This window comes from Melampsora larici-populina (genome assembly GCF_000204055.1).
Source record: "Melampsora larici-populina 98AG31 unplaced genomic scaffold MELLAscaffold_27, whole genome shotgun sequence".
In the NCBI taxonomy this organism is placed as follows: Eukaryota; Fungi; Basidiomycota; class Pucciniomycetes; order Pucciniales; family Melampsoraceae; genus Melampsora; species Melampsora laricis-populina.
Genome location: NW_006768791.1, coordinates 254082 through 395317, shown reverse-complemented (window position 1 = coordinate 395317; position 141236 = coordinate 254082). Strand labels below are relative to the sequence as shown.

The following is a 141236-nucleotide window of genomic DNA, read 5'->3' as shown; positions in this document are numbered from 1 at the left end:
CACCCACTTCCTCATCTTACTCATTTTTGATTATCGCGAGTTGATAGACCTCAATTGACATTCTTCTTGCTCTCATACTACAATCACAATGCTTCACGCCTTTCTAAAGATCTCCCTTCTACTTTTTTCACTGTTGATTACTGATGTTATAGGAGACTCATTATCGAACGTTCTTCCGTGTTCAATCAAGTTTGAAGTAAAGGGAGATAAAGCAGGTATGTGAACTCGATATAAATCGTCAATCCTATAGCACTTCAGCATAATCTGAACTCACAGCTGATTCGGATCACATCTTTGATCGACGTATAGTATGCACGGGAAGCGGTATTGTGTATGACTGCCCATTAAAAGCTTGCTGGTGGCAGAGTAAGCAGACGAGAAACCAATCTTGATTACCTTGAATGCGTACAGTAGAACTGATCACGAGCTGGAATATAATTTATCATGTAACCATCTTACGTAGATCATCAATACGTTCATATGACTGGATGTCAGCTCGAAAAAGGTCCCCCCGGCATAAGTGGTCAAGATTGTGCTCAATATGAATGGATACACCCGGACCCGAATGTTCCTTATTATTTCAGTCAGTACTTCCAATGGCTTGACTAGCTTGTAAAAAGTATTCAAGATTGATTTGTTTTTCCAATCTATGAATCCAAAATTTTCAGAGTGTACCAATCCTGCTGGTTATCATTATAAATGTCCCTTTGATGGCAATATTGCTAAATCCATGGGTCAGTTCAGATTTCTTTATCCATTTCAAAACAATCGATTAACTGACAAGAGTTGATTTCCTTTCAGGCTGTACCGCGACTGCCTGCAAGACGAGATGAAGAATAGAAAATAAAATCAACTTTTTAGAAGGGGTTTTGTATCTCACTTGTTGGTCAAAATCTTTTCAATCTGATTTTCTTGGGATGAGATGAGCTTTCAAATAAATGCAGATTGTGATGTCTCCCGCCTCTGTATCCTGTTAGAAACACAATCCAATCTGAACCCAATGAGGATGTGTTTTCAATCTTGATGTGAACTATTAAAACCTTGAATGAGAAAACATTATACGTATAACTGCGCGTTAAAATCTTGCTGTTTCAACCGTTAAGACGTTGGCAAATTGACATTGATTACCCTTGACATTCAATGTTATAGTAAAGCTGATTTTCTGGTGTCATATCTACACAATCCATCTAAGATAAACACACTATTACATTGCAAGGCTGTGTGTCCCAGAGTAGCCTCAATGGCACCTCCACTGGTCAACAATGTAGTTAGTCAGGACAATATTATTTTCTCGTTTCAAACCCATCAACGCAAAATATTCAGTTTGTACCAAGGATTGTCATCAAGAATATATATGTGCTACTCTTGATAAATGCAAGGATTCCTTGGGACAGTCAAGATTGCAATCAAAGTTGACTGGTCAGTGTTGGTTTCCTTTCAGAATGTATGGATTGCCAAGAGTGATACACCATATACAATTGAATCACTTGTAGTTCATGTGATACAGCCTATTGCATCACTGGTGAGAGCAATGTTAAATCACATGTAGTTTGGATCAAGTACTGGCTCATCTTGTGATTTCTGATCACTTATCAATTAGATGGAATTCAGCTATCTGACATAACATCACATGAAAAGTTGATTTGCTCAAAAGACATGAAACATAAAGTCACATCACTATTATATCACATTATAAAAATCCTATCCTTTATTGCATTTTCAAATCCTTTTTGTCAGTGCATACCAAAATGTGATGTAAAATTGTTGGTTGTGCTGACACGGTGCCTGATAGGTAGTCTTCAATAGTAGAAGGAGAGACAGGACAGCTCATACAAGGATTGATCCAACAACAAGAAGAGAAAATGGACAACACAAGAGTTGCTTCAAAAGGGATAGGGACAAACACCTCAGAGCGACAAAAATCAAGAAAAGAAATTAGAGTGCAGCATTATTTTGCTTTGGTAGAGGAGGCCAGAGGTTGGTTGACATTTTCCCTTGCAATAGCAAGTAAAGGGTCATTTTTGGAAGGGGAAGACATTTCATAGGCAAGCAGTATCAAAACTTCCATTAGGTAGGATGGCGAAAGTATCAAGATGAAGAGTGGAGGCGCGTTCTATGAGATTGCAGACTTTGCTGGACCCACCACCTGACAGAGTGTCTGCAAAAACGTTCTTCACACATGCCAAGTGGCAAACACAAACATCTACACTGGCATCAAGGATCAGGGTATGAGCAATGTTGGGCCAGTGCATTGCTTTGACTGAGAAACGCACAGCAAAGGCAAGCAACAGTGAGACACCAGCAACGCAACGGAACACAACGAGTCAGGCTGTTGCTTGGTGTGTTGCTGGTACAGGTCCAGGATTACAGGTGGTTGTGTTGTGGTTCTCAACCCATTGTGAGCAATGCAACCCCACAACGGGCAAACAGGCATGGCCCCGGCACAGGCACAGGGATATCTCAGATACCCCTGGACCCTCCCTGCTTCTACAAGCAATTTCCATCAGACTTTGCTAGATCCCTCACACGCATGACCCACAACGCTAAGCAACCAAGCAACGGTTTGTGTTGCACGCACGGCTGTTGCCTTTGCCTGTTGCGTTGTGGGACTATAGTATTGGTATTTAACCGTTGCAGGCAACGCATTGCAGTGGCCCATTGTTGTTATGAGGATGGAGAACAGGGCTCAAACCTTCTCAACCCTGCCAAGAGATCAGAAAAGGCCACAAACATTCAAAAAATCAGAGCAGGTTAAAATTTTCTTTACATTACATTCTATCCTAATGAGGATAGTGTTCAGGGTATTTGACCAAACAATCCAGCTTGATACATATTGAAAACCACCATACTGTTCCAGTATTGTTGGGTTAGCCCCCACATAATGAGATTCACAAGGCACTCTGGTTAGCATTAAGGTTGAAGAATTCAGCATGTCAAACAAAATGGGTGCATTTGATTATCACAAGAAACAAGAGGCCATTTTCCTCTGGGAAAACTAATTGTATTCAACTCAGTTGATGAGCCAAAATGTATTATCTTGGCATCATTTCTGTGTTATTTCCGCATTTTAGCTAAGAAACTACACTGAATGTGATTAATGGTCTTCCCACAGGAAAATGTTTGTTGGTTCATGTGTATGCCAGCATATGTAATGGTATCAGGTCACCTGTTGCGGGTGTGCCCATGTGGTCTCTAGTGTAAAGAATTCAAAAATATAGGTAAAATCAAGTTGGAGATGGTTTTTAGGGTACAAAAAGAAAGTTCAAGAGTCAATAAGCTTGATTGGTAACAGGGAATAGTCACATTAGTTGATAAGAAATTTTATCAGAAGAGTTGATTAGTGAGAAGTGAAATACTGAAGGAAAGAAAAACTTACAAAAAGTGGTCAAAGGGGGTATCACTGGTAGACCTGAATACATAATAGTGTGATTAATAGGAGGTGATGGAGGCCAAGAGTTTTTAGAAAGATTTTCAAGGTCATTCATAAGAAGAAAAGAATTTATAATGCTGTGAATGAAGAGAATGGAAAGAGAAATATTTATAAGATGAGAAATGAATTAAAAGCATAGCAAGATTTGTAAAAGAGGTTTTTGAAGGTTTTTGTCAAAAATGATTGGTTTTTGAGGCTGTTGACCATTTTTAAAGATTGTGATGAATGTTGTATACTACCAGGTGGAGGAATTTGTTGTTGTTCCCATTCCTTCTTCATCATTTACAACCTTGTTGTTTTTTAACATAACAAACTAATTTCAATGATACCTGGTCACTCAAATATGCCCTTCATCACAAATATAAAGAAGGAATTTATTTTAGTAGTGAAGTTTTGTGACTTATTTTGGGAACAATATCAAAAAGATATTGTGCTTTCTTCTTTGTTATCTGACTGGAATAACACTAACAGTGTTGAGAAATAAATAAATTGGGCCGTCTTCACTTTCAAAGCTTGTGCATTTTTGGTCCTTTTCAAAAATCAAAATACTTTTCACTTGTTCTTCATCAGTACTCAATTCAACAGAAATTCCTTTCTGGCTGTCTTGATTTGGAAGGGCAGTCCTTAGAAACTGTGTACTAGTCATTTAGGGGATACAAAGTAGAATCCGGGCGCGTGCCCGGATTTCTTTTGGCAGTAAATTTTGATTTTCTGGGCACAAGTCCGGGCCCAGAATTCAAATTTACTGCCAAAAAAAATCTGGGCACACGCCCGGGCACGTGCCCGGATTCTACTTTGTATCCTCTAATTGATCCCCTTCTAGCTCTGTATAACCCTTGTTGAGTTATAAGTTCTTCACCAGTCAATTTGAAACATGTCAGTGTCACAGACTATTTTCCATGACTGCCATGCTAGATCCACTACTAAGATGTGATAGGCATTCTGGAAGTTCTGAACTTCCAACTTCCATAGAACCAGGAGAACACCTTGCTTTTTCCTACAGTAAAATTTAATGCAGTTGTTCTTGTCCTTTTATTTGTGTTCACCGTACATAAAACCTCAATGAACTGGTACTACATATTGAATCAAAATCCATTTGTAAATCAAAGGTGTCCAATAACTTGACTGCCACACCTGAAATTCCTGGTCATTGTCATAGATAGGTTCAGACCATAGGTCTTCAAACCAACTCACGCACAAGCAATTGTTTTTGATCAAACCACTCTTTGTCCCGCCTCAAAATGCCAGCGCTTGACTAACATAGCTCAGGCACTCTCTGCAGACATTTAGAAAGGTTTGACCTCACAGCTGAGCCCACCTGAAGGGAGTATCAGAATAAGAAGATCCCAAGTCAGGTTCAATCACACAGGATGTTGATCTGATGAATGATTAATCAGAGAAGATCAGTTGTTCATGCAAAATAACATGTGATGATGCTGGTAGGATTGAAGGGAAGAGGAAAGATCACAGGTTTCCAAAGAATCACAAGATGGCTGCAAATTCTGAAGGAAAGACTAGTAAGCTACTAGTAGAGATAATAATTCTCAGTGACCAATAAGAGCTAGGGCAAACCTGCTCAAAGTGATGGAAGAGAAAAGAAGGAATGCAATCAGGTAAGGCAACTCTCTTTATATACCAGAGACATCACAGATACCAGCTCACAGCACACACAGCAAATGATGTCATGATTAGTAATAATGATATCATAACATATAAGACAAGAAAAGAATATGAAAGGATTAAATATAAGATTAGATAACCCAATACTCTCTGCGAGGACCGCATTGGTAGACCCCGATACCTTTTGAGCTGGTGCATCAGAATCAGATCAACTCACAAAACGCAGGCAGAGCAGTGGTTCCATCCTTTGGCTTGTTTAGGGTCCGTTCGGCTGCACATCTGGAGACCATCTGACCGTCATCTGTCACCAAAAATCAGGATGACAATCTCTTTGCCCGACCCCGACTGGGCAGAAGGTCAAGCTGGATGTCAGATGAGATGGCGCAGCCGAACGGATCCTTATCTTCTTCATTTCTTTTCTCAACACATCAAAGATTTCTTCATCACCACAATGATCCCAAGATCTGCCAGCGCTATAATTGAACAACATCGCCAAATCACTCTCATAACTCCACATTCATCTTGGTTAACAATTCAAAGTCGTTATAACATCAATGCAAAATATGAAGCTTTTCTAACAGCGCTGCCACTCCAGATTATGGGATTCAAATACGAACCGAACCCGTTCAATCACATTTCAATCGTTTTGGGGTTCTAATCTATACAATTTGCATGTTGGAAGTCATAATCAACTTGATTGGTGTTAGTTTTGGTCTACTTAATCCTAATCAAAAGCACCTCATATAGATGTCATTCAAGCGTTCAAACTCGAACTCAATCAATCACGCCCAATGTATCTTGATTTAGAACAAGTAATAGAACACAATAAATCAGGTCAAGAGCCATCAAAGAAGAGTTAAATTTAAATCCAGTTTTCAATTGTATGTACATCTCACTTCCCCTCAATCTTCTTCAGTTCATCATGATTTCTTCCTCGATATCTTAATCTACCTTGATAAAGAGATTAATCCAGCATTGCCCAGATCTACATCAGTCACAACCCAACACATCACCTCTCTGCTCATGTCACCAAAAAAGCCCCGACCGTCACCGCCCGACATAGCTCAGTTGGAAGAGCATGAGACTGTAATGGAACAAAATCGACATCATCTCTTTGTGAGAAGGTGTCTGCCCTCATCTCAGGGTCGCTGGTTCGAACCCGGCTGTTGGGAGCGTGTGTCCTTTTTTGCGTTCCAAAGGCTCACCTTCAGTTTGGAATGAATGAAAGTAACTCGATGATGAGACGACGAAGTTGGAGGTGTTGTGAAATTATATCTTTTGGCCAAAGGGAATATCCAAGGAAAAATCAAGGTCAAGATTGATAAATGTGGTACACAAATATCGTTCTGGAAATTTCCAGAACACTTTTTCCAGAACGCCAGAAGGTTTTTTTTTTGGTGTGTTCTGGCGTTCTGGCGTTCTGGAACTTTGAATGCCCCAAACTCCAGAATGCCCAACACCTGAGTACTGAACCCAACCACACATCCGCTAGCACACACCTCATACCACGCACATCAAACACCCTCCCACATCACTTTTCTCAACTCTCAGCACTTCTCGGTCTTGCATTTCAATTTAACTCTGCCTTTCCTCCTGCAATGGTTCGAAAAAGCCGACGTCGACTTCTGAAACGGTCTATTCACTTGGCAATTCACAAGAAGAATCAGTCACAAACAGACCTTTTAACTTTAGCTTTCCAGAAAAAGAGGAATTCTGAAAGCCTTTTCATCCTTCGGTGTCTTCAAGCAATCATCGTTCAGCAAAACTTACAATCCGAGGCCGTTTTAGATGATGAGCATGATCCCGATGATCGATTTGAGGCTAGGAAGCCACTGTACCTGTTTTTGCTGGCCGCGCTGGAATACCACTTGGCCAGTGCACAGTCTGTTAAGCTTGTGCTACTCGGTCGTCGTCTACGTCAAATCAATCAAAACGGACTCGATCGGCTTGAAGAGGCTCTAAAAATTTTAAATTCATTGGTTGGCTGGAGGTGGGAGTATGGTCGTCGATCACTTGATCCATGTTTGTTAGGCGGGGTATGTGGGGAAGCTGCAGCAGGCTGCAGCAGAGAGTTTATGTTGAATTTGTGTTTTTTCCAGAACACCAGAAGGCTTCCCGAAGGGTTCTGGCGTTCTGGAAAAAACCTTCTGGAAATTTCCAGAACGATATTTGTGTACCGTAAAAGATGACTTGAGAATCAATGGGTTCAAGTTCGGCAAAGGTTTCAAAATCAAAGTCTCATATGTGTAACTTGGAAGTTGGAACATTTGATGTTTTTGAAGAAAGCCTTTACGTGTGATTGATCACAAGTCATTTGATGTCGATTTTCAAAACCACACGCGATCACACGCGATCCTCAATATAAACCACGTCAAAGAAAGTGGGGATCCATGTGGGGGGAATCAGGAATCCAAGGAGACGGGCAAAATAATTCAAGAAGTTATCAGAAGATTTGATTCTTGTTACCATTCGGGTTTTACACCTATCAACTGTGGCTTTCGGAGGAAATGATTGATCGATTGATTGAAAATGGCATTTCAATTCTAAAGTGATGATTGTAAAAGAATTAAAAGGATGACTTCCTTTAGTTCCTCACTAAAAAATTTTAAAGTTCTAAACTAATTACACCTTTCTCATTACACCTTCCTCTTTCGCGTCAATAATAGTACTTTTTCGTCAATTGCTAGACAATTGGGATTTGAAACCCTTTGAATTTAAAAGACGATGATAAGAAAACCTAAAAAGCTTTTAATAATTTTAATAATCTGTTTAATTTCTAAATCATATCAAAAATCAAAACTAAGATCGAATTCAGAAATCTTAAATCAATATCAAATAAATCCAAATGTACCAGCAACACCTCAATCAGTTTTAAATTTATTAAAAAAAATTAATCATCAAGGAGTTTTAACTTTTCCAAAGAACATTTTAAATATCTTTCAAAGGATTAATGAAGGTTATCAACTTTTAGATGAAGAAATTAAATTACTTAAACTTTGTAGAATTACTGCTGCTCGTCAAAATGGTCAAATTAAAAATTTACATGATAATACTTTCTTAGGTTTTTTAAGATTTGATACGTGAGTGAAAAGGTTTTCATGATTTATTCTTTTCTTGATATAATTCGAAAAAAATACGTGGAAAAGTGATCAGATCATTGATTTTTTGTGATTTGTCTTTGTGATTCAAAATGAGATGATCGATAATAGGAATAAGTTGAGTTTCAGAGGATGTGGAACTGTACTTGGTATGAAAGGTGATGCTCTTCCATTTTCAAAAGCTATTGCGACCACAGTAGTAAGTCCAATATTTCTCATTCAATTCAACGCTTTTGGTCGGCTCATTCTGAAAACTGATGTTCTTCTGAACAAATCGTTCTGGGTAGATTGAGATTGACCACTTAGGTGGCCCAAATGCTACATTTGAAGCATTTCCTATACTCGAATTACTTACGGTTGATCAATTAACAACACAAGAGTTAAGATTCTTCAACTTTGATAATTTTACTGCCACTCATCATCAACATCAATCAAATGCAACTCAGAACTTGACTCAAATTGATAATTCAAATCACACTGGAACTGAAACTACTCTTCCAACGGATGATAAACAATCAAATTCTCATGATTTGATTCGTTCTTAATCATAATTTATTTCAATCCTCTTCGAAAGAGTCATATATTTGATCTCAACTGTGAATATTTTCTTGTGTTGGTACAATTTGTGAAAACCGTTTCTTGATGTAAATATTTTTATAAACAATTTTCTCATCATAATTTGCTTTCTATATTGTAATTCATTTCTTGAACACTTTTCTTCGGAGAAGGTTGATAAAAGAGAGAGATTTTTAGGATTGGTGGAACTAGGGTTTCAGTAGTGAGTGCATCCAGATCAGCTGCTTTCGTCTTGGGCAAGAGGATGCACTCGAGCTGCTCTTTGATGATCACAGTTTGAGCATCGGCACACAGTCATCCCTGCAGTACGTTGACGTTCCATCTCTTCTAGATAGCCGGGGCCAGTCAATGACATTGGGATATATCGATGTCTGTAAAGATCGAAATCGGTCTTCTTTAGCGCTCGCTGTCGATGATTGCTATCAAGGACTCGCGCAATATCAATATCCATATAGTAAACCGCTCTGAGGCAACATGCTGTGAGACGAAATGCAGGCATGCGTTCTTCATCATTCATTGTGCTCGACACCACAACTTCACTGGCGGTGTTGGGACTGTTTGGCATGTTGGGTTGAACAAAGTGAATAACTAGGCGGCAATCAATATTGCGTCCAGCTCGTCCACCAATCAAGTCAGGTATCGAAGGATCCATGGAAGCCACTATAATCACAATCTTAATGAGTTTTGAAGTTTTGTCATTGAAAACTTTCCTTCTACGCCAAACTCTCTTGCTCGTTCTGCTTTATCTTCTTTATCAGTTGAAGAACGATATCGTCGGATATATACAAGCACTGATTTCTTGATATCATCAGGATTACCTCTGGCTTTGCAAACCGCTCTCATCACCTCCAATGTGCGATCTCTAGTTCCTGAGTAAATCAACATTCGAGGTGATTTTTTATCTGAGACCGACGTTTCAGTTGGGATGATGCTGAGTAAATCCTCGGCGGTCTCGAGGGGTTCAGACATAGAAACTCGATTGTAACGAAGCTCTGGGCGAATTGTCTCGCCTGTCTACATTTTGTAGTGAATTGGAAGCATGTCAAGACTATCAAGGATTGAAATAATTGACTCAGATCTACAGATTGCCGACATGAGCAATAATGGATTGACTTCAGCTCTTCAAAAAGCTCATAATGATGTGTTGGTCTAAAGATTTCCACATCTTCAGGAGTGACATAAACAGAGAAGTTCTTCAATTCCCTGTCTTTCTTCGTAGCCCAAAGACAAAGCCAGTACTAGTAGGCTACGTCGACCACTCTGAAAGCTAGGTGACGTCGAAACTCGGCGCTATGGTACAAATCAAGGAAATTTTAATCATTTAAAAACTCTCTGGGCTCCTTCCACAAAAGAATCGCCACCAAATTGGATCACTTTGATTCTCCTGAGCTTATTTTTTAAAAAAGACATTGTACGACATTAGATGAATGAATACTATGATTATTCTAATGAAGAACATACCTTTTGATCCTTTGAAGCTGGAAAAGTGCTCATTTAACACGATTTGGATGATCGAACCAATCAAGGATATGATCACATATATTACTTTAGTAGTGCATAAGTAAACCATTCTCTGCTCTTCTTCCCATCTTGAAGTTGAACCTCATCAATCGAATCTAAAAACCAAAATAATTCCTTGATTTCATTCAACTTCATTATAATAAACTGAAGAGACGTAAGAAATCAGGATTTGATTAGTCTAAAATTAGCTCCCCAAAAATAGAAAAGAGAAAACTTGAATCCAATTATTCAACCAATTCCACGACCTTGGAGAAGACAATGATGGATGTGACCATCTTAGACTTAAGGATATTCTACATCTCCTTACCGTTAGAATTCCGACATACATACATCTGGTTTGTAAATCAGTAGAAATCAGTTTTCTGATTTGTTATTTCAGGGTCAAACTGTTATGAAAATCTTTCAAGAATGAATCATATCAATCCATTCAAAACATCTTGAAGTATACCTTTAAATTCTCTCATTTGAAAACATTTTCCATTGCTTTTTGAGTCATCGCTTAAGTAACAGTTCTTGCTCACATATAAACCTTTGATGATCAAGTGGTTTCGAGTTCTAAACCTTTTTTCAAGTCGAACACGATACATTCATTAAATTAATTCATACAATATGTTTAAAAAATACATTCTGATCCAAACAAAAAGAAATACAAAAAAGAAATCAATCAAACATTAAAAATATATAAAGTCAATTCATTATATATATATTTACAAACTTCCTTTTCAAACTTTCTTTTTCTTTTGTCAATCTTCATCACTACTCCAATTTAAATCATGATCATCACCAAAGTTTTGAAATTCCAAACACTCTAATTCTTCTGTTCCATTTTCTTTTAATCTAAACCAACCACCTGATCTAGTGATCACAATGATTTGGTTTTCCAAAATCCAACTAATCAAACTTACATCATCTTCTAAATTTGAAACATGAAACAAATTCGGTAATGATCTAATCGAACTTGATCCTTGATTAATCGTAGGTAATCTGTAATATGCATCTGACCATTTCGAATGAAAGTATTTCGGTAAATAAGGTTTCAACAGTTTCAATGGTAATGGTTTTTTCGATTCAGGATGGGAAGTTGTACTTGTTAATCTGTAGAACCGATAACCAAAGTTTAGTTAGTAAAAACGCAAAACGCAAGAAAATGAAAAATTCAATGGAAATTAGAGAAAAGAATGACTTACGATCGATCGATAGAAGATTGATTCGATTGATTTGAACTTTGACTAGAATTGGTCAGATTCCAAAGATGAATCGTGCCTTTATCACTACTAGCACAGATAGCTGATCCATCAGGTTTAAATCTCAATCCCCAAACCGATGCACCATCAGTTCCACGTCTCAATTCTCTCAATAGTTTACTACTTTTCGAATCCCAAATTCTAATCAATGTACCAGTATTTGAAGCTGTCGCAATCAGATGACCATCAGGTGTGATAGCCAAAGCAGCCAAAGGAGTAGTATGAGCAACTAAAATAGAAGTAGATGGGTAAGGATCTTTTCGAATTTCAGATTTCATCTTGATCGTCTTTGAAGTAGGTCTTGGTATTAAATTAGGATCAAAAGCAGGTAATTGAACAATTTGAACTTGTCCAGTTTGTCGACCTGGAAAAACTAATAAAGTACTACCAATCTCTGTTCCTAAACAGACCAATCCATGAGGATTACTACATGTATCCCATTCACCGACTTCTTCTACTGTTGTGTTGTTTTGAGTATAAAGATTTAACAAAATCAATCGGTTTAGTAAAACTACAATCAATTTATCACGTCTTGCTGTTAGACCTAGAACTTGTGATGAAAATTCGATGGATGAAATCGGTTTTGAGATTGAGATATCATATATGATGACTTTGTTTGGTGAATATAATGGACTCGGTGGTCCTCCAACCAAAAAGATGATATTACTTCGATGAATTGGTAAAACAAATTTTAATGATGCGTTAGGAATCGCTTTACTCAAAAAAACAAAAAAAAACAATCGAAAGGATCAGTTCAAGATTCACTTCTTTATGATTTGATTTTTTATGAAAGGGTTTGATAGAGAGTTTTATTACAAACTATGTTTTTGAATGATTCTAAGTGGATGAATTCCATAAATCGTCCAACCTTCAGTATTAGCAGTTGCAAAGAATTCATCCCAACCTGTTAGATTATCATGACTAGAATCAGATGATTGATGAGTTTTAAGATTTGATGATTTGGTTGATGGTTTGGTTTTGATTCTAGAATTCCGATACTCTGCATCTTCCCATTCATCTTCTTCATGATATTCTTGACGTATTTCAGGTTCTTTCCCTTTCTTCTTTGACGAAGTTGTGATGGTTGATTGATTTGAATTGAGTGAGTTATAAGGCTTGGTAGCCAGACAGACATTCAGAATGTTAGATGGTGGTACATCGGAGAGACTATAGCTGGGTAAGTTCATCTCTTGAAGGATTCGGTTCGGATTAGATACAGTCTATCTGCAATTCTTGATGTTCGATATCGTAGGATGTTCTGAATCTGATGTGGTGTGATAATGATAAGAATGATGGTGGAATTGGTCAAACAATGGTGCCATCATGACTCGAAACTATCCGCAACCGGGCCACAGACACAGCGCCTCGGGCGGATCAGTCAAATTGACATGTACCGTCAATCGTCTTTGGCGTATATTCGGCAGCAAGTTCAATCATCAAGTGTTTGGAAATTCTCCCCCAAAACATTAACATCATCCAAGGCAAGATAGTGTGCCCAGAGCTTTGTTGCATTCAAATAGACATGTCCAAAACCCTCAATAAAGCTGAAGACTTATTCACCATTATCCCACCTGAATCCTTGGTCTCAAATGACAAATTTCTCCAAATGGTAATTTACTCAAGAACTGTAGATCTCACATTGAATGTGATGTATGTGGTATGCAAAGCTAGAGGTAATCCTAGCAATATCAACATTGGCAACAGTGATTGTATTCAACATTATCATTCTATAACTGTTGAAAAAGATAAAGTGCAACAAGCAAAGGAATATGGTGAAGGAAAGTTTTCAATCCTCTCATGTAGTCCTGCCTTAGAATTGGGTCAAAACCAGAATCAAGTGAAGTTGATTGTAATCATGGGTGCCATGGACCCTTCAATATCATATCAGCTGAGTGGAAAAGCAGGATGTGATGGTCATAGTGGTCTAATTGTTTATTTTGTTAGATGCAAGATGCCAAAAAGTCCAAACAATGCTAGTGAAATTGTGACAACCTTAATGACCAATCAAGACCAAATGCATGTGTTTAGGCTCACATCATGTTGTTTAAGAGTGGCTTATGCTGTGAATACTTTGTAAGTCCTTTTTGTCATTCATAATTGAGGTATCAAGCTAAGAAGAAGACACAATTCAATCTTTGCAGAAAATGATGTATTTTGATGACATCAACCAAACCTGGCAATCTAGCAGAGATAGAACATGAGCGCAGTGCAGGAATGCCTGTGTGCCAATGCTCAAACTGCGACCCCAAAGGAGGGGCTCTATTGATTTGCCCCCTACCATATACAAACAAAGCGGATTTAGAAAGTCTACTGAGCTCTAGTTTCACCAAACCTAAAGACAAATCCCTGGCATCACAGGAAGAACAAGAAAGGTAATTAGGAGCAGGAGAGGCCATGTATCCTGAGACATCAGAAGACAAAGCATCAGAAGAGGAAGAGGAAGAAGACAAAAGATCAGATGACAATAAATCATACAACAAATCACCAAAAGAAAAGGTGCAAGCCTCTTGACAAATTTAGAAAGTCTACTGAGCTCTAGTTTCACCAAACCTAAAGACAAATCCCTGGTATCACAGGAAGAACAAGAAAGGTAATTAGGAGCAGGAGAGGCCATGTATCCTGAGACATCAGAAGACAAAGCATCAGAAGAGGAAGAGGAAGAAGACAAAAGATCAGATGACAATAAATCATACAACAAATCACCAAAAGAAAAGGTGCAAGCCTCTTGAAAAAAATAGCTTGGTGGTATACCATTAAAGTAAATATTTCATACAGCTAATTCACTTTGATCAATTGCGTCTAACATCTAACAATCTGTGTTTTCTAGCTTTGATCATTGAGATGGTCTCTCATTTTGAAACCAATTATGAAGGCTAGACTTCAGCTTTCAAATCTCAAGGTCTTCATAATCAATCAGCTTCATTAGGGTTTGGGCAAAAGGCCAACCAAGTTGTAGCCAGAAGTTCTGGTGCCATCAAAGTTGTAGGAATTTGGCTGCTCACATCAAAATAGATGTCACAGATTCACCTGATTCAATCTACTGACCTACCCGGCGGATACCTGTGACAGGAATTAAGCCATCCAAACAAAGAGGCTTTTGAAAAGGCTGCTTGTTTGGCCCAACAAGTGTTTTTAAGCTGGCAGGCGGGTAGGCTCAAGAGGTATGCTGCTCTTATTGTCACACCACACAGCTTTTTTTTCTTCCAAAAGAATGAAAAATAAAAATCACTGGCTTTGATATCATTTGAACAGTGGCTGATATTTAGTCACTTTTGGATTGAATTAAATTTGAACTGCAGCTTGGGACACCAACAAGCAGTGTCCACCCAATCCCCATTGTTGTCACATCTGTACTCAATACCTACCAATTTACATGCTGTGACTTACTTCACAATAATAATATCCTCTGCAATGGGCAAGTACAATGCAATAAGGATTATAGCCCCTCTTTTGTTGTGTGACCGGTTCAAATTTCAAGCCAGTGACTTTCTGCATTGAGGGTGCACTGGCTCTCAGGAGCCGCTTGTTGGGTTGTAAAGGACCAAACCTATATTGCTGTGAGATGCTCTCTGTTGCGCTTATTGTGCCTCCCATGCTCATGCATATGGGAGTATAAACATTGAAAACATGTTGTTTGGGGTGTTTATTGGGGAAGGAATAGTAAACAATATTCAATCAGAAGTGCTATGTAGGATCAGCCTTTGTGAGATAGAAGCTGCAGATACATAGACCAGAGAAGGCAAAATTCTGACAGCTTCAGTAATATAGAGCCTTCAAGTAAAAAAATGTCAGATAATAGATTGAAGTACATATCATGTGGTTCTTACATTCTCCATCTGATGCTGTGGTGAGCTCAGAATGAGCACTTCTCAACTAACCTCAAGAGAGAATGCCAATGGGAGGTGTACACCACAGGGATTCTGTGCTCAAAACTTGTTGATCAGAGAAAGTCATGTAACCATCAAGATTTTGAAATTTAAATCTTTAGACTTCAAAAGTTATCCAGCAAGATCTTTTTGACCAAGCAGTATACATACCATTTCAAACCTTGAAATCCCTTAGAGCATCCACTATGGGTGCGGTAACCAAGAGATTTATCATAGCTTTACCGCTAAGTGACACACAGGTCCACTATGGGCCTGTTTTACACTTGCAGTCCCTACGACGCGTCAAATTTTGCATCGCGCTTGTTCAAATCTACAAAAGTTTAAACCTTGATTTATCGTAGGAACCAGGTAAAGCAGACGGTATATCATCCAATAGTGGATTTCATGCGGTTACCAACTTTGGTAAAACATGCATGATCAAATCTCGCGCTCGGGAACGCAAAATCTGTGATAGATCACCCTCATGATAGTGGGTGCTCTTAAAGGTCTATTTTACTATGTTTGGTTAATTATTCATCAAGAAAGTACAAGGAGGATTGTCTTTTTGAAACAGCTGTGCTATTTTCATCCCATAATTTCTCTCATGTTAACTCTGATTGTTAAATCTGTTCTTATCTGCATCCTCCTGAGGGAATCATTGGCTGATACTGCCTAATTCCCTTGGAGTCACTCTTGAAATCAAATAAACTTCTCTAGCTTCTTAACTTCTGTCAGAATCACATTGAGGTCACTTCTTACTTTAATTCCCTAAGATCCACATCAAGAAAGACGTGAAGGTAATTCTTCTTACTGATGAGGTAATCACCAATCCATACACAGTGTATCTGGAAAGTTCCGGATCACGCAAACAAACCTGAGCGACAATATGTAAGAAAGAAGGTGTCCTGGTCGAGGTGTAAGTGATTGTTCTGATTGACATCTTTGAGACCATATCTCTGCTTCATCTGATAAGTCTTTCTCAACCATCCATGAAAGAAAGAATGTCAGAAACATTCCTTGCGCTTTGTAGCTTTTGACGCTCTAGTGACTGAAACGGCATTTCAACAATTATGATATACTCTGCAACTCCTTTCATCAGTTTTCCTATCTTACTCCCTTGCGGCTATTTCGGATACTTGGTAAGGCAGCGGGTGAAGAAGTCAAGTAGGAAGAAGAAGAGAGTCATTGTAGAAAAGCTTGGGTCAGTACTTTCGACCTCGAGAAGAAATTCCTTGATATGCAATAGACAGACCTCCTCTGCAAGTTGGCATGATAGGTGATCGTCTAATGGCTTTGGAGGTACCACCAAGTGTCTTATGTGAAATCAAGTGAAACTAGGAAAGCAAATGTCTTAATTGCAAAAGGTAGCCTTTGAGTCATCACAGCAACAGTCTACTACTTCCACACGAGCAGAATGTATGTCCAATATCTTCTGATCTCATAGCTTTGTCATCCTATTCCCATAGCAGCATAGTTAGGAATCCTGAGGTGTGTGTTGCGGTTCACCTAACTCAACGTGCCGAGAAAGGCTGAAGTCTCGTTAACATGGAAATTTTTCTGCTTTGACTCCAAGAGCGCCAAGTTCCAACTCAGACTGGTCGATTGACGCACAACACCAGTAACGGTGAAGTCTTTGGGATCACCTCAATGACGGCTAAAGTACCTTAAAGTTACAACCCACAGTCCACATCGTATGAGCCAAGTCAGACATTTTCAGAATGCTTTTCAAAGCTTCGTCTTCATACCTAATCGGAAATTATGTACAAGCAATACTCAAGACTCATATCACGAAGATGCCTTGAGGGTACAATTAGTTCAGCAGTATGTTTGTGTCATTGTTCAAGCATATCTAGCAGTACCACACCCGCGTCATATCTGCAGACATCATATTGGTCCAATTCGCTGTGCCTGAATTTCCAGTAAAGATGGCCGGCAGGTCTTGTAGGCCGGTTGGTTTCTGAATTTCTTAGTCGCTCAATACTTTGGACTAGCTGAGGTCTAAAGGACACAAATCCAGGGATTGGCTACTTTTCCATATATTTAAATGTGGAGTGAATTCAGCGACCTTGAATTCAAATTGGATCTAGATGTAAGCTTTCTTATTCAAGGGCACTCTTGCGATTAAATCACCTAGCAGGGCATTCTCGACTCTCAACTAAAAAAATCTTCACAAAAGAATAAGTTTTTATGCTTCAAAAAAAGATGATAACGATTAACAAAAATGAAAAACAATTGTTTTTTTAAAAAAATTAAATACTTGACAAAGAAAAATATAAATATTAGTGTATGATCAAAAGAAAAGAGAATTGAACAACAAAAATGAGGTTTCAAGGATTAAATACAATTAGAAAATTGGAGATAAGTATTTTGCACAATTTATCAATAAAAAAAATGAGAAAAGTGAAAGAGACACACACACACACACACACAAACACACAAGATAAATAAACTCAATCGATCTGACAAAAATTTTCTTCTTCACTAGTTCGGCAACAGACATATTTATGAATAGGTACCAGAAAAGATGGCTAACAGATTTAAGTGGCTTAAATATATATATATATATATGTACTACTCAGTCAGAAAGAGAATACCGCGGCAAGGAAGAAAGAAACCAGGAACAAGGCCGTATATCTTGAAAGATAATCCACAAAAACCTGAGGGGAAAATAAGGAACAAAGAAGAGAAGCTAATGCTTTTCTAAAATTCCTCTCGTTTTCCCTTCAAATACTCCTTGCTTCTGCTTTCTAACTATCCAAAAGCCAACCAACAACACTTTCACTTTCCCTTAATTCCTCTTCTTCTTCAGTTTCTTTTCGTAATATTTCTAATTCGATTTGTCTTTGTTCTTCTTCAATCGCTTCCATCACTTCTTCGACATTTTTGAATATTCCAATCTTTGCTTTCACTCGGTCCAAAGCTGCAATAGTTCTCATTTCAGCTGACTTCATTTCACCTTCTCGACCTTTTTGAACTTCTTGTTGATTTCTTCCTTCACCAGCTACTCCACTTCCAGATGTTCTCTCCATAGGGTTCAATCCAGCCATGCTTGAAGATCCAACACCTGACGCTGATCGTGGCGATACGATTGATTTCAAATTCTTATGTAAGATAAACGGTGAGCTTTCGCACATGACTTCAGTACCCTCCACTCCTTCTTTCGTCATACCACCAAATTCTTGCCTCACGAGTTCGGATGTGCAAGAAGTACTATTAGTTGAAGAAGAATCTCGACACGAAGAAGTAGAGGTAGGTCCAGCGGTAGTTCCGAGGGAAGGATGGGCAGAGGATAATGATATTCGTCGAGGTCGCTCACTTTTTTCGATCCGATCTGAAGCTTGTCGTAAGGGTGAGATGGGCGAGGCGAGTAAAGCATGAAGAACTGGCGATGGATTCATATATTTAACGGTCTGATTACTAGCTTCAGATGAATTTGAACCAGCCGTGATGGTTCGTTGCTTGACTGTTTGACTTTCGTTTCGACTTAATCCAATAAAAGGGTAGACAAAAGCTTGTTCAAAATCAGTTGGAGGAGTTAAAAGTTCTTGTTGCTGTTGCTGATGTCCTCCATCAGACGTTTCTATCGCTGGAACTTGACGAGCAGACTTGCCATCTTTCGAGATAGGTGAAGTGTCGCAAAGGCTGCCTGTGTGATCGACTGACGATCGGCCAACACTGCTACTACTACTAGCTTTATAATTCTGATCACTTTCGTAGCTTTCGCGGATACTTTTCGCTGACGATGGTAAAGACGGCACAGGAGGTGGCACATCGATGTTCATTTCCCAGCCTGGAGGTGTGATACGATGCGACTGAGTATCCTGATCAGATGACAAATGTGTAGGCGACTTTGACGGCGTGCGCATTTCTCGGATATCAAATGGGCGAATGGGCGTCGAGATGCTATGAGGGACTGCTCTACGAGGCCCATCTTGATGTGATTGATCGAAACCCGTGTTGGGGAATAAAGTCGCAGAACGGGGTCCAGCTTCGACTTTTGTCGCATGAGCATTGGTCGAAATCATTGGCGAGGATTTCTGTGCTCTCAATCTCATCGGCCCATCTACGACCCTAGCAGTCCTCGCTGATCCGGGTTGAGGTCGTGGAAAAATGGCCGAACTCGTATGAGATGGCGTAGGCAAAGACCGGTGAAAGTCTGTGTGGGGTCCTCCAGCTGCCTTTACCCTCGGGTTGATACCACCTATAGCCGACGAAACAAATTGAGGTTGAGAGCTTCGAATGAGCGTTGGTAAGTCATCCCTGCCTTTCAGTTTAGCGAACAACGACTTTAGACCGCGCTTTTGAGGTTTGATAGCTTCATCTGAGATCGCATCGGTTGCCGGCGAATTGTCATTGTCTTCGATCATTGAGTAAGTCGAATTTTGCGATCGGTGGCGCATGTCAAGATTTATTTTATCCGATGCTATTGAAAGACGATCAGGAAGTCAGCGCACATATTCGGAATAGCACCAAAAATATCAAAAAAGTACCTTGAGGCAAGGGTTCGGTCCGCATTTGAGAAATCGCCACAGATGAGTACAGAAGGGAACTGGGTTGACTTATTTGCTTCAGGTTGATCGACGAATCACCTGAGCGTTTCTTATTACCACTCGTATTTGCCTTCTTCATGGAGAAGGACGTCAAGGGCTTCTTGGATCTCAGTAACGATTGCGTCGATGGGGCTGGAGAATCCGTGAGCAAGGACGAAACCGATGGCGGCGAAGTGAGCGAGGCTTTGGTCCGGGTGACCCATGGCGGATCAATCTTTAATGCTTCCACCAAACTCGTCATGTTACCTGGCCGGGCTAAATTATCGTCATCATCATCCTCAAATACACTTTGTTGACTCTCCCCGTCCTGAGCCTCGTCAGCTTCAGTTAATCTCTCAAAAGGCTTTGTGCCCTCGGTGGCCGAGCTACTGAGATGGTGTCGATGCTCAGGTTTTACGGCATGGGGGCGAGCCTGTTGCTCTGAGACTCGTTTACGATGTTGCGGTAAACGTTCGGTTCGAGGTTGGAGTGGCTTGGTTGGGGAGGTCGATGGTCGAGTGACTAAAGTTTCGGTAGCATTGCTACTATTATTAGGGTTCCATTCAGTTTTGTGATCGGTTGTTGATTGCTAGGTTTGCAAGACGAAAATCAAATTAGTATCAGGCGGAGAAATATTTGGCCAATCGAAATATATACAAACATTCTTGTCCGCAGGAAAGCGAAATCGGCTCGGAGTCAATGACATTTTCATCGTTCGTTCAGAAGTTATCAATTGGTCGAATGTATCCCCGGGTCGGTCGAGCGTCTCCTCCGAATTCTAGTAGAGAACCGATTTTTGGACACGTGAGCAATTGGGCACATAAAGATATAAAGAATAGTAGAACGCACAGCGCTATCGGCGGAAGGATCAATATTGAATGATCGAAACTGATCCTGAGGGCTCATAGTAAGAAATTCCTAGAAAAAAAGCATAATAGCATTGAAGATCATATATGTGGCGCAAGGATCAACACGAAGAAACTTACCCGTCGATCGTGGTCAGTATCTTCATAGAGGGAAGATGGGGTGGAAGGGATCGGGTGCTTGGACGCTTCGAATACTGGGCTGGTAGTTGAATGATGTCTACTCGTATGGCCACTGCCTGCCGTTCGACTTCTCGACCTTGCTACCCGACTAGAGCTACTCGATTGACCTTGAATTATTGCCTTCATGTTGGAGAATGAAGCTTGGCCAGTGAGCCTTCTAGATTGTTGTGAGGATGCGACAGAGGAGCGGGAGGTCGAAGACATCGAGCGCGCTGCCGCATGACCGCTTACAGGAGATACGACCGCCTGAGAATCCGAGTGGCCGTGGTTAGATGCGGAGGAGAGAGACCATTTCTTGGCATGATCAGAAGTCTCTCGGGAAATTGCCGAGGACGATCGATCTTTACTACGCTTTCCAAACGATGGCGTTCGCTTAAGTGTAGCTCCTGGTAGCAATTCCGGGGCGTCTGGGTTCACAATGCCCACTGTTACAAGAGCAGGACTACCGGTTGCCTGAGGATCACGGGGGCTAAGTTGGGTATAATGAGAGGAAGATTGGCTGGTATTACGACTATTCGGTTTGCGCTGAGCCGGATGATGATAGACTGCAGCACTGAATGAGTTCACAGGGCTTGGAGCATGGTGTGATGTGGTGGAGGGAGACGAGATAGAACTTGATGATAAATGATTCGAAGTTGAGCGATGGGTCTCGATCGATTGAGCGCGGTTAGATTGATCATGAGACTTGCGAGGGGGGCGCGATTGAGATCGAGAAACTGTTGACCGTTGGAGCGCAGAGATATAAAGATGATGATTTGTGAACAGATAGGCGTAGTGGCTGGGATGTGCGGCATTTGCTGAACGACTAGCGCCAATCCCGAGGCCCACCTTGTCAACAGTGTCAGGAGAGATGCGGCCAAAGGACCCAGTCCGATGATGATAAGATCCGCCACTGGTCGCGGCGACCATGCGATCGATACAGGCTTTGGTTCGGGTGAGCTCGAATAGGTCCCAGAAACCAGTCATGAGTTCATCTTCACCGATGAAGACGAGCAAGTCATGTGGCCTCACAGACATCCGAGACGGATCGCGTTCGACGACCGTTGCAACACCCTTCAAGAGATAAGTCGCAAGCGATTGAACCAAACCAACAAAGTAAACCATGATTCGTGCGTCAAGCACCGTACTAGCGCACTTTCGACCCATTCCTCCTCGTAACGCATCGAGTTCCAAGCTCGGATAAGAGTATAAAGCTCTATACGCTCGAAGTTGAGCCTCGAAGCCCATCGGGTTCAACATAAGTGGAATAGAGTGATTGACTAGATTGACAAGCTGGTTATAACCGGGGCCTTTAATCTCACCCACGATGCCATCGTCATTCGGAGTTCGCTTGTGATCAGTATGAGCTGAGCTACGATTTGAAGTCGCCTGATCACCAGCGAAGGGAGAAAAAATTTCACATTGGATCCGAAGTTGATGAAAGAGTTCAAGGGTGGATATTTCGCTAGTGGTGTCATCAAACTCCTGATCAATGAAATCAGCCAGCCTTTTTTGTAACTCGAGCAAACCGACCTCCGCCTCTAAGATTGCATCGCGACCGATACTCTGAGGTAGGACTTTAGAGATGCCATAGGTTTTCAAGAAGCTGGTATTGATGGGTAAAGTGATTTTACAGCCGGAGCGCCGATCTGGAGAGTCAGGATGCTCGGTTGGAGATGAGGACGAAGCGAGAGACTGAGGTTCATTTGTAGAGGTGTCATGAGATCGTGCATAAGTTAATTTGATTTTCTCTGATTCAGTGAGTTCTTGATGTTGGGCTAAAGACTCGAGGACAAGCCATATCAACTCGTCAATCAGGGTATTGAAGACATATAGACAAGAGTGAGTTGGTCGGAGGGGGCGGATATCCGAAAGAAGTTGAGCTGCTGGTCCATAATGGATATAACAAGGTGCCTCAAATTCTGTTAAAATTTGATTGACGAGCAAAGGTTAGAGAGCGCGAAATCAAATTCAGAAAAGAAAAATATGCTCAACTGGACATAGTAAGTCAAAGTCTGACCCAAGGTCAGTAAGAGAATTACGGAGTGGAGGATCAAAGCTGGGTCTGGTTTCCAGGAAGCGTCCACCAAGATGTCAAGAAGATCGTGCGCCAAGGAGGTGAGATTTCTTCCTGATTTACGTACACGCAAGCAAAAGTCAAGGATGAGGATAGTTGTGAATCGAAAGAAACAAAGATAAAGTTTGTGAGGGAGCGTGTCAGAAGAAGTTCAAGAACAAAGGAATGGACAAGAAATCAACAACAGGCAGGATAGCTGATAAGTAAGCCACAACAAAAACTATTTGCACCACTAGACTGCTAGAGTAAAATTCAATATTCAAAAAAAAGGAAGGTAGAACGGAAAAAAGCTAGGGCAAGACAAGAGCAGCAGTTGTGCTGGGAGGCAAAGAGCAAGAGGCGATCACGGTTGAGACCAGAGCCGGCAAATCAGAGACACATAGCTCGACTTGCTTGAAAAAACTTCATGCGTGACTCTTGAGTTGCGAAGATAGTCGAACGTGAGGAGTGAGCGTAGAAACACACAGACCTACACACGAGCAATGGGGAAATCAACTGTAAAGTATCTTGAGGGTATACCACCTGGTGGACAAGAAGCCAAAGGACAAAAGCCGAAGGAAGGCACCAACTGATTGAAATGATTGAAAACAAGCGAAGGGTGAAAGATGTATAGTTGTTCAGGAGAAGGTGGAGTGGGATAATGCTAGTTGAGTAGCCGTACGGTGTACCACAATTGTGTTTTCACAATGTTTGTTATCAAGCATACACTACACAGAGGGAGATCACTTGGCCCTCCTATGAGGCGAGATAGCTAGGTTCCTGCGCTACCTTTATGCTTTGGCGGCGTCAAGGCGCGCGCATGCCAATTGACGAAAGAATTGACTGGATAGGAAAGATAGAGAAGAAGCGGGAAGAAGGCTGAGAAAAGATGTAGGACTCAACCGTATGGTATTTTATAAAATCGTACCCTGACCAAGATGGTGATAGAAGCTGGATACCAAGGTGAATTTCCAACCTGAGCAATGGGTCTACATACACACGTGGAAGACCAGCAAGGTCGTTTTGTCAATATCAGAGATGAGAGGAAGTCAAACAAGTCGAATTCAATCAAGTTTGACCTTCAACCGTCAAAGCACGACCTGCGCTGCAAAAAGGAAGTGTATCAGAGTGGATCGATCCTGATGAGGAAGAATCCATGAAGTGGAGAACGAAGGATGAATGATAAGATAGTCAGTCAAGATGGTACAGACACAATCTTAAGCTAACTTCAGCCACTGCTCTGGAGAAACTTTGACGCCGAGGACGTTAGTTCCTGTATAGCACTCACCTAGTGACTTCTAGGCAAAAGTCTATGTAACGATGTACACCAAGGAGAAGGATTATAAGGTCTTCAATGATCTGTGGTCTTCCCGAACTCAACCTCCGAACCGATTGATATCGGTGAAACAGACCGATTAAATTTCGAGGAACGAGAGCAGATGATGTGGAGTTGCTACTCTGTTGATCTAGCCCGATGGGTATAGGAATCCCAACTGCAAGGATGATAAAAAGGATGATGATCTGAATGACTCAAGACGTGGCTGCAATGAAGAATATGCTTCTTCTTTTATGTAAGAACAAAGTCGGGGTTGATCTGTCTCGATGAAATTGTGTGGCTGCTTAAGCTGCTGATTGCTGAACCTGCATCCGCGGGCGCCACCGGGAATAAAAGATTGAAGGGAATGAAATTTGGACCTATGCAAAGAGACCGCTTGAGCTTGCGTGATTCAAAGAAAAGCACGCGTTAAGAAAGAAGCGATTAGCGAGGTTGAATTCAAGTTATGAAAGACGTCATATCTATGTATGTATTCTGAGTTGAGAGGGCACCCAAGAACAGAAAACCTCAGAGAGCAGAGATCTCAGATTTGGACCGATCTTATGTACCAGAACTTTGAAATGGAAAAGAAAGGACAAAATATTGAATATCTATCAAGTAAGAAAAGACTCACTCAAATCAAGGATATCAAGAGAGTAAGAAAATTTAGATAGAAAGGAAAAATCGATTATATGTAAGAGATCGTGATGGTTTGTAAAAAAAAAGATTGGTGTTGTTCAGATCAGTGAAGTGAGATGTTCCTGATGACTGGTTCAGCTTTTGGATTTTCTGATCTGCTTTGGAGGATTATCAGACCCGAAGACTGCCGGGCGAGGAAGAGATGTAGAAAGTATGTAATTGATTATCACAGCTTACAAGGAGGCAAACGGTTCAATGGAGCATTTCTCTTTGTTCTTGTGAAGAATATTGAATATGAATTGAAGAGCATAATAGCAAATTGAGGCGAGAAGATAGCAAGTTTGGGAAAGAGTTGCAACTGATTTCACAACGTCGCTCTAAGTTGTCCTGCCAAACTCGAGTGGATTGAGGCAGATCTGGGCCAAAGTTTGTAGGTTTGACTATAGTCCGGTAAACAATCACTAATGATGGAGTATGTGCGCTATTATATGGTAAGGAGAGAAGAACAAATGGTATCTAGATTGTCAGACGGTTGCTTGGGGTTGGGTGATAGGCGGGGTGAGGTTGTAAGAGGATGTTGAAGTAACTGATGGTGTAGATAGGGGTTGAGTTATGACTGATGACCGAATGAATGTTATCGACAGACAAAAGTATACAAACTGATTTGTTTATTTGAAGACTTGGTAGCGCAGCCAAGTATCCTTCTAGTTTTTAATCGTGACCACGTCTTGCGTTGTTGTTGATGATTTGGTGCACCAAGCGAATTCACAAAGTGCAAAGCTATATTTTCTTCCGCAATCGAGCTTACAAACCCAACCACACAAGACCAAGTTAGCGTGCGAACAAAGGAGCGTATACAGAGTCAGAGCGCGTTAAGAAAACTGTTGTGAAGAAGGATAAACTTCAGAAAAGAATGAGAAAGGGGAATGAAGAATGACGGTTGAAAGGAGAAGAAACAAACTACAGGAAGTGAAGTTGAAGTTAACAAGCAATTGAAAGATTTAACGAATATATATGTACATGGAAAGATGAGTCATTCACGGAAAAGCAATTATGTACGCCGTGCCCGTTAGTAAAGTGATTGCTTGCGAGTGATTTGAAAGGGTTTGAAAGGATGAGTGTCAAATCCTATGGACTCATGGGAGGCTTTATAAAGAGAAACTGGACACAGCCAAAGAGTTAATAATTAGCGCACCCATATAAAGAATAGAGATCAACACGCAACAACATATCAAATGATAAAAGAACGAAAACATATCAAACAACCACAACAATAAGATTACACTAGGTAAAGTCGTGGAAACACAAAACTCTATTCGCTGACAACTAAACAGGAAAGAATGAGTGGTGCACATCCACTGATATTTTTTCAAACCTTGTGACCGAACCAAAAGGAAGACCACGAAGGACCAGATGAAATAGGCTCAAGGGATATGATATCTAATAGTTCGGATGAGGGATGAGACATGAAAGATGAATCGAGATTCACAAACAAAAAAACCATCGATTCCTGCTCATGTTGTGAAGAAAATGGTTTTGACGTTTGAAAAACCTGATAGATATGCAATCTGTTATCTATTCACTCCACTTGACCACTTTTCTTATCTGATATGTATGTAACTGGAAAAGTGATTCACATTTGTCATTACGCTCACTAATGATTGTTGATCAATACCTCAACCCACTGATTGGAATTATTCACAAGACTTGGTAAACAGCTTCGAATCAGTGCAGATTGTTATAGCATTATTTCAATGACAAACCTACAATGTGATATATGTTCAGATGGAATTCTTCATAGGGGAAGATGGATGAAAGATACATTTCTCAAAAGGAGAAAAGTGTATATCCAAAAGACAAATTAATTGGAAGTCTCAAATAGATATATTCTTTTTAGTAATGAATGTCTATGTACTGTCTACTTTTGAGATGGAAAAACAATCAAAAGAAAAGAAAAGAAAAACCAGGGGTTGTCATGAGGTATTATCGGTTTCCGATTTGATTCAAGGGAGAGAAAATCGTTTTCAAGATTCTTAAACAAAGGAAGAGTGAGAATGTGTGATGACGAGAATTGAAGATAGGAAGAAAGGAAATTCAACCGAGAGTTGTTGATTGGATTTTCCAAGCTTGCTTCCTTCCTTTATGAAGAGATGTCAATTGTTTTACCATCGACTTTAACTACTAATTTTCCTCCTTTGAGACCATTGATAGAGACATCAAGATTTTGACCTTCCCATTTTAATCCAAAACCTATAGTAATTTGATGATCTTCGATTGACCAACCTCCACCAATAGCAGCAGTTCCATCTTTTTCACTACCAGCATTGAAACCCCCACCAATAAAACCTATCATTCAAAGAGAGAGAGAAAAGATATTAGATTCGTTGATTTGCATATTCGAGATGAGTTATTGGAAGAAATCTTACTTGGATGCCAATTTATACCCGCTCCTGCTCCACTACCGAAGGGTAGTTTAGATGCTCCCCATGATAGACTTCCAGTTTTGGTTTCTCTATCAACAGTAGCTACTTTACTGATATTATAAAATCGAATCAATTCGGGTGATGGATCAGCTGGAAGAGTCATCTCGGTTTTGGTAGCTTGGAACCCAGTGATATAGAAAGATAGGAGAAGGACGATTGGATAGGTGAGTTTGAAGATCATTTTGTAGTCCGTTGATGAGTGAGATTTGTAGCCTTATACTAATAGATGGTATCCCGAAAATGTGATGATGAGTTTGCAGAGTGAGATCAACTGGAGGGATTAAGTGAAATCTTGTAGAGGTCTCCAGTGAAGTCTTCGTTGAAGGTTGAAGGCACAAGGAGAAAGTTATTTATATCTTATCCCAATTCGGAGCGATCTGAAAGGGGGTGGGAAAAAGACAATCTGAACAGATTTGAGCGACTCCGGAATTGTGGCTATGACATTTTGAGGCTGTGGGCTTGGCAGGCTTTCCTCCATAAAGAAGGAACGCCGCAAGAAGGGTTTTACCAACTTCCATGTTTTGGAGCTTCACAACCACACCAGCTTGAGTCCTCAGCCTGAGCTCCGAGTGACCTACCCGGTCAAGGACCCCGATGGGGAGCCCCGCGAGCTGGGAGTCGGGCGTGTAATCTAATATATACAGCCATTCCAAGAAAGGTTGACAACTGTTTTTTGGAGAAAGTTGTCTCCGCAGCGGCTAAAACCAAAGACAAAACTTGATTACAGGTTTATCATTTCCTGTATTCTTCCAATTAGCGGAGAGACAAAATCAAGTGAGGGACAAAACCCGGGTTTTGCACATTGGTGAGATTTTCAAAAAAATCAATCTTTGTTGGAACAGCTGTAAATACGAAGAACAGACTCGCATATGTGAGTACCGTCCAGTCCTGTTGCGCTTCGGTCAATTTTGCATCATGATCAGTGAACTTTTGATACTTTTTCACACTACACAAAATGTCATCTTTACCGGGCGGTAAAGAAAACTACTGACATAGAAAAGTCCTGAGGCAACAGGAAGAGAGCTAAAAATCTGAAAAAATATGCACCTTGTTCCTAGATGTTGGGGCGGCATCATGACGAGTATTTTTTTGTATTTTACACACAGATATTGGTTAATGTACTAACAATAAAGGCTGAGAATCATCAAAAACCCACCTGTAACAATACCTGAAATTTGGCCCTTGACTTTGAAGACAGGATTTTGGAATCTTCAAACATCAATAACTTTTGCAGTTCTGAATCAAATCACCCGATTTGCAGTGCATTAAAAAGGTGAGCCTTTCCTCTACATTTTTTATTGTAACATCACATCTGTAGCTGGTCTAAAAAAGATCCTACAGAGCTATTCATGCAGAACTGTTTGAACATATGTAGAGTGTTTAAATAACTAGATAGCACCTTACTAACATTATGAAGTGTGAAGAGGAATAGTTCAGCTTTTGAATGAACCAAAAATCGAGTTATTTGGAGCAGAATTGCAAAAGTTATTGAAGTTTTTAGACCACAAAATATTGTCTTCATACTCATGACTCAAATTTCAGGTATTGTTACATGTGAGTTTTTGATGATTTTCAGCGTTTATTGTTAGTACATAAACCAATATCTGCGTGTAAAATACAAAAAATACTCATCATGACGCCCCAACATCTGGGGACAAGGTGCATATTTTTTCAGATTTTTAGCTCTCTTCCTGTTGCCTCAGGACTTTTCTATGTCAGTAGTTTTCTTTACCGCCCGGTAAAGATTACATTTGGTGTAGTGTCAAGTTCAATCCATTGTTGTATTCTCTACGCAATCACAGACTGCTTTGTTAGTGCGCAACTGTGCCTTTCTCTCACCTTGTGGAAAGAACCTGAAAGAACCCATTTGACTTTTCCGGATTGGCTTTTGACCCCTTACGTTAGATTCTCACTTTTCTATTCTGATTGTTCTCAATCTTCTGTTTTTGTTTGCATGTGATCGTAAAATTACAATTCTTTTGTTTTGATTGTACAATTACAATTCTCTTCTTTGTGTTACCTGTGACACATTTGTTTGTGTGACCGGCAACGCTTTTATTTGGGTGAACCAGGGATGCAGGAGTGAGTCTACTCAGACTCACCTGCTCGGTGCAAACCCCGCGGGACTCAATTTGAGTACTGATGGAGACAGCAAAAGTGAGAGTACAGTACTCTTCCTCAATTTTGGCGTAGAGTACGCCTTGAGGAGGGTACCCAATATGGACCCCTCCGCAAGTACTAAGTCTTGTGAGTCTACTCACATGTGAGTAGAGCACATCCATACAGCTCGCAATTGCTCACCACTCATGAATACACTCACTGTGGTTGGTAATTTCCTTTTTTGTGGGACATGATTGCAATCAAGACAAAAAGTTTTTCTTTCCTTTTACTTGACTCTTCAACTAAGTGAACAATGAGGATGACATGTATGAGGATAGTTGACATCTTGTCATCTAATCCATTACTTTCATTTCTAATCACTCTGGTTTCAAAAACCCCAGTTTTTCTTGATCCTTCAAACGACTCAACCAAACCAACTTCAACCCAAAAGCTACCACCGTTACTACTATTAGGTTTTTGATCATCTTGTTTATGATATTTTAAATGTCCATCGGGTTTGATAGAAGGTGCAATTGAGAGTTGATCTTCATTTTGATGATTTGTTGAAAGAAGTTGAAATTGAACATCTGAAAATCTCAATAAAACTCCTGCTAATTCAGATACAATATGTTTTCAACTACCTACAAGCAAGGCCGCCACAAATACGGTACTGGTATCGTACCAGCGATACCAGTACCGTACTCGCACTCACAATACTCATATCTCTAGTATCGGATATTGTACCTGAGCCCCGGTACGATACTAAGAACCGTACCAAAGCTCACGATACCCAAATTTCCTAGGCAGGGGTGCCGCACCGTTATATACAAAACGGTACGGTACTATACCGTACCGTGAGATACGGCGACGATACGGTATAGTATTGCACTGTGACAAAAAATCTCACAAGAGGCACCGTACCGTAATTTTGACAAACCTGACATGTATTTCAAGAAGGAGGACTGAAATAGAACCAAAGGAAAGATAGAAAGAAAAGGACAAAAACAAACAAATTCCACCTAGACATTTCACTTTCTTCTTTCTCGCGCACCCTGGTCTTTTGAAATACAATCCGTCATCATTTCTTGCGCGATTTCAAACTTCCCTTTCATCTTAACCCCTTGTACAGACCACAAAAGAGCCGACTGTGCGCTCGATTGTTCGTGGCTTCAGAGCCATCCTATCCTGTGAGCACACATCAGCTGACAATGAGAATGCTCGCTCAACCGGGCATGCAGTGGCACTGATAGCCAGGTAGTCGCGTGCAAGCGAGCTTAACACTGGGTATTTGCCCTCATTCAGCTACATCAATTAGATATTAGATCAATCAATATACAAATTGGATGAGAGAAGTAAAGAAATAAACTCACATGCCACCATTTCAAAGCCAAATGAGGGTTCTCGGCCACCTCAGGTGCAGGATCCTCGGCCATCTCTAAGTAAGATCGAAGTTCGTCAGCCGTGTTTTGACGGTTCCGTTCCTTGTGCTTGCGAAACTCTTCATCCTCGTCATTCAACTTCTTGCTTTGACCCCCAGGATTAGCCAATCCTGCATTATTATCAACTCCATCCTTAACCATTACCGCCTTTCGTTGGGCGTACTCTGAAAGAATAAGTTGTTTTGCCATAGATGACTCTTTGGAATCGATTCCAAAAGCAAAGTCAAAGTAATCCAAGCGCAAGCTTGGATGCAATACGGTTGCAAGGATGAGTATATTCGATTGCATTGCTTCGTTGAGGTATGACTTGACTCGCACCAGCATGGCCTGGTGCATAGGGAAAAGGGGATCCGCTCGCGATCTTGTGGCGTCGATCTTCTTTTGAAGCAACTTCATCAGCTTGACGTACTCACGAATCGCTATCGAGGCAGTGGGTCCGTCTTGTTCAAAAAATTTGGTCAGGTTTTCAAACTCCTACAAAAAAAGAATACAAAATAAAGTAAACAAATGTAAACGAGAATAAACAGGAAATAATGACTCACCTGAAGGAGTTCCATGATGTCCCTCACTTGTCTCCATTCATCAGGTGAAATCATCACTTTGTTGAATATGCCACGAGGTCGATTGATGTCAGGAGGTAACACGGTCTCACCAGCTCGACTGGTTTGACCTCGACGAGGTTGGTCCATCTGGTCCTCTTTCAAAATTTGATCGATGACCTAAGACAATATTTGAGAAGTTGATATATGAGATTTTGAGAAAGAAGAGTTATAATATATATAAGTACTTACTTCACGGGCATTATATAATCGAGTCCAACACTGGAGTTTGATATTCCATCGAATACCATAACCAGGGATTGGACGTGGAAGTTTTTGTTTTAAAAGTGCCATGCTGATGGCATCAAAGAGCATACACATCACGGCTGAACCTCCAATTTTACGCCCTACCACATCAAGCTATGGAGCCCCAGGTCAGTCTCACGTAACAATGATACACGTGATACATATATTGTTTCATCCACTTACTTTGGTTGTGAGTAAGTGGACGGCATTGGCTGCGGTCCTGTCCGTCGCAGATACTTCTTCTGCATCATACGGGCCATCAACCACCTCATACCAGTTAGAAGCCTCTTGAGGTACCGTCATGTCACCATCGTCAACTTCGCCGTCAGATTTGGAGTCGTCATCAGGAATTCGGTCACCCTCGCCCTCGTCTTCTTCGATAATAGTCTGTAGCGTGGTTGTTGGAACAGGAAAATCACCCAGCATGGATGATTTGACCAGAGGAGGAGGTGGACCCTGGATTCCAAGCGCTTGGAGACCGGCATTTACAATTAAAGCCAATTTGTGACATACACACCTTACCCTATCGGTCGAAGCGCTCCAATCAAAGGCTTCATGATGGTCCTGACAGTGCTTGGTTAACCTGACTTCCATCGCTTGGGCCAGCGTGTTGTTATTGCTGCCGGAATCGTGGGTTTGAGCTAGCATGTGGATATATGCAAAACAAAAAATTAATGACACATACACAATAAAATATAAATCGACCAATTGCAAAGGGAAAACACTCATCTTAGTATGTAGGCCGTGTTTGATCAAAAGATTAATTAATGGTTCAGCAAGCCATTCGCCTTTGTGGTGCCAGGCGATGAGTTTAAGGGCGAAATGGCGTGTTACAAAGGTCCATTCGGGGGTGATGTACGTGACGCAGGCGCCGATAAAACCGTATCGGTTGCCTTTAGTTGTCCAGGCATCGTTGATAAGACCAAAAGAACCTTTGAGAGACTGATTTTGAGAAAGAAGAGTGAGTTCAATTGTTTCATTTTGATGATAATAGCCTGAAGCTCACCTGCAACTCTCCAATTACTACCGCTCGTAATTCAAGGTAGGCCTGATGGGCAAACCTCGCAACCCATGTTCGTCCAAACAATTGAGCATTGGGATTCGCATAACGAAAACATGCCCTCAAGTAAGAGTCCTCCACGCGAGCCCAAGGTTGGGCAGTCCTAAGTACCCACATGCCAATCATCTGGTTGAGCGTTTTGTTGTCAAACTTGGGCACTTTCTGGGCATAGCTGATGATCGAGGTCTGTCCTTTCTGAGAGGCAGCGTCAGCTTGTCGCTGTTCGATGATGGTGAGAGGTAATCTGCATCCTTGTTCAATGGTGAGATGCCTCTCTTTGCACCCAGGCTTTCCTGATTTACCCTCCTGTTTAGCTCCGTCTCGATGGACCCACATATTCGGCGTAGAGCCTGCAACAGATCGAACCAAAACTCCACAGTATTTGCAAGGGTAGTATGTGCGCTGGCCCGGCTCCTATGATATCAGACACAATTGGCAATCAAGTTAGAATTTGATACGGCAAGAAGAATGATGAGAAAGCGAACAGAGTGGAAGATAAAGAAATAAAGAAATATTACATCTCTTGGGCCTTCTACAGCCTCAGGGAGGTAGTATTCCTTGAGATGATCGTATTTCGGCTGAGGTTTCTTGTCTACTTTGTCAAGGACCTTGTCGTTCTCCTCATCTGAATCTTGAACCAAATTGATTTCGAGCCGCAATTGACTGTTTGAAGAGGGTGCATCAGACTCCAGATTTGTGCTTGAAGCACCCCGAGTATTGGATTTAGAATGTCGTGAAGGTTGCTTTGCTGGAGCACGACGTTTCCCTTTGCCGCCCGTATTGGCTTTGGTAGGTGCTTGGCGGTTGCGTTTGAGTGGAGGTTGCAGAGTCTGAGAAGTCGATTGATTGGAGTGGGGAGGGACTTCGTCTTCAACTTCATAGTCCGATTCAACTTCGGTTTGTTTGCGTTTTGATGAACGTGATGCAGTCGGAGTATCGTGAATGTTGTCTGTCGCACGACGCATGGCGCACCGAGAGTCGGATGGTGAGGCTAGCATGGAAGAAGATTGTCTTGCAGGGGAAGGTCGAGTACTGCGACGATAAGATGAGTTGGCAAATGAGGAGGTGGACATTTTGAAAAGATCTGATGTAAATCGGTTGAAACTGATAATGTGATAAAGTAGGTAGGTTAATAAAACTTGAAGAGAAAGATAAAGTGTAAGAGAAACGAAGTGAAAGTGGCGACTAACCTTGCTAAGCGACGGCTGATCATATAGTGTTTTTCCACCCTTGCGCAGCCGTGTTTTCGTAGGCATAGTGCCATGTCAAGCTCGAATCTGGTCAAAACCAGGGAACTAGTGCCCAATGCAGGGTGATCTGGTACGGAAGGGGTGATATCGAGGGGTTGTACTCACAAACTGGTCCAGAGATGACGATTTGGGTAAAGGGTTTGTACGGCACCAGTACCGTACTCCATGGCCCAATACCGCAAAGCCTTGGTCACTGGTATCGTACCGCGTGGCGGGTACGGTACGGGATACCGTACCTGCTTCTCCGGTACCATTCGCCAGAGGTCCCTGGTGCCGTACCCTCCATTGGGTTACGATACCCACAAATACGATACGGGCCAGGCCGGGTACGGTACGGTGCGGTGCCGGTGCCAGTACCGTATTTGTGGCGGCCTTGCTACAAGTCAACTAGACTATCTTGTCTAGATTCTTTTTCATTCCGATTTTAAATAAATGGCAATGTAATCAATGTTTCTTCATGTCGGATTTGTTCAAAAGAAAGGCTTCTTTTGTGTAAAGTTAGTTTGATTGATCTGTGAAACTCAGATCCTTTGAATGCTGTCCATCTTGCTACAATCGTACCTGAAGCGGATTGATTAGATCCAGAGTTGATGATAGGTTAATTGTTTGATATCATAAGCAAAAGAGATCTTACTTGACACGACCTTGTTTGGATGAGTCCACTCATGAGTATAAGGGGCGCGGAGAGAGGGCGCACGTGAGTCTTGTGTAATCACTTTACACTGACAAGTGAGTATCCCAAATCAGAATATGCTCACTTCAGTAGACATTGGGAGTACTCCTACTCCCCCACAGGGCCAAAACCCGTACAAAGTGAGTATGAGTTGAGTATACTCATACTCACTCCTGCATCCCTGGGGTGAACTGCATTTCTCAAAAGCAAGCTTTTCAAAACCCGACTCCAAATGTTGTATTTCTGCCTTGGTATACATTGATTTTTACTCTATAAAAAGGTAACCTGTCCCACCTGGTTCAACAACTCCCCCACCGGCAAACCAACTGTATTTCTCAATCTTTCACCCAATTTATCAAATCATATATGAGAATTTCCTAATGAATCTTTTTCTGGGCATTTCTTTAGCAACTACATTGCCTTCTGTCTGCTGTTGGGCCTACTTGTACCCATCTTTGTTTGCTTTCATCTCACACTAAGCCTACAACCTTTCACTTTCACATATCTCATTTTCTTTTCTTTTCTTGAGTTGCTTTTAATTTACATCCTGTGTAATATCTTGGTGGATTGACCTCAACTGTATACCCAATTTCAGATTGCCTCTTTGTAAGGTATATAGCATATCATCCACTCTTGCTTTGACTATTGAATTCATGGCAATGTTGCTGTTTCTAATTGGCATTCATTGTCACCTAATAAATCCCTTCAGCGCCCAACATAAATCAGCAGTGTTTGGGAATACAGGCACTATATGGAATGTGTCCTTTTACAAGTTGATCTCCGATTATTATATTGTAGTTTTCACAACCACATTACACATGCTAATAATAACAAAGTATCCAGGTTTAAATTTAACTGCTTTAGTTTGATAATCTGGATATTTCTGGGTGAGTATGAAACAGTCAACCTGTGGCGGGCATGCCCGCGTGTTCTCTAGTTAAAAAATAAACCATGTCCAAGACAAAGATCATGTCTATGGATTTTTTTCCTTTTAGTTTATGGCTGTTTGTTATGAGTATCATCAGAGGAATAGATTTCAGTCAAGAATGAAATCCATTCTCTGATGATACTCATAACAAAGCGCTACAAACATAAACTAAAAGGAAAAAAAAATCCCTACTCAATGTATTATGCATCCAAATTTCAACAAAACGCTCTGCATTGACTAAATAGCTGTCTCTCTTAATTTTTTTGATAGTGTTGTGTACAATTATGCCTAAAAGCACTTTTTTTTTTAAAAAAAAAAAAGAAAAAAAGATCTTGTCCAGCAGGGCACAGGAAGCCACCACCACGGCTGCTGCTGCACCCCATGGCACAGTGAGTGCTGCCAGAACTCCCAGGGCTACGGTGTACGTATAGACTCATACCAACATATAAACACAACATGGGTTAAACATGTAAATTTTCCATGTCATGTGTAGTCAAAATTCATCCCCAAGCCGAAAGCCGTACAACATGACTCATACCGACACACATTCACATGGATTTTTGATGTCCAAATCCCGTGTTGTAACATGAATCATCTCATACATCATGCCGTCCGGGAAGTCTCATACCAACGCAACATGACTTCAGATGTATTTTTTCGCCATCAATAGTTCAAAAAAAGAATTAAACACTCAATTGGCCAAACCATCAACATTGCCAGTTATCACATCAAACCCCCTTCTGGCTCTACAGTCAACACCCCTCTATTCAATATTCCATCTACATTATTCTTCCTTTGTCTTGCTCTTCCACAAATAATGCCAAAACAAAACAACAAAGCTATCATCAACACAGTACTGGAAAATGGTTTCAACAACAGACTCACCATATGAGAAATACAAGATAACCTTGTGAAAGAAGGACAAACAATAACAGAGAAAACAATCAATTGACATTGTAGATGTTTGGATCACAACAACCCCAAGCAGCCCCTTTGCAAGGATCAGCTTGAAAGACGTGATGGCATCAGCAAACACTTCCATGAAGGCAAATCAATTGAAGAAATGCTCATATGCTTGAAGAATGAGGCTAATATTGTAATCAGCTGATCAACCATGGCTTGTGATTGCAAAGAAATGAACTTAAACCGTAAGGTTGATGATATTGACAAAGGAAATTACACAGAAGAAGAGATAGGTCAGCTCATTACCAAGATCCAGACAGAAAATGCAGAAGAAGCTGATATTCATTATATCAAAAACATTTTACTCAAGGAACACAATGTCAATATCCACAGGTCTGCTATTCACTGTGTCATATCTTCAACATGATGCATACTTACCTTTTTACAAACAAACAGAGGCCATCTTGCACAATTGTTGTGGCAAATTGATCCAGAAGGAGTATCATGTTGCCAAAGAGCAGTCCTAGTTTGCCATAATTTCAAATGTCCAGGTCCAAATAATATATGATCAGCAGACAGTCATGACAAGCTCCAGAAGTGGTGTATTAGGATATATGGCTTCATTGATGCTTGGTCTTGCCAAATCCTGGATCTCTTCTTACATGTCACCAAGAGTGACCCCTGTCATATCAACATTTACTGTCTTCAATGTGTTAAAAAGTATGGTGGTGCACCACAGTATCTTTATACTGATCAAGGTACTGAGACTGGAAATATGGCAGCCAGTCACTCTGCATTTGTTTGTATTCAGGGTGAAATGCCTGAGGACCAAGCATTGAAACAACACAAGTTTACAAAATCACTTTGAAACCAGAAGATAAAGTGCTTTTGGAGCCAACTAATGCGACAACATAACTGTGGTGTTGTTCAAAGGCTTTTTGATTCACTTGAGGCAGATTTCTTTGACATTGACATTCAACTGGATTTATTGGCTGTATTTTGAAAACTGGGATTTCTTTCCCAGTTTCCCAGTTTTCATTTTTGGCTGTGTTTGGAACTTTCCCACATTCTCCCAGTTTCCTAGTTTGCGGTTTTGGCTGTATTTTGAAAACTGGGAAACTGGGAAAAAACTCCCAGTTTTAACTTTGTATCCCATAATTGGTAAGTGATACTCATATTCTTTCTATGTTGAAAGCTGACTGATACTTGTTTTAAAGGCTTATGTTTCTTTATTTATGGACTAGACCCTGGGCAGCCAGCCACCTTGTTAACTTACCCCTACTTACTCTAGCCTAGACTTGGAGGTGAAAGCTCCAAGGTGTCTTGGTGGTAATGAGCAAAGTCAGATGCAACCACTAATTAATGCATCAGGTAGTGGTCACAGGACAGAAGGTGTTCACCACTAAACCCTGCTGTGCCAGTGGGACCATGTGGAACCTTGCAAGTCATGAGGGAACTTGTACCTTTTGGTGGGTCCCACATCATAGTCATTGCACCAAATGTTGGATCTTGCAATCACTTTACCCCATGGGATACAATCACATCATTGAATGCGGCTTGCTTGACCAATGCTGTGTTGATCACACAATTGTGCAAGCCGGCTGTGATCACCGGATTCAGCAAAGACCATACAATAATGTGAAATAGGGGAGTTACTGTAGGTCTTACTTGTTCGGACTATTTAGCATGTGTCCCAACAATATCTGACCCGCTCCGCTCAAAATTGCGGTGGCGGTGCGGTATCGTGGCGGCCGCACCGCCATAGATATGGATTTTTTGGCCAAGCGGTTATCTCACAGCGCTATCGCTCTAGGGCCTGGCATGGTGTCATAGCGCCGCAGCGCAGTTGGGCGGGATATCGGCCGGATATTGCTTTATAGTGGTATGTAGTGTATATATTGGTTTATATTGTATGTAACTACATACAATTGACAAATACTTACCTTAGTGTGATGGAAACCCTTCCTCTCCATCGATGTAAGTATGAGCATCACCATATACCCTCACCCTCCCTCAGTATCTCGACAACCACTCAACAACAATCTCTCTGTCTATGTTTCCGAGGACGGGCATATGTATCATCAACACCAAAGAATCAACAAACCCATACCATCTTGACACATACCATCTCAAAATGTTTCTAGATCACTTGACTCGCTCATTCTAGATCACGTCATCGTCTCGCTAGGGCAAGAAACCATGGAATCAAAGTGGGAACTAGGTGCGAGAATGACAGAATCACGCACCTTATGGTCAGCTTCAGCCTACCCTCATCTGGTCAATAAATACCCTGGCCTTCTTCAGGTCAGTTTCTTTTCTTCATCCGCTTTGTTCTTCATTTGTGGTGTCTAGCTCAAACTAGTTGTGTTCTCATTCTCGTATTACTTTAGATTAATCATCTTACACTCACCTCAAAAACTCGATCATTAACCATGTGTCCCCCCACCCCCAGTGATGGTTCTCCAGTCCTTGAATCAAACAAATCACCTGCTCCTACCCCTACCCGTAACCTTTGTCGTCACGATACTTTACCTTTACCGTCCCCTGGTTTTGTGTTCCAATCTAAGGATTCTCGCCGTGCTTTAGTTCCCCCTTCCAACTCTCACAGTCACTCTCCTGCCAACTCGTCCAACTCAGACAAATCTATGTCAATCTTGATATCCGAAGAGGCATCATCCAATCAATCTGATCAATCCAGCTGCGAGTCCAACGACTCAATGCTTCGTCAGGCCCGATCAAGCAAGGCTTCTACTTCAAAGAAGTCCGTTGTAGTGAAGAAAGGACAAAGCAGCTCTGGAAAACGTCGAACGACCAGAGGTAAAGTTCCAGCCATGTTCAAAGCCAAGTCAAAGGTCCGACCGATTGTACCAGCTAAGAAGCGCAAGCGTCTCGCTGTTGAGGTGAGTGTTTCCTTTTTTTATCTTTCTTTCATTTGTTAATGTATTATTTCGACTCTCTATTTCATATTTAAATCCTAGGATGTCAAAGTACCAGTCTGCATCGACTTAGTCCAAAGCTCGGATGTTGAGGTTGTCCAATCCTCTGGAGTGCGCCGAGCACAATGTGCTCGAGTAGGTCATCTATTTGATTACTATCACCCTCCAGTCCATGTCAAAAAAGAGGTATGTGGTATTGATGTCTTGGTTTTCTTTTATCTTTTTTTCCTAATTGATTTCTCACTTTTTATTGTTTCTTCCTCATTATTTCAATTCAGACCGGGCCCGACCCCCGTGGATTCAAATGCAAGTTCTGCGATGGGATGTTTGTACGTGGCAAGAACAGCAATTATAATCTATACGGACATCGTGACGGCGCCAAAGATCGACCTGCTTGCCCAAATCAACACCTGGCCATCGAGGCAGGGATGGACCTACCTCGCACCTGGAAGCAACAGCAAGCAGCTCAGGCCCCAGTTGTAACAGGTACATTAGGTACTTTAGACTCTTTCTTATCCCGGGCAACCTTTAGTCTCGATCTCCTCAACCATGTCATGGTCATATGGATCCTGCGTCATGCGCTTGCATTTGCTCGTTTTGAAGATCGGATCCTGCGTGCAGCCTTCAAGCTTTCGAATCGACAGGCTACCTTGAGAACTCCCAAGTGGGCAGCATCCATGTCCAAGGAACTATATGTTGACCTTAGTTTGTCAGTCATCAAAGAAATTCAGGTGGGTGACTTTCTCATTTCCTTTATCTTGATCTCATTTCCTTTATCTTAATCTCGTTTCCTCTTTTTCTTTCCTTTATCTTAATCTCGTTTCCTCTTTTTCTAATTTATCTGATCTTATGTTCTGTTGATCACATTTTTCAATCTGATGTTTGACAAACAGGATAACGATGCTCGCTTTTGTTTACTCCACGATGTGTGGACTACAAAAGGCAGCAAGTATGCCTTCATTGGGGTTTCAGCTAATTACATTGACAAACAGTGGACCTATCGAACTACTCATCTTACGCTCAAACTTGTGACATGGAATCATTACGGTGTGCTTCTTGCTCAGCCAGTCGCACACTTCCTTATGAAGCATGATCTCCACAAGAAGATAAGTAGTTTCCCTTATCTTTCCTATTGATTAAAATCATATACTGACTTGAGATGGTGTTCTCTCCTTTTGTACTCTTACTTATTAGCTCAAACCACAGACTCTGGCTCGAACAACATGACGATGGCAGCGGAGCTTGAATCTGTTTTTGCAAATGCTGAAGACCCGGTTTTATGGGATTCAGACGCTAATCATGTACGTTGTTATGCTCACAAGTTAGGCCTTGTGGTTAAAGAAGGACTCAAGACGCTTGGTATCAAGACATCCAAATCAAAGCCTTCAAACCCCGACATGTTGATGCCGATTCCAACCATTCGAGTTCAAACAGCTGATAACGATGATGAGGATATTCAATATAGTTCAGATGAAGATGACTATGATATACCTCCTCATGCGCGCAAATGTTCTTCTGAAAATGATGATGATGTAGACTCAGATGATGAGATTGATGACAAAGCGTGCTCCGTAATTCTTGGGTATCAGAAGGTATGTTTACTTTCCCTTTTTGTGATTTCCTGTTTTTCCTCTCATCGTTTGATCTGCTTACTGACAATCAATTTATCCAAATCAGGCCAAGAAGTTCAATAAATTCTTATGTCGAAGTGGTGCACGTCGAGGTGAATTCAAAGGTAAGTCGTCCCAGCTTGGCTATCAGGGACCTCAGCCCATTCCTGGGTGGGGATTACGCTGGAACATCAATCTGGATGTGTCCAATCGATTGTGCTTAGCCCGTGATGTGAGTAGACTACTCACCTTTTGATTTCTCGTATTCAATTTCCAAAACTGACCAGCAATCGTTTCAGGTGGCCGATGCAATTATGACTTCTGATCGTAAGACTCGGTATTATCAGGGCCTCTCCATTTCTCCTGAAGAATGGGATGCCCTTGAGGTTTTGAATCAAGTATTGGAGGTAAGTTGAGCTACATTTCGCCTATGTTGATTTTTGCATTGATGTTTTTTTTGTTTTCTTAGGTTTTTCGTGTGTCAACCAAACACATGGAAGGTGATTTCCCATCAGGTTGTATTTTATTACCAGAGTACCATCGTACTATCACTTCCCTTGAGTCGATCGAGGCCTCGACCGAATTCAATTCCATACGCAACATGATCAGTCACATGCTACCCAAACTCCGCCAATATCAACACGAGGCATCACGCTGCAACACAATCCTGGTGGCCACTGTTCTGAATCCTCAACTACGTCTCAAGATATTTGAAATTCACTACCCCGACTATCTTGAAGAAGCTAGATCGGCAGTCAAGAGACACTTTGATCACGCTTTATCTTGCTGGCCAATCACCCCACCCTCCTCCCCCTCTCCTAGTGTTTCTCAACCTACCGATACACTTTCATACGGGTATGACCTTTTTGTGGCGACTCACTCCTCTGCTGATGGTACTAAGGCTCGCGAAGCGGAGTTGCAAAGGTACTTGGATGGCCATGATGCAGTGGCACCTGGTCAAACTCCTTTGAGTTGGTGGAAGGTGAGTTTTTAATTTTGTATCATCTTCACTCTATTGTTGTGATATTAATCTATGTTGGTTTCTTTGCTCAGGCTCATGCCTCTAAATTCCCGGTCCTTGCAACCCTAGCTCGAGAATAACTTTCGGTCTCTGCCACCACTTGTGCAGTGGAACGAACCTTCTCCTCTGCAGCCGATATAGCCACACCAACTTGAGGTGCTTTATCCCCAACCACAATCACTAAGCTTGTAGCCCTTCGTGAATGGTTGAAAGCTGAACGTTTGGACAATGGTGGCAAGTTTTCTGAAGCGTTATCTTATGTTTACGCCTTTGAAAAGGAATCGGTCAAAGGCAAAGGCAAGGAGTTGGTTAAAGGCAAGGGCAAGACAACGGAGATCTGATTCATCCTTTGTTACAATTTACTTTTTCAATACACTCGTTTGTTTTCACTTTTTTCTCCATTTACTTACAATACTTTGTTCATCTTCAACTTCAACTTCTTCTTTCTTTTTTCTGCCCTTGTTTTTTTTTCAAAATAGTATTATTTCATTACACTCGTTCCTAACCAGTTTGTCTTTAACTTTACACCTTTTTATCAGCTTGATTGCTTTTTAACTGGCTTTTTACAGTTGTCATTTTTTTCTCTTCTCTAATTTTTTTTTCTCTACACTCGTTTGTTGCATGTTAATCATCAATATTAGGTTATTTTTCATCAAAACTTTGCTACCCCGTGCCCATACCCACTCTGACCACTATGAGAAGCCCAAGTTTGTGAGAGCGTTGTGTTGCGTTGTGGTTTTCTGCATCGCAAGGAACTTGCCATAGCGGTCGATTTCATATATCGTAGCGATTGTGATTAGGCCATTGCGGCAAATCACAACGCTATGAAATCTGGCGGATATATCGGTGCGTAGCGGAGCGGGTCAGATATTGGTCCCAATGTGTACCTTGACCGCATTGGGTTTCTTAGGCTGGTGTGTCAAGAAATGGGTCCGTGTGGCACTTTTTTTCCAAATGTTGCTTTTTGGATTATTATATATGATTCCTTTTATTCAGAAGCAGCTGGATATATTCACCAAAAGATACAACCACAGCAAATGCAGAAAGGATCCTCACTCCTGCCTTTCCTGCGGTCACAGTGCTGACTTTTGCTACAAAAACCCAGTTGAGTTGTTTAATGGACATGATGGATTGATTTGTGTCCCCGCTGAAGACATCAATAGTTGAATTATAGATAATTATCCCAACATACATAGTTGATTTACCTACACACCTGATTGGTTTTCATTGGTTGCAGATAACATCATGCCCACCTTGAATCTCCCACATGAGAAACTCAAGTACTACAACATATGGGTTGCATTTTGACTTATGTGCAATGCTTTGTTAGATCACAACTGGGAAGGCACTCTCTTTGAAGGAAAATATCTGAATGCTTTTGGTACTTGAACGTGAACATCTTACACAAGTTTATTTGGAAACTCATGGTCTATATGCATCTCAACCACAATTATATCTTGAAGTATAGGAAGAAAACAAATAATAATTTATAATGTGATAAAAGGACACAAACATTTAAAAAAAAGTAGAAAAAAAAGTGGATCGAGTGAAATTGCAAGGATTTCAATTTTGCTTTGAATGCTTCCATCTCATCCTTCTGCTTCTGACTTTTTATCATATCACATTTACAAATCCACTCATCTGCATAATTCTCAACCAATGTTTCTTGATGAATTTCCCACTCTTCATCACTCCTGTTGCCTTGCATGTCAGTAATCTGCTTAAGATGTTGAACTATACTTTTAGAAATTTGACAAGACGATCCAAATTGTGTTACCTTGTGTCCTCCAGTTGAATAGGTCGCTGATCATGAGTAAAAGTCTTGGAGTTAGTACTATAGTGTTTGATGTCTGATGCCCAAACCATTTCAACAACTCCATCACATCCATCAAAATTGATCTCAAAATTGTAGTCAGGAAATACAAATTGAGCCCCTTCAGTACAGCCATGCTTTGAGGTTCTGCCATGTCAACAGAGTCTACCTCTATCTTGATGAATCATACTAAATAATCCAAAGGTATAGTCAGAATAATTGTTATTGACATGCACCTTGTTAGCAAACTCATCACATGTGACAACAGAATTGGAACCAAAGACACACCCATGGGGTGACTTAAAAAATGACTTTGATGCCCAGGAGGGTGCACGACATTGTGCAGCTTGTTCACAGTTGGATTGAAAGGCACCAATGGATAGAGAGGCAAATTGTGCAGCTAGGAAGTGATTGATGCAAGGAAGATACATCTGACGGCGTAAGACATTTTCCATACAAGCCACAAGTTGTGAAGTGTTTAGATTGAGAGTGTAAGGACCTAGTATCCAGAAGAATAAAATCAAAGCCTCCTCAAAATCATGGAAAAGTCAAAATGATAATAATAATAGATACAAAATACCATATTTTTTTTCCTGTATTCACCACAAAACCCTACCACAAAAACAGTGTCATTTGTTATGGGCTGCTTTGCCACCATCTTGCAAACATTTCCATTCATTTCATCAAGTGCATCATAACATATTGGGTAAGATTGTCTACCAATCTCTTGATCAGTAAATACATGATATTTAATATTAACAGCCCTCCAACCTGGGTACTTAGTACCCAGATCAACTTTGAGCATCAGCTTTCTTCCATGAATAAGCTTGATTGGTGTAGAATGTGTCAAGGGAGGTATTACTGGAAAAGGTGTGGGAAACGTGATACCAAGATTGTTGAATGTGGATAAGGCTCCTAACAAGGTGGTAATTAGCATTTGGAAGACAGGCAGAGATAGAAAATCTAGGAATTCTTGCCAATTGATTCCTCATTTGTCAATGTGAGCATATTGTTATCAATACAACCAAGAGAATGATTGTTCACTGTAAGAAGTGAGTTGAAACCTTTCTGAGTGGTGAATTTTGTTTGGTGGCTGTAGTTGGTTTGTAAGATAGGTATGTTATGTCTAAGAGTTGGAATCACAGCCCCCTATCACAAGTGACTGGCAGCCCAGTGCCTCCTGGTGACCTCAAAATGTTCTCAATTTGTTTTCAATTTGTTTTCACTTGGTCGTGTAACTTACATCACACAGTCTTTGACAAGTTTTTGGATGACCAGTTGTCAGTTATATCTTGACTGGGGACCAGATCTCCACAAACAAGTTGTGAACCTGATCTTGAAGAGATATATAAGTCATCATGAGCTGAAATATTCGATTCCCCATATGCATCCTTTCCAACCGCACTGGTGAAGTCCATATATAAAGCATCTCAAAATCATAGATACAAATTGGCATCATCTACAAATCAAGAGTGTTTGAACAGAAAGGATACCCAAGCGCAATTGGTCATACCATCTATAGCATCCTATTAGGTTCAGCAGCAATCATCCATCCATATCCATGTCATCATCCTCATGTTTGCCTTGCACAAATCCCTGGTCAAACACAAAAGTCAGTCAAAATCAAAAACTCCAATCAATTCAGAACTCACCAGATTCATCAATTCAACTGTTGAGAGTGTTTTGCTTTGAATATCAAAAGTGCCTTTTCTGTTCTTGATGAAAACTAGCTGCCCAATGGCCTTGTCACACTCAATGACATGATATCCTCCATGCTTGTCATAGAGCACTGAGGCGTTCAGAAAGAGTGGCAAAGAATAGTACGGAATCTTGTGTTTGTCACCATCAGAAAGAGGTATCAATGAACTGACAACAAGGAGCAGATGGTCAGAATTGGGAAGCTTGATAATATCCGTGATACAGCCCTTCCTTTTACATGAGTTGTGGGAATATGAGATGTAGCTATTTCCAGAAGCCTTCTTGTAAGTGCTATGTGGCTTGGTTGAAATGAGGACCCTTGTGGTCACATCAAATTTTGAGTGTGCAGTGTACTCTGCCCCTATATGACCATTTTTTTGAAGGGTCTCAAAGGCAATAGGACTGAGTGGTCTTTCTTTCCACAATGTCTGTTGCTTTCTTAAGAGGTATTCTCCAATAATAGGATCATTCTTGAAGGCGGTGTGATTGTTATTGATCATGGCTTGGAAGAAGCTACGCCTGGAATAGTGCTGAAGTAATGACTTGCCCTGCCGTTCTAGTCATGGGAACAATCTTTATAGGTCAGATATTGAGATGGAGACATGCACTGATTTCTGTTTTCAAGTTCAGCAAGTTGGCTGCCAGTTGAAGTGGTCAAATGGGGTCTATGTGCTCAGCCAAAAGCAAACTTGGCTTTCTGTCAAGGGTGTCACCTTTTCCTGACATCATAAAGTGTTCAGATGGAGTCTAGGTGCTCAGTGAAAAGAAAACTGGGCTTTTCCATCAAGGGATTTGCCTTGCCCCGACATTCCAGAGCTTGTCTGATAATTGGATCACTCTAAAAGGGAATGTGATATCTATGGATGTGGAGCTTCCATAGCTGTCAAACAATTGTTCAACACTTGGTTGGGATCTTGTCAGTGACTGATCAGGATATTTTTGATGACTGGAGAAGATCTCTACAATAACTGGTTGGGAAATAGTATACAGCCTATTGAAAACATCTTTAAAAAAACTAAAAACAGATTAAAAACATATTGAGGTCACTGGATGTACTGGGCTGCCAGTCACTTGTGATTGGGGGCTGTGAATGAGGTGTGTTGATCCATTGTTCAATGTGAATATACTTGATTTGGTACTTGAAGGTAAGAAAGATGGTGGTCCCATGAAATTGGCTTGATAATTTTGATTTTGACACAAGGTTGAGACAGATAGTTTCTTCTTGTGTTGGTCTTGTATTGTAAGAATTCTTCTCAGTAGTTCTAGAGTTTCTGGGCTAGAATAATCCATAAACCTTGGTTTAAGAAGAGGCTGGTGAATTGTATTTAGGTTTCTATGCTTGCTTTTTTACACAGGACTCTGAGCTAGAAACACTATCAAGTTCTTCTTCAGAAGTTGAAGGTTTGTTTTGTTTTTTGGTGTTTTTTTTCTAGTTCCTTCCTTTTTTTCAGCTTTTCTTTGGTTGGAGGATAATCTTTGTTGTGTTTATCACCCTGAAAGATAAGCTCAAGTCCATTACATGTCTTACCAAGAGGTTCTTTGATCTTTTCAGCTGTGATCTTAAAAGGAGGACAAGTAGTTGACGTGATATAGAAGTAATCAGATTGGAAGAAGAGTGGATATGTTGGAATGTTGTTCCTTATGTCTTGTAGTTCATTAGACAACTGTTCAAAGATTTGACAAAGCTTTGATCCAGAGAAGCTGATCAGATTTGACTCCAGTGATTGACATTTTGATTTGTGCTGCATGGTGAGCAAAGAACGTTCAACTGATACAGCCATGGTGATACATTGCCAACTTTGCAGTGAAAGTGTATACTGGTTGAGTGGCTGAGGTTTTTGGTTGATTTGAAGCAGAAGACAAAGACAGAGCTGGTTGATTCAGATGTGAGAGGCCTTGACGTTGCTGTGATTTTGCTGGAGCAAAGCAGTTTCAAAGTGCCTGTGAATCCTTCTTCTTGTCTACTACTGATATGTGATTATTAAATGCATGATTTCTGGAAGCACTTGGCAGATGATTGGTGTCAGTAGTGGCAGGTGCTACATCATTGTCAAGCTTCTTGAGGCAGTCTCCACAAACACCAATGGTGGAGATGCTTTCAACCATACATTATTGTGTGCCAGCCTGTGCTGAACATCTGTTTCCCAGTAGGAGTGATAGGGAGGCTTGGTATGATCTCAGGTTTCTGTGGACTTTCTGGGGTAACAGATCTTTTTGTGAGATTAAAGTGCATTGCAGATATATGGATCATAACATATATATAAAGGTGAAAGCTTGGGTCCCGAATCATGAGAGGCTTGTATTTCCTTCTTCCTCCAATTGCTCTTGCACATTGAGTGGAGCACAGTGAACTGAGAGCAGTGAAAAAATTTAGGACAAACTTCTACAAACTTGTAGATGCATATGCTCCTAATCAGTCAAGCCTATTCAAGCTTTCTTTCAAATAAATCTGCTGAAAACTTATCAGATTCCCGCACTGTTCTTGAGCTGGTCAACGTCAGCAATTGACTTGACACAAACTCAGTTACACCCAATATTGAGAGCTTCCTTTGTGCGTTGAATAACTTAACACCATCTTTGATGCATGCATTACAGTTAGATCACTTCTAAAAAGAGATAGCAAGAGCTTCATTGTATCATTCCTATAGGTCAACCAGGCAATAAACATTGACCTTTTCCCAGATGGGAGAATAACGGTACTCAAAGTTGTGTATACTTTGCCGTGCATAGTTTTTTTGTGTTTTTTCACAACTACAAACAACTTGGAAAAAGTATGTTTCTTGATTGAAGCTCAAGGATATGTACTTTTAAGCCAAAAACATAGTTTTCCCTGGTTGTGTGAAGTTGTGAAAAAAGAAAAGAAAACTATGCACAGCAAAGTATACACAACTTTGAGTACTGTAAATGTCTAGATAGACAATTCCACTTACCTATCTAAGTATCAACTAACATCTTAAAAAAACTGTATAAGAAAGATATCAAACACTTGCTTGCAAAGAAAGAAGTCCTAAGATATCATCTACAAATTTATGAACCTAATATAAAATAACTATAAGCATCATGCACATGTGATAAAAACTATACAAAAAAATCATCATTCAAATCTTGCACTAAATCGTAAATCTGAAACCAGGATCTCGATCACCAATAGGCGCTTTAGTCTTACCATCTTTAACTAATTGATCATATTTAGCCAAATTATGATCCCTTTTATGTTGAGATCTAGCTTGATTTTCTGTCCAACAATAAATCGAATTCACAAAGAACATAACCCAAGCAAGTACCATAAATCCCAAGGCAATCGAATGTCCTTTTTTATACTTTGGTGCTTGTTCATGTGTATAAATGAATGTGGCTACAAATCCTCCACAGTTTGAGATCTGATTAATGATTGATGAGAGCGTGGTCAAGGACAGGAAAGTTTGGAATGATGGTGAAAATAAGTCAGAATTCACATGATGTGTAGTTGAGTTGCAGAAAAAATGATTGGAAATTAGAATTGATCTGACCATCAAGTGTAATGCTGTGACTGTGCTCCTTTTAGTCATCCCTGCTACATTGTTGGGAAGGATGCAAAGAACGGAAGGTACAGAAGGATATATACCCGCAGCCATCAAAAAAACACCCGCATATCGCGCATGATTGGAATCTATGGTGATACAGATAATATCTGCAAGATTGGTGCGAGATGAAAAGACAACATCAAATCAGCTAAATTTTCATGAAGCTAAAGCTTGGAGTGGGCAAGCAAACTACTCACATCCTAACATCGCGATGGGAGTCAGAAATAGGATGACAGGAGCTCTAGATTGTAACCGATCACCTATGAAGGCTACGATCACCACCAATACAGATGCCGGTAGGTATGGGAAGGAAGAGAAGAGTTGAGCATTCAGGCCTGAATATCCCATGCCCAATACGACTGTTTGATGATTGAGACGAAGGGAGTTGAGCGAGATACGCAAAGCAAGAAGGAAGATAAAGTCAAATCCAGATGAGCAATTCAAAAAAAGAAATACGAAATGTATGCAGAGACTGACTGGTAGGTCTATATCGATTAAAAAATTCCACAAGTGCGTATTAGAATTTAGAATGTGAAAAGTCTCATTTGTCAAGAGAGGCTTGGGTGGGACAACGCTCGAATAATTTGGGACTCACAAGAACAAGGCGAAAGAGTATAGACAAACCAATATGCCTAAGTAACCAATTCCCGTGATCCAAACTTGAGGTTCCTTAAAACCTCGAATCACTTCATACATTTCAAACTCTTCGTCGATCGACTGATGTTTCTTATTCTCGTCCATCTTATCTTCCTCTGACTTTCTTTTCTCTTGAGAATCTGTCGCGTACTCCGGACTATCCGATTGGAGATTTGAATCAGTTTGATGCACAATGCCTTTTTGATCGAAGCTGTTTGTTGGAGTCTTCCAATGATAATCTAATCTTTTGACTGCCAGGACAAATCAAAAAAGTCACAATCAGCTTGAACATGAAGTATACAAAGATAGCTGAGGATAACTAGCCTACCCGCAAAGTGACGTTCTTCTGGAGTGAGGAAGGAAGCAGTGGCGAGATCTTTGGGCATATAATAAACTGCAAATATCGCGACCAAGACGGTGCCAATGCCTTCCCAAATAAATATCCATCTGTTTTTGCATGATAAAATGAGTGATGGCGTTAAAAATCAATTGTCAGCTCGTAATTCGATAGTGAAGATGTCCATGAATATATGCAAGACGGCATAACTTTATAGACTCGGCTCGAACTATCAAAGAACGCTAAAACTTACTGCCACCCTGTTAAGATAGACGTGATCAAATTTCAAACAGAAAAGAGGTCCACGAAATGGCATTCATATTATATATTTGACGGCAGAATGACATGCAAAAACATTGAGCTGAACGACAGACCTTTGAGACCGCGAACCCCGTCCATCCGTTCGATTCCGTAAGCTAAGAGACCTCCGAAAGCCCCACTAAGAGATGCAAATGCAAAGAACACTCCTACTCGAAGCTGAAGTTCATTTCGTTTATACATAGTTGAGAGATACATCACCTGTGCGATAAAGGAGTAATGTGAGAAGGATTGCGGCGCTGACAAGAAATGTTTTCAATCTAGGGGCAAATTCATACATACCATTCCCTGATTTTTGTATACGCGCAGAAGCGAGGATTCGTTAATTTATAGGAAGCTATTCCTTCTTCTGATGAGCTAATTGCAAAATGCTTAGAGACCTACAGGCAAGAGCCCACCTTCAAACAAGCCTGTAGCAACAAACCAGCAAACAAAATGAAAGTTGTAAACGTCAATAAGTATGTGCGCCTCATACTTAGGTGTCCGTTGAGTGGACAGAGAATGTGCCTCATACCTAAGAAAAACCGACAAGCAATGAGGGACGAATAATTTTTCATAAACGCCATGAGGATAGTGATAACGCCTACAGGTCATCAAGATAGAAGCCTCATTATTGGCTACATCTCTCACAGAACATTCCTTGAGGCTTCCTCCAGGGGATCAAAGACATCACATACCCCAACTCGCAACCAAGAACGGAAGCCATAGCTATCAAGAGTACAAAACAATCCGTAGCTCAGCAGTCGAATGACAAGAAGAAGGAGTTTTAAAAACTGACCTTTGCGCCCACTCGCTTCAGTAGATAATTAGAAGGAAGTTCAGAAGCGATATACGAGGTGTAGCTTTTGGATGATCGAATCAAAACCCAATCAAATCGAGAAGCAAGAAAAAGATATCAGAGGGGTACCAAAGTCTATGTTGCGAACAAATCATATCGGATATCAGGACACTATGTAACCAGAGTACTTACAAGACCGCCAGTCCGATATTATATTGTAAGCCTACCAGTCCCAAGCTCTCAGCCATTCCACCGGCCTATGAAATATCTTGTAAGAGAACTGTGGTCATTTTTACTGCATGATAGACTGACATTTGCATTCCCAACGTTTGTTCGGTCAACTAGGGTGATGGTAAAGTGATTTTCAAAAAGGATTGTGCATTTTGGGAAGGCCAAGGAATGAGGTTCCGGTCCAACATCAAACGTAATGGTCTTTAGAAGATTTGCTTGCTATGTCAAGACTTACGGAAGCAAGCCAGCCATAATAGTGAAAGGCCTATGATAAAACATCAAGAACAGATCAGTGTTTTTTTAGATGATTGCGAGAAGTGGAGATAAGAAATGATGTACCTGGGAGGACATGTAAGTCGACTTTCTTGACTATAGACCTACGAGTAGATTCATGTAATGGATGTTCCTGTGATAAATGAGAAGAGAAAGGTTTATTCAGTTGAGAAGTTGATGAAGCAAGTACTGAAAAGAGAAGATATCACAAACTGGGTCGTAGATTGAAACGGTTTTCATGTTCAAGGAAGTCATTCTTTATTTTGAGTTCTGTTGGTTAGCTTTGTATCAACTAAAGCTTGAAGGTCAACAAAAAGCTAATTTGAATTTTCCAGATAAGACTCAAATCGACAAACTTTCATGACTCTTTCTCTCTCTCTCTCCGTCTCTCTTTGAAAGTTTTCAAATTTACGTATCACTCCCAATGAATTCATTCACAGGAGATCCATGGTGAGATATCAATTGACAAATCCGGCTTGATCTCCTGAGCCTACAACGTTGCTCGAGGTGAACTGGTTTGTGGATTTGACATAAATCCCGCGGAGCACTTCAAGCCATGTCCAACCGTTTCTCAACCCGTTTCAAAGTGGCGATGAAGTTATGGCATGCATGTGATTCGGTACAACGAGTAGTTTGTAAGAAGGGAGATGAAGGATGAACCCGGAGGGATATTACTCCGGCGGCGTCTGTGACCTTGACCCTGACTGATTACAGCCGTTGTAAGATCTAATGGCATTTTTTTGAGACAATAAGAGCATCTCCAATGCTACCGAAGCTGAATGACTAAAACTTACGTTTATGTCAAAAACGTAAGGTGTACAGGTGTTATTCGGCAAAACCACATCCAACGCCGAGTCCAAGTTCGCACACAGAAGCTTGTGTGCGAACGTGTTTTTTGTGAAATGACACATTCCCAGGCTCAGAGCATCTCCAACGGTCCTGAATCGCCAAAAGGCATACAGGCTCGTCTGAAAACATACAGTAGGCTGTATTTTTTCATATAAAAGGATTCCCTCCACCGCGCACTTGATGCAGGGACTTCCAAGGTCGTGCTCCTGCCAAAAACGCCAAAAGCGCACGAGACCAACCTTTTGAAGGTTTGATTGGTCTCTCATTGACTGTGAACACATCCTGTGGAAAGTGGTGATACGATAAACACCACCTGTGTTGTCACCTCAATGAATACTACGAACCTCTTTGATTGAAAGAGGTGATGAGGTAGCCTCTTTCATCCTTTGATTATTGATTGAGCCACGTGGTGATTGATCTCACCACGGTCTCGCTTAATTATGACAATACATATAAGGGATTCCATTTATCACAACGGCGTCCTTTCTTCCTCATACTCATCCTGTCCCATATATTTTCCTTTGCCTTCCTTCTAGTTGTCTATAATTTTTTACTTCATTAACCTCAATATTCAGTATGAATAACGGAATCATTACCCCAAACTTCTTAGCTCAATACGCTGTGTGCGCTGGCCTTCAAAGAGAGTTCATCGTCGCTTTGGCCAATCACTCCCCTGATTTGCAGGCGTATCTCTACGTTTCCCATATACCACGGGGTCCTGGTGGGTCTTGTCCAGGCAGATCCCAAAACCTGCCTGGGGATGCGGTCCAGGGCAATATTGGCTTGATGAGAGACTATTTCGATGTGACGCCGGTGTATAGCGAACTATTGTTTCGGAGGCGGTTTAGAATGAGTCGCCGACTCTTTTGCCGTATCGCCCAGAAGCTAGGAGAGCAGGACCCGTATTTCACCCAAAGAAGGGACTGTACAGGTATGCCTCTCGCTCTTTCAGGTGGTTAATTTTTGTTTCGTGATCTTTTATATTGAAATTGCTTCGTTTGTTTGAACCAACCGCAGGGAAACTTGGTTTATCGCCGTACCAGAAGTGTGCCGCCGCCCTACGTCAACTTGCGTATGGAACATCTGCTGATGCTCAAGACAAATATCTTCGAATTGGGGAATCAACCGCCATAGAGTCTCTTAAGAGATTTTGCTTCGGTGTCATTCAGGCTTACAAGGCTCAGTATCAACGCAGCCCTTCTCCTGACGATGTCGAAAGAATCCTGGCCGTCAATGCTGAACGTGGGTTTCCTGGTATGCTTGGTTCCCTTGATTGCATGCATTGGGAGTGGACGAACTGCCCCAAAGCGTTGCAAGGACACTATACTGGTAAAGAGGGGACTCCGTCGTTGGTTCTCGAGGTTGTGGCCACCCAAGATCTCTGGATCTGGCACTCTTTCTTCGGCCTACCTGGCAGTTTGAACGACATCAATGTTCTCGACCGGTCACACCTTTTCCAAGATCTATCTTTAGGCAACGCGCCTCCCTGCGAGTTCACGGTCAACGGAAAAGTATACAAAACTGCTTATTACCTTACCGACGGCATCTATCCAGACTGGTCAACATTAATTAAGACGTTCAGTAGTCCTCAAGATGAGAAACCAAAGGTGTGTCCGACATCTCATTAATGTGTGGTCTAAATCGAGTTTTTTTCGAAGGCTAACTAAGCCTCTAATTTAGCTGTTCTCTCAAGTGCAGGAAGCCGTTCGCAAAGATGTAGAACGTGCTTTCGGTGTGCTTCAAGCTCGTTTTGCCATCATCAAAGGCCCCTGTAGGATGTGGCAGCCGGCGCATCTGGAGCTCATCATGAATTGCTGCATAATTTTGCACAATATGATTGTAGAAGATCAGCGTGATGAACCACGAGGGGCAAACGATGTTCATATATTCGTTCCCCCCCCTGTGCCACCCGTCCGTCTACCACGAACTTACGTCCGTTTCAAAGAAGGACGGACTGCCTTCCGTAACCCTCAAGCGCACCACAATTTACGCGATGACCTTGTTGAACACCTATGGAACGTATTTAGAGCTGAAGAAGACTGATTGGGCCCGTGTTTACATTGCACAATCTTCTAACTTTTAACCATTACGTTCTCAAATAGTCATCTATTCCCTTCCTTTTGTTCCGTGTCAACAATATATGTTACTTTCATCCTCTAACTCCCGTGTTTTCCATCTCGCATTTCTTGTTTTGTGCTAATGATGTGAGTTTTCAATGTACAAACTTTGACGATGTTTTTCCTCTACGTCTTTTCAATCTCGTGGTTTTTGATTTGTTGCCTTGTGGATATTGATTGATGTGTGTTTTCATTGTACAAAGTTTGATAACGCGATATCTTACTTTCCCCTCCTCCTCATTTCATTTTTCCATGCCGCTTATTTGGTGTTGATATTGATTTGTTTTTTTTTTTGATCGACCTTTTCTCCTCTTGTTATGGATGATTTTGATTTGTTTATATATTATTTTCAATGTACCAATCTTATATACATACGTTTTATCATTCTAGGCATGTGGCAGTTTGAGCGGGAAGCCCTCTAGCCAGGTTACTTCAGAACATCAAAGTCTGAGTTCGACAGCGTAACAAATAATCATTTTTGTACACATGAGTCACAAGAGACACAGGATATATTATGATTTTACGATACGATATCATAATGATGGATATCTTAACCAAACGCGTATTTCGACGTGATTGGAGGTCACTTATCGTCTTATAAGTAGTTCTTCATCTCCTCGTTCTTCGTTTGATTTATTCCATGCTTCCCCTTCAACATCACTTCTTTCCTCTACTTCTTTCCTCTTATTTATTTTACTGCTTTCTCTTTCAATCCTTCTTATTTATTACCTCTTCCTTATTCCCTCTTACATTACATTACATATTAATCATGATGCATCTTCGTCCCAGGTGGTGGGAGCACCCCACCCCCCAAGAGCTCGAATTTTTTCGCAACCTTGATCCTTGCTCGAAATCAGAAATCTTCAGATGGGACATTAACGAGAAATCTCACCCATGCATCCGTGCCGGATTGGACCAGTGCCTCGACTGTGCCGAGTTTGGTCACAGACGGCCATGTATCAGCGAGAAACCGTTTCCTCGCGCGCCGCCGTTTCAAGATTGGCGCCGTTCGATCAACGGCAAGACCTACACCAAGGGCATGTTGCGCATGACTAAGGAACAACTAGCCGCTCTGGCAGCCAAAGAGGGTATGTACTTCGCTCTAATATGATATTACAAAATAACTTGAGGACTGATCATCAAGTTATTAATTTATTGACCCAGCGATTGAAGCTGATTTCAACCTGTCTTCCGATGATATCGACCTCCTTGACTCCATCGAGGCAGCCGGTAAGGCTTTCGTGAAAGTCTCCAATCTTCATTCCTCTCTTCACAAATTTTGACCTGATGTGTGATTGCAGCTACGTCGAGCCAAATACAACCCACTCAAAGCACTGTTGTGATTGCTACGTCGAGCCCAACACAAGGTCCCACTCAAAGCACTGTTGCGACTCACGAGTCGACCATCATTGACTTATGTTCGCAAACAACAACTGTTGCGACTACTGTTGCGACTACTGTTGCGACTCACAAGTCGGCCATCATTGACTTATCTCAAACCACTACTGTTGCGAGTCACGAGTTGGCCATCGAGGTAACTTGGAATGAAGGCACTCGTAAGTATCTGTCGCATTGATACTATTATAATCATACTGATCAAATAAATTGTTAGCCGAAGCGAACATTCAAGAACATGCGAGCATTCATGAAAATGTCGATGAAGATGAACACGTGGAGGTCATCACGGCCACGTTGCCCAATCGCAACACCGGAATCCATCGTGAGTCTATCGGACTTTCATCTCACGATATATTATATACATCTTGATATTTATTGATGTTACTGTGTTTAATTTAATGATTTCCAGGTGGAATACGCGCCCAAAGTGAGCCGGTGGGATTCAAATATTAACTTTATCTAAGATTGTCACCTATTATTATATTTCAAAATCGAATTTGTATGTTTTTTGTGGCTTTGTGATTCTCTTGCACACCTATAAATCTTGTAAGACGGAGGTGGCAATATCCCTATATACACACGCGGTGTTTCAGAAGATGAGGACGAATTAAACACGACATAAATTTCTCGTTATCAATATCCAAATATCGTACACCATTTTATATACAAGAAAAAAAACATGTTGTAAATGAACCGTATCAGATGTTGCGCTAACAAAGAGTGAGAAATAGAAAGAGAAACACATCGTAAAGATATCTCCGTGGAACAAACAACATGCTGACGGCTAACGTGCTGCACCTCGTACACGCATTTGAAGCCATAACCATTTGGCTTCGTGATCAAAGTCATTAACAAACTCGGAGCCTAAACCTCCATCTCGTAATAACTGAGCTGCAGCCTGCTTATCACCTGGTCTTTGCAGGTAAGGGCCATGGTAGCTGTAAACCTGATAGAGTGCCTCGCGAAGAACGCGAAAATCTTCTCTTCGCTTGTCTTGAACAACCTTGATAATGCGGCGCATTGCTTGCCGTTGTTCGCGCTTGCGATTATATTCATTGAGGCGTTCCATCTCTCGTTGGGCTCGAGGACTGACAGTGAGATCGATTACAACGGGTGATCTTTCTCTCTCCACAAGAGGGCTATTGGGGCCTCCTTGCGGGGTGGGACTGGGGGTCCTCGCCGCTGTTTCATTCAATTTCATTAGCTGGGAACTGAAATGAATCACGACGTCCTTCACTTACCTTGATATTCCGGAGCAACTACATTGACTACATTAGGACGTAGTCGTGGGTCAATGATGTCGGGATCATCTCTAAGATCTGCGGCAACACGAATACGTTCTTCTCTACGATCCGCCGCGGCAGCACGAAGACGTTCACGTTCGGCGTAACGAGTACGAGCTTCGATAAATCCACGCGGTGAGAAGGCTATACCGTAACTGGTGCCAATCCAGGTTACTGTGTTAAAAGGCACATTGTTAATCAAGTGTTTGTGCGGGGTTATTCAAAACATTTACATACTTTCACCACGGACATTATCCGCTGCAGTCCAATTGACTGATATAAACAGGGAAGAAGAATCAACATAGCTTTTGATAACGGGAATTAGCAAAACTTACCTTCAGGTGATGGCGACCTAGGGGTTGATTGCATCATACACAAGGGCGTTGATTGCATCATACACAAGGGCAGAATTTTGGAGGAGGAATTACCGGTGTCTGGGGTTGATTGCATCTGCGAATTAACTTTGCATGAAGATGAGCTACTGGTCGAAGGCATGACTTCAGCGAAAGAATGAGGATGGCGGTATGTTTCGTTGGAAAAATAAGTTTGCAAGATACACAATGAAGAACGTATGAACAGGAATAAAATATATACTAGGTAATAGTTAGAGCGTATTGATCGATAGAATGGAATCAAACAACTATGAATGAATGACAGAAAAATATAAAAGAGAGGCCCATTATATATGAACCAAGAGACTCGCTGCGGAAGAATGAAATCACATAGGTCGCCGACCACAACGGCGCAGAACACACCCAAAAGCAAATAAGGACAAAGCACACAAGCTGCGAATAATGAAATTACAAAAGAAGACATAGATCATTTCATAAGTAACACATCTACATCCATGATGTCATCCATCCGTAACAGCAATCAGACACCTCGTGCAGCTTCGTGCTTCCCATTGATCATGTCCTTTGCGGCCTCAATGCCATCTCGGGATCTCTCGTCTAGTTTGGTAGTATCTATCATAAGTACCGAAAGCTCCACCATGCGTTCGAGTGCTGAGGTTGCCCGTAAGGCCTGCACCCGGCCCGCTCTTCGCCGGGCGGCCCGCCAGGCGGGCCGGGCCGGGGCAAGCCCGAAAAGCCTCAAAAAGGTGTTTAGCCCGAGAGCGATTTGCGCTAAGGCCCGTCGACGGGCTGGCCCGGGCCCGGCCCGGGCCAGAAATGAGTCAAAGGAGCCATTTTTTTGTTTTTTTCAGCACAATTCTTGTATATTTCAGGCTGAGAGAGAAGAAAAGACAAGAAAACAAATGAGAAATGAGTCAAAGGAGCCCTGAATCTTTTTTTTCAGCACAATTCATGTATATTAAGCAAACAAAGGTAAAAAAAATTTAAGGCGTTTTTGATTGTTTGATGGAGTTGAAAGATAGAAGAAAAAAATCAAGCGTTTTTTTTGTAAGAGTGAAATAAAGACAAGTTGTCCCAGCTTTTGAGGCAAATCGATGCCTCAAAATTCAATGGATCCATAGTAGCCCGTTCATCTGTCCAGACTCTCCCACCAGCAGAGAATGATCGTTCAGAGGGTGTAGAGGTAGCAGGAATAGACAAGTATGCCAAAGCCATACGAGCAAGAGTAGGAAATTCACCGGCGTGAAGACCCCAATATTCTAAAGGATTAACACTTTTGTCGGCGCGTCCACTGGATAAGTACATATCAACTTCTTCTTCAACAGTAAGATTTTTTTTACGAGTGATGAAACGACGTGGCCCATCTTCTTCGGGTTCTGATTCAGCATTATCAACATTTTCTGGTTGTCCTTGATGAAAAGTTGCAACCTCCCTGGTAAATTTGGTTCGCAGTTCCTCTCGGTCATACAGGCCAGCCATCTCAATCGTTAAAGTCGACAGTTCAAGGAGTTTACTTCGGGGATCAAGGACGTTCGCAAATAGATAAACGGGTTTTTGGAGCGCTGATTGATGGTATTGTTGGAGCTTGATTCTCATCGGTCCTATGGCTACTCGAAGGGGTTCGTTTGCATTGCCTTGCCAGGCCTGTCGAGCACGAGAAATTGTTAAGAAGATGTGTAAGTGATTTTCAATACTTATGGAAAATGTTTGGAAACATACCTTGTCCAACTTTTCTAAAATCCATTGATAGACTGGTGCGGCATCGGCAGTTGTTGGGTATTGGGAACCTGATAGTATCTTTGTAGCGGTGTTAAGCGGTGCGAGAAATTCTACAAGATGGGCGACCAAATCCCATTCACTTTCGTTAAGTGAAAACTTTGCATATTCTCGATCATTTTTGGTGCGATAATCGATTGCAGCCTTGAGTCGATAATATCTCTCATGAGCTTCACAATCAGAGTTCCAGCGTGTGTCGACCCGTCTGATAAGTCGAACGTGATCCTTTTCTGGGAGCATACCCTTAACAAGGAGCATAAAAGACTCCACACGTTGTGGAGATGCCTCGACATAGTTGGTAAAGCCAATCAGGCGAGTTAGAGCACTCGAGATTCGTTTGGTGTCTTGATGTAGCCAAGCAGCGAGCGCAGGAGGTAATGAAGGGTTTTTGTTGCCTAGTTTCTCGGAGAACACATGAAGTCCTGCTTTAGCGACGAGGTTAATGACATGCGCGATACATCCAAGGAGGTGTTTGTCAGCGTGGAATTGTGGGACTACTTCTTCAATTTTTCTTCCCATGACAGAGTTGTTAGACGCGTTATCAGCAGTGATGCAAAAGAGTTTATTGATTAAATCGTAAGTCTTCAACGTTTCGAGTAAGTGTTCACCACGATTTTCCCCAGTATGAGGACCGTCGATCAACTTCATTCCGATGATAGCCTCGGACAACTTGAAGTCTTTCAATATCCAATGAGCTGTGACTCCAAGAATCGATTTGTTGTGTTGACTCCATCCATCGCAAGTGAAATTGACGTGAGTAACATCCTTGAGGTGATGAGTAAGCAAGCGTCGACCTTTGATAAACTGAGCCTTGAGGGTATCGGTAAAGGTAGTATGACCAAAGAAGTAAGGCTTGATGTTCGGATTGACTAGCATAAACACATTACGTAGATCCTCAGATTCGACTAAGGAGAAAGGAAGCTCTTCATTGACAATGAGGCGTAAGATAGCGGACCGGAAGGATGAATTTGAGAGCTTCTCACTCTTTTGAAGTAGAAAAGAAGAAGCAGGGAATGAGACAAGAATTAAAAGTATCTACTAAGGTTTGAAGTACTTACTGGCGCAATCCGACCAGTTGTGAGGAACTTGTTCATGTCAACTGCTCCTTTTTCGACGTGCGATTCTTCATCCAGGCCGTGCTTGAGCAGGTGTCGACTCATTGATTTTGTACTTTGAGACGCATCAACTTTATAACTCTTGCCACACGCCTTTTCAGGCTCGAGTTGGTAGGTGCAAATGGTCCTCTTCTTGTCTTTGTTGGTGATCGGATCGACAACGGTTTGAGTCTTAAAATATCTCCACACCCACGATGTCTTGCTGCCGGATCTAGAGTTGATTCGATTAGTTAGGTTGGGGCGAGTGGGGCTGGTTGATCGTACGTTGACACTGATACGCGGATGTGAGGTATCGGAATCTGCGTCAGATAGCACAATTGTCGCTTGCGATCCCGAAGTGGTTTCTTTTGGTGAGGAGAGACGAGCTTGCTTGGTTTTCGAGCGGGGTAGAGGGCTGGTGTTTTTCTTCTTTTTCGATGTCATTTTAACTATAATTGATATGATATCCCGATAAAGTGTATAATACAATTGAGATAATAGAGCGGTGATACTCTCCCTCGCCCTGAAAAAAGGAAAAATGTATTATTATTCCTTTTTTTTTCGAGAAAAAAAAAATCAACAAAAATACCGGGCCGCCCGAGGCCCGCCCGATCTTCCCGCGGGCAACATACGGGCCGGGAAAAGCCTGGCCGGGCCGGGCCGGGTGCAGGCCTTAGTTGCCCGTTCACCCTGTTCTGCTATTCTCTCAGTAACACGGAGCTGAGAGGCCTGATTCGCCAAGATCTGGGGTTGGGTTTCCTCATTGGCGTTGGGCTTAGCGATGCGATTGCGTTTAGCCTTCTTGTTGCCATCGGGTCGATCCATTGTAGGTAGACCTAAACTGTCAAGGTTAGTTGACGAAGAGGAGGAAGACATGAGCTTGTGGGGAATGGCGAAATCGTGATCGACTCCAGATTCTGGACAATGCTCGATTACAGTGGAGTTAGATTTCCACTTAGGAGAACTCTTGAGTATCTCGAAACAAGTAACAAATTTGAATCCAGTGCCAATGTCCGTCTGGTACAAGTCCAAAGCATCCACAAATTGATCGCGAGGTGTTTTTCCGCTCTCTCGAAGCATTTGAACCTGTTGAAGGCATCCAGCGAACTTGGCCATTGCATGATTCAAAGAACCCCAGCGAGATTCCAGTGACTTGAGGGTACGTCGAGATTCTTCTGGAACTCTGCTGTTGAAATCGTCTGTGACCTTTTTCCAGAAATGGCTGCCCTTCTGATCAGTTCCAGTAATGGCGTCTTCGGATACATTAAGCCAGGATCGGCAGAGTTGTTCTAAAGCCGACGTCTTGAACGTAGGACCGCGACCGCCGGCGCTTACTTTAGTGGTTGGAGAAGTTAGTGATACTGAATCATCACGTTCAGGATGTGCACGCTTTGATAGGGTTGATAGCTGCGTATTGGTGGGTAATGGGGCGGTAGATTGCGTCGGGAAAGGCGTAAAATCATCATTTGAGGAATAAACCAAGCCACGAAGGTGATTACTATAGTGGGTACGTGGGTCGATGTACTGTGAAGGAGGGGGAGTATCATATGCATCACGAGATGATGCCAAGGAGCCTCGGCGGTTGGCCTGATCACTGCCGGAATGAGAAGGTAAAAGATCATTACGCCTGTATGGTAAGGACCCTTTGCGGTTGGACTGTTCGGGAGTGAGAGACTCTTCACGCCCGTAAGGTGGATGATTTGGATGTTGTGGAACATTGGAATGAGGTGAACTTCCTAAGTGAAGACCTCGGACTTGGGAAGATAGACCTCCTAAAATGTATACATTAATTACATAGTTAGACAACTGATATCCTCCTTGTTAAAAAGCCTATATTACTCACCACTACCTGGTGCTCGCAAATTCAAGTTGTCTGAGTATTGATATACAGAAGAATCACGATGTCCCCTCCGTGCTGGAGTAAGCAAAGTCAGCAAGCGTTGGAAACATATTGGACCACTCAAGATTGAACTCACTGTTATCTGAGTTATCATGGCCGTGTGGACTTGATGTGTAAGATGAATGCATGAAAAAACAGTAATGGAAACGGAAATAGTAATGGTTACGGAAGGTTTTATGACGCTTAATCAAGGAATCAAGACTGCAGCAAACTACCGCAATTGGGCGCGAAAAGCAATTTATCGTAAGATTACAAATACGATACGAGATATATATAAAGCAGGACGGTTAAAACAAAATGAACATGAAAGAAAATGATTGAGAAATTGAAAGATATTGAGAGAAGGTCTGATGTTCCAATGATGATAGCAGTTTAATAGGTATTGATGGCGCGGCACTACAGGTACGGCGTATGGGTGCTCACATTCAAAATTCAAAGCATATCTAATATTTATCTTTTCACCGCGGAATACGCACTGGGGTGTTTAAAACAACCTCAAAACGCTGATAATGAAGAATGCGCGATTGATCTTTCATTGTACAGTACAAATGATCAATGATCCACTTGATGATGTGTGTCTTTCGGCGGTTAATATGGTTATCATTAGACAAACGTGGTATCATGATGTCCAAAAGATGCCAAATACAGTGCGCCGCATCTTTTGCGGGATCCTCTCATATATGGCGGTCGTGACATGGGATACCCCGTATTCCTCAAAACAATAATCACACGCGTGGCCAGATGTGAGAAGGTTGGCGACCGGTGGAGGGTCGTTTTTTGACCTGACCCTGTAAACGTAACATACAGCTTACGTATCGTTACGTTTACAGGGTGCCGTTGGAGATGCTCTCAGGTCAGCAAATTTGCTGACCTGGCCGAATAATCTGAAACCTGGTATCCCAACGGGTTTTTACCTAACGATGACTAAATAATGATCATCCGTCCAATCATATACGTATATGATACGATTCACCTCCTACTTCATTCTTTATCTCTACAAGGAGGTGCTTGATCACAACGATCGAGCACCACCAATCCTCTCTCTTGATGGTGCGCTCCTGAGAACCACAAGCTCAGTAGGTGTGAGTTCATGGATCTATATCACGGCAACCAATGGCTCTGGCCTCCACACACAACTGGTATCCTTCCTAATAAATAGCGAGCTTGTTGTTGTGGTTTGGTTGTTTGTCTCTGTGTCATCCTTGCTCAAATACATATCTCCACTACTACATACACACACACATACCCTTTGCCAATCCAAATCAAAGTTTTACAACTTCTTTTGTTACATATTCCATCCTCTGCTCCAAAATCGATTTGATTTGCTCTTTGTCTTCCAACTCCTCAAACGTACACCTCCTCATCGCTCAATCATGCAACATACCTTCTCACGTGGTAGCGTAGTTTCAAACTCAGGCCAAAGTATGTATGGCTTATCCTCTCCACACAATGTATTTCTTTATTATATGCTAACATTCGACCTCTCACCGTTCGGAAGGGGACATGAGTGTTAGTCCCCGCCGAAGCTTTCAGGCTCCATTCCACAATGTACCTCAAGCAGCTCACAACAGTAAGTCTGTTTCATATGGTTTTGACTTGGACTTGAACATGATCGTGAAATTAACCTAGCTGATGTTGAACAAACCTCCAACGTCTATATCATTCGAAAACGTAGGGATTCGAAGTTTGATGATCGGTCTAACTGTGGGACGGCACGTCCTATCTGGCACCCAGGCTCAGCAAAACCACGCGGCGTATCGCAACGGCCGTGAGGAATCTTTGGGGGGTAACCATTCTGAGTACAGCAATAATCTCAACCGCCAACCAACCCGGTCACCATCTGTTTCCAAAGATTTTGTGGGCTGGCCTTACGCAGGTGCCCTGGTTTCGACTCCGGCTCTTTCCATCGGTTCAACCTCCTCTTCGCCTTCCATGCGCTTCACTCCTCTAACTCCTACGATGACGCAACCTGGTGCGTCTGCACTCAATCACCGAAGTTCGTCTGTGTCGTCTGTGGCGCCCTCGTCTCCCTCCGACCCCAAAGTCAGCGGTCGACGCGGTGCCAACTTTGATGAAGAATCTCTCAACCAACTTTGCGTTTCCTGGCTACACGTTTCCCAGTGCGCCCTAACTGGTAACAACCAACAGTCGAATGTCTTCTGGGGTAAAATAACGAAACATTTCAATGCCAACCTTGGCGAAGCAAATGCTCGTACTCAAAAGTCGGTCATGGCGCAATGGAGTGCATTGAATCGCTGCTCGCTGGTTGTGTCAAACAAATCAAGAGGCTTAAAGAGTCCGGTAAATCTGCTGAGGATCAAATCATCGATGCTCTTGCTCTTTACAAGTCCGATACGAAATCCGTTTTCAAAGATATGTCGAGCTACAATATTGTCAAGTACGCACTGAAATGGCAACAGAATCCTTTCTACCTCGAGCACTGTGGACATTCAAAAGCTAAAGTTGAAGACTCCTACTCTGATATGGACTTGGGAACTGATGTGGACAACCTGCCTCGAATGGAACGTCCGATTGGGACGAAGCAAGCCAAACAAGGCAAACGAGCCCGATCGACTTTGGCCGAAGAGGTCATGCCTCAGCTGCTCAAAAATTTGAATACGGTGGCTTCTGCGACCAAGGACATAGCCGCCCAAGGTCGAGACGCCCAGAACACGCTGCAGTCCATACTTGAGTTCACTATTCTCACTGCTGATACCAGTGGTCTTGATGAGGTTACACGTGCTGAGATTGAAGCGAGGCGTGGTCGCATCATTGGTCAGGCTCGTGCGCTCCGAGAGGCAGAGGACTTGTAGTTGTGTTTATATAACGTTGTTGCTACGTTTCTTTAGCATTTTACATGACTGTTAATGAAATTGTTGAACGTGTGTTTTCCCTTTGCGAATTATTGTTTGTCGTTGATATTAAGTTCTATACTCTCTTTCTAAATAAATGTTGTTATGGTCACTCTCACTCATGTTTTTACAAATTCTTTACTTTCTTTGATTGCAATTTTTCTTGTTTTGTCGCTTGGTTCATCCGCGGTCGAAATCAAATCGAACTGGCCCAAATGACCTGTTCACATCGCAGCAAGGCTTGCTGCGATTGGTAGTGTGCAAGACGCGTGCTCGCGTGGTCTCATACGCGCTGGTTTGGTATAAAGTCGCACTAATTCTCCACTGCACCTCCTCCTCATTCCCCGTAATCCCCAGAGTGTTTTATATCCTACACACATAACCTCATACTAGTCTTGTCCCAATTTTCATTACAAAAATATTGATTACCACGACACAGTCTTACTCTTACTCATTCACTATTATAATTTACAAATTATGGCACGTGTATGTGACGATGTTGCTTTATGGGGTGTCAGAGCTGCGGGAAATCACGACGAAGGTATGTGTGATTTCCCATCTTTGGTATTCCTTACTAACTCTGGTGCACGGCTGACCACATCACTTCGACCAGATTGTATCATATGTTATGACTACGCTCATCACGTCAGCCAATCAGCACTACGCCGCCAAATGCGACTTCAAGAGGCCAATCGCCAAATGGAATTGGAGAAGGCCAAACGCATCTTAAGATTGCGTAATCAAAGCAAGCGTCGCAGTCAATTCCGGGTCTTGCGCGAAGCGCTGTACCTTCTCACCACATACGAAGGGCCCTACTTACAAAACCCCGGTGACAAGAAACGGGCAGCCTTATTTATACGCAAAAATAATCTTGCTCCCCTGATTACCGCAGATTTTGCGATTGGGGAAGAGAAGTGGGAGTGGATGGACCGACGTGTGGCCAGTCGTATCTACATTATGTAGTCATGTTGCTTCTTTAGTGTTTTTGTTTGCTCTTTATCTGTCTATTGGGTCAACAAACGGTGCGCTCCAAATGTATATAGCCAATGACCGTTTATATTTCACAGGAGCGAGTTGTAAAGAGCAAAAACAATGGTTCAAGAACAAGACGAGATAGAGAGAATGAGAGATTACGCGCGTAAAGAAATATCACCACCTCTCAACAAAGACTCAAAAAGAATGAATGAAGAAAGGTAAAATAACAACACTATCATCTCACAACTGATCAAAACAACATACATATCAGATAAAAGCATTCTGAACATATTTCTAGTTAGACTCAGCATCGGAATCATCATCAAGGACTCTGTGGTTCCAAATATGCTCGATGAGGTCATTGCGGAGCGCTAAGTGAGCATCTAGAGAACGGAACGCTTCGCGACGGCGCAAGTAACCGGCATTAAGTCCTGGTGGACGCTGGAGAGGTGGAGGTGGCAATAAATCCTCATCGTCCAAATCAGAAACCCGAGCATCCCCTTGATCCTCTATGACCATGTTATGCAAAATGATGCAAGCATTCATGATTAGGGCGAGGGATGAGGGTTGCCACATTCGCGCTGCACCAGTGACAATGTGAAAACAAGCTTGTAACACCCCAAAAGCGCGTTCAACATCCTTGCGAACCGATTCTTGACGTTTGGCAAATAACTTGAAGCCAAACGAGTAGAAGTGAAATAAAGTCAGTACCCCAATGATAGAACCAAAGTACACCAGATAAAACTGCTTACCGCCAATTTAGGAGTGGAAGGGGCGCTAAAGGTTTGTATCAATGTAGACCATTTTGGATAGATACCATCGGCGAGATAATAGCCCGTGGTGTACTGACTTCCATTGACCTCAAAGTTAACGGCCGGAGCAACACCTAGTGATAATTCATCGAAGAGATTTGATCGCTCCAAAACGTTGATATCGTTTAAAGACCCAGGTAAACCAAAAAAAGAGTGCCAGATCCAGAGGTTTTGAGTCGCCACCGCCTCGAGAACAAGAGTTGGAGAACCAGAACGGCCAGCGTAATGACCTTGCAGAGCTCTGGGGCAATTATTCCATTCCCAATGCATGCAGTCGAGTGAGCCGAGCATACCAGGGAATCCTCTCGCAGCATTTTTGGCGGTGATTTTATTGATGTCATCGGCGGTGGGTTTTCTTTGATAGTGAGGACTGAACAATTGGATGATGCCACTGCAGAAACGAAGGAGACAATCAATGGCGGTGGATTCCCCGATTCGCAAGTACTCATCTTGTTGATCGGCGGAAGTACCATATGCAAGCTGACAAACGGTGGCAGTACACTTCTGGTACGGAGAAATTCCTGCTTTACCTAGTGGGTGGTTGGTAAACGTCAGCACTACTGAACCGGCAGATCAGCACTGAACTGAACAGGCAGAGCAAAACCAAAGGGACCTACCAACAGCATCACTGCGCTGGGTAAAGTAGACATCATGTTCGCCAAGAGTTTCCACGATTCGAACAAACAATCGACGGCTCATTCTGAAACGACGACGGAAAAGGCCTTCGCCATAGACAGGAGTGGGACCAAAATAATCCTTCATGAGCCTGGCATGGCCCTCCTCAGCATTGAGAAGTAAGTTGGGGGAACGGCTGGGGCGAGATCCACCTGGACCCTTCGATTCTTCTAATGACAACACCAAACTCAGCATATCTGAGTTATAGGTGGATAGCGGCGAGAAAACTTGAGCACGAAGCGAAGAAGCAACCTGGTATTGAGCGAGAAACTCTACTACGTTGACAGTCATTGTGATAGCAAATAAAGGCAATGGGCAAGGGAACTTCAATGTACTATATACGGGAAAAATTAATAGAATAGGATACACAGGAAGGTAGGATAGGAAGGGTGAGTTGAAGTCCAATCAAAGGTTGAATATATATCTTTCAACGACCTTGAATCCGCGCTCAAATAACACAGCTCGGCTATCTTTTGATCCCGATGGCGGATCTGAGCTAGTTCATTATGCGCTCTATGTACCCATGGATCTTCAGAAGAAGGGCTACCTTGATAAGTGATCGAGCGTGCTATATGCGCGGCCTATCGAACACAAAACGGTGAGGGAGGCATGAACGAGGTTGTACGTAGTTGATTGGTCACGTTTGGGTAATTTTGGATGTGGATGACGAGGGTTGAACCTCAAAATGACCCTATGGGGAATTCAGAAATAAGTACAGCTACGCGCTGCAGGGCGCTGTCAGCTGAAAAAAAATACAGCTGTCCAGCCGAGGAAAAATATGCTCTGTACAAGTTTTCGGATTCGGGAACATTGGAGATGCTCTAAGGCGGTTCAAGAAGAGATTTGCAAACACCCTGCACGCAGGTTGGCGATCAGGTATTTTAAGGATGGACAGTCCTTAAAATTTGTGTTTGCAAAGTGACGAACACCTCTAATTTAAGTTTTAAGACCTGGGAATTCCAGGGACAACATTTCTAAAAGCGCCATGGTCATTTTTTTTCTTCAATCCAACAGTTTTTTTTTGTCTTTGCTATTTTTTTTGGTTTTTTTTGGAAAAAATCAAGGCTTCTTGCTGTTCATGAAGAAACAAGATTCTGGTCCATCCCCAGATCTCATCAAACCGGATTCCTACGTTCCCTCACAAGATTTCAACTTCTTCTTGGTTTGGTACCCTTCTTAACCGCCGAATCAGATCGGGATCGATTTCGAAGGGAACATGCCAACTTGGAATGCGAGAAACAGATTATGGAAGACGTACCTGGCTGGGAGGCTGGCAAGAGCGTTTATAACTCAAATTCAGTGCTCAACTCACCTCACATCTTTCTTCATAATCGGATCGTTGACTTATCTTGTTCTCATCTCATTTGCTTTGATCGGATGGATTGTGCTACTTAGAAATTATGTACCCAAAACTATCGTGCCCATGTAAAGATGCCGACATTCTGCTTAGTAACATGGCTCAGTCAAACATAGCCTTGATGTAAGCAGTGTACACACCATAGACAACACTTGAGATCGAGCTCATTCCGAGGTTTATGCATTTAATTACTTCGAGCATAAGTTTGAAGACAATCTATATGAAAATCTGTTGGGCAGGACACAAGATTGAATGACAAAGAAATAGTAGATGAACAGACTCAGACTAATCATGTTGGAGATATAACAAGTGCCAAACCTCCAGGAAACGTTGATTGATAGTGAACATGATTCTATGACTCCTTGACCATCAAGACATACAAAACCAACAAGAGACTATCTTCTAGCATACGGACAATTATCATTCTTCCAAACCGCTCCAGCACCAGTCCTAATCTGGTGCGAGGTCTCCTACAAAGAGTCTAAAATGAGCTGTTTGATAATGGGAGAGAAAATGACAAAGGTAGATGAGCAAAAGGGATCGCTTGTAGGAATGAAGAGGGAAAGCCCGAGTGAAGGTTTATGAATGTATGAAAGTGAAACTCAACCAGGATCCCACTCCATCAAAGTTTGATCTTCCCAAGTTTCTCCACCTGCTTTACCAATCACTGTAGTTCTAGCCTTTCCCTTATTAGCCTTTTGAACGATATGCGGATTCTGAACCGCATCAGGAGTATAGATAGATTGTTGAGCCGCTACGTTTGCATCAAAACTTGGATCGACATTCGAACCAGAAGCACTGGCACCTAAAACTGCTGAAGAAGTTGGATCGTAGTAATTAGACGACGTATGAAGGTTTGGAGCTGATGAATCAGTTTGTTGAGGTACAGCAGCATAAGATGCTTGATAAGCTTGTAACTAGGATGGAGGATAGTGGTTGTAACCCTGTCCATGCGTGAAAGCCGAGGGTGTCGACGTGACCGCAGGAGTTTGGCCAGACCAAGAAAAGCATAAACCAAAGTGATCCGCCCCGCGTCCGTTTTCGATGAGGGGCTTGATGTGTGTTTGGACCCTCCTTGTTCAAATGATGTTGTTAATGAAAGAGAAGAAAAAAATCCAAAAAAAAATTTGGACAAAAAACCGTTACATCCAGGAACAACTAATGTTTGGAAAAAAGACAAATCGTAATTTTTTTTGCTCAAATGTTCCTGATTCTTTGGAAAGCTTTATAAATTTTAAGACAATTCATGAGATCGCAAAACAGTGAACCACCTCTAAAGGTGGTTCACCAACTTAAAATTTTACTTATAATTTAAGGCTCCCAAAACTGATTTAAAATTTTAAAAAAGGCTGTAAAAGCCCTTCTTGAACCGCCCTAATGTGTCATTGCCGGATTAAATTAAGACGTCCAAAACTCGAAAATCACCTTATGAGATCAAAAACTTTAATGTACCCGCTTTACATGTAAGTTTAAATTTCTCTCTCCTTATATTCCCATTACACTCCACTGTCCCATACCGGACCCGGTTAATGGATTTTTTTTTTCTTTTTTTTTGGGGGGGGTATTCCCTGTTTACCGTTTTGATTTTCGTTCCAAACATTCCCTCCTTCGACCACAATTTTCCATTTCTTCATCACTCGCATCACGATTTCTCTCAAACTTCCCATTGTTCACATCGAATCTTCTGTTGTTGTTCAGTGGCCCGCACGTAGTGGCTTCCGGCTACGAACGTTGGCCGCTGTTTCTTCTTGATTTGGAGAACTTCCACCTCCTTCATATCACTTCAAGCAGTCAGAACCCACCAATCTGCCCTTCGCACCCACTGAAAACACCTCGATTTCAGTTCTTCGAATCACATCAAACAAAGTGTCTCATCAAATCTCACTCGGATCCATAAATTGTGAGTTTTTTTCGTTTTTCCCACACTACCTCGCAATACTGACATTGTTCTTTTGAAAGATGCCCATCAACACCTATCCCGCCGAAATCAAGCTGGTCGTGGTTCGGATGGTCATGCGTGGCATTCGGTTCCATGATATCGTTGCGACCCTTGGCGTCGACGTTTCCCTCTCATCAGTCCGCCGATGGTTTGACTTGTATCAGACAACTTGAAGCGTCATCACAAACCCCGAAAATCACATGACCCCAGGTGCTCGCCCAGTTTTAGGTCCAGCTCAGCAGGAATTCATTCTTGAGTCGCTTCAACACGATCCAACCTTGTTTCTAGACGAGCTTCAAGAGAAAATCATCAATCGTTTTGGCTTTGTGGTGTCCCTCAAGACTCTTTCCAACGAACTGTGATTGCGCCTCGGATGGACTCGCAAGAAGGCTCGCACAGTCCATCCGAATCAATCGGCAGAAGCGCGAGGAGCTTATATTGGTCAGATCTTTGGCATCGATCCGCAATGCCTTGTTTTCACCGGTGAGTGACATATTTATCTTTTCTTCCTTATGGTTAGTTATGATCCTGTACTGATCATACATCTTTCTTAAAGATGAAACTGCAGTGAACAAACGCCATCTATACCGCGATTACGCACGGGCACCACGTGGCGAACGCACTGCGCGGCTTGAGAGGGCAACTCGGTCTCAGAGATGGTCTGTATTACCAGCCATCTCCTTAGGAGGCCTGGTGGCCTTAGCTATCCAGCCCGGCGGATACTCAAGAATTGATTTCGAGGCTTACTTAGAAGATCAATTAGTAAGTCTCTTTTTTTCTGCGTTTTTGTTTCTCAGTTGACTGACTTATGGAATCTTGCATTATGTAGTTGCCAGCTATGAATCCTTGGCCGGCGAGAAATTCCGTCCTTGTGATGGATAATGCTCCTATCCATCACGGAGGGAACATTGCTGAGCTTTGTGAAGCCCGAGGAATCCGGCTACTCTATCTTCCAGCGTATTCACCGGATTTCAATCCCATCGAATTGGCCTTTTCACCGCTCAAATCTCGTCTGAAAAGAAGCAGAGCGCTGCATCTTGCAATCAATGTTGCTGGGGAAGAGGTATCTATATTTGTAACCTGTATGAATTTATTCACAGCGCAACTTTGCACCAAAATGTTCCACAGTTGTCGCTATATTTGATACTTTGTTGAATTCTAAATAAATTGCAAAGGTTATTGATATGACTTGTAACTTCCATTATATTTTATATACAAAATTCCTTATGTGCGTGCTATCAGTAATCAAACCAAGCCTCTTGCTCTTGCAAGAAGACTTGCTTCACCAGTTTCACACTAAGTCTGAACACAAGCAAACTTCGTTGAGAGTGCCTTTTTTGTTAAAGGTCAAGTGCCTTTACACGAGCAAACTTAGTTGAGAGTGCCTTTTTGGTTAAAGGTCAAGTGCCTTTTTGGTTATAGGTCATGGAAGCCTTGAATTTAATCACCGTGGACTTTGCTCTAAAACGTTCAGGACGTGCTGATGGGACCTCCGGTATCACACTTGACTAAGGTTCGTTTTATTGGATTCTGACTTTCAAAGGACTTTAATTTTCATTCAATTTCGACAAATAGATATAATAGGAAATCAATTTAGATAAGTAGATTTGGAAGAGGTACGTAATCAAGAACAAGTGAACATAACTCGATATATATATTTTTATAGCCATATCTATCAAAGACAAGACTTAGATCATTTCGGAAAGGTACAGGACAACAACAGGGTTAAGACTTCGGACAACAATGTGATGCTGCTTAGATATATATTTAATGTAAGTCAGTCAAATACCTCTTTTTTTTTGGATACATTCTGCACTGAGATGGCATACACACGGAAAGAGGGCATTTAATCAGTTCAAAGGGTTACATTTGGGAGTTCGAAATGAAAAGAAACTGCTTACACTTTGAGAAACGAGCTTGAGCTTCAGTCAATAGCCGGTTGGCTATTTGTCGGTCGATACCCTTGGAGGTCAGGGTGGATTCAGTGAGCTGGAGGCTTGGGATGAAGTCGGTCCACGACTTAAACCCGGCTTCTTTGATTAGGGTTCTGGTCTTTTCGTCTTCAAACGCTATGTTGCAGTTGGAGAGGAACAATTCCAATTCCACCGAGTGAGCGGTGGAGGGGAGCTCGAACTTGATGGAGATACTGCGACTTTCACTTTCACTTTGCCAGTCGCTTTTGAATTCGCTAGAGACATATATTGGATCATTGATGGTATTGCTGAAATCTGGAGAAGGAGATTCCGATAACTATCAGTAAGTAAGTCTATCGAAGTTGGTATTCCATGAATGTTAGCTCACCTGGTTCGACCTTGATCTTCTTCAGGTCGGGCTTGATATCAAGCATCTCCCCAGGGTTGGATGCAACCCGCTTTTCACCTATCTTCACCATGTCCGCCTTCATATTGGGCATGGAGCTGGAATGGGAGATCGAGGAATGTTTGTAGGTAGGATTCTTCTTGGAACCGGATCCACCGTGTTGAATAGGATGATCTGCGGTGTCGAATCCTTGGGCTCCTTGAGGTTTACCTTGTAAACGAAGTTGAACTCGATGATCCACCCCCATGTCAGGGTGGATCCACCGATTCTTCTTGACCTCGTAGCGGAACTCGGATGTATTCGGCGGTATATCGGTGGTCGCAATGTTGGCCACCTATATTGATAGGTTGTAGTCAGATACGAAAAACATGGTCAAAAGCGACGGAAAGATGACTTACAGCACCTTGTGCCCAAATCCAGGCACCGTGGTAAGTCAATTTATATTGACATGTTGGATCCCAGGGCGTAGTTAAGATCTTTCCAGGGCCACCGTTGGACTTTTCGATCGCATGTTTGCTAAATATCTCGTTAGCAAGAGTACGCAACTCTTGCTCTTTCACTGCTGCCTGTGAACGAGCGAGAGAATAGGCCAATCAATAAAAACATCCATGATTGTATGTGATATACTCACTCACCTCGGATTCTTGTTCTCCCGATCCGCCTCCAGTAGTCATCGTGATGAGCTTCTTAGTGGCAGAGGCCTGTCAAAACAAATGAGTCAGACTCAAGGATAAAAGAGGAAGAAAGAGGACAACAATTGAGCAGAAACCAAACTTGCCATATTAACCTCTTTAGCTTTGACTTGCACCTTATCATTCTTGATAGCGACAGTACATTTCTTATTAGTCGATTTCTCAAGAGCATTGACCAAATTTTGCCATTGTTCATAATCCTCAAGAATGAACTTGGAGCGTCCGATAGTAGCCATCCACTTTAAATCAGGCAATAACGGACTATGGAGAATGACCTGTTTCATACCTCCCTCGTACTTTTCACAGGCATCAGCGACAAGGTCCTTGATTTCATTCAAACTCTTGCCAAACGGGCAAATCTTTGTTTCAAGTTTCCCATTGTTGATTGCTTTGGAATCAATGAGATTGAGTTTGGAACTCTTCGCAGCCTTCTTACCAGCCGCAACCTTGGGGGTGCTCGGATCCGGAGAATTGATATCGACCTCCTGATCGGTATAGATCTTGAATCTAACCTCGAAAGTCATCAGATTGTTTTGATCGAATTGATCTCGACCTGGCGTGCCAACTTTCAGTAAAGGATCTTGTCGGTTACAGGTTGCTCGTCTATCGTCTCCCACTCTTTGATCAGGCAATTCAAACACTGAAAATAGAAAAGGAATCAGTTGAAATGTCGAGAAAGGATGTGTTAAGGATGCACTCACATGAGTTCATGTAGCCAGTCGAGGCGGTTGTAGCCGGCGCCGTCAATGGTGAGTTGGACATGTCGGAAAACTGTAAAAATCCAGATTAACATAGGATCGAGTGAAATAGGATGAATGTGACAAACGTTGAACGGAAGAAGTTGGATGGAGAGTTTGTGATGAATAAACGGAGAAAATTGATACGAGTGATAATTTATGGATAGTGACGATTTGGTAGATAATACGCAAATTGTGAAAACAGAATCGATGAGATCAGGATGAAAGATCGTGGCGATTTGATGAAGCAGGTTGGAGGTGGAGTATTTGAATGTCGAGGTGTAGGGTGCTTTCCTATCGAGTGACATGATTGGTCGTTGGAGAAGCGTTTTTCCGGCCATTCGTTGGGGAGATGGATAGCCGGAATTGAGAGACGAGTGAGGGAGAATACGAAGACGTATGAGATGGAAATCTAAGGAAATGCTGAACTATTCTGTCCAATCATTCATCAAGGACAGTATAGTTCAGTCTGAAAGTGCAAAATTTTTGAGTTTTGGACTTTGAGAGAAAAATCCGGCGACGACACAATTTCTCAAAAAACTGCCATTAGTTCTTACATCGGCTGTAGTTGACAAATCTCCATGTGGCACATCGAAAGGGGGCCACGGCTTTCTAGACGCTAGTTTTTGAAAAGATATTTCGTGGTTGAGTTACAGTCAATTTCACAAAGCTTGGAAAGAATTCCGCGCCAATTTGCCCAAGTTTGGCGGGCAAAAGTTTCCAAGCTTTCTGAAATCGACTGTAGTATGTACACACATATGCGCCCAGCTAATCTCCAACACTTGTGAGCGAATGGCGGATGAATGATATTGCCAAATCTGGGTTAATGGGTTATTTGTTGAGGTATGTAAGCGGGACCCTACATCCTACTACATATACCTCCCAGTCAACAATGCAATCAAATCACTCGGGAATAAGATGTCCATTCATTTTACAAGATCATACATCTGATTATGAGTAAGGTTCATGATCTTGAGCCTGTTATTCATGCATTCATACAGACCTATGGAACAGCAACATTCGAGTAATGCTGCTTTGCCCTTGTACATTATTTCGAGAGATACACGATCATCCATCCACGACAAGCCTGTGGAAGGAGCCGGGAGCCGGGAGCGGGAGCTCCCCAGACAGACAACACGCTAAGAGATTCTTATGGACAAATGAAATGGACAGATGCTCTTTACTGTTTGATTTGGTGTGAATTGTAGAAGAGCCTTGGTTGCTTCAATTTACCTTGTCTCTAGCCATGACTTGATTTATTGCTATGAGGTTAACATCAAGACCTAGTGATTTGTTGTACATCATTAGTTTTAAAAAATGATGATGAAATTATGAGACCGACTTGGAATCAAGAAAAAGTTCTAGACTCCAATTGGGTCAAGTCCTTGAGTTCTGTGACTCGGCTGACACCCTCTTTCAACCACATTAATTGGCAGCCAAAAAGACATTGTACGTGCATAGGTCTCGCCTGACATATCATCAATCACTCAAAAGCACCGTAGACCATGATTATCAATAAGGAACTTTGATTTCCCGAAACCAAAATCTAGAAAAATTCAAAACGTGTTTACAAATTGTTACTTGCCGTCTATGTATCATGACATACAACTTCAAATTCTAACAAATTACTATCCTTCATTCATCTTTCAACTTGATCTCTTTCTAAATCTCCAACTTCCTTTAACAATTCTCGATCACCAAGTAATTGAGTTAAAACAAATTTAGCAAACCTAGGCTCTGACCAATATGCTGCATGAGCTGTGACCTAAAAAACCCCCCCAAAAACAAATCCCAGGATCAAAAACGAAGATCAATGATGGAAAACGAGATGGTAATGTTTATTTACCATATCTAGATATTGGTTCATTCCTAAACTAGGGATCACAAAATCTACACATCCAGTAGGATTCAAAGCCTCGAATCTATCCACAGATATGGTCAAAAACTCAACTTTTATTTACGAGTCCTATGAGACCCTTTGGAAGAGCTCATTGATAGTAGTCATGATAGAAGCTTACCTGAGTTGAGCATCAGAAACATCATCCCGCCTCTTCTTTACATTGATAGTTTCACTCACTGAGCTATTCTGCTTATTTGAAGTCCTTGAAATTGGCCGCTTCCGATCAGCTTGTTGCTCTTGAGTTGACTCAGCGTCCTCTGCGCCATTCGTCTCGATTAAAAGCTCCTCAATCGCAGGTGTGTCTGGTTTACAGTCAGGCTTTGGAGATCTGAACCAGCTTGAGCGTTTCAGGATAATTGATGAGATTGATGCTAATGAACCTATATGTTTGATTCCTCTTTTTTCATTGATTGATGCGCGAGATTCAAACAAAGTCAAGATGTTTTGGGTCATGGAGGTGACATCGATCGGCCGTATCTGCTTCGCATATCTTTTTCATCAACATCAACGGTTGATCACGAGCAGGCATCGATAAAAACGTTAGCAGATCATCTTACATCATAGTAGACATGGTACAAAATTTGTTCACGAACTTGGAATCGACACCTGTTCGTGTCGAGTAAAGTGGGGAGAAGTTCTGCGTCAACAAATGCCCATATTTTCTGCCGTGGATTTTCTACATATAGGCACTTCTATAGTACAGTTGACACTTGAGTAGATCAGAAAAACTGCCAAATAGCTGATGTTTCTGCTCTGCTATCGAGGCACATAGGCCCATGTGCGTCATCCATAGGCAGGGTGTACATAGAAGGAAAGGATACAAGTCAGATTGAGAAACTCAACATGCATTCATACCTGTACCGACATTAAGCCCATAAATTCAAATCAAATCAGCGACATTCTTTTCAGAAGAGATGTTGGATAACACTCACAATATGATACAGGGTCAGTGGAGATATAGACATTGTAGACGTTTTCTGCTGCTAGACACCCATAGCGGCCAACCTCATCGGTGGCAATTCTCTTTTTTCGTTTCCATTCACTTGATGGATCGGATGCCTTGTTTGAAGGTAACCTTGCAATCAATTGTGCTCGGTGTAAATGGAAGAAAAATGCGACCTGTTGAAGTTTGAGCGACATTAGCCAACCAATAACAAGCTCTTCAGGTTGCGATTCAAATGTCTTGGAAGAGAACCCGCGACATACCGGACTTCCCACGAGAAAGACAGTTTCGGTGCCGAAACAGAACTGGAGGCTTTTCTCGCTTTCTTTCTCCCGCCGGTCTTCAACTCGTTCCTGGCGTGCGTCTCTTTCATTCGTGCACGAATCCCCATCACGAGCCATATGATCATATGAAGAGTTCCCAGGGACTTCGGTGGGTTGTAGAGACAAGATGTCGACTGTCAAGGCAGCACCAAGACTGTGAGCGATGATTGAAACTTTCTTTCCAGTATAGTAGGGGTTACGGCGGCAGAACAGTTGATAAACTTTGTTGGCTTGCTCCTTTACTGCTTCTGTCATCAGTTTATGTTGCTTAGGAGACATGTAAAGAGGTACGTCCAAGACTAAACCCGTGATTACCTCACGAATAAAGTTGATACTACCCTTAACCTAGATAGGAAATCATCCAGACCTCCAGTCGGAAAAAGAACTCGAAGTGTAACAGGAATAAAGAAATGGAGCTGGTAAAGAGAAATAAATCACCTGAATATCCTGCATGGTGAATTTATTGGTACCTCCACCCTCCTCGTCACTCTGTTCAGTCCCAGAGTCGTCGTCATCGAATCCTTCCATTTCAAAGTTGAGTGAGTGTCGCCATCTGATAGGCTTACTCCACAAATGTCCACATGTGAGTCTCAGTGAATTGATCAGATCGCGGGGAGGGCGACATACAATGAGCTGGATCCTCCTCTTCTGCAGAAGCTTAGGCATCCTTGGGTCAGACTGTGTGACTTTGTTACATTCCAACCTCAACTGATTACAGGCATGTACAAAGTCGAAAGTCTCGTAAGATTGGGCTAACTATATGGGTCGAGGTATAGCCGAAAAAATGTCGAACACATTGAAGGTGTTTGACAACACCGGGTAGAAATCAGGTAAGGTCAGTGATTAACTTGCAGGTGGCCACGACCCTGCGAAAAGGGCAATGAGGATCATGAATGTAAATTGACCTTTTGCCCTATGCCATGAATGACGAGTACAAGCTGGGTTACTTCCCCCAAGGCTTCATCTTCGGCGCCTTCCTCTTCCAACATATCAGCAGTCGTGTTGGTTCCACTAGCTGCTTTGTTTTGGACAGGCACATCTTCAGCTTTCGCGATATCGGGCTGTTCGTTGGCCGCACTGTTCCATTTACGGATGTTATTCCATCCTCTGACCACAACCGTTCCTCCACTGTATTGTGTTTGTTTCCTGGAAATGCTACCGAAGAAGTTAGTAAGCAGCTTCTTGCTCAATTGACTGCTCACTGCAGTCGAGTAGATGCGACCGTGATATGGTGATTGGAATATGACGTCGTGATTGTAACTTGGAAGGTGAAACTTGAGCTTATCCTCTGCTTCTGTACCGATCTGAAGTGCAGAGCGAATCTCGTCCTATACGTTGTGGATGATCAGTCACCCGATGGCGGGACTGGATATGATGTGGTAGACAAACTTACTTCGTATGACGAATCCCAAGGTCTGATTCGTTCATAAGCCTCCTCTAATTCCTCACACAACTCCGGTTCACAGGGATAATATTTTGCTAGGACAATAGTCTTGTTAAATAAGAAACGATCGCGTCCGAATCGAGGTAGATGTCTTTCGGGATAAGCGTTCTATCAACTCACATTTACTACTCGAAGCGTAAAACCATTCTCCTCGAAATACGTTGATGCTAGGACCCTGCCAGAATGCCGGAGATAATTTCAAGTGTCTGACATCTGTTTTGTATCGTATTTATCATTTTCATCGCCAATGTCGCATTGAGACGAGAGTGGGCATTTGTAGCAGGATGTAACAACACTAAGTTTGTGTCCCACTGATACCGAATAAAATTCATCGAGGCTCACCGACAGTGAACATTGAATCCAATCCCACCGGAATAATGAATGGTTCGTCATCAAGAGATAAGTTTAAGACCAAATTTTCTTCTTCTTCTTCACTTCCATCTATTTCAGCTGTATCTTCCGATATCAATACATTGATCTCATCTTGTCGAGGGGGATTATCCGACGGCTGAGATGGATTTGAGTCTAGAATTGAGTCAATAGATCAGTCAATATGATTTGATCCATGATCGATCGTGCGTCTTCCTACACTTCACCAAGGGAAGTGTGGATGCAAGAGTCTGGTGCGCATTTGAAATTATATAGCCAATCGTTCACCTAGGAGTAAGTTTAGTTTGTCCAGCAAATCCTCTCCAGTACTCATTTCAGACGTCGACGAAGCCCTTCCACTCTTGACAGTACACGCCGATGATGTTGCTTCCTCTACCCCCGGGCCTTCATTGGGTGCATGATGCTTGCCACTTTTGCCGAGATTGGTGGTGGTGGCAGAGCGTTTGTAGTGCTTCTTTGCCCGCCTTTTCTGTGATTCACTGAGCTTCTTCCAAGCCTTTTCAAGAAGTTTATTCTCCTGACTGTTAAACGCGCTACAGACAGTTGGAATGCGAACAGGCACTGGTTTTGAGCTTGTGGCGGTCGGAGTCTGATTAGAAGTGGCGACTGTAGCATTTGAAGTATTTGAAGTTGTTGTGATAGGTACTATTGAGTTAAAGTCAGATAATGCTGGACCAGTGTGAAGAAAACGAGTGATAAGGGGAGGCTTTGACTTGAATTCGGGCATGATAGATGTTGTCACGGTGGTACAAGCAACAAAGATCAAGTTTAAAGTGATCAAAACCAAGTGTGAACTTAAATCTCGAATGATGTCATACTTGGTTTCTGACAGTCAGAAACTCAGTACATAAGACTTAAGCCCTCAAAAAGTATCTAAACCTTTGTTCACGACTCCATAAATAATTCAAACACTTTTCATAATAAAAACACAAGGTCTTATAACACAACCAACCACGAGACATATCAATTCATACTCATGGCCGACAAAAGACGCGTTAGGGTCAGTCAAATAGATCCCGATCATCATCAATGGCAAAAAGCTCAAACGACTACCAAGTGATTTACTTCTCATCTCCTTCTGCTCGAACGATTTCAGGGTGTAGCGGTTCATCGACCAATCATCTACGGAAGCGTAGCAACCCTTATTCCAGAAGCTGAACGTGAAATTCCAGAGCGTAACATGAGATGGACGATTGCAGTCAGATCTGCAGCTTCACCTCCACCCGATTCTCCAATCTTAAAAAGTCGAATGATACGAGATGATGTATTAGGTGGTCAAGATGATATTTCACAATATATTAGAAAGGTGACTTTTAAATTACATGATTCATATACGAATCCGATTCGAACAGTAGATAAACCTCCATTTGAGATCACCGAGACAGGTTGGGGAGAATTTGTGATTTTGATTAAAATATTTTTTATACCTGAAGCTGGAGAGAAACCGATTCAAATACCTCATGCACTCAGATTTCATCAATGGACTGAACCTGCTCCACTCACACATACACCTTGGCTCGATCCAATTCCTGATGAAGTCGCTCAAGAACCCTCACAAACCGAAGCCTCTACTCAGAACCCTCCATCACCCAAGCCAGAAACAGATAAACCAACTGAACCCGAAGCACCAGTAACGCAGCCTTCAATACATTCTTGGCAATACGATGAGATTGTCTTTACTGAACCAACTGACACATTTTATCATAAGCTCATCCAACACCCGCCTACTCCTTTACCCGCTACAAATCGATATGGATCAGAATACGTCAAACAAATTGGTAGTAAAGGTGAATCTGGAGAATTCACTTTAGATATTGAAGAACGTGAACAAAAGAAATTGAAGTGGGCAAACTTAAAGGTGTTGATTGAGATTGATAGGTTGAAAGGTAAATTGATCAGGGATGAACGCGAGTTGAAAAAGGGACATTCATCATGACCTACCATCAAGTTCAGAAATGTATATTTATACACATGTATGTATTTAGGTCCGATCATCTCATTCTTACCACTATCTTGGTGATTGCTTTATCCTCGTTTGATACCCTGAGGACTCGAGATAAGTGAGAACGACTCCACAGAATGTGCTTTCCAATGTGTCTTTTGAGCAAGCTGAAGACGATTGGGCGAGAGACTGTAAGAAAAGTCGGATGGATGAAAGGTCAAATGAGACCATCATCACAGAGACTGATTTGATATGTAACAAGTTTACAATAAAAGAAGAACTTGATGTGATCTTTTTGGGTATGATTCTGACCAAGGCTACTATGGATAAAGGATAAATTAGTGGAATGTAAGAATCTGAAGGTTCATTTTACAATGCAATGTTCAAATGAAAAAATATGTATTTCCTTTGACCAAGGTTTTGCACCATGTTACATCAATTGTTTCATTGATCAAAACTTTCTTCTTTTTGAAAACAAGATCAAGAGAAGATCTTTATGAAAGACATTCTTCAAGTTCAAGCTCTAGTACTCTAGTCCCTTGAGTTGTTATCAAAAGCATTTGATTGGAAATCAGTTTTGATTACAAGTTCATTGAAGTTTGAACCACTTTACTTACATACCTGGTTGAACTTGCACACACAACTTCTTCATTACTTTTGTTGAAAATTATCAATTTTCTCGCCACACAACACAAACCAAAACTTTGTCCCAAGAAAATATCAAACTGAAGATTGATTTAAGTACATAGTACACATGCAAATTGAAATTAAATTACTCTTTACATCATTAAAAAAAAACACATTCTCATTCTATAGATTCTACTCACCTTTTACTAGATTGTAAATATGCATACCTCTCTCTTTCTCTCTCTACATTAACCAAAAGAAGAAGAAAAAAACAATACATTATGTTTGATATGAAAAGATAAATGAAAGTTGATAAATGCAAAAAGAAAAATGAATTATTACCAAACTATTATAAAAAAACCATAGATCTGATAGACAGACAAAAGAAAAAAACAAATACATAAAATAAAGAAAATCATCAAGTTTGATTCACCAAACACGTCATCATCATTATCATCAAACAAAAAAAAATCAATTCAATGAATTCATCAAGGTTTAATATCTTGTCTCCATCTACTAATCGAATCTACTGTTCTTCTATCAGGTCCTTCAACCAAACCACCTTGATAACTTACACTTCCATCCGGATTCATCATCATCATAGGTGTATTTCCAATAGGTAAAGGTAACATAGATTGATGCATAGCATAACCAAATGCCGAGTTTTGTTGTTCAATTAACATATTCATCATCATTTGTTGTTTTTGTGATTCTGGAAGTTTGGCAGCTAATGGTACATCATCTTCATCTGATCCTACTTCTTCGGTTTCTTCTGTGACTCTTTCAATCATTTTATTCTTTTTCTTTTTCGGTCTTCTAACTGTTCCTGTGGTCGAATGTGCTGCTCTAGTTACTCCTAATGGTACATCATCATCTGCATTCTCTTCTGGATTGTTTCTTCCTTCTAATGCTGCAAGTGTATCTGCTCTTGCATTCTCGGCTTTCACTGGGCTAGTTACCCCATTAATCGATTGATCAAGTGGTGAGGTTAACAAAGCTAGTTCTTCAATCTCTTCCACTTCAGGGATCTGTGATGAGACCGGAATACCTCCAATCTTTGTGGATGAGATTGAAGGTGTAAGTCCAAGATCAGGAGTTGTTAATTCTAACTTCATGTCCAAAACCGGAGCGGACGATGGCATCGCAGAGGCTCGCTTAGCCAAGGGGACATCGTCGTCCTCATCTTCATCAGGTATTTGCGATTGAAGAGGCATAAACGAGCCACGTAACCTCGAATTCGGTAGTTGAAAGTTATTCAATGAACCAAATTGGGACATGCGGTTATATCCAGTTCCACTTGCTGCATAAAGTGGGTTAAGAGATGACAATCGGCTTGCCAACGGAATATCGTCATCATACTTCATACCCAATGGCACATCATCCGATCTTCCACCTGTAGAGCGATTACTAGCGTTCACTATTTCCTCCGTGCGATTGGTTTGCAAGGGCCCACGTATAGGTTTAGTGATTGGAAGGCCTGATGTAAATTGTGATGAGGCGCGGTAACCCAAGGGTACGTCATCGTCTTCGGCGCTGGGTGAATCGGCTAGTGCTTCCTTCTCCTCTTCATCCAATGAACCAGAGGCAGCTTTGTGATCTACGCCAAAAGGACGATCAACAAATTTCGGTTCTGGTTGCTTTTGACTCAGCATTACGGATGCGCGCACAGCTAATGGCACATCATCCGTCTCGTGTGTAGCGGAAGAGCCGATTAATCCCTCAGATGATCCATTATCGTGAGTAAGGTCGATGGGAGGATGATGTTCTCGAGCAAGCAAGACAGTTGCCCGAATTCCCAATGGAATGTCTTCATCTGTGCCGTGCGAAGATAGTCCAGCAGGGCTATGGATCGAAGAAACTGGAGAGTGTAGATGCGAGGGTCGACGCTGATCGAGTAAGGCACGTGCATGCAAGTTGGGGAGTGATCGTTCAGTATTAAGCTTTGATAAGATGTGCGATGAAAGGTGTTGTGAAAGCGGGCGGTTGTCATCGTCATCGTCATCTACTGAGGCTGTTGGTCGCATCATTGATTTACGATGTTGAGCTAGTGGTACATTATCTTCCTCGTCATCTTCATGTGCGAAGTTTCCGAGTCGACTCTGCCTCTGACGCGCGACATCAATCAACGGAACCCGATCTTGCTCGTCCACATCACTATCCCCCTCCTGTGTGATCATTGGAATCGGGCTAGTCGAAGAACTTTGTTGTGTCACCGCCAGAAAAGCTGCATGACTCTCAATACTCTGCCCGCGCTCCATAACATGACGTTCGTACACGTTCGGCAATGGCTTGTAATTCATTTTCTCCGCTTGAATCTCTAATTTGCGAGCAATCGAATTGACGTTTCCAAAACCATCGTCTCCATCCTCATCATCCTCATCATCAACGCCCAGGAATCCATGGAGAGGCGAGGCTGTATCATTTTCACGATCGTGAGGTGAGTCTTTGAACCAATCTTCCATATTCCCAACTCGACCTTCATCAGAATGAAAGGCGGAGAGGACGGGTAAAGGAATCGAAGATTCGCGCAAGGGGTTCGGTATCGAAATCGTACCAGGCTGCACGTCATTGGATGCTGCACATGCGAATCAAGAGGATTAGTATCAGGAGCAGCACTCGGACAAACTGGCCAATGGTGAGATTACGTACGAGGTGAGTCTTTCAAGAGCATGGTATCCCATTGATCAAGCATATGAGAGGCACGAATGCTTTTCACCCGGTCTGCCGCCTTCAACTTCTCCTCCTCCTCCTCTTCCGCAACTTTCTTTTTCTTTCCTTTCTTCTTCTCACGTTTCTTCAACTCCTTTGCTTCGGCTTTCGCTTCCATTTCACGAAGTTCGGCATCTTCAGCCGCCTTGATCCGCTTGAGCTTCTCTAGTTCTGCAACCATGATCCGATCCATTCCAAACACGCTCTGTCGGGCACGCGAAGAGGAAATGAGCGCTTGATTGAACTTGTTCTGAGAGGCACTGAGAGCTTTGTAGGCAAGATGAGAAGGCGAAGTAGGACTTTTCGGCAATGCTGTAGCTTGATCTGGATCCGGATCAATGTTGGAATATATTGAGCCAGGTCGAGTCACGTCGCCAGGTGAAAGATTATCAGCAAACATCTTCTTTCTCCCATCTCCGGTGAAAGTCCTGTAAATGGTAAGCAGGAGGTCAGTTATGATCGGGGAAAATATGAAGATTTATCAGAACGAGTGAATATTGAGAGAGAGGAATACCAACATTTGGCGTGATTTTTGTGCACCTTTTCGAGAATTGAGTTCATCAATCAAGCTTCGACCGTAAAGTTTCCCAGCAGGCCGTTGTTCTGCCCATTTCTTCTTCATTCGCATATCTTCAGTTTCCTCAACTTCCTGTTCTGGCTGTTCTAGCGGCTGTTCTAATGGCTCTTGATGCTCAGGCCCCTCTTGTCTGACTTGTGGAATTTGTAGCTGGATCTCAGGAACAGTCTCATTCGGCGTCAAAGGGATAGGCATTATTAAGACAGGTGGCTTCAAAGAAGTGGGAAAACGGATTCGACCTAATTCATCGTAAATCGGAGTTTCTTCTGCTTCAACTTTCTCATCATCATCAATCATTTCATCTTCTTCTTCATCCATCTCGGGACCGTAAGGTTCAGATTCGGGTTTCTGATCGCCCAATACTGAAGCGACTTTCGGATCAAATCGGCTAGTGAACTCCTTCGGGGCTCCGACTGAAAACTCGCTGCCGTATATAGCAGTGGACATGCTTTGAGCTGTGACAGGGCGCGGCCCAGAGCCGACACTGATACCAGCCTGACTTCCAGTGCCTTGCTCCGGTGGAACATCAGATCCTTGAGCAGATCCAGTATCAGAGTTGATTTGATAAGCCTTATCTTCACTGATCCGACCCTCTAACATGACGATAGATTGTTGATATCGTTGCGCGATGTCGGCAGAGGTCCGCATCTTGAGTTTAGCTGCCTTTGCTTCTGGACTTTGACTCTCGGGGTCGTGATCATTGCTGCCAAGTGTGCTGGGGTCAACCCTGATCGAGCCCTTCTTCTTCTTCTTCTTCTTCAATTCGGCCTCAAAGGCATTCGAAATCCGAGTTCCAACTGACTGACTTCGCCGATGTGTCTGTTTAGTCGATGATCTAAGTATAGGATTGGATGAGTAGGAGGTGTTATTGCTCGTTCGTCTAGCACGTGTTCTATCAATTTGATCATCGACAGGGGGGCCAGATTGAAGACCAAAGTTCATGACTCCAGTCGGGGGAAGAGAATGAGTGCGATTGTGTCGGCTTGAAGCCAGTGTGGCTGACATTGCGGAATTTCTGCGCTGAGAGAGCAAATTTGAACCTTGGGCAGAAAGCCTGGACGGATTTCGACTTCGTTGAAAAGACTGAGTAGGTCGACGACCTGGTAAAAGCCCTGCCTGGGAAGGTTGAAGATGCCCAAGACGAACTTTTTCCATTTCATAGACTGTATGAGGCCTTACGAGCTTTCGACCTTCAGGATCACACCAAGTGGTTTGTCTTGAGAGTTCTTCGTCATCTAGGACACCAACATGTTCGAGTAGATCTTCATTTGTGGTCGGATCTGCATCTTGTAACCTTGAATCTGAGAAATGAAAGTCAAAGAGATCTGATTTGATTTGGTAAGGTTGATCAGAGTCATGAGGAAGACGACCAGAGCGTTGTCGCAGTTGATTGTCCCGTTTGTTTTGTGCATCATTAGGAGAGGCGAAATCAGAATCGGTGGTGATTTTAGGCATTGGTTTATTATTCTTTGCTGGATCACCAAGTAAATTGTCCAAGCCCCATTCTGACAAAACTTCAGCTTCTTCCTCGAGAGCTAATGCGGTTGCAGGACGACTTTCCAAAAGGTCCGTTCCTTCAATCTTGCCAGAAAGAGAGCGATGCAAATCCATGGAAGCGGAGGCATGCCCAGAACCATCGACTAGACCAAAACCACTTCCAGAATGAACACTCTTTGGTTGTTGAGCTTGACGAAGACCGATTCCAGAGAAGAAATCCGGTGTTGGTGGAGAGAGAGGAGCGGTCCGAAAAGGAATGAAGATTGCAGATTGAGAAGCATTTCGGATAGATAAAGAATGAGTCTGAGGAGGAACTTCTTGAAGTTTCCATTGAATATCACTGGTAGGTTCTTCAGGAATAGGATCATATTCTAGGAGAGCAGCTGCAAGTTGAAGTCGATTGAAGGGAACAGGTTTCTTTGGTTTTTTGATTTTAGTTTTAGTTGATGAATTGAGTTGATGAGCACGATTAGGATGAGGAACAGGTGGAGGATCACGTGGATGATCGAAGTAATGATCGAGTTGAACCGGATGAGAAGATTGAGGTTGAGACATATTCAGTTGGTTGATTGATTGAGAATGGAGATGAAAGAAATGGAAATCAAGTTGAGAAGAAGTTAACAAATGGTCATCATGGGTTGGTTGGTAAACAAATCCAATTCGAACTTCAAGAATGTCAACTCGGTACACACACACACCCGAAAAGACTTCACACCTCACTCACTTCACTTCGCTTCACATTCACCATCTTGAGACTTGAAAGTTGAATATCCTACTTCCCTTCACTGAGAACTCAGAACTACCTTCACATTTTGTCAACCTGAATAATCCTCATTTTACCATCCTTATTGCCGTCATCATCAGGATCTTCTTGCACATTGTCACTTTTACTGACTTATCCTCATAGCCAAGTCTGTCCAAGTTGTTGTACGCGAGAATGATGGCGTTAATATTTTCCATCAAGGAAGATCTTCATCGCATGCTTTGATGTTTGATGGTCTCTCTTGGAATTTGTTTTATCTTCCTGTTTCAAGGGATGTCGCAGTGAATTCAAGGATATAGTCTAGTGCTGTTCAAAAGTTGCACAGGTTCATGAGTTTGTCTCAAGTGAAGATACAACATGAACTATATCACCTTACCTCGGCGACTCGAGTAGATCACATTCCTTTACCTTTCTTTCTTTCTTTCACTTTCCCTTCACACACAAGACCAACAGAAAACATTCCGTCTTATAGTCCCGTGATTTATCAAGATCTTGCGAGGCTCTTTCAAATCGGTATGTCTCTCAACTAAATCACTTCAACCAAGCCTATCACTTGTCAAGACTGAATCTCTTTCTGTGTTCTAGAAAATCATGTTTAAAGACTTTGGACAATATGGACTTGTCTTCTTACTTCTGCTGACTCTAAATTCCTTACAAGCAATCGAATTACAAAGAAGGGATCCAGCATTGGTAACTTCTCCAAGCGGTAACTATGAACCCATGCGATCAAAATGCTCAGAAGATTATCATCTACGCGGAAAAATCTCAGGAAACGTATGTTGAATCTTGAATTCTTTGAACTAAAACCGGTGACTTTTTGATAATAATCTTTGGTGATTTGATTCTTTAGGCACAACTTAGTATTGCAGAAGAAAATTATATAAATCAAAAATCAAAACATTCAATACCAAATTGGAGAAAATATTTAAATTTAGTTAATCTAACCGATTTCAATATTGAAAGTTTTTTACAATCTACAATTTCAAAACATGAAGAAATCTCATCAATAAGTACTAGTTTACCTAACTTTGCTTTTGCAATGAGTGGTGGTTCGATGCGTTCATTATGTTTAGGTGCTTCTATACTTGATGCATTTGATGAGCGTAATCCCAATTCAATTAATGCTAAGATTGGTGGTCTTTTACAACTTGCAAATTATGCTTCTGGTCTTTCTGGGTAAGTCTGACTCGTATATATGTCTTCTTGAAGAAGGATATTATTGATTGTTTGACTTCATCAAATTGATTCCATTTGGTGGTTTTTCCGAAAATCTAAATTTCTTAACTCAAGTGGAGCTTGGCTATTGGGTTCATGGGTAAATACTCAAACACCTTTATAAACTTGAATTAATCCTTCCTTTCTCTAACTTTTTGATTTGTATTCACGAACAGGCAACTTCCAATTTTCCTAGATTACCAGAATTGAATCAAACTCTTTGGAAACTTTATAAAAAGAATGGTTTAGGAGATTGGAATACAATTAAAAGTTATCCACATGTTTACAAGGTAATAAAGAAAAAGAAGAAAGCTGGATTTCCTACCAGTATGGTAGAGTAAGTCAATTCTAGCATATTTTTGAACCTTAAACGCAGTTATATTGATTGGGAATTTGATTGTTTTTTTATACTCAAGTGCTTGGGGAAGAGTATTATCTAAACAATTCATGTAAGCTTAGACTCTATCCTTCTGGTACAAATGATTATTGACTTACAAGTGATATAGTGATGCTCCTCATGAAGGAGAAGGGGTCTTGTGGTCTTCAATCAGAGAAACTGAGTCTTACAAAAACCAGACGTATCCATTTGTGATTGCTCTATCACTTAGTAGACCAGGAAGCCACATGCCCGTATCAATCGCAAGTCCAATCTGTACGTAATCAGTCCTTTCAAAAAAATTCACTTCATTAAATTTGACTCGTTATTGACTTTGTTTTTAGACGAATATACATCAGAAGATTTTTCAATTTGGAATCCACGTCTCAATGCTTCAATTCCGATTGAATATTTAGGATCACCCTCAGATTCAATAAATCAATCTGTTCCCTGTACAGTTGGATTTGATAATGCAGGTTTTGTCATGGGTTTAGCAAGTAATTTCTTTTCATATCAAGATTCTCCTAAACATAAAAAAGGATTTTTCTCTAGTATATTGGGTATCTTTATCAGTGATGATGATTATGAAGGAAAAGTAAGTAATGTCCTTATTCTTTGCGAGAAGAAACCATAGATAGTTATATTTGGATGATTTTGAATAGGTACCGAATACCTTTAAAGGTCTTGGTCAAGACACTTCTTTTCCATTTCAGGATAGTGATAGTGATACTCTTTTGATGGGTGACCCTGGATTGGCTAGTGAAAACATTCCGCTTTTTCCTTTGATTCAACCGTTTCGAAAATTGGATGTGATCATCGCTGTTGACTCTGCAAGTCCTATTTCTTTTCCTAAAGCTGTTGCATATCATTAAATGTCGGATATCTCTTTTGCCTTTCTAGACTGCCGATGGGAAAGATCCATCGCGTACACATCAACGTAGATGTATGGATTTTTCTCCTCAGATTAATTTAGTATGATATATTCACAAGACTTTAAACTTTAGATCCCAATGGAACATCTTTATATATGACATATCAGAAAACTCAGCAACCTGAGTATTCTGCTTACCAATTCCCAAAGTAAGCCTGATCAAAACTTGACTCTGTACCACTATAGACTGATTTTCTTTTTCTTTTTCTTAAACAAAACAAGAATCCCTAATACTCTTGATGGGACCTTTGAATCACTTGGATTTAATAAACGTCCTACGATTTTTGGATGTTATGATAATTATACAGGTCCTTTAGTCCTTTACTTACCGAATTATAGAGCAGTAGCGGATACAGACGAAGAATCAGGTCTAACCACTTATCCAGTTCAGTATATTCTCATACGTTATATTATACGTTCATTTTGACTTGAACTAATTCTTTGAATCCAGGGAGAATTGGTAGATAAATTTTTCCAAAACGGATTTGCGATTGCCAGTCAAAATGAAGGACCGACTCGTGATCTGGAATGGCCACAATGTATTGCTTGTTTACTTATTGATAAACAAATTTTAAAATTAAATCAAACTCGTACTTTACAATGTCAAGGTTGTTTTGATAGATATTGTGCAAAGTTTTAATCAGTGGATATATTTATTGATATTTATTTCAAAAAAAACTCCAAGATTTTGTGGGTTGATTGGGTTTTGTCAAACATTTATTTATTTATGTCTTTGATTTGAATTAGGAAAGTCGAAGGAATGAATGATACATTGGACGATTGGTTATCTGACTAGACGATAAAAATAGAGAATTCATAGATGCAGTATGGAGAGAAATATATGCCACTCATAAGCAATGTCTCCATGAAGCAAGTGAAAAAGAAGTTCTTTTTTCAGTTTTGAACCCAGGAATATATCTTGCTCGACCTCTTAGACGTATGTCTCATAGATGATAGTGGGTTCTCACTTGCTAGTTCTTTTAGGTAGCGCATGATTACTACTTTTAACTGACCACGTAAATCAGTCACAACAGATATCCATCATTATGGTAGATCGAGATTCAAATGCATTCATCTCCTTCTATCTCCTCAACTCTCCTTTATTTGTGGAAGTATTCTGCCTGATTTACTATGAACATACATTCATCTTCAAACAATCAGATAAATCGTCTGTGGATATTGTTATCAGTGGTCCAGAGATGACTTGAAATTCTCCAATCAAATGCAAAATCACAGATGATGCAGAGAACACGGAAGTTAAGGTGCAACTCACTTACTTCACCTACATACAGTCATGGTGGCAATGTCCGTTGTTTACACCTCGGGAGCTAACTTTCGCCACGCCCACTGCTATATACATCACGCATACAATATTCTCATTCTCCACAGCCTCACAGGTCGGGGTTTAACAACATGCTTTCTGGTGTGCTTGCCGACGGCACGGTAGGTTTTCTCAGATGTTACTCTAGGATCGAGCTAGTCGAGCAACCCTTTCTGGATTAGCTCTAATCAGCCAGTGCCGATGTCAGCATCTCGCGATCTAACTTTGATCACCGGCACAGCGGCCCATCATCGCCGACATCACAAATTCTCGCTTGCCGAGAATCATATCTCTTGCATATATCTGATGATGTAAAGAAGGTTACAAAACAGACTTTTTCGAAATGACATTACATCACGGTCAATGTCTCATATGATTCTACCGGAGATGTTGAATCTCATATAGCCCTTTTGCTAGATGAGGTCTTGCTATAAACCCTCAACAACAAATTATTCTGGTATGCAAACAAATCGTTGTAAGAGGCTTATTGGCGAATCCTCTTTTTGGTCCGGTCTATGCCCAAAGAACAAACTCCATCGCACTGATTGTTAATGTCTGCATGATTTTACCATCATGATTGTTTCATCTTTTTTTCAATTGCAGGGAATCTCCCTGTTTATCGAACCTGATAACTCGATTGTCGGACCTAAAAATAACTTCACAACGACCCTTATAAAACCTTGAACGTTCAAAAGCGATAGAGCAAAGCGCTGCAAAGAGTCAGCTTGATTTCGGAGTTAGTAAACAAGTGGGTATCCGGCTTGTTGTGTCATGGATGGTGGGAGACCTGTGCTCTAATGCTATTAATACATCCGGTGCCGAAAAAGAAAGGGAAAATTGGACTGTGACTTATCGCGATTTGGAGGATCATTTACAGTGGAACTATGTGGAAGCGATCACCGCCATCGGCCAACACATTATTGGCTCCTCTCCTTTCAGCTACACAATCCGGAATGCCGAAGTTCTCTGCTAAACTCTGACGACTGCGGCACAGTGTACATCTGGGAGCATCCAATGTGGAATCTAATTTTGTTTTTATGTAAGCTTTATGCGTATCAAATTTGTTCGGGAACCCGTTAGCTGAAGTGCTGGGAGTCGTCAAATCAGGAACCACTAAGCCAGCTGACAGATAAAGGGTGGATCAGATCATGGGGTCGGATGTAGTCTATAAAAGCCAGAGCAATGCTGGGACTTGGACTCACTTCATCGCACTTCCCATCGCAACTTGGTAACCATTAGATTAGATAAAAAAATCATTATCATCTTCATCATCTTCATCGTCAGATTGATACATAACCCGATCCACTTCTAAGATTCTACTTTCAAAGTCATACCTTGTATCTGCTCTTGTTTACCTTCAAAGCGTCTACTTCTTCAGTTATTAAACCAACATATTCATCACCACCCTCATCATGGCACCCACTGCTACTCATTTTAAAGCAGGATATACAGAGCCCCCAAGAAAGAACGAGAAAAATGTATTGAAGCCCATCAAATCTACTGAAATGTCCGGGATTGAAGAGCACTCTCACCTTTGCGTGAAAGTCCTCGAGGAGCTAGAAAGTTTGCTTAGCTCTCAGTCGGATTCGAAAAAATTGACCTTGGATGGCTATAGCCTGTCGCCGACAGAAGTTGTCGCGAATGCTCGGTGCGGTTTTCTTTTGTTTCAAGATGTCCTTTCGAAGATTTACGCGCTCACATGGGTTTTTCTGTAACTCTTAATCAGGTTTGCTGTCGAGCCAAAGATCAGCTCAGACCAAGCATTGATCGACCGGATAGCAGAATCTGTGGCCTTTCTAGACTCCAAATTGGACACTGCCATCTATGGTGTCACCACGTGAGTAACATCAATTATGAAATCCTCAACTACATATCCTGACCAAGAGAATCATCGTTTCAAATCCGAACAATCCAAGTGGATTTGGTGTAAGTGTCTCTAAACATCAATTTCCGCCTGCAGACAAAAATCATTCACGGTATGTGAAAACTGACCATACTGATTCCTTGAAATAGGGGTCGGCCGATACGAGGACCAACTGCCCTGAAGACCTTCAAATATCATTCTTAGAACACCAGCTCTCAGGTGTTTTACCGCTTGCAAAGCAATCTTCCAATACGTTTTATCTCACCGACCCTATGACTAATATCATACCTGAGCCAATCACCCGGGGTGCGATCCTGATCAGAATCAACTCACTTGTCCGGTTAGTACTCATCAAAATTACCCAAAACAGACCATGCCTATGTATTAACTTCCTTTGCTCCTTTCTGCCGGTTGCAGAGGTCACTCGGCTGTTCGATTGGAGGTCTTGGAGACACTCCTCGCACTTCTCAATAAGAAGTTGACCCCCATGGTACCTCTTCGCGGTACAATCTCGGCCTCTGGAGATCTGATGCCGGTCAGCTTATCATTTAACACTGATCTTTCTATCTGAGCTCATTTTTTGAATTGTCATCATCTTAGTTGAGTTATGTGGCAGCAGCCATTTGCGGTCATCCCGAAATTAGAATTCTCGATCGGTCCTCCCCAGACGGTACTCTTGAAATTCTTTCAGCATCAGCTGCATTAGCTAAGCACAATATCAAACCGATCACCCTTGGACCAAAGGAAGGGTAAATATCATCTTTGAATTTGGCTTTTGCGGTTTCATGAAGCTAACTATGCTTTGGTCTTGAGCAGACTTGGAATCAGCAACGGAACTGCTTTTAGTGCAAGTGCAGCTTGTTTGGCTGCTCATGATGCTCATTTCTTGGGTTTGATGAGTCAAGTTTTGACAGCTTTGACGGTCGAAGCTATGGTAGGCCAAGCGGGTAATTACCATAAGTGGGCGTCTTTACTTTGTACTTCCAAAACTTGATCTATATTTCCGTGGCTTATTTGTTTCAATAACCTGAAATGCAGGTTCATTCACGAGGTTTGCCGTCCACATCCTGGTCAAGTCGAGACTGCAAAGAATATCATGAATCTAGTAGGTTTATCTTTGAATGAAAGGTCAAGTGTGTGATTTTTGACTCAGCAAGATTTCATTGTGTTTGTAAAGCTCGCGGGAAGTAGTCTGGCTGTCCACAAGGAAGAAGAAAAGGACTTGCGTGAAGATATGGATCAAAATGTTCTGCGGCAAGATCGATACCCTTTGCGTACAGCTCCTCAGGTTAGGACTCAAGTTTTACAGCTCGTCTTATAAGACCTTGAGACTTCTGTGCCTGATGATACCCATATTTGCTTTTGTTAACTGAATCTTAAGTGGTTGGGGCCTCAAATCGAGGACTTGATGAGTGTTAACAAAGCCTTGAGCTGTGAAATCAACGCGACGACCGGTAAGTTTGATACAAGGAATCATCATTTGGGGAAACCAAGCTCAATAAGATATCTGCATAATAAAACACGATAACAGATAATCCGTTGATCGACCTCGAGAACAAATACATTCACAACGGAGGAAACTTTCAAGCCATGGCAGTCACAAATGCAATGGAGAAAACTAGATTAGCATTACATCACTTGGGGAAACTTAGCTTTGCTCAGGCTACGGAAATGATCAATTGTGCCATGAACAAAGGACTTCCATCTTGTTTGGCTGGAGACGAACCTTCGACAAATTACCAGTATGTAACTTTTTCTCTTCGAGAAATTCATCATCGGGAGAAGTATGGAAAGCTGATAGTTTTTGTATCCTCAGCGTCAAAGGTATCGATATTAACATGGCAGCTTATACAGCTGAATTGGGCTTCCTAGCTTCTCCTGTGTCAACTCATGTTCAAAGTGCGGAACAACACAATCAGGCCGTGAGTTGCATAATTTGAATTTGCATGGTACTGGGTTCGGACTAGCGAGTTAGCAGCGTGCTTATCTTCTGTAATCTTTCGTAGGTCAACTCCATGGCCTTTGTTTCGGCCAGGTACACAATCCAATCAGTAGAGACCTTATCGATGCTGATGAGGTGAGTAGGAAATGCAATATTCAGACTCACCGGATCTCCTGACTGATATTTTGATGATTCGATCGGGAAAAAAATCGCAGTGGTCATCTTTACGTAGCTTGTATGGCTATCGACTTGAGAGTAATAGATCTACTCTTCCGTCAGCGTCTCGCCAATCGGATGCCAGAAATGATCATCACGCACTTTTCGACATCAAAAGAGGTGGAACGTGAAGCTGGTTGGGAAATCAAACTTTCTAGAACGATCCTACCCATCGTCTACCGTCGCCTAGAACAAACCGCCTCAATGGATTCTTACCCTCGTTTCCTTGATGCATTCTCGCTAACACTTCAACCTATTCTTGAGGCTATCGGCAATACTTTGAAGATGGATTCAGTCACTTCTTGGAGAGAATATAGTGCGACTGAAGCTCAAAAGATTTATTTGGAAACTCGAGATCAATTCTTTTCAGATATTGTTGAATCTTATGGAAGTACTGACAAAAAAGGAAGATCAGGACCATCAGAGACTCTGATTGGAACGAAGAATCGTGGGATCTATAGATTTGTTCGTTCTGAATTAGGCATCCTACCCAGACGCGGGGATGTCAAATTAGGTCACCATCAGGGTGAGTTAAATTTCTCTTCACTATTCAAGAATGAGCCTACGTCATACCAATTCAAACTGACACGTCTGAACTTTTTTTGGTCTGTTATCTGCCACAGGATCGGTTTCATCAGACCTTTCCAAGATTTATGAATCGATGAGATCTGGTGAACTCTACAAAGTTCTCAAAGATATGTTTTGAATCTAGAAGAAAGACGCAATGCTTGATATTTTTTGGACTTTTCCTCGCATATCTTTACTCTGTTACTTAGGCTTGAAATTCTTGCTTTACTTTTTGTATTTTTTTACAATCTTTCTTTTGAAATCATCTTAAGTTTTGTACTGCGTACTAGGTTAAAAGAAAATCATTTCACAGAAGCCAATCTCAATAAAAATATACCGGTTTGGTAAGAACTTTATGCAGATCATGGCCATATCATGAATTTGAAAACAATGTTGTAATAGTATCATATGCATATGGTGGCATATTTGGCAGAATCATGGCAAAGCCATTGTTTTTCGACAAGTACTGCATCTATCAATGGCTGAAGAACACAATGGCTAAAGAACACTGCTGAAAAACTTGACACTATGATTTTCTAGAATCAATGAACGACATGTGCCATTGACCTATATCCATTCCAAAGAGATGAATGAATGAAGTGTGTAAAACTTTGTCGAGTTCTGAATGGGAAGATGGTATTGTATACCGCGCTGGGCATTCTTCGACCAATTTTTGACACCAAATAAGAGTGAATGAATGGATAGATCAAATGATTATATAAATGAATAGGTGCTTTCAAACTAGGAAAAAGTCGAAATGATCACGAGAAAAATCGTCAACTGTGTAATTACACTACATGATACAACACTGTAGTGCAATCATAGTTTTTCATTACATGCTTTTTTGCTCCTTCAAAATTGTGAAGCCCTACAAAGGAGGAGGAGGGTGGCCCTGGGAGGCCCCCTCCAAATACAAAGTTGAACTTTGCGATTGCACTACAGCGATGTATCAGATGTATTGTAATTACACAGTTGAGAAATAATTACACAGTTCACATTTTTTCTTGTGAACATTTCGACTTTTTCCTAGTTTGAAAGCACCTAATGTATAAAGAGGCCTGATAACAAATAAATATATCTTCAAAGCCCACAGGCAACAAAAACAATGTTTCAAAGTTTGAACATAAAAGATATTGAGATCAAAAGATAGTTATTTGGATGAAAAGCAGGTAGATTTCAGCAGTTTTGAGAATAAATGTCGTCTGTTTGTTTTTATTTTTTTATTTTTTAAGGTTGCACTAAACAATCACTGACCTAGATTCTACATGGGGCATTTTAATCCTCATTTCAAGTCTCCTCCCACCTTTCCGTTGATTACAACCATACCGAAGGGTGTGCATTTTGGGTACAAAGAAAGCAATAGTTGTGAAAGATAAGCAAGATTGTGATCTTTCACAATCCTTGCACCCTGGAATAAGCACCTGTGGCACACAGACCTGTTGGATGTTATCCCTGGAAAAAAAAACCAGTCTGTCTGGATAAGATCCGGAAATTCCGCAACAGACCAGTCAGACTAGCAGACTGGTTTATTCCAAGGGAAAAAATTCAAAGTCCAAGCCATTTTTTCGATTTTGGGGACATTTTTCTTAAGATTTAGGCCAATATATACATATTCTGGCATAACATATGTTTTGCCAACCTTTAAAATTTGACGCTTTGCCAAAGACCAGTCTGCAGACTGGTCTGACAATCAGACTAGTCTACAGACCAGTTCGCAGACTGGTCTGACTAATCCAGACCAGTCTGCAGACTGGTTTGGAACAGTCAGACTGGTCCGACCAATCCAGACCAGTCTATGGTTTTCATCGTCATGCAGACTAGTCTTTGGTGAAGACTGGTCTGTACACAGCTCGACAGACTAGTCTAAGATCAATGTCGTATATTTGAAGAAGTCAATCACATTCACGAGATTAGACCAGTTCTACTTTGGAACAACCATCAGACTAGTCTGGCTAAACCAATTTTTGACAAGTCAAACAGACTGGTTGGCTGAAAGTTGACATTCTCACACAATAGGAACATTGATCAACGGACAAAACCAGTCAGCACTCCCACATCACATGGAGCTTCAACCAAATCCCTCAGGAACTGGTGTATATGGTAACAATCTATTGTTCAAGTATGTTATTAATAAAGCCACATTGGAAGGATCTGGATCAATCCAGAGCAAACACGGCTTGGGACCAATCATCAAGACTTTATATTTTTAATGATATAATGTCAGGCTGGAAGCAATTGCAAGAAATTTTAGAGGTGTAGAGGTGTACGACCAATTTTTGAGACGGAGACATTTTTTTAACAAGAAAAAACTAAATTTTGGTCTCTTTGTAATATAACATAAGATGAAGAGTAGATATTGAAAGGCTGAGTAATTTTAAAAGACAATGAAACAGAATCGAAGATTGGTTTTTGATTTTGAAGGATTTTTCAAACAAAGATAGTCTAATAACAGCTCGGGACTGATGTTCAGGTAAGGACTGATATATGATGATTGATTGATTCTGCACAAATCAGATCAAACACTTATCAAATCAAGATTTTATTCAAATGATATTAGCAAATGGACAGATACCAATGGCAAAGAAACAGACACGTACTCATTTAACGAGGGTAGTGTTGCCTAGGACTCCCCAGCATTCAAATTAGGGACATCTTGAGTGGATTGTGAGCCTGCAACCTGAGTTGATGTTGCATTATTATTTTCTTCTTCAGATGCTTGAGTCAAGGTTTGTTGAGCGGGTTGAGCGTTCTGAAGAGTGCGATTTTGAGATCGTTTTGATCGAGATGACTTCTGCCTTGGCCCTGATTCTTCATCTTCTGACCGATCCGAAGCTCGGCGGAGTTCTTCTTCAAGTTCTTGTTCTTGCCTTTGAATCTCTTCTTCACCCTCTTCTTCAACAACAGGCTGACTTGCTTCCCGTGCGATTCTGGGCTGATATTCAGACTTACCTCGGCATTCCCCAAGTTTGGAATCGTCGTAAATAAAGCGAAATTTCGAGGTTTCAACATCTTTCTCCCACTTGCGGCGTCCCTCTGCATTCATCTTCAGAAATCCAAGCTTCAAGTCAGATGGAGTAAGTAGTGAGCCATTGTCGAGCTGTAAGCGGGCCGGGATACCCCGTTGGATGAAGATGGTTTGAGGATCTTCGCCTTGTGGGAATCCTTGTCGAGGTTTTTTGCCAACTACTTTGACTGAAGCTCACATTAGTCAGATAACACAGACATTCGAGAAAAAATAGTCGGGAATGTTACTTACTTAGATGCTCTAGTAATACACCTCTAATTCTTTTTTTTTCCTGATCCGTAGAATTCACGACAGGCTGGACTGGTTTGTTGGCACCTGCACAATTGGAAACTGCATTGATGATCGAAGTTCCTTGAGCAACAGCCGCAAATACCGATGGAAAATTGGCTTTGATGGTGACATATTTTGACATTACTGGCATCGATGTATAGACCTTACACCATCCAGTTAGACCGGGGTTGAGAGGTGGTACTGTACTGGCAGCAACAAGCCAGTAGTCAAATTCTTGACGATGGGATTCAGCGTTAAGCTGTTTCAATCACAAATGATATGATCAGTTGATATAGAAAACAAGAAATAAGAGAATATGAAAGAAAGATGAGGGAGAAGACGAGTTGCTCACACTCTGATTGATTTTCTGTATACTTCGAAGAGACCGACGGCTAAACTGTTTATCAGTAATTCCAGGCACAGCCGTCCCAAGCTTTGAAACGAGCACATCATGATCGACAAGTTTCTCGTACAGTGGGCGGTACAATTCTTCTTCGTCGGATGTCAGCTTAGTAACCTCCGGCACAGCAATCACCTTGTCCCCATCAGTATCTTCTTCACCGTCTTCAATGTCGTGTTCAGCAGCAAAATCAGGTATGCCAGCCAATGCTAACATGATTCGAGTACCAAAAACACCTCGTTCGTCTGGATTTAACTCTGACCACCCGTGTCCAACCCGCTTGTTCCGTTCAACAAGTTGTTGTACGGACTCCGGATCATCGGAAGGCTGGGGCACTGAGACAAACAACAACAATCAACAATTTTAGATCAATCTACACATGACCAAGGCAAATCTTCCAGTTGTGAAAAGAAAAGGAGAGCACTTACTGATTTCAGAATGGTTCTTCTTGGAAAATTGAAGGTAGTTAACATAGTCGCTAGTTTTCCGAGATGGTGAAAGTAGGCCACTAAACAAGATCTCATGAGCTCCGGATGAAGGGAAGCCGGAAGTGATGAAAACCTTACATTTCCTTGTTGAACATCCGTAGGGTGATATTAGAAGCTAGACAAATCATCAACTTGGTATGCTCCCACTTTTGAAAGGCAGCAAATATTTCCGTTTGGACCAGATCTGATATTGATTTGTTTGCTTTTGGGCGCATCTTGGCTAGCTCTTCCTTACAGCGAGACTGTGGCCATTTTCGAATGATAGTAGGGTCTGTTTGATTGGTAAGGGTAGGGAGATCATTGAGAGGAGTGAACTCATTGGGCTCAAGGCGTGAATCAGGGATGGTAGAAGAGTCTAGGTTCGCATTGGAGTCCGGGGCATCGAGAGGGCCATCAATAGAGTTTTCTTCATCAGGAGCGTCATTCGTACGACGTCTCTTTCTTGATATGTTGGTTGTAGGTACGGAGGCTTGGGGCTGGCTAGTGGTTGATTGGGTACCAGTCTGTTAATTTGATCCATCTTGTCGACTTACTGAAGACTTTTTGGGTGCTGCTCGGCGCGGGCGGGATCGAGTTGAGGCCATGATGTGGATATTCAAGGGATAATATTGTATCAAATATGTAATACCTGATGTGAAAGGAAGAGAGACGAATATAAATAAAGACCTCTTTGATGAGAATGATAGGAAGAGAAAAGTAGTCACAAACTGGAAAGAGCGAGACCAGTCTATTGCAGGACTAGTCTATGGAGAGACCAGTCTTGTAAGGATATGTGATTATAGTGTCTAATACTGAGCTTGGGAGGAGCGGAAGGGATACAAAGGAATTGTGTTATTTGATGAGTAAAGGAAATAAACCTGAGATTGAATCAGACAGAGCAAGACTAGTCTAGGGAAAGACCAGTCTTGTACAAGAATATGCTATGTTCGGGTGTGAATATGTGTTGGTTGAGGGATATCTAGGTTTCCTGACCTAACTGGGTGAGACTTGGTTTTTATTGGTCAACGTGCAGCGGCCTGATAGACCAGTCTGTTTGAGAATGGTTGGGGGTGGATATATGTCGGTTGGTTGAGGGAAACCTAGGTATCTTGACATATGTAACTAGAGAGATGCCACTTGTAATTGGTAGCTGAGAGACCAGTTCTGCGCGAGACCAGTCTGTGCTACATCACATTTTCAGGGAATAACCTATGTAGTTGATCATCAAGAGTTCAAATTTTCTTGCATGTATCACAGCCATGTGGAAGAGTGTCCCATGTGTAGTGAAAGGAAGTGGATTTCTGTAACATTTAAGATGGCTGTAAGACTTAATATTGTACCTGATGGCAGGAAACCAAGAAAGAGGAAGGAAGAGTACTAAACTTGAACAAACATGAGTAGTATATTTGAACAAGCACAATTGCTTGAAATAATCCTGCGCAGAAGCTACATGTATTGTATTTTATGTGCTGTCCCATGTGACATCAATCCTTCTGTCACTTGAGGGGCAACTGAGCCCATCCGTAAAGCAGTAGCACCTTTTTACGGAAAGACATGCTCCCAATGAAACTTTGCAAGTTTTTGAGATAACCCAAAAGTGAAAGCTGCATCTTTGAATTATATTATGGGGCTCTAAACTGTTCATGTGCTGTCCCATGTGACATCAATCCTTCTGTCACTTGAGGGGCAACTGAGCCCTTCCTGAAAGCAGTAGCACCTTTTTACGGAAAGACATGCTCCCAATGAAACTTTGCAAGTTTTTGAGATAACCCAAAAGTTAAAGCTGCATCTTTGAGTTATATTATGGTGCTCTAAACTGTTCATGTGCTGTCCCATGTGAAGGCAATTCTTCTTGCACTTAAGGCTGTTTTGGCCAATTTTATCCCTGTTTCTGAAGGTACGGCCTCCAAATATTTTTTTTAAAAATTTGATTTTGAGCAGAAATTGGAACTTGCTACATGATTGTATAACATTACCCTTTGATTGGGCCAACAAAAAAAAGTTGATTTTTTTTGAGTCAGGATACCCTGAATTGTCGCCATTTAACATGCAAAAGGAACATATTGTAAGTATCTTTTGTGGCTCACCAGATGGGTAAACAAAACCAATGCTCAATCAGTTCTAATAGCCTTCTGTGAATCTATTTCAAATATTCATTCAACTGCTGCGCCTGTTTGCCAAAAGATATCACCCAAAAACTGAATTTTCCTGGGGTATATATTAACAAGAGAAAGGCAACACACATCAAGAAATTTGTGTGGTTCACCAAATGAGTCAGAAAAAATCATGCCAAATCAGGTGTAATTACCCTCTTGGAATACTTTGAAACCTTGTATTCCACTGTTAGACACCATCATCTGAAGTTATGATTCAAAAATTTGGTTTTCCACAAGTATGCGTAACAAGATAAAAGCAACACCCTACAAGTCATTGTTGGGGCCCCAAAAATGGGTAAGACAAACTAGTGCTCAATGTGGTGTGATAATCCTAATCCCCTGATTATATGTTGCAACCTTGCATGAAATCATTAGACTTCTTTGTTTAAAGTTATTACCAAAAAGGACCTTTAATAGTGCACCTTCTAGTATAGCATGGGTATGTGTATGGAGAACCCAGAAAAGTCTTAACATCTGTAATCGGGGAATAAGGTCCTATACATGTTGTAATAAGACAGCTTCTCATGTCCATCACTAGATTGGGTGGAAGGAAAGGAGGCCAGGGCAACCATAAGGCCCAGGGGTTACATTCCCCTTTGAGCTGGGCTGAAATCAGTACCTAAAAGATAGTCAAGTGGACGTGATTTAGACTATCCCATACATATTACATAATTCTTGTCTGACCTTGACTCGATTGGGGTGTTCTACCTCATGTCAATCAATTCCATCAAAACTCTTTCAATCCCTTGATGATAGCCGATAGCCTCTCTCAGACAGAATACTAATTTGTTATGGCTTTGACTTAATTTGAATTCTGGCAAGATATTGTGCCGTTGACTGTTAAGCCTATTTCCCAAGCCTATTTTCAACTTTCTACCTACACCATCCATCCATCCATCCATCATCTAACTTATCATCTCATTATCCTGAAATGCCTCGAGGAGAGAGCGTGTCCTGCCTGTTCAATCGTCGAGATCGAAAGAAGGCTCGCGTGGAGATCAGCTCAACCGCAAGCGAACAAGCTGAGATGAATGAAATCAATGAACAGTGGGTGTTACCACGGGTCATTCCATTAGTACCAGCATCAGACAGCAGGGTCCCACCATCAAATTATTTGTCACCTCAGCATATCGCTTCAGAATTTCTGACACAAGATCAATTTGAAGCGGTTATGAGGCATCAACAGCCTGATCCAGAACCAGACAATCAGCATCCACCCAGGAACTTCACCGAATTCACCCGAGGCACATTTTACAAATCCAGACGCGTAAAAGAGCATGAAAGGTGGATGGAGCAGCTCAAACCAATGTTTACTGCTTACCTTGTGTGTTTGGGGAATACTTCGGACTGGGGTGATCAAGGCAAATGGAATCAAGATTGGAACACACCTTGCTCATGTCCTTCCCACCGCACAAGCGTTTGTGAGTTAGATGTTGTTGACATTCTCTGTGAGTTTGAGCTTCCATATCTTACCTTTGTGATGTGACATAACATAGGCCGTGAATATACTTTATCTTCAGCACGAGGAAAGTTGAAGATCAAATTTTGCCGCTGCCTCCCTGATCAGGTGCGGTTGATTCGACTTGGATATATTGGCAGCTCACCAACTCAACCTTCAACCGCATTTTCTATCCGACTACTTTGGTTGTATCAATCGCTATGGAAGTTTTGCTGCCTCCGAGTACAGCCTTTTTGTTTAGCACTGGATATGTTTCTTGACGGACATTGTCCATTGATTTTGGTCAAAGGAACAAAAAGGGTACGTCTATAGGTAGTCAATGAAGTCGCCCTCATTTAGCAATCCTTGATGAATATTACAGGTTCAATTGTGGCGAAGAACCTTTACAGCGGCTCTTGATGCATATCGCCACATGCTCCGACTTTACGACGAACTCACTGCGAAAGCTCTTGATTTATCAGCATTAGATAAGCTTGCTTGGAACTGTCCGAGGTGTTATGGACCTGCACCGCCAACTGAAAGTGACCCGCTTGATGAGCCTCCTCTCGAAAACAACGATGTTGAACTCCCGCCTTCTCCTAATGAATCAACAAACGATTTTGAACCCGACTACATTGTAAGTGTAGACGGGAACTTCCAGCATCGTCGTCACCTGACGGCCAGCAAAGAATACGAAGAAATCTCGTTCCGAACACCATCCCTTTTCCTGGATCCTGCGATTGTTAAAAGGTGGGAAAGCAACATGCTACGCAATGGACGCCAGAACTTTCCATTGGTGAGACAAGTCGATGATCTTCAGTTTTATTTCATTTCACACAATTGAAAGAAATCTAATCACAATAATAATGTCTTTCTATCTAGGACCGTTGTACGCTGGCTCACACTGCAGCAAATGACCGGCGTCAAGCCTCAACCTGGAAAGGGTGTGACAAGACAGGTTTGATGGGCATGGTCTGCCGCCATGACCATGCCCTTATGTACATCAACATAATCCAGAGCGGCGAAAAGTAGGTTTATGGTCATTATACAATTGGTGATATGTACAGGTGCTTGTTGTGTATTAATGATCTAAACATCATGCTTTTCAGATCGTGTTTTGCTCAGGCAATGCTGTCTGAACTGTTCGATCGGATCAAAGAGCCAGGTAAGAAGAAAAAGGTTGGACTCTTGTATGATATTGGTTGTAACTTTGAGAAGGGTATCAAGAAGGTATGATCCAGTTCATTCTTGTTATCAATGTTGTTCAAGGCGTTAACATTCTTATCTTTCAGCATGATTTGTTCGTAGAGGAACGAGCCAATCATCAGTTGAAGATTGGCACTGGAGCTTTTCATTCATATGCACATAACCGTGGCTGTCAACTGGATTACAACCCCCGACTGAACAAGGGCTGGGGCAAGTCGGACGGGGAAGGTAATGAAAGGAACTGGGTGCCATTGTGTATGCTGATATCATGCACGCGATGTGCAACAAAACAGCACCGCGCGGATCTACTGGACATGAAATCAAATCATCAAAACGACCAACTTCAAATCAACGCAGGTATGTGCCCCAACCTCAACACCCTACTTTACAGACAAGGTGAACTATTGTTACTCACCTTCGCGTGTCTTAGCCCAATCAGCGACTCGAAAACTTAAAGAGTTTGAGGAAAGTTTGGAGAAGAGTACGGAGCAACTGGTCACTTTACAGGCACCTACCAAAACTGCTCCCAATGGACTCACTGAACAATATTTCGCCGAGCAGTGGTCACGTCAAAAGATTGCTCAATCGGAATTATTTGCTGATGGTCGTACAAAATCATTAGAAGCCTTGGTGGCTAGGTTAATTGACTTAGAGGAGAATATCAAAGAGGCCCAGTGAGTGCCCTACATCGTTTTTTTCGATCCAATGCTCACTAACCCGGTTGAAAACCACGTTAAGGTCGCACCTAAGATCACTAAGTACTCGAAGGCCATCTAATAGGACCAAAGCCGAAGTGTCTGAACTAGCTACACTGCCAGCATCGATTGTAGTTATGGAAGAAGCCGTCGAGGCTGTGGTTCAAGATCTTGGCAGTAATATGTTTAAGGATCTGCCCGACTCTAAAGGTGAGCTTTTCTACAATGAGAAATCTTGATTTCTAATACATGTGTTCAACGTTCATAGATCCCAAGGCGCGATTGCTAATCAAGCTACGAGTAGCAAAGGAGCGTCTTTATGAGGCAAGAGTGGGTATAATAGAGCTGCAGAAAGCTTGGGATAAGCCGGGACATGGTGAGCTTTCCAGCATATGTATCTTCTTGAGACCTCGAACAATCACTCACATGCTCGGCGTGAATTACAGGGGCCAAGGAACAGCCTCACCTGAAGAAGCTGATGACGGATAAGCAAAAGAAGTTTCAATCTCGCTGGACTACATACAACACTGCTGTCCAAAATTACAATCGAGGTCGCGCGAGGAACTGTCGGATACCGCTCCTGTCATTTGAAGAAGTGAAATCATACAACATCGAGCATGATTTCTGGAATATAGGACATCTCACTCATCCAAATGAGAAATGGGCAGTGGATTTGAATACTCAAAGAGGAATCGAGGCATTCCTAAATGTACGGGGTTGCAAGGAGGAACTTCGCCGAATTGCTCAAGAAGTGCGACAAATGGTTCTTTTTGCCTTGTCAACCGAGGAGAGGCTCAAAGTTTTTTCAGCCTCTTGCGATAAACGTACGTATGTAGATGATCTGCATCACGTTCCGGTTCTGGCGCTCACTGGTACAATTTGGGTTTGATGGTGTGCAGCCTGGGTACCTGGATTTCCAGATGGAACACGCCCGATCGAGCTGGTCCAGGCTGGGAGATTGGTGAATCGAGGTTTGTGGGATGAAAGTCAGAACGCTTTGAAAGTACTTCACAACTCGCTGGCACTGAAATACTGTAAGAGATGGATGCTATGGGATTCGCACATACCACAGCTGATTTCAACCACTCAAAAGTACTCAAAAACCCCAATTCAGTACGATGACGCCCTCACGTTATCCTGGAGGCGACTTATCGAAAGAAGTAAGAAGGTGTGGGATGTTAATTCGTTGAACTTGTATGGTATCATTGCATCAGAGGAACTGGATGAATTGGATGTGATGGAGCATCAGCTTGTACATATGTCTGACGAAGAAGATCGTTTTGGTGACTTAGGAGATGTGGAACGTCTAGATGCATTTTGGGAGGATGAAGATGACGATGATGGTCACAATTACACTTGGTCATAGAAATGCATTAGTAAAATCTGAGATTTGTAAGAGTCATCAAATGAGCATGTTTCGTTGAACTGGTCAGATCAGTCTTTGGCAATTAGGATAAGACTAGTCTGGTTAAACCATGTGGGGACTAGTCTGTGATTTGCTTGAAGACTCAGTGCACATAGTACACACCAGTCTTGTGTAAAGACTGGTCTGCCTCCCCAGATTAGTCTGTTGAGCTGTGTACAGACCAGTCTTCACCAAAGACTAGTCTGCATGACGATGAAAACCATAGACTGGTCTGGATTGGTCGGACCAGTCTGACTGTTCCAAACCAGTCTGCAGACTGGTCTGGATTAGTCAGACCAGTCTGCGAACTGGTCTGTAGACTAGTCTGATTGTCAGACCAGTCTGCAGACTGGTCTTTGGCAAAGCGTCAAATTTTAAAGGTTGGCAAAACATATGTTATGCCAGAATATGTATATATTGGCCTAAATCTTAAGAAAAATGTCCCCAAAATCGAAAAAATGGCTTGGACTTTGAATTTTTTCCCTTGGAATAAACCAGTCTGCTAGTCTGACTGGTCTGTTGCGGAATTTCCGGATCTTATCCAGACAGACTGGTTTTTTTTTCCAGGGATAACATCCAACAGGTCTGTGTGCCACAGGTGGGAATAAGTTGGCTACAGCTCTTATATAGAATCTAGGTGAGTAAGTTTTAGTGTAACCTTAAAAAAAATAAAAAAAATAAAACCAGGCAGGCAACATTTATTCTCAAAACTGCTGCACAACTCTCGTAAAATATAGGTTACTGTCTTCCATTATGCAGCACGTCTGACTTTCAATAGGCCAGCACTATGTTTGCTTCCTGTATCGCCTGCACCGGTGAGATCACCCGTATTTCCGGTGAGTGAGTTGACGGGGGCAAGATTGAGAGCAGTAGGTACGAGAGAGCCAACCGGAAGGAAGGAGAAAAGGCCATCCTGCAAAATCCAAACAGTGAAAGATAAACAAGGGTCAGGAAAGTTGAAATGCAACGAAATTGGAATGGATTTTTACCCTGCTTTCCAAAGAGCGGCTTCTGATTTGAGAAAGTTTGGCATCTTGTTCATGTTGGGAAAAAACACTTCTTGCACCAACTAGACAAAATATAAAAATGTGATAAGTTTAAGGGTCTTGTAAAGGCTTGCAATCCAGACCCGCTGAGGGTAGAAAATGGTATCTTACCTAAAGCAATGGAGATTGCGTAGATAGCAACAAATAATTTCATAATGGTGTACTGGGTGATTGTTGTTTAAAAGGAGTCTGTCAATAAGCACGCTTATTGTGAGTAGTCAATCTATATAATTATATTTATAGAATTTGTTTCTTTAATCACAATTTGGAATAAAACCGAGATTCACAATCACGCGTAGCAGTCACTAACCTGAAGGAGTTTAAAGGATAGGTTTAAAGGACAATAGGAATAGTTGAATGGGACGCGAGTAGATTGAGTGTTAGAGCATCTCCAACGGTCCTGAATTGCAAAAAGGCATACAGTGTCATCTCATAATGTACAGTTTGCTGTATTCACCCTGAACAATTGGGTCACCGCCAATGCGCACATGCAGCAAGGCATTTGAATGTCGTACCCCTGCCAAAAACGCTATAAATGCACACGCTGAGCCAAATGATCCTTGTTGTTTTTGGATCCACAAGCTATGATCGCTTGGTGATATGGACACACATGGTATTATTGTGTCCAATATGACACAAATACTGTGTCCTGGATATTTGCCAATGACCCTCAAGGCATAGAAGTCTTGAGATGTGAGACCTGTTATCCCTCTAAACAAATTTCACACACGTGGCCAGTTGTGAGAAAACTGGCTACCGGTGGATGGTTGTTTTTTGACCACACCTTGTAAATGTAAAATACATATTACGTTTGTTACGTTTACAAGGTACCGTTGGGGATGCTCTTAATGGTTTTAACAAAATTAGATAGATTATAAGATATCAATCCAACGGAAACAAGCAAACATACGGGGTTTATATACCCATTCCTATCACGGTGTAGCACACCCAAAAGTACAATTATTCAAATAAATCCCTAGCTATTCAATAAAGGAAACCCAGTCTTGACAACTGTTACCTAATAAATTAACCCCAATCAGACTATTGATCATTATCCCAAGAGTCTTAGAGCATCCCCAATGCGCCGCCGGAAACGTAAACTTTACATAGGGTTTACCTAATGTTTCCAACAGAAACATCATGTTAAAAGTACGTTTCCAAAGATTTTCCAAAAAACTGCCTCCAGCGCGAGTAAAAAGTCACACAGTTGGCCATTGGTGTGACTTTGTTTATTCCGCCAGCTGGAATATGTACGGCTTGTTCTAAGAGCATCTCCAACGCGCCCCAATCTGAGTGACTAACCGTTACGTTTATGTCAAAAACGTAAGCTGTATTTGAGTTATTCAGAAAATCGACCTCCAACGCCGAGGGCAAGGTCTCACACCTGGCCCACGGTGCAAACTTGTTTTTTGGGTATTGACACACTCCCATGCTCAGAGCATCTCCAACACGGGCCTGTTCTGTAAACCAAATACAGACCCAAAAAAAGATTGCTGGAAAAATTCTGACAGCTGTATTTCATTTTCAGCTTTGTTGCATCCAACGTGCACATGAGGTACTGTTTTTGAGTCGCTTTGAGCTGCCCAAGTTGCCAAACCCTCACCCAATCGAGCCACCAAATAGCCATCAATTGGTTGGACAACAAGAGGATAGGACACATGTGGTGACTTTATCACCACATGTGCCAAATGCCTGTCCAATGCTGGGCCAATACAGCTTGCTGCAAAAGTTCAGTTGGTACTCCATATTTGGAGTACCAACCGTGTGAAAGGTGTTTTGCTGGAAATTCAAACTCACACACATGGTGAGCTGTGAACTATTCAGACCGTGCTGGATGGTCTTTTTGTGACCAAGGTTGGTAAACGTAACATACAGCTTACGCGTGTGTCCGATATGTTACATTTACCAACCTGCGTTGGAGATGCTCTCAGGTCAGCAAATTGAATAATCTGAAAAGCACTCTCTCAAAAATTTTTGTCCGGACAATGACTAATATTTAGGCATGTGTCCACTATTTACATTTTATTATGTTGTGTCATTGCCTATTTGGTTGTTTCAAGCAAGGGTGGTGCTATTGGAATTGTTGATGTTTGGACCTTTTGGGTTATGGTGGATGTGGGTTCAACCTCAAATTACCCCTATGGGTAATTGAGAAATAACTTCAGTTGCGTGTTGGAGGGTGCTGTCACTGAATAGAAATACAGCTGCCCAGCCAAGGAAAAAACTTACCTGTATATGTTTTTGGATTCAGCAACATTGGAGATGCCCTAATTGTTTCTAGCTGAGCCGGAAACCTCGGAAAACGTGATTTCTGACAATTTGGACACGTTGAGACAACAAAACTTGCCTCTTTTGTTCCTTTGTGTCCTATTGGAGCACATATTACCACAACCTCAATCAGATCACGTGGCCAATACATGCAATTGATCTGATCATGTCCTATCCTTAGACAGGGGTAGAAACCCGAGTCTCATATTCAGCTCGCGCGGTGCTCCCTACTTATTCCACCAGCAGTTTTTGTACAGACAACAGTGGGAAACGGAGAAACAAGTCCAGAAAGGACTGTCCCTTGGGCTTTCTTGCTACACCTGAGGCCTCACTCGATGCTTGGGGATAAGACTTATCCTCATCATTCCTCACATCCGCGCTATCGCGATCAGCCAATTAGTCTGTGCATCAGCGCAATGACTGAATAGAGCAGGGAAACAAAACGTTGATTACACAGCACAGGCAGCACCCAAAGATTCCGAGCCAGATCCGCAAATACAACAGAGATGAGATCAGGAAGTAGGCGGCTTTGTGCCATTCAAACAGGTGACAGTTAGGAACAGAATGGTGCAGATGAGGTACTTGGAGGGTAGGAATGCTACACCTGGAGATGAAGAGGGTGACAGCGAATGGATGTAATGGAAAGATAAAACCAATGGATGTGAACAATGAGGGGTTTAAGCGGTCAAAAGGAGGGTACAGAAAAGAAAGATGCTGGTGAATACCTTTGAATACCCAGAGACAAGCTAAGAAGTCATCAGCTTCAGCGCGTAATTTGGCAACTGACTGATGGGTGTAGCACCATTGATCTATGATGAGTGTGTGTAGTCTCAGTCACTGTCTTTCATAACTGTGTATCATCCCCTTAGCCATTTTGCCGCATTTATTGGGTTGGATTCTGGGGAATGTTTGGTGAAATTGATGAACAGAAGGGACAAATAGCAGTTCTTGAAGGAGCAACTGGTAAGAGCGAACTGGAGACAACACAAGCACTGGTTTGTAGAGTTCAAAAGTTGGTGAAGTCAAAATAACAAGACAACAAGGGGCACAAATGGGACAAAGGGGAACAAGGGTAGATCGCCCGGTTTAAATACCAAAAGGGTCTCGTAGCGCTGAGTCCTCTGGCAAAACAATGGTGTCAAGCTAGACCACGGCGTTGCGGAATTATAGATCAGGCATACACTACCAGATAAGCTTTATCAGTGTGCTAAAAAAAGAAGGTCAACCCCAATGGTACGCTTTTGCTGTTGTTGACAAAGACGCCAAACGCAAACCACTTCACGTAGGTAATTCAATGTGTCCTTCTACTTATGCTCCCTTTGACACCGGTAACACAAAGTGTGGCAGAATGTATTGATTTATCACACTGCCATCCTGAAAAGGCACATCCTGTTGGCTCGCAGTTGGAAGCTCAGCATTGCGCTTCAATGCCGCTAGTCCGGTTTGTGCCCCTTTGATGCCCGGTCAAAATGTCCTCAAATCTCTGAGTCTTCACCATTCCCTCGTTTTGTGTGGCAAACTCAATCGGTAACTTCCCATTTAGGAGTGTACCACATAATTGGCAATCACAGCACTGGAAACCCACGGTACAGTGTAATATTTTAATTTCGCACACAACACCAGTCCCAGTCTTTTGGGAGTTCTAACAAGACCTTCTGGTGGAATGATATCAGGCCTGCCAACTGAAGCTGAAGCTGAAATACAGGTGTCCAAGTGTTATTTGTGACACCTGTACCAGGTTTCCAGTCCCCGGCGCGTTGGGGATGCTCTAAGAGCATCGCCACCGCTGCCAGGCAAATAAGCCTTCTGTACAACGAAGTTCTGACAGGTCACATTGTGTATAGCAAATTTTTACAGTGATTGACCAAATTGTTGCTGTGCAAACACACAACAGTCAAAACCAATTTTGGACCAAATGAGCGTAGCAAGAGGTTGTGTCAAGAATCGGTAGGGCCCAGATGACACCGACAGCATGAAAGGTACAAAAGAGGTCATCAAAGGTCGGATGGTCCATACAAATTGGGGCTATTTGGAGATTTGGACGGAGTGTATTCCTATACTCTTCCGGTCAAAATTTGGATGGAGTGTAAGCCATACAGGCGGTTTACACGGTCCAGTGGCTCATATATTTTCCCACAAGTTGTGTAAATAGGTTGTATTTGCCTATTTACACGGCCCGGTGGTGATGTTATAAGAATGTGATCAATCCCTCATTCAGATAAGGATATCCCAGACCATTGGACTAATGGTGTAGAACTTAAAGCTCAACAAGAGCTTTACAGAGCTTAAAGAGGGATAATCTACTAATATAACTAACTAGTAGAAGTTGCCTAAGACTGCCTCTTTGAAACAATCAACACGGGGTTTTGCTGATTTCTTTGGGATAAGGCACCAGAGAAATTGTTTCAATACTTAAGTCAAGTATTATTCCCGTGAGTTTTTAGAAATAAAGAAATCTCAACACTGCTATAGTGTTATTCCAATCTGAGCACAACAAAACACAATTTTAATTACTAGCAAAGCAACAATCAATTAGATTGTTATTCCAAAGAATACTTGTAGTCTTATCACATGTAAAGAAACTTCTCCTTTGATATAAAGGGGCAATTTAGTGAACTTAGTACTGCTAAAGTAATTTAATGATGATTAAAAACACTCTAACAAAAGTATAAGATGAGTAAAAAGGGGAACAAAGGCACGTAAATTCCCTAACAATAGTATATAACACTCCAACAATCCTCAATAATGGTCAACAGCCTCCAAAAACCTTCAAAGACCGTCAAAAATCAACAGAAATCCTCCAATGTAACCATATGATGTCATAAATATTATTGTTTGTAATGATTCAAGGCGTGAATTTGATCAATTGATGTTAATAAATGATGAACAGATCTTCTTATGATGAATACAGGTGATTTTTTCCTAATTTTCATAGCTGAAATCCATTTTTGGAAATACAAATTCTTTGTAAAGTTGTTCAATTTTGGATTACTATAGCGCATTTGAAAGCCCTTGTGATACTGATCATTTATCACCCCCATATTACCTATTTCTGATGTGTGATGAATAAGTTATTGAGCTGTAAAGATTGAGAAAATAAGCTTTTGTCATGTAAATGTTATATGTAACCACCAAATTTTCTTTGTTGCCTTATAACTTTTTCACTACTCCTCAGTTAATAATATTTAAAGGTTGTACATTATGAAACCAATGATTCTGTGTTGAATGAACTATCACACACCCAATTTTGACAAGTTTTGACATATGTAATTAACTAAAAACCCCCATTTTTGATGAATTTTGACCATTTTCACGTCTAATAATGATTTTTCTTCTATCAAAAGATCATCCCACAGCATTCCAATCAACCACACAACCATAAAATAATTCTGAAAAACCCTTGGTGCAATCAATCCATCAATGACATCACTACACAGGAATTAATACCATAGTACCCCTTTTGGAAATCCCCCTTTTCTTGAATAATTTCACTCCTCCCTTATCAATCCTCGTGGTTAAAGTTGCTGATGACTAATGCTGTACCTCTCTTTCATAATAAAACCTTCCTGAACCAATAACTCTTATAATAATAACCTAAAAACCATTTTCCAATCTTCCATACCCATATTTTTGAAATTTCCTTCAACTTTTCTAATGTTATCCTTCTTCTTTCATTCTTTTCATAAGAGTTTCCATTCTTTAAGATCAAAACTAAATTTTCTTCTTCTTCCAATTCCTCCTTACTAATTCTTTTAATTTAATTTTCACTCTTATACTATTTTTCTTGATCTTTTCGGATTTTTCTTTTCTCTTATATGTTCTTATCAAATGATTATGTAAATATATGATTAAAAAGATAATGAAATGAGGATTAAAAATCAACTTTGAGACCCTTGATGACTAATAACTCCAACAATAAATTTTCCTTTGACTAAAAATACAAATTTTCCAATAATTTTTAAATTTTTTGCTTAAGTAGAGATCTTGCTCACCACAACGGTTCTCAGACATTAAGTCCAAATTAGTTTTAGATTATAGAGCTGATGGGTTGGGTCATCACTCCAGCCCTTTGTCTAAACTGGGATTATGTTGCGTCACAATATCATAACTTCATTCATCCGCTTTGATACCTTTGCATAAAAGTTCTTGCTATGATAGTTTGATAGTTGTGAGAAAAGAATGTAGAAAGAAAGAGAATAGAATTATTCAAGGAAAAGTAAGAGCATCAGCACCGGGCCTTGTAAAAAAGGGCCCGATTTGTTTGCTGTATGACACCGAGTTGACAGACAAGAATGTGTCACTACCAGCATAAAGTAATTTTCCCAAGTAAAAATGAATACATTTAGAGCAAAAAGAGGTTGAAAATGCATTTGATCAGCATTAAATCAGCATTAAATCAGCATTATTCAGCATTAAATGATCATTTCTGATTAAAAATGCATTACATGTAATCATTTTTTGCTTGGGAAAATTACCTTTTGCTGGGAGTGTGTATGCCTAATTTCCCAGAACTTTGTAAAGTTTTGGCGAAACTGAGGCTTTGCAAAAGCTAGAAAGTACAAATAATACATTGCCCAAGGGGGCCTGATATGTGACAAGACCATGTGGTAGCTTTGCATGTGATCAAGATGAGGTTGCTTTGTGTGTGATCGAGATGTGTTGAGTGAGGTGGTTTTGATTGATGGTAGGACTTTGTACGTCCGATATTGGCGGGTTAAGGTCAGACGTTTGGTCCTTTGGGTTGTTTACGCTGCAGTCCATTATTACACCTTCAAGGTATGATTTTACTGTTGAGTGACAACTCATGTCTCTACAGCCTAGGTTTCAGATGTCGTGGAAACTCATTCAAGAAAGATATCAACAATGTGAAATCAGTTCTTGAGTATCTCATTCAATACTCAACAACATCATTCAATGGTATTATCAGTAGTCTCTCTAGTCCTTGAATATCCTCCCTCGACACTAATTTAATATTGACAGTAGTCTCACCAGTCCTTGAATATCCTCCTCAACACTCAACAATGTAATTTAGTAATTAATCTTTTAAACACAATCACTCAATCTAATTGAGTGAAATCATTGTTACATTTCAATTTCTTCTTATCTTATATAGTGCAGAGTGTTGAAATGTGCTTTTACTCTTTTCCTCATCCGAAATTCTACTTGAGGAAAAGAGTAAGCACTTTATACTCTTTTGTTTTCTTTATCTCTGTTTCTCTCTTAATATATAGTTGCTAATAGTGATTGTTGCTGCTTGATTATTAATGTCAACGCTAGTTCAACACGCTGAACTACGTGTTGTTCATTTTTCCCTTTATATTTCATCTGTCATGAAACCTTATAGGTCAGACTTTGTTCATTTTCTGTTTATCTTTTCTATCCAACTTCTTTTGTGATTGTGTCTCTATCACTGCCAGCATTAAGTTCCCAGATGGGAATATGGAGACTACATATATCACAATGGCGTTCTGATCCCTACAACCCATATTCCCATCTGGGAACCTCTTTAATGCTGGCAGTGTATGTCTTGTCTGGTCTCTTAGGTTAGGCTTCAGGTTTAGTGACGTGAGGTGATTAGAGGCTCACCTCAGGAACTTGTCACAGAGTATCAGAGTGTACTCGACAGAATCTTTTGCTTTTCATTTACACATTGTGTAAACCATACAGGCTGTTTGCAAGGCCTGGTGCCTTGGTTTTATTCTCACTGGATTGTAAAACGGCCTGTATTTTCTTTTTACACGGCCCAGTCCTGATGCTCTAAAATAGAGAAAAACAATGGAATTTGAGGATAATTGAGATAATGTATTTTATTGTGTTTAGTCTTTTATAATTAAAGCGCTTTACTCGCCTTTTCATGTTAGCCAGGAGATGATTACACCTTGTACTCATGCCCCGGATGACAGAGTCAGATTTAAAGGAAATGAAAGGTAATAGGGACTGGGCAAGGTTTCGGCGGACAGAGGATTTAGCCACCTCAATAAGCGCATGAATCCCTTGGAAGCCGACCAAAGTTGTTTATACAAACTTTGGGTGTCACGATTTCTCCTGCAAGCCCAAGAGCCCGGACTACAGATGATTTCACCAAAACCAAAGCCAGAACAACCTGTGAAAGGTATATCGGGCTGTCCAGAAGTGTTCTGCCATAGGCTTTTGGCTGAGGTGGGAAGGGCAAATTTGAATAGACAGCTCGTCTTAGGGAGGGTCATGGCTGTGCGCCACCCTATTTTTTTAGTGCCATAAAGCTTACCAAAAAAAAATAGGGAAATTTTATATTGATTGAACAGTGGCTTAACTGTTTGCAACTCGCATTCAACTACAGTTGAATTGCGATTTTGCAGAGCTTTGCCCAGTCCCTAATGTCTCTGGCACCAATCAGTTCTTAGGTATCTTGAATTCTTTGATGGAGAACCATGACCGCTGATCAGATGATCTCATTCATGATTTGAATCAAAAATCCTCGCGTTCTGCTTCGATTACTCAAAGAATCTTTTGATACAGCTGTTTTGAAAACAAATGTTCCTGCTGTTATCTTTGATTATCTTTTTCATATCCGAGGTTAATTGATCTTTTGCCCATTTGGGTTGTTTATCCCAATTGGAATCAGAAATGAAGCTCAAGGAGGCTCAAGCCGGCTCAAGCGTCGGCATCATGCGCTGAAGCTGGCTCCAGGAAAGCGATGTACATAGTTCTACTTCAACCTCAGGCCACTTCATCGGCCATTTCCGCGCTTCTTCTACCAAAACCGCGGATATGAAAATAAAAAGTCGGAAATAACAGAAGGCAATAAGTCAACAGACATTAGATGCCTCGCTTTCCAATTACATATCAATGATCGTGCATGGTTCCCTAACTCAAATCAAGAGTAAGTCTGTGTACTTGAAATTCAGAGTTCCAGCTAAACAAGTGCGCAGTGATGAGATAAGGATTTAAAGTTAAATTGCTCAGTAAGATTCTTACCATGTACAAAATCATAAAAAAATCAAGTGTTTTTCATTTTTTCGGAACTTTGACCACCAAGAAGAATATAATTTGTTTAATGATTGAATTTTTCAAATAATAAATATTAAGATTGGTTAATATAAGAGAAAGTAAAGAAATCAAATCCAAAGAGAAAAAAAAACACTAAAGGTTTTTGTTCATGTAGTATTTATTGTTACAATCAATTCAAGAAAAAAGGTGATGGTCAAGTGTTATGGTTCTGTTTTGGAGAAGAAAAAAAGTCTATTCTATCCACATACGCAATAGGGGAAGAGAGAGATAGAGAGAGAGATAGGGGTAGAGATGTGATAAAACACAACAATTGAAATGAAAAGGAAACAAAGAAAAAAAAATAGGTTAAAAGTAACGTATGCACAAGCACTTATGTGAAAAATGAAAACAAAAAAGCTTTAGAAATCAAACAATAACAACAACAACAAAAAAAGATTACATCATTTTTGTTATAGTGAGAATTGTAAAAACTAATTGAAAGTAAAATGTAAAAAAAAGAAAACGAAATTTAAACAATGAAAATAATACTAATGGTCTTTTTGGTTGGTTGTAGGACTAGTAGATCGAATTGATTTTATGTACGAATGTGATTTTGCTTGACAAATTTGTTTAAGAATTCATTTTGATGAAAATTTTGATATATTCAAGATAAATGAAGAGAAAGGTTTCAAGAATATTCAACATTTCTTCTATAAATCTTGAATCTGATCCTTAAACTTGATGTTTTTGATCTTTTTCATTTGAATGTTCTTCTTCATCTATACTTTGATGATCACCGATTTCACTAGATGGATAAATCACTTGAACTTGAGTAACATAAATTCCACTACTAGCACCCATAGGAACTTGACCAAGATCAGATTCAAATGAGAGTCGAAGAGTATGTTTGCTTCCTGATGGTGATGGTGGAACAAATGGATCTGAATATTTCCTCGATGGTGGAGGAGCGCGTAGTAAGAATACATTTCGAGTGAACTTTAAGACAAATAACAAAGTAGTGAGGGGTTAGTTATCAAATAGGTTGAAAAGAGTTAGTTTATGTAAGATTTAAGACTGACCCCAAAGACCAGCACATTGATGAGTCCTCGCAATGCAAACAAACTCCCGAAGATAGTGAGTAAAGTATTTCTCCAAGGTAAATACTTTGCATCATCTAGAGTGATGATTGATAGTAATGAGATAGGAATTGAGAACACAAAGAAGATCACAGGGTAGACGAGCATTGTCCAGGCAACTCGACGTAAAGAGGATGAATTTGATCGAGAAGAATTCTGACTGAAATCAGAAGCTGAATCTTGAGTTGGAATGATGATTGAAGATCTTTGAAGTACATGTCCTTCGCCTCTATAATGACCTCTTATTCTAAAATACAAGACTACGTAAAGTATTGTGGAGACTATGGCCGTTAGCCAGAGCCACATCTCTAAACACGGTTTGGAAAAACAAGTCAGTATTCTTAGCCCTACAATCTTATTAGAAGCTTCAAATTTTTTTGAGGAGGTTGCTTACGATGGAATATGACACGCGCGCCTTGGCCTTCAAAAGCAATCCAACACCACCCACCAGTCCAGGTGCCTGTGATTCGTCAACACGGCATGGGTAAGTATTTTGAAGAAAGATGCTCATCGCTATATTTCTGGAGAGATAAGTGAGAAAAGAACTCACCAGGAGCTGAGTAATCTAAGTTGGGAGGATTAAGTAATCCTTTAGATGAAAATGATACACACATCAACCATATGAGAGCAGCGGCCCAGAGTGAACCTGAACGAGGAGAATCTGATTTTGAAAGGATTACAAATGTCTCAACAGAGATGAGAAGACTCTGAAACAGACACCAAGAAAGCTTAGAGATGAATCATAGGTACTTGTTTAAGATGTGAATGGTGAACATACCATCAATGCTGAAGCGACATCACCTAATTGGACCATGAAACCTTGAGATGTACATAGAGGTTCAGATCCTTGAGCACTCAAGTCTAACCCGAAATCTGTAAGGTAGGTGATGTCAAAGAGCAAAAATAAAAGAGTGGTTGAATATCGAAACTAATTCTTATGACTAGTTGGTCACCTGAAATTGATTTATTCAAGGTATCGCTTACAGTTATGCATGAGACCAAAAGCTTGAATGAAATCGGCAACAGTCAGGTTTATAAACAGAGGCTGTTTAAAACAAATTCTCATGTAAGTATTCTTGATCTCGTAACTTTGATTTGAAAACAAAAGATAAAAACATAAATTTCAAGTTAGTAAGACTGACTCCAAATGTTGTTCCCATAAATGCAAGACGTAGAGAAGCCCATGCGAGCGTTGAAGGTCGTCCAGCCAAAATCTTTAGTACAATAACGTAAACCAAAAGGCCTGTTGTAGCCAACAGAGAGACCTAGAGCGATCATTAGGAAAGTAAATAAATGAGTAATCTGTACGTCTAGATCAGTATGACAAAGATATTGCTTACCGTTGCTGCTCCAGCAATAAGCTATGTGAGATGATTGAAATCATATGTTCAGAATATTATTTCGTTGCTTTATCAAAAAAATGAATAGACTTTCTGACTTACAAGCAATCCAATTCGATCGATCCCAATCTCTTGTTTCTCATGTGATGATAATGAAGGCTGAGAAGCGTTATATCGTAGGCTTCCTGACATTTTTTTTGGGGGGGAAAGGAAGAGTATACAACAAGAAATTCGAAATAATTTTATTCACAATGATGATGATTGAACAGGTATGAACAAAAACTCTCTTTGTTGAGCAGAGTATCTAAGCCAAAGTAACATATCATCCGATCTGATACATTATCTTTGGAAGCTGAAGATGTTGTGGTGATAGGAAAGCTTGGGCTTTGAAATATGTACACTTCGAACTTCAACTTCAGTGGCGTTCAAATCAAAATCTCTCATCATACGTTTTTCTCCTTCATTTTGTTCGTTTGAGGTATCAGCATCAATTCTCCGTGGGCATGATACAAGCTCAAACGAGTCGATGTTGCAAGGAGATCAGGAGAGAGACATTTTTTTTTTCAACACCGAGGTGTCCAAGTCTCGTCGAAGCAAATAATCAAGAGTCTTCAATTGACAATAAGAAGAAAAAAAGCCCACTTTGAATACTTACGTTCTTCATAACCAACCCGGTGAAGCCGTCTCAGAATTAGATTAGCAATCGTAATGTATGTGCAGTGAGGTAACCCCTTTTCGGTTTAGCTTCAAGATTCGATACAGTCCTGGATTATATTTTTAAGATAGAAGAGTTTCATAGCTCTTAACGACCGAGTCATCTCCCGAATTGAATCTTATGGAGATATGTCGAAGATGTATGCATACAAAACTGTAGTCAAGACTCCTTTAAGATCACGAAAAATAGACTGAAGAGAAGTTATGATTAAGCAAAACCCACTCGGTCTAAAACTTCAGCCTTCCTTCTGGTATGTCGATCTTTGAATCCTGCATGTGTTCCGGTGATGATAGTTTTCACCAGATCGATCGTTGATTTGGCTTTCGATTCGTAACCGTCAGATTGCACGCATTGAATGTTGATGGTGGGATTGTGTCTCGGTCTGGGGATCAGGATTGCGGCTATTGAGGTAATGAGCTGATTTGTACCAGAGTCAGTTCAATCGGTCAACAATCGACTCTTTGAGATCGAACATTCAAGTATGAGTCAAGCTAGCTAGAGGAGCTTCTTGAAATTATGGTCATGACTGAAAAATAAGTATGTGATTAATAAAAACTAAAACTTCAATGAACAAGACCTTTTCAACTTTCTTCAAGGTCTGCAATTGGATGACTCTATTAAATAATTTACAAAATTCAAAAACCAATCATTCTACTTCTTTCTTCACTCTTTCTTCATCTGATCATAAATTAAAAATCAACTAATATAATAATAAATGATATAAATGACTAACAAAAAAAATCAAAATGTCACTTGAACATGTCTACCCAGAGAAAACACAATCGAACCAATCAAAAATGTGACTAGATGGAAAAAAGAAGAAACAAAAGAAAAGAGGATCATGACTAGTTCTTCTTAAATTCAAACCAAATTCATGGGAACTCCTTTTGCACAGATCAAATCAAAATTCTTCAGATTAAGGTTTAAAATAAATAAATATTTGAATCTAAAGAAGAAAAAAAAGCTTTCGTAAATGAAAAACACGCGCACAACTAAACAACAAGCAGACAAAGCAAATCACAAAGAAAACCTTCAAACCCATTTTCCTTCAAATGAAAGATCAAGACCAAAAAGAAGAGAAAAAGAATCAAGAGCTATTAAAAGAAGAAGCTGTAACCACTGAACCAGGAGAACCAGGAGTGATAGTAGCTTCACTTGATTCTTCTGACCAACTTAATGGTCTATAATCTAGATTCCCACTTTCTACTTCATCCTCCTCTTCATCATCTTGATTTTCATTGGGAAAGGGTGCAAGTAATTGAGCTCCATATTTATTTAATTCTTCATTTGAAATCATTAATCTGAAATCATTTAATAATAAGAATTGTAATTCTAATTGATCTAATTCTTTTAACGGTAATCCTCCCACCTTTTATGTAAAATGATCAAAGAAATCCAACAGGAAACAAAAAACTTATCAGAAGATTGTTCAAATTTACACAAAGCTCAAGATCAAGATCAAATTACTTACCTTGGCATAACGTGAGTTTGTATAAAACACATCACTAAAAAACTTGCTTGTGGCCGTCACCGTAGCAATCAAAAACCGATGAACATTCCAAGAATCAATCACAAATTGTTCACCACCTGGACCTCTAATCCCACTCATTCGATCTAAATAGACTAAAACTCCTACAAAGACTTCATTGGTCATTGGACAATATTTCTGTATCCTTCTTAGGTAAGCTTCGATGGTGATCTGAGGTACATGTTTTGCATGAAAGGTTAATAAAGCTGAAGGTGAGGTTAATGCAGTTTTAGATGCGGTGGTTAAGTGATTAGGATGTAATCCATTGGAGGCTCTCAGTTGTCCAAATTCAAACGATTCTTCTTCTAGATTAGGTGTTCCATTTCCCGATCGAGTTTCACTTTGATTCTGATGTTGTTGAAAATAAGCCACTGTTGGACTTTGATCTGGTCGTTCGGTCGCCTTAACTGTTCTACGATTCCACGTAGCACCGGGTGAAGAGAGAGCAGAACCAGTACTTGGACGTCTTGATCCTCTAGGAAGAGACCACTCGGACATGGCTGTTGCGCCAGTTGCTGATCTAGGTTCATCAATTCGATCATTAGAAACGGCGATTTGTTGTAATAAGGTTGCGAGTCTTAAAATCAATTCACTTTGAGGATAAGTTGTAAAATCGATATGTTTCTTTCTTCTTCGCTCTTCTGCCTTTGATCGACGTAAAGCCGCGGGAGAGGGATCAATTATTGGAGGTTCTGATTGTAATGGGCTATCATTTGATTTAACTCGAGCAGAAGCGATAGGTGTGCGAGGTCCAAGCTCAGGCGATGATCCTTGCGTTCGAGTAGATGGGATTGGAAAGGAAGGGGAAAAGGTGGGGGTACCGGTAGCCGCCACTGATCCACTCGCTTCCCATGACTTCATTTCACTCTTCCGTTTTGCTTTCTTTTGCAAGTTAGATATTGATGGTGGTGGGATTGAAGAGTCTTTGAGTGTCGGAGAAGGATCGGGTTTGGAAAGAGCTGAAGTAGTGGTCTGAGGCGTAGGAGCTGAGCGAAGTTCTACTGGACTAAGGGTTCCAGCACGTGTTTTTCGCTTAGAGTTACAAGAAGGAACTCGATGTAAGAGTACAGGAGTCGATGAGGCACGACGAAGAGACTGAGTAGGAGAAAGGTTTGGTGCTTGCGAAAGAGTATTGACTGAGTGAAAAGTTTGATCAGTGATAGATTGATGATCAGGATTGATCGTTGGAGATGGTACGTTGATCGTTGTTGCAGTTCTAGGTCGGGTAGGTAAGGCTGTTGAAGTTAAGGAGGATAATGGTAAGTGAGATGTATGCTTTGATCTAGGTTTATGTTGATTAGGATTCGGATGAGGTTGATGAAGTGTTCTAAGCCGATGATCGTTTGAAGTGAGGAGAGTTGCAGTGGTTAGCATGTTTGAGAGGACTGAGGATGTTGTTGAATTGAGTTAAATTGAAGTTTGATTGAGGATGAATCTGATGGATGGATTGAATTGATTTCTTTAAAAACTGAAATGAGGTGTGATGATGGTGTGATGATGATGATGATGATGGTAATGTGTGGTAGTAGTGATGTGATGTCTAGACTGCATTAGTGGTGTCAGTGTGCCTGGCCTCAAAGTTCTTCTCAAACTCAACTCGTGGAGAAATTCAAGAATTTACCAAACCAATACAGAACTTTAATCTTAACTTAGTCTTTAGTATACATACACCACTTAACTAACTACTAAACTCATGGAAAAAACACAAACAAAACCCAAAACCACTCCAATTTCTGCATATCCTCATCTTAAAACATAACAGTCAATCCAATTCAGTCATCATTCACATTTCTTGGATAGGGTACTGGAATTGGCTGTGACCCAACCCTGGATATTCGGGCCGGATATGGGGCCAAGTCTGGCCTTGGGTAGACCAAAGGGGATCCAAAAATCACTCAGGGCCAAACAGGGCACACCTTGAATGCTTTAGAGATGCAAAAGATGTGCAAAAAAGAAAATAATTTTGAACTATGTTGCCATTAGGTGTGTATCAGAATTCATTTAGAGGCTATACTATATGAGCCGACTTGGACATCAAAAAGAGCTATACTGAGCCTATGTTGAAAGAAAAAGATAAAAAAAAAACAAGCAAAAAAAACAATGGGCACTGGGCGGTCAGGGCCGCCGGCGTGCATACATGTTTGTGACTAGATTTCAGTGTGAAAGAGGCAGACTGTCAACTTCAAAGAAATTGTCAGGCAAAGTTGGCCAGGCAGGGCAAGGTCTGGGTCACAGCCCTAGATATATGACAATGAGCTGATAGATCCAGATCATTCAATGTGCGGGTAGCTTCTCCAGAATTTTACCCACACAGCTCAAGAGGGCTATTGGTTGGTTTGAATTTGGATTAGAGTAGCTGTCCTTGTTAGCTTTACAGATTATGATTGTGACAGCTGATCTCCATCTGATGGGCTAATGTAGGCAACAAAGCTCTGTCTCTATGGCTGGGAGGGTGGTTTAACAAGATCTTTGATTGAGAAAAGTTGTGGCCTTGGACACCACAATTTTTCTCAATCAGGGTTTGAGCATAACAATTCCCATAGTCTTATAGGTCAACCTTTCAATAGGCTTGATATCATCTCAATATGCAGGTTCTTTGCCAGACCAATCTTGACCATGTTGTGGTCTGATATAAAATACATATGTACTCTCCCCCCACTGTCAGTTTTTCCTTCTACCAACAGCTCATTGACACAGGTTCAGTTATTGTGCCACTCTTTGTCAGGTGTGCTGGGTGTGCTAAACAACACCCATTGTACATGGGACTTCTTCAGGGATTTGGATGACTTTGAAATATGATATGACCTGGCTAGTCTTACGTACAGAGACTAGGAGCTACTGGGTTCAGGGTTTGGGTCTTGGGTTTGTATTGAGTCTTGGAAGTTGTGTCTTCTAATAGTCAGGTTTATGATTAGATTGTACCATGAAGGAAAGGTACAACAATGATGACGAAGACAACATACAAAGGAGACTTCTACATGTATAAGCATATGCTACTATGATCTAAATGTGATAATAACAAAATACATATATGGTACAAAGAATAGGGTTGAGATGACTTCATACAGTCATCACATTAAAATTGATACATTCTCAGGTCACTTAAGACTGAGCTTCACTGGTTAAGAGCATTGTAGAGGCACATTCTTGGATATGTCAGACAACCCACAAAAAAGCAACTGCCTGTACCAGTAGGTTTAAAAACTGATATCAACCTGATTTTGTAAAACCATTGGATGAAAAGTTTGAAGGTGCTGTCCAAAGTGTTCCACAGCAATCTGAATGTGTATAAACCAAAGTGTATAGCTTTGTTGCCTCTTCAATGCATGCTAGACTTTAGATCAGACACTCACTTTGATCTTTCCATCAATATGAGCACAGTTTTAAATGACATGACATGTTTGGATGGATTAGGGTGACTAATAATATGTGTATGTAAGATACAGTTAACTTACCACTGCTTATAAAGATTTGTAACTGGTCATGTAGTTTCAATTGTGGGATACAAACTAGAAACCCAGAACTCCCAAGGTTCCCAACTCACCCTTTTTGGCTGTAGTTGAGAAACTGGGAAACCAGGTGAACCAAAAACTACAGCCAAGAAGTCCAAATTGAAAAACTGGGCACAAATCCAGGTTTCTACTTTGTATTCCACAAATTTTTCACAAATTTTTCATCTTATGTAATTCTTTCAACCCGTTTGAAAGGGTTGAAATAAGTCAATTTGTTACTTGTCTCTCCTTGGAGAAGACTGAAGAAAAGCAAGATATATCACATCTGAGTTCTAGACACACAATTGTTTTTCCATTGATACAAAAGACATGTTCACAAGCAAAAAGAACCATTCAAATCAAATCCTTGATCATCAAAGGGCTACCCAAACACAGGTGTTGTAGAGTGGCTTTAAATTATGATCAATAGAGAAGAGCTTCTTGAGTGAGTGATAATCTAGTATAAACCAGATTATATTTGATGTATGATCATACCTATCACCTTGTGGCCTCAGAAATGTAAGCATATTGTAGTCAATTCAAGGTTTTTGAGCTGAAGGAAAGCAAGATATCCCTAAATCCATGCTTCTTCAAAACTTGATAACACAAAAATCTTGGAAATTGAAGGTAACATAAACACAAGATGATAGATGTGCCATGGATCTTTATATCTTTACCAATGAGCTCGTACTTGACATTATGTATACACATCAATCTCCTAAGATCCATACTTCTTGTAAAGATAATGAATCCATTTTTGCAGCACTTGACACTGCTAAAGTCAACTCTTGTCCTCTCCTCTGTACAACTAATATGGATGTTCTGTGGTAATAAGCAGACATGGCTTGGAGGTTATTGTGTGACAAAGTCATCACAGGAGAACAAGTCCAAGGGGTTGTTTTTGGAACTCAAGTACTTCTTGAGTCGCAACTTCCTCTACAGCGAATTATCCACCAGGTTTTTGCCATGTTGTCACATAGCTTGATATGGCTATGCATCCCAAAGCAGATGTCATGTCAGGAATGCAAAGCTCCAAAAGAACTGACAGCAGAGCCAAAACACGTCTGATGGATTTGTCAAAAACAAATGATGAGATAGACTTTGACTCCACCATTTCCTTGCGATCACACACCATCCAAACGACAAAGCACGTGATGTATTAAGATGAAAAATGACTGAAAGGTTATCGTTCATAGAATCAAATATAAATTGTGTACAGTATAACAAACAGTCTACTACTCGATCTGACAATTCTATAACTGACAAACCTTAAAATCCGGATCATAATTTTTCGAGATGATAAAAGGATGATTCATCAGTTCATTATAGATCCACAGAGAGTTCAGAATCGCTGCGTGAAAATCGCTGGTATGAAAGCATTGATATCTTTTTTATAGAAGTAAGCAGTAGAAAGACAATTGAGTGTTGAGAAATTCCTTCACTTCACCACTCTTGAAATCATATGTCGAATCTCGCCCTCAGTCTTTTGATATGTGTTCAATTTAAGATCTTTAGCCATTGCGCTAACGTTATTGACACCATGTTTCTCAATCATCTTAACGATCCAAGCTACCTGATTATCCGATAAAAATTGTTTATTTTTCATCACGTTTGCATAATCAGAACTTCTTGTGGTAGATATCTGCTCAAGTTCTGGGTATTATGAAAGTTGAAAGTACACGTTCATTGATCAGTTTATGAATCTAGGAAAGTAGAGATAAATCGATCTTACGTGCTACAAAGTCTGTCTTCGGTGGAACCATTCCCATTCGTGGATTCTGATAAGGAAACCCTTGCGGTAAAGACTCTTGAATGATCTCCTCGCTTGCTCTCAAAGGTGCTGGTTGTTCGTATGGGCTTGGTTGGAGAGGATCGCCCCAAGGTGTGACTTTCTCTATTGTTTGAGGTGGTCGAACTATTACAATTGAAGAAGGGTCTTCACTGTTGTTCATGATTTCGACGTCTTCGTCACCACCTAATATTACTTTTATGATTTTACCATCTGCGTCACGAATGATTCGTCCCTCTCCTTTGGCCAGCTTGCTCGAGTTTTGAGTTTTCGAATCGATTTGAGTAGTTTCTTCTTTAACTGATTCATCTTCATCTTCTGTCTCTTCATCTTCTTCATCATTTTCTTCATCATTCTCTTCATCTTCATCAATTAAATCCCATTCATCTGGATTTTTAACTTTAGTTAACCAATTTTTTGAAATATTTGTATCTTTTTCAATTCCACCTGATAATCTTGGATCTAATTTTCCAGATAATAATCCTAATCTTCTATAATTTTGTGTTGGTGTTTGTCTTCGATTATATAATTCGGCTAATCCTGCTGGAAAGTTTAATTGTGTAACTTTTTTTAATCTTGAATTCACATGTTTTGCTACTCTTACTTTATGATTACTTGATCTAGCTTTACGTCGTTGTCTTGGGTTTGCCATTCTTGAAGGATTATAGGTTTGAGTGCTATTGATTTTTTTGGTGAGTTGATTGAGTTCGATGGTAAGGCTTGGTTTGCCAGAAAAAATTCAAGACTGTGCATACATGGCTTTGATATAAGCATATACTTACCAGTATTTTTTTATTCAACGCGAGGTTGCCCTAGGGTCACTCGATAGAAGCATACTCAAGAAACCGCTCTGCCGAGTCTGATCCTTTGATCAACGAGATCGATCATTTCCTCAAACTTAACCCGTCCCTCTCCCTCGCAAAAGACTCGAGCCCTTCAGTTTGGCAATGGTGGCCGATGGTGGTGCTCTCACAATCAATCAAACGTACTAGAACATCGTGGGACATCAAGGCACTCGCGGGTCGCTAGATTTCATTAACAAAGTCGACTTGAATTATATCGGAGTGTTTCGATACGCTAGGACCGTTTTAGAACAACGATATGAAAGGTGAAAGATACGGAGAATGAGTTTATCACTAAGAATTGTCTATCAAATCTTCAAGGGGTTTATCAAATGATCAAGGAATAAGGAAAGAACCTCAAGTGGATGAACCAATTGACTTGGAACTTTACCTTAAAAAATGGTGATTGATAAAGCACGCCGACTTGAAAACAAAAATGACGCCGGTTTTCCTTAGCTCAGAGTACTCTGGAAGCTATACAGGTTGTACATTGATGTACAGCGCCTTGAAAGACTTCAGGCTCTTCTGGGAGCTTCAGGGCTATCTGCAAAGACTTCTGTCGAGTCTGACGCCGGTTTTTGGGATGCCAAGTCGGTGTCAACCCTTTTGATTTCTTTCAAAGCTGTGAGTGTGACACCGTGATTGTGAAGTACTCCCTTGCTACTGCTCAGCTAACAAGACCATGTATGGTAATAAGGGAGAATCAAGTGAAAAAATTGCAAATTTGATGTGATCAATTCTCTACAAACCCCAATCTCTCAATACGCCTACCTCACTACAACCATCAAGAGAAATTAGATAGCCAGGTTTGAGTGTTTATCACAATCAAACCCATCAAAGAAACAATCCAATGACGTCCAATACGTGTCCGTATCATGATTTTGACAATGATTGACAACATTGTACTTCCACTTGCTGAAAGACCAAGGTCTTATCAATGACTCTTAGATATACATAGTAGTACCCAATACATAGGTAAATCTATGTAAGTCAAGCATTGATGTCTTTGCAAGTGAGCCAAAAACCGTATGGTTGCAAATTTGGCATCACACACTCTGGTGAAGTTGGTGGGGGGTTTGGGCTAACCTCATAAGGATGACGCCGGCTAACAATGTCAGACCCAACTCCAGAAAGCTTCAGAACCATGCTGAAGCCATTACAGGAAGTTCCCAACTGTATAGCTTCAAGTTCCAGATTACTCCGAGCTAAGAAAACTGGTGTCATTTCTGTTTTCAAGTCGGTGTGCTTTATCAATCGCCTAAAAAATCACCATACACCAAATTGGTTAAAGTCAGATTGAGTTCAAGAAAATGGTCTTACGCTGTCATACTGTTTTATTTTCAAACAATCTCAAGAGATGTTTGAAACATGCAAAGATTATCCTGAATAATTGGAACAATGACTAGTTCAGACCCCATTCCCCTTGTCTTGTCGAAAGACTTACGATTGAAGGACTTTGGCTTCCAGAAGAAGAAGACAATAATATCACAGAGTGTGATGATCCTGGTAAAATGCTGTTTCATCAAAACTTAGCTCACAGTGGATTGCTTTGAGTATCAATGAACCAACTACCAAGAACCATCAAATTACTTGGGTCTAACTTCAACAATTTGAACATTGGATTTATAGATTCTATTGCAGCTACTCCGGATGTAATAAAAACGATTAAGATGATCATAAAATCCAAATTGTTAACTATTTCATTCCCCATTGGCAACAAATTTTGCACTTATGATGCAGCTTCAATACATATCAGAATTACTCTCAGTGATAATCAGCCTTGAAAATTTATCATTCCACCATTTTACCAAACACATAATTATGAAGAACCCGCCTTTTCCAAATCTGTGTTACTTTTCTTTCCATCCGAATGACAATAATATAGGAGAAAATTCTCATATTGCTTGAAGTGCAAAGCATACTTTGCAGATCAGCAAACTTTTGGTTAGTTTTCATTGAGCTGAAGGTTTAGAACAGGTGTTCAAACCTATCAAAGATTATCAAAGATACACCAGAAGGTCTATTTACACACACACATTTACAAATCATCTCATTGAAGATTTTTCTTATCTCGACTTTCTGTACTTAACATTTATTGGAACTCATCATCCTCCCTGGCAAATGGGACCAGAACTTTCCTGGTTACAAGCCCCAATGGTAAAGACCATCAGAATGATTGTTGTTGACCTATATCATGACAAAGTGATAAGAAGCTTCAAAATTAGCTAGTGTGAATGCTTTGAAGGATTTCCCAATTTTGAACATCATTTTCACTTATAAAGATGACCAATTTGGAATTACAACTATTTGTCCTAACTCAATTGAAACATCTTGCTCTCTTGGTAATTGGCTTCATGTCACTGATTGTTTAACAGCTGAAGAAATCATGGTTTGTTCAATTTTTTATTCAAATTGCATAAATCAATCTGAAAATGATTTTCTTTTGGAAAGTTGAATTGATTTCTCCATTTGATCATAGCTGATTACCAGAAACTAAGGTATAAACCATATATCATTTAATTTTCCAATGGAAGCTTCTATTGTAACCTCACTCTTACTCAGGTCAATCCGACTGGACTCCTGATCAAATCCAACAACATGAGACAAACACACACAGTTGAGCCTGAGAGCATCTCCAACGCTTGCAAATCTGAATGACTAAACATTATGTTTATGTCAAAAACGTAAGCTGTATTGCAGTTTTTCAGAAAATTGTCCTCCAGCGCTGAGGGCAAGGTCTCACACCTGGCCCACAGTGCGAACTTAGTTTTTGGGAAATGACACACTCCCATGCTCAGGTCCGCAAATTTGCGGACCTGGCTGAATCACTGAAAAACCAGTCTCCCAACAACTATTGGGCCAAAAATAAAAAAATTGTTACATCCGTGGACTTTCTTTCTCTTTCTTTACATGAGGTGAGCACAATCAATTACATATATTGTGTGGAACACGGTAAGTGCAATCAACCACTTAAGTAAATGAAGACATGTGGTGACAGGGGTTCAACCTCAAATGAACCCCATGGCAAATTGAGAAAGCAGCTCAGTTGTGCGCTGCAGGGCGCTGTCATCTGAAAAAAATACACCTGTCCAGCTGAGGGAAAAACCCAAATTGTACAGGTTTTTGGATTCAGGAATATTGGAGATGTTCTGAGGATTCTATTTTCAATGAATCATCACTAGGAAATCTCTCTTGAATGAAAGGACCTTGGCTATTGACATTTTGTTGGGATAGTCGTGTGTGATATTTAGTCCTGTCTACTACTCAGTCCTGCGTGACTTTTCCAATGACCTGTCAAGTCCTGTGTGACTATCACCTGATCATATTTCAGCTCATTATTACATCATATTACATATTCCATTCCATAATAGTCTGCTTAGCAACTTTTCTGTTGTGTGATATCTATCTGTGTTATTTCAGAGCATCAGCACCGGTGACCCTGGACTGTCATTTCACGTAAGGTGTATTTGACATGTCCAGGTCAGAATCCAGAAATCATGCTCCACTGGCAATAAAAACTCCCATCGTAGGCCAGCTGTGCAACTCTTTTATTCTTCAGCAACAGGTCTCTCGGACTTGACCCCCAGGTTCTTCAGGGTCATCTCAAACGCTGGGGTTACATGGTTTGAGCAACCATGCAACTCAATTTGCCCCAATTGATCCACAATTTCTCCTAAAAATATCTTAACTTTGTTTTTCTTGTGGGATACGATGAGTATCATATCACTTTCCATGATAAGACGTGACCTTTGGCAAAATGTGTACAGTTACTGAGTGGAAAAACACCCAGATGCCTTCCTGTTAAACTGATCAGGCCAATGATCAACTGTATTCCTACACCCTTTTGGTACTCCTATATCCTATAAATATAGAGGATAAAGAGCAACCTTTTGATTGCTTGTTTCATATCCCCTTCTTTTCTTTCATTGTATCATAATCACCTGTCATTTCACTGTGATCATTACTTTTGCCCCAACTACTGCCTGCCCTTCCTGTCCTCTGAAACATTGTTAAGGAAGTTCAACTTTGATCTCCCTGCACAAGCACCAACCAGCAGAATGAATCATATGTATAATGATGGTAGACCAGCAGCATCAGGTCAACGTACGTGGCATGTTTTAACTACTATTATGTCCCAGTTTGACCTTATTTGGCATTTCCATTCTAGCAATGCATTGTTACAATCACCAAGAGCAAAATTGGATTCACCACTCTACTGGTAGCGCTGGTAGCTCATCCTCAGGAGTTCCACATACGTTTTTAAATCTTAATCTGTCTATTATAACATGCACAATTCTCATGTGGTCTATCTATTTCTCTAATTTAGGTCAAGTTAATGGCTTCAATATCAATTGTGATGCTCCTTATGGAGTTCATACTGACGATTCTGGTGTAAACCACTTCTTCACTGCACAAGTTTATCAACACTCATATTGCAATAGACGCGAAGAATCTGTGGATGCTCATTCTCAGCACAGCAACAACCAGTACCACAACTTCTCTCAATCATCTTTGATTGATGGTTTCACTCCCACTCAAAGCTCCATATCCTCCACTCCCACCACCTCCTCCTTCTCTTGTGCTTCAACCCACAAACCTCCAACTCGCCAGTCAACCATGGATCCATAAGATGCGGGTTTGAAACGTATCAACTACTCCAACAAGGCGCTCAAGCAGCTGTGCAACTTGTGGCTTTATCTCAAAATCCAATCACTGGTAATGATCAATGTCACCAGAAGTTTTGGGAGAAAATCACTGCACATTACAATCAGAATATGGATCATGCAGATCAACGCTCCTTGAAATCCCTTCAGTCTTGCTGGTCAACTCTCAATACCAACATGTCTAAATTTGCCAGCTGCATCCAACAAATCAAGAGCCTCAAGGAGTCTGGAAAATCATCTGAAGACCAGATATCTGATGCTCTCGTACTCTACAAGCAGGATGTCAAAGCTCCCTTCAAAGACATGAGGTGCTACAACTTTGTGAAGCACGCTCCAAAATGGCAAGAAAACCCTGCTTACCTTGAACACTGTGGTAATGGCAATTCTGTAGGTTTTGACATGGAAGGTTTGGATCTTGCAAGTGACCTTGATTCCTTGCCTTGGATGGATTGGCCAACTGGTACCAAGAACGCGAAGCGCGGACCTGGAAAGTCTTCAATCTCCAAAGAAATTGCGCCTCAGATGCTAGCTAATTCAGCTGAGGTTGCACTGTCTAGCCGAGAGTTGGCCAATCAGGGGAAAGAGGCTCAAGCAACTCTGCAAAAGATGCTTGATTACTCACTTCTTTCAACCAATCTCTCCTCTATTGACGAGGAGGTACGCGCTGTGGTAATCTAAACCATTTGGAGCTCAGCATTGATAGCTCTAAATTCTGCTGCTTAACATACTCAGACTGTGAGGGGTCAGCTACTTTTTGGCTGACTCTTCACTAAAAAGGTGAAGTACGGGTGGAATAAAGATTAACAAAGTCTTTACTTGGTACACACAAGTAAAGACTTCAGTTAGTTGACCTCTAAGGAGAGGGTTTAAAGCCAGTGGGATGGCTGAGTAATCCTTCAAAGGAGCTTACTCAAGAGCTCTGTTGGGGGTAGAGCCTGCAGAACTTTACACTCTGATTGCTCAAAGGTTCCGCCGGATACTTTACACTCAACTCAGGAGGTATCCTATGCAATTCTAAAGCTTGGTTCTATAACTATATAGTCCCACTAGTTTAGAACCACCACTTTAAAGCTTACAAGGGCTTGAGGAAGGTTGTAGAACTATAAGATCAAATACAATAAAATCACTATACTCAATATTCTAGGTAAGAATCAAGTAAGTTGTGATGTGGAATTGTGGAATGATAATCAGTTGGTCCTTCTTCTAGAGTGGGAAGAAGAGGAGTTTATATATTCCAGATCTAGGCGTCAACTTGTGGTTGGCGCTTAGGTTTGCTTTTCTTTGAGTTAGGTTTGGGTTAGGTTTGGGTTAGGTTTACTATTACTAGTTAAGTCCTAGTAAGTCTTGTTACTTAAGTGACTCTTGAAACTGAGCCATGAGTTGTAATTCTTATGGTTTTAGACAAGTTTCATATAATTACATATGTATTACATATATTTACATGTGTGTTTGTTAGTCCGTGGTCCTGTACACAGGGCTCAGGGCTGACATTCCCCACCACCAGAGAAGGTTATCCTTCTACTGAACTGCTGTATCCCTCTTAGATGCTCGAAAAGCTCTAAGAGTCACCTTTGAGTTAGGTACTTTATCTCCTGGGAGCCATTCATCCCCATCTGCTCCTTTACCTTTATACCTGACCAGGTATAAGATGGTGTCCTTACCATCCTTATCTTTAACCCGTTTATCTTTGAGTATCTTCAAAAATTTCTTCTCTCCTTCTGGCTCATATGGAGGTATGACTACTACTGGTACCGTCCTTGTTTGTCGAATATCACTAGCCTCAGGAGGAGTGTACTTCTTAATCAGGGAAACTGGAAAAACAGGATGCCTCCTTTCTAACTCGCCATGCAATATCAGTTCCACTGCATTCGTGCCAACTAGTTTTGATATCACAAAAGGGCCTACAAATTGATCTCTTAATTTCTTTGGTCCCTGGATATTATTGAAATTAACAGTGGAAAGCAGTACTTGTTCTCCAACAGAAAATTCAGGTTCTCTATGTGACTTATCCCATCTCTCTTTGTTATACTCTACTGATTCTCTGACACACTTAGTAGCATATTCCCTTGCTCTGTTCAGCATTGTGGCAAAACTTAGCGAGGTAGGGTGAATATCCACATCCCTACTACAAAATTTGTCCCTGGGAAGCCTAGGACAAAATCCTCTCTCTACTTCAAAAGGGCTCTTCTTGGTGCTACTGTGTATACTGCTATTGTAAGCTATTTCTAAAGCAGGCAATAGACTTTTCCAGTCATGCGTAATCCCGTCTTTGTCTTTGTATTCTAGCCCAAACGCACAGTACCTCCTTACCATTTCTGATAAGGTCTGAATCATTTTTTCTGCAAGCCCATCCGTTTGTGGATGGTGTGCCGTAGAGAATGCTAATTTGGTCCCCATTATACTGTAAAGTCCTTTCCAGAACTCTGAAGTAAACTTTGGATCTCTATCACTGATTATGACTTTAGGAAGTCCCACATCACTAATCAGTCTTTCCCAAAACAAAAGGGCAATATCCATTGCGGTAGACTCCTTGTAACACGGCAGAAATCTAGCTCGTCTTGAAAACCTATCAACAATAACCAGGCAAGCATTATAGTTCTCTACTCCTGCTGGTGGAAGTGCTGTGACAAAATCCATATTAATTATCTCCCACGGGTATGTTGGCTCTTGGATGTGTTGTAATAGGCCATACCTCTTTCCAGTAGCTTTATTAGCCTTCTGGCATCTTTCACAGCTGTTAACATACATCTTGGTATCCAGGTTTCTCTTGATCCACCATGCCGTAGTACAAACTTTTTCTAGTGTTTTATCTTCACCCATGTGTCCTGCAAGTATCTCATCATGGCATACTTTGAGCACTTGTTCTTTATGAGCTTTATCCACAAGTACTATTACGGAGGTATGCTTTTCTCTGTAATAGAGTAATCCAGATTGCAAAGAAAATTTTCCTTCAGCGTAAAGTTCCTTCCATGGAGAATCCAAACTGGTAACTAAAGACATATCTATTTTATCTTGACTCATAATCTTAATCAACTTTGTAGTGTTAGGATCGTTATTATAACTCTTCTGAATTTCTTCAAAAAATTCATCACTAAGTTCAGCCAAACTCAATCCCATCACTGGGATGTCAAGTTCTACCTCCTCAGGCTCCCATGCTGGATTGGATTCATCATTGGGTAAAGCCATTCTGCTCAATCCATCTGCATTGTTGTGCATTTTCCCAGGTCTATGTGTAATGGTCATATAAGGCCGGTATTCCTGGATTGCAAGCATCCATCTAAGCATATGCCTATTTGGAGTTTTGATATTCATCAAAGACCTGACTCCTGTGCAGTCAGTGATGACCTCAAAGTACGCTCCATCCAAATAATAGTGGAGTTTCTCAAGCGCCCAGACTAATCCCAGAGCTTCAAGTTGTGGAGACCCATATCTGGTTTCACTGTCTTTCAGTTTGCGTGATATAAACACAATTGGTCCCTCTTGCAACTTCCCATCAATGATCCTGGATTGATGAAGTGCTGCTCCTAAACCATCAAAAGAAGCATCTACATAGAGTTTGAAAGGTTTAGTGAAATCTGGTTGCAATAATAGCGGAGCACTACTAATCATCTGTTTAATAGTGGCCCACACCTCTGTCCTTTCCTTGGTCATTTCAAATGCAACACCCTTGTCTATAAGTTTGTATAAACTACTGGAGATTTTCCCGTAATCTTGCAAGTAATTCCTATAGTAGCTTGCAAATCCCAAAAAGGCTTGCAGTTCACTAATATTCTGTGGACATTGTTTGTTCAGAACTGCTGCTACTCTGTTCTGATCTATGGCAATCCATAAACCAGACACAATATGGCCCAAAGCTTTTACACTGTTAAAACCAAAATGACTCTTTTTAAGGGAAATAGTCATACCCATCTCTCGTACTTTCTGTAGGATCCTTTGTACTCCTTTGATATGATCCTCCCAGTTATCATGAAAGATGATGATATCATCAATGTATATGATGACCCAGCCTTCCCGTAATTCTTGAGAAAACTCTATGTCCATCATCCTCTGAAAAAATGCTGGTGCATTCTTGATTCCAAATGGCATCCTCAGATATTCGAAAATACCTAGATAGCAGATGATTCTCAGGAATTTTCTGCTATCTTCTGCTACTATATTTTGATGGAAACCTTTTATTACATCCATGAGTGTAATATACAAAGCCTTTCCAAGGTTCGTGAGCGCATACTCAATACGAGGAAGTGGGTATCTATCTGGCACTGTGTATGTGTTCAATGCTCGAAAATCACCACATAGCCTTGATTTACCGTTATGCCAGGCTATTATGACTGGTGTAGTTATATCTACTTCTTCATCCTCTCCTACTTTACGGATAACTCCATATTGCAGCAGCTCTTCAATATGCTTTTCAATCTCTACTCTATTCCTGGGGCTAGCGGGATAAGCTGCTTTCCTCAGAATAGGCGGGTAAGGCTTCTCAATATTGAGTTGAACATGGACGGGATGGCTTTTGATGCTTCCTAAAGGGGAATCTCCTAGCCCAAATTCTTTACAATACTCATGAATAAGCTTTACAATCTTTCCTTTTTGCTCTGGCTCAAGCTTAGGTGAGAAAGCTGCTTCTTTGATTCCTTCTTCAACCTTCTGCATTTGAGACATCTGTGTCCCCACAGGTTCAATTTCCGGCCGGTCTTCAGACTGAGTGACCCTTAGTCCTGCTAAAATTGGTCTTTGGAGTGGTAGTCCAAACTTCTTTTTCTTAACATCATTTCCAATGGTGAAATACTTTTCTCTGCTGTGGAAAATATCAATACCATACGCACCAAGGTAATCATCTCCAAGGATGAAGTACTTTGTGTGTGAGTTTTCCATAACTACAAACTCTGCGTCAATGCGGACCCCTCCTTGCTTATGGGGAAATATTGCTTTCAAGTTAATAACACCTAAAGGAAACAAACTTCCTCCGCATCCGGAGAATTTCATGTTATCATTACATGGCATAAGTTTGTGTTTCCAATCAGGAACAATGGTGCCCAAATAAATGCTCCCCACCACAGAACAAGATGCTCCGCTGTCCAAAAGCATCTCCGCTTCTACACCCTCAACAATCACTCTTGTAAGACTATGGAAGCCTAATGTGTGAGCTCTGCCTGCTGATGGTTTTGATTTGAGCAACTTAGCATCTGAGATGTGTTGTATACCGTCTTTAGTATGGCCAATTATGGGCATGTCTGCTTCCGCTTGTAACTGAGAAATATCTATGTCAGTGCAAAAATTACTTTCAATGACTTCCACTTCTCCGTCCTGTAGTAACCCAAAGATATCTTCTTCATCACTAACATATTCAACAAACTCCATGCCTACTTCCGCAATGTCTTGATCATGTGTCTCCTCCGTTGCATCAACCTCATTTATAGCTCTGTTTTTGCCTTTACAGGTTTTCCACACATGTGTAGGATCTGTACTCCCACATGTGTGACATGCTTTACTGCTTTTCTTATCAGTTGACCCAACAGTTGCTTTTGCACTGCTGTTGGTTGGAGGCTCTGCTGTCCGTGGAATGAAGGGTCTACCCTTGTTTACCACTTGTGTATTCCTTCTTTCCGACAGTGTCTTGCAAATGTCCTCCAAAGCTAATAAAAAGTCAGTCCATCTGGCTGGCTCCTTGAGTTTGCTCGTGACAAAAATTCGCATGTTACCTGGTAACTGCCACATAACTTTTTCAACAAGTTCCTCTTGTGTTGCTGTAGGCAGGAAGGCCTGTACTCTCTGCTTTTGTTTATTCGCCCACTTAACACAGTCCACGTTTGACCGTGGTATAAAGTGGTCAGCCATGTATAATTTTTGCATTTTGTTCTTCCATGCTTGGTTACCAAATCTTTCATGCATGGCTGCTTTCCATTCCGTCCAAGTCCGAAGATCTTCGTCTTTGGCCAAATCTATGAACCATTGTCGGGCTACACCTTGGAACACAATGCCCAGTTTGGCTACTATAAGTTCATCAGGTATTTGCATAGTTTTGGATGTTCTGTCAACCCAATCAATAAATTCATGGTGATTGTATTCACCCTCACCATCAAAAGTTGGCCAATCTTTGGGCCAGTCTCTGCGTAACGCTTTACTAACTGCTTCTTTGTACTCAAGTGCGTCATTGTTTTCTCTAACCACTACTGATTGTTCTTTCCCTCCACGCTCAAGGGCTGCAATCTGTTCTTTAAGATCACTGAGTAAGTGTCTTACATCCTCAGGATTCTTCCCAGGTGCTGGTGAAACAGTCATTTCAATGTCTTTTCTTAAAAGACTTTCTCTTCCAAAGTCCCTAAGGGGCAGTGGCTTTACTACTTCAGGTTGTATTTTTTCTACACACGGACTTGCCGCAATAGTTTCTTTGATCTGTATAACTTCAGATAAAATCTTTTCTCTTTGAATCCGTCCCTCATGATCCATATCTTTAAGGAAATTTTCCAAAGAATCCAACCTGGAATGTAAAATTCTTTCAGCTTGCAATTGTTGCGTAAGCAGATCTTTGGTTGTAATACCTGCTTCTAATTTATTGCTCAAGTTTTCAAAGAGTTGATCAAATTTCTGATCAAGTTTTGCGTCTAAATTCTTTTCAAAATTGTAAGGTTCTTGTTTTACACTCAAGGTATTATTATTTTGTAGAGTAGACTCAATTTTTTCTTCGAGTAATTTCTGTACTCTATTACTCACTAAATCACTCATCTCTTTTAGAGATTCTTTGTCTAAAGGGATCTTTTTAATATCCAATAACTCAATCAACTCACTGTGGCACTTTTGGTTCTCACTGATCAATTCATTGTGTTGTATTTCAAGATGGTGGACAAGGTCTGACAAGATTGAATTGTAATTATTTAAACCAAATCCAAGTTTACCATGAACAACTTTAATATTCTCATGCATCTTCTTAACACATTCACTGAAATAAGCTAGTTGTTCTTTATCTTTAGACGACCTATGGACTACAGGGTGCAAAGTGGATATAATCTGATTAGTCCATGGTTGAATCAATTCATGATTAAGAACAGAGTGTAGAAGATGTACTAACCTCTCATCTTCCAGAGTCAGTTGCCTTGGTGCCCTTTCCCAAAGCGCTCGCGGGTCTCTTGTTGAATCAGATACTGACCCATGGCGACTTGAGCTTTGACTACTGCTTCTGAGGTCGAAATGGAGGACTTCTTCTTGCGGTTGTTGTCCCATTGATTGGATCGACCGTTGGTATTTCTCTTGTTGAACTGCTTGGGATGGTTCGTTTGAGGTTGAGGCATGCGAACTTGATCCTCTGGCAAGACCCTGAAGTCAAACGGATCAATCCAGAACGGTCTCCATGAGGTTGTACCCGGTCGAAACCATCTCGTGATATGGTTGTGGATCGTTTCGTCTGGGTACCTGAATTGAAACATCAGTCGCTTCCAGATCCTTCGAGCCTCGAAGATGGCGTTCTTCCACATCTTCTTGGCGTCGGGGTGATCCTTCCCTAACTCCCTGGCCCCTTCCCAACGCACGTATTGTGCATTCAGCGAAGTCCAGAGGTAGGTCACCTCTGGGTCGATCTGCTGAGGTACTGGTTGATGGGCCTGGTTCACCTACAATCAAAGGATCAGTTGCTGATCGTATAGGTGTTGATGTAGTTGGGAGGACCTTCTTACCTCGGGTCCGCGGTCTCCCCCGCCCGGTTGATCCACTGGCATGGCTTGGTCCACCTGGGCGATCGGTTGAATCACCGGTCTCGCTTCGTCGGTCACCTGCGAGGCTGGTGGTGCTGGCTCGTTTTCTTGATTCACTACGAGTCCGAGGACGAGCATACATAGTAACAAAATTTTAATTATGACCCTTCAAACAAACAAAATAAAAGGACAACAACAAATAAAAGCTTACT

The 141236-nt window shown here is 41.2% G+C and overlaps 27 protein-coding genes across 27 annotated transcripts; 11 read left to right on the top strand and 16 right to left on the bottom strand.

Moving 5' to 3' along the window:
• Window positions 1-88: 88 nt before the first annotated feature.
• Window positions 89-833, top strand: MELLADRAFT_123564 (uncharacterized protein; the record flags this gene model as incomplete). Its single annotated transcript, XM_007411895.1, has 5 exons — window positions 89-215; window positions 310-366; window positions 464-583; window positions 669-734; window positions 802-833. 5 exons carry the CDS (start codon window positions 89-91, stop codon window positions 831-833), a joined length of 402 nt encoding a protein of 133 aa, XP_007411957.1.
• A 6941-nt stretch (window positions 834-7774) lies between these two features.
• On the top strand, window positions 7775-8893 carry MELLADRAFT_116976 (uncharacterized protein; the record flags this gene model as incomplete). Its single annotated transcript, XM_007411896.1, has 3 exons — window positions 7775-8130; window positions 8260-8347; window positions 8436-8893. 3 exons carry the CDS (start codon window positions 7775-7777, stop codon window positions 8691-8693), a joined length of 702 nt encoding a protein of 233 aa, XP_007411958.1.
• A 48-nt stretch (window positions 8894-8941) lies between these two features.
• On the bottom strand, window positions 8942-9693 carry MELLADRAFT_108101 (uncharacterized protein; the record flags this gene model as incomplete). The annotated part of the gene is made up of 2 exons (XM_007411795.1): window positions 8942-9397; window positions 9442-9693. 2 exons carry the CDS (start codon window positions 9691-9693, stop codon window positions 8942-8944), a joined length of 708 nt encoding a protein of 235 aa, XP_007411857.1.
• A 1792-nt stretch (window positions 9694-11485) lies between these two features.
• Window positions 11486-12379, bottom strand: MELLADRAFT_27382 (uncharacterized protein; the record flags this gene model as incomplete). The annotated part of the gene is made up of 3 exons (XM_007411794.1): window positions 11486-11767; window positions 11828-12201; window positions 12310-12379. Coding segments are annotated over 3 exons (726 nt in total), but the record flags the coding sequence as incomplete, so codon positions are not given.
• Window positions 12380-13011: 632 nt separating this feature from the next.
• Window positions 13012-13869, top strand: MELLADRAFT_108099 (uncharacterized protein; the record flags this gene model as incomplete). Its single annotated transcript, XM_007411897.1, has 2 exons — window positions 13012-13562; window positions 13848-13869. 2 exons carry the CDS (start codon window positions 13012-13014, stop codon window positions 13867-13869), a joined length of 573 nt encoding a protein of 190 aa, XP_007411959.1.
• A 3648-nt stretch (window positions 13870-17517) lies between these two features.
• MELLADRAFT_78247 (uncharacterized protein) lies at window positions 17518-22804 on the bottom strand (the record flags this gene model as incomplete). Its single annotated transcript, XM_007411793.1, has 5 exons — window positions 17518-19778; window positions 19846-20473; window positions 20734-20802; window positions 20871-22715; window positions 22748-22804. 5 exons carry the CDS (start codon window positions 22802-22804, stop codon window positions 18103-18105), a joined length of 4275 nt encoding a protein of 1424 aa, XP_007411855.1.
• Window positions 22805-27059: 4255 nt separating this feature from the next.
• On the bottom strand, window positions 27060-27583 carry MELLADRAFT_64577 (uncharacterized protein; the record flags this gene model as incomplete). Its single annotated transcript, XM_007411792.1, has 2 exons — window positions 27060-27265; window positions 27346-27583. 2 exons carry the CDS (start codon window positions 27581-27583, stop codon window positions 27060-27062), a joined length of 444 nt encoding a protein of 147 aa, XP_007411854.1.
• Window positions 27584-38799: 11216 nt separating this feature from the next.
• On the top strand, window positions 38800-39539 carry MELLADRAFT_108096 (uncharacterized protein; the record flags this gene model as incomplete). The annotated part of the gene is made up of 2 exons (XM_007411898.1): window positions 38800-38904; window positions 38991-39539. 2 exons carry the CDS (start codon window positions 38800-38802, stop codon window positions 39537-39539), a joined length of 654 nt encoding a protein of 217 aa, XP_007411960.1.
• Window positions 39540-48788: 9249 nt separating this feature from the next.
• Window positions 48789-51558, bottom strand: MELLADRAFT_88503 (uncharacterized protein; the record flags this gene model as incomplete). Its single annotated transcript, XM_007411791.1, has 14 exons — window positions 48789-49058; window positions 49188-49348; window positions 49439-49600; window positions 49719-49726; window positions 49837-50128; window positions 50206-50324; window positions 50468-50474; window positions 50589-50733; window positions 50815-50820; window positions 50917-50942; window positions 51047-51115; window positions 51210-51240; window positions 51311-51374; window positions 51503-51558. 14 exons carry the CDS (start codon window positions 51556-51558, stop codon window positions 48789-48791), a joined length of 1416 nt encoding a protein of 471 aa, XP_007411853.1.
• Window positions 51559-55549: 3991 nt separating this feature from the next.
• Window positions 55550-56800, top strand: MELLADRAFT_88502 (uncharacterized protein; the record flags this gene model as incomplete). Its single annotated transcript, XM_007411899.1, has 6 exons — window positions 55550-55868; window positions 55945-56010; window positions 56082-56336; window positions 56393-56500; window positions 56588-56605; window positions 56730-56800. The coding sequence occupies 6 exons, from the start codon at window positions 55550-55552 to the stop codon at window positions 56798-56800; spliced, it is 837 nt and encodes a 278-aa protein (XP_007411961.1).
• A 162-nt stretch (window positions 56801-56962) lies between these two features.
• Window positions 56963-57956, bottom strand: MELLADRAFT_108093 (uncharacterized protein; the record flags this gene model as incomplete). Its single annotated transcript, XM_007411790.1, has 5 exons — window positions 56963-57064; window positions 57272-57360; window positions 57420-57635; window positions 57699-57734; window positions 57797-57956. The coding sequence occupies 5 exons, from the start codon at window positions 57954-57956 to the stop codon at window positions 56963-56965; spliced, it is 603 nt and encodes a 200-aa protein (XP_007411852.1).
• A 378-nt stretch (window positions 57957-58334) lies between these two features.
• MELLADRAFT_52939 (uncharacterized protein) lies at window positions 58335-61509 on the bottom strand (the record flags this gene model as incomplete). Its single annotated transcript, XM_007411789.1, has 2 exons — window positions 58335-58465; window positions 61374-61509. The coding sequence occupies 2 exons, from the start codon at window positions 61507-61509 to the stop codon at window positions 58335-58337; spliced, it is 267 nt and encodes an 88-aa protein (XP_007411851.1).
• A 506-nt stretch (window positions 61510-62015) lies between these two features.
• MELLADRAFT_64573 (uncharacterized protein) lies at window positions 62016-62712 on the bottom strand (the record flags this gene model as incomplete). Its single annotated transcript, XM_007411788.1, has 4 exons — window positions 62016-62018; window positions 62047-62456; window positions 62528-62599; window positions 62661-62712. The coding sequence occupies 4 exons, from the start codon at window positions 62710-62712 to the stop codon at window positions 62016-62018; spliced, it is 537 nt and encodes a 178-aa protein (XP_007411850.1).
• A 1418-nt stretch (window positions 62713-64130) lies between these two features.
• MELLADRAFT_64572 (uncharacterized protein) lies at window positions 64131-66399 on the top strand (the record flags this gene model as incomplete). Its single annotated transcript, XM_007411900.1, has 5 exons — window positions 64131-64154; window positions 64214-64556; window positions 65434-65466; window positions 65876-65977; window positions 66050-66399. The coding sequence occupies 5 exons, from the start codon at window positions 64131-64133 to the stop codon at window positions 66397-66399; spliced, it is 852 nt and encodes a 283-aa protein (XP_007411962.1).
• A 6572-nt stretch (window positions 66400-72971) lies between these two features.
• MELLADRAFT_88500 (uncharacterized protein) lies at window positions 72972-74441 on the bottom strand (the record flags this gene model as incomplete). Its single annotated transcript, XM_007411787.1, has 6 exons — window positions 72972-73009; window positions 73096-73422; window positions 73496-73847; window positions 73912-74079; window positions 74149-74214; window positions 74301-74441. 6 exons carry the CDS (start codon window positions 74439-74441, stop codon window positions 72972-72974), a joined length of 1092 nt encoding a protein of 363 aa, XP_007411849.1.
• A 2140-nt stretch (window positions 74442-76581) lies between these two features.
• Window positions 76582-80669, bottom strand: MELLADRAFT_88499 (uncharacterized protein; the record flags this gene model as incomplete). Its single annotated transcript, XM_007411786.1, has 14 exons — window positions 76582-76707; window positions 76789-76864; window positions 76961-77332; window positions 77400-77448; window positions 77686-77697; window positions 77775-78000; window positions 78049-78453; window positions 78547-78669; window positions 78736-78864; window positions 79014-79436; window positions 79502-79587; window positions 79673-79765; window positions 79895-80077; window positions 80210-80669. 14 exons carry the CDS (start codon window positions 80667-80669, stop codon window positions 76582-76584), a joined length of 2763 nt encoding a protein of 920 aa, XP_007411848.1.
• Window positions 80670-81026: 357 nt separating this feature from the next.
• On the top strand, window positions 81027-81878 carry MELLADRAFT_37191 (uncharacterized protein; the record flags this gene model as incomplete). The annotated part of the gene is made up of 3 exons (XM_007411901.1): window positions 81027-81102; window positions 81154-81479; window positions 81582-81878. Coding segments are annotated over 3 exons (699 nt in total), but the record flags the coding sequence as incomplete, so codon positions are not given.
• A 742-nt stretch (window positions 81879-82620) lies between these two features.
• Window positions 82621-83375, bottom strand: MELLADRAFT_72285 (uncharacterized protein; the record flags this gene model as incomplete). The annotated part of the gene is made up of 1 exon (XM_007411785.1): window positions 82621-83375. One exon carries the CDS (start codon window positions 83300-83302, stop codon window positions 83000-83002), a length of 303 nt encoding a protein of 100 aa, XP_007411847.1.
• A 5273-nt stretch (window positions 83376-88648) lies between these two features.
• Window positions 88649-91219, top strand: MELLADRAFT_108088 (uncharacterized protein; the record flags this gene model as incomplete). Its single annotated transcript, XM_007411902.1, has 10 exons — window positions 88649-88831; window positions 88908-89233; window positions 89469-89609; window positions 89689-89721; window positions 89779-89924; window positions 89993-90243; window positions 90311-90482; window positions 90653-90728; window positions 90802-90964; window positions 91031-91219. The coding sequence occupies 10 exons, from the start codon at window positions 88649-88651 to the stop codon at window positions 91217-91219; spliced, it is 1680 nt and encodes a 559-aa protein (XP_007411964.1).
• Window positions 91220-91992: 773 nt separating this feature from the next.
• Window positions 91993-92873, top strand: MELLADRAFT_108087 (uncharacterized protein; the record flags this gene model as incomplete). Its single annotated transcript, XM_007411903.1, has 3 exons — window positions 91993-92022; window positions 92049-92103; window positions 92596-92873. 3 exons carry the CDS (start codon window positions 91993-91995, stop codon window positions 92871-92873), a joined length of 363 nt encoding a protein of 120 aa, XP_007411965.1.
• A 241-nt stretch (window positions 92874-93114) lies between these two features.
• On the top strand, window positions 93115-96835 carry MELLADRAFT_44072 (uncharacterized protein; the record flags this gene model as incomplete). Its single annotated transcript, XM_007411904.1, has 15 exons — window positions 93115-93548; window positions 93627-93737; window positions 93817-93826; window positions 93914-94104; window positions 94182-94299; window positions 94365-94513; window positions 94581-94724; window positions 94803-94869; window positions 94942-95052; window positions 95146-95218; window positions 95296-95506; window positions 95581-95686; window positions 95771-95841; window positions 95922-96448; window positions 96546-96835. The coding sequence occupies 15 exons, from the start codon at window positions 93313-93315 to the stop codon at window positions 96626-96628; spliced, it is 2208 nt and encodes a 735-aa protein (XP_007411966.1).
• A 2274-nt stretch (window positions 96836-99109) lies between these two features.
• Window positions 99110-101256, bottom strand: MELLADRAFT_88494 (uncharacterized protein; the record flags this gene model as incomplete). The annotated part of the gene is made up of 7 exons (XM_007411784.1): window positions 99110-99381; window positions 99439-99687; window positions 99746-100043; window positions 100137-100519; window positions 100613-100692; window positions 100751-101148; window positions 101206-101256. 7 exons carry the CDS (start codon window positions 101254-101256, stop codon window positions 99110-99112), a joined length of 1731 nt encoding a protein of 576 aa, XP_007411846.1.
• Window positions 101257-105765: 4509 nt separating this feature from the next.
• On the top strand, window positions 105766-106635 carry MELLADRAFT_88493 (uncharacterized protein; the record flags this gene model as incomplete). The annotated part of the gene is made up of 5 exons (XM_007411905.1): window positions 105766-105808; window positions 105882-106125; window positions 106211-106356; window positions 106415-106522; window positions 106601-106635. 5 exons carry the CDS (start codon window positions 105766-105768, stop codon window positions 106633-106635), a joined length of 576 nt encoding a protein of 191 aa, XP_007411967.1.
• A 1667-nt stretch (window positions 106636-108302) lies between these two features.
• Window positions 108303-108751, bottom strand: MELLADRAFT_52935 (uncharacterized protein; the record flags this gene model as incomplete). The annotated part of the gene is made up of 3 exons (XM_007411783.1): window positions 108303-108464; window positions 108541-108620; window positions 108709-108751. The coding sequence occupies 3 exons, from the start codon at window positions 108749-108751 to the stop codon at window positions 108303-108305; spliced, it is 285 nt and encodes a 94-aa protein (XP_007411845.1).
• Window positions 108752-118566: 9815 nt separating this feature from the next.
• MELLADRAFT_108084 (uncharacterized protein) lies at window positions 118567-120502 on the bottom strand (the record flags this gene model as incomplete). The annotated part of the gene is made up of 9 exons (XM_007411782.1): window positions 118567-118830; window positions 118914-119278; window positions 119365-119430; window positions 119521-119677; window positions 119749-119843; window positions 119955-120015; window positions 120113-120235; window positions 120311-120331; window positions 120413-120502. The coding sequence occupies 9 exons, from the start codon at window positions 120500-120502 to the stop codon at window positions 118567-118569; spliced, it is 1242 nt and encodes a 413-aa protein (XP_007411844.1).
• Window positions 120503-122112: 1610 nt separating this feature from the next.
• MELLADRAFT_88491 (uncharacterized protein) lies at window positions 122113-123927 on the bottom strand (the record flags this gene model as incomplete). Its single annotated transcript, XM_007411781.1, has 2 exons — window positions 122113-122394; window positions 122497-123927. The coding sequence occupies 2 exons, from the start codon at window positions 123925-123927 to the stop codon at window positions 122113-122115; spliced, it is 1713 nt and encodes a 570-aa protein (XP_007411843.1).
• A 3555-nt stretch (window positions 123928-127482) lies between these two features.
• Window positions 127483-128485, bottom strand: MELLADRAFT_37207 (uncharacterized protein; the record flags this gene model as incomplete). Its single annotated transcript, XM_007411780.1, has 3 exons — window positions 127483-127689; window positions 127961-128151; window positions 128281-128485. 3 exons carry the CDS (start codon window positions 128483-128485, stop codon window positions 127483-127485), a joined length of 603 nt encoding a protein of 200 aa, XP_007411842.1.
• Window positions 128486-141236: the final 12751 nt, after the last annotated feature.